Here is a 118,255-nt window from a genome sequence, read left to right on the forward strand (position 1 = left end):
TTCAGGAAATAAAGCCCGACTGCTCATTGTAGGGAAGGATAGTAGAGGCCAAGATGAAGTACTTTTGCCACATCATGAGAAGAAAGGAAAGCTTAGAGAAGACAGTGATGCTCGGCAGGCATGTAGCCGGGGGGGGGGGGGGGGACTTGGGGGGCTTCAGCCCCCCCCCCCCCCCCCGAAATTCTCATGGTGGTTTGCGAAAAGGCCTTACTGGTGCATTATTTAAACTGTTATGTTTATTCATATCATGATCTAATCACCATACTCAATATATCCCATATGCATGGGGGTATTGGGGTAACGATATAAAAGGTTTGCTAGGGTAGACCCTCTTTCACTCAGACTCAGCCACCCCCGAAACAAACTCCGCCCCCCCCCCCCCCCCGAATCGAAATCCTGGCTATGGGCCTCATGCTGGGGAAAACGGAAGGAAAAAGGAAGAGGGGCCGACCAAGGGCAAGATGGATGGCATCCTTGAAGTGACTGGATTGACCTTGAAGGAGCTGGGGATGGTGACGGCCGACAGGGAGCTCTGGCATGGACTGGTCCATGAGGTCATGAAGAGTCGGAAATGACTGAACGAATGAACAATAACATTGAAGAAAGTGGTTTTGCTATGCAGATGATTACATAGGAAATCCTGGAACCAATTTGAAACCTAGATGGTGATTATACAAACCACAAAGTATTAATTCACATTAAGGACTTTCTTTCATACACTTTTGTGGGGAGCTTGTTGTCTGGCTGCTGCAGTCTGAACCACATTAAATAGTCAGTGTAGATGGGGTATAAGATTCCAGTCTACTGAAACCGATATTCAAGTACATACATAAGTAAAGCACAATTATATATTTATCCTAAATAAAATTGCCCCCATTCCCTTAGTTTTCTACTATTTTCACCCTCCCTACCTTCCTCCCCTGCAACAAATTTTATTTTTCCAGGAAGCTCATTTCCTGGGAACTTCAGGTGGCAAACAATGTCAACATTAAAAACAATCTTTAACACCATATAAACACCCAGCACAGTTATAAAACAGTAATGAACCGTTTGAGCCAAGGCATATCCAAGGATATTAAAATTTCATGCCAACTGTCGTCAACATTTAAATCTACAATGTCAGGGCCTGACAAATCTCTGCTGCCAGAGTGGATGTGACTGAGAAGTTTCTATTCCTTGTGGCTGCAATTCTTAACTTCCTGAGACAAGGAACATGGATACAGACCACCAGAATATGTGCTGCTGAGGCAGAGCCCTTTGTAAAGCAACAAGCATAAGTGGTGCTTTGACACAAATTTAGGGCTTCTTACTATAGCCCTTGAAGGGAACTTTGAAACTATAGCTAGGGAAAAGTGGAGCAGCTAGACTCAACCAGAACATCATATTGAGACAATATAACACATAAAGTGACTCTACTGACTGCCTCTAGTAAACTTCTAATCTGAGTTTAAAGTGGTATGATAACATTCAAGACCCTACATAGCATGGGATCTCAATTCTTGGAGGAGGTCCAGTTTGGGGGGGAGAGGGGTTCCGTGTCAGGAGAGACTTGAGAAACTGCAAGTCACTTCTAGTGTGAGAGAATTGGCAGTCTGAAAGGACGTTGCCTAGGGGACACCTGGATATTTTGATGTTTTATCATCCTTGTGGGAGACTTCTCTCATGTCCCTGCATGGGAAGCTGGCACTGACAGAGGGAGCTCATCCGCACTCTCCCCAGTGGAAGAGCCCTTCTCTGTATTTTGCCAGTGGCAGCGCTAACAGTACAAAATTATTATTATATAATAATTATTATTTATTATTATTAATGGGAGAGAGCATTTTCTGCTATGGCATTTGTGGAAAACACTCCTTTTAGTGGCTTAGCTGGCACTAATAATGTCATTCTCTGGCCAAATCAAAACACGACTTTTTCTTAAAGCCCTTTGAGCCTGGTTGGTTTTATTCAAACCTGCATACTGTGTTTATAGTTTGAAACTCTTTTAAACTTTTAAGACTGGTTTTGTCTGGTTTCAACCTGTCAATTATACTATGTAACAAAATTTGAAAGATTTTCTGTTCCTAGTTTTAAAGTGTTATTCCTGTTTAATTGTGCAGTACTTACTTTGAAAGTACAATTGTAATACTACAGAAACTTCGTTTTTGTGGCTGCCACAAATTTAGGCCCCTTCCACACTGCCATATGATCCAGATTATCAAAGCAGATAATCCACTTAGTCTGCTTTGATCTGGATTATACGGGTCTACACTGCCATATAATCCAGTTCAAAACAGATAATCTGGAATTTATATGGCAGTGTAAAAGGGGCCTATATTGAATTGGCTGAGACTCAATTGAAAAGCTATAGCAAAATGTGCTCCAGGATGACCCACAAAAAATTCTGCATCTGTACTCAAGTAAACATACAGTTCAGTTTTAGTAAATTTGAGCTCTCAGTGGGATAGGAAAAACCACCAACTAAAGTTTCAGATTTTTGTTTTAACCTTGGGACATCAGCTAATACCATTTCTAATATGTGATATCTCATTGGAGTAAAAAAACAAAACAAAAAAAAAACCCCTGTACTCCTTGATTTTCCTACATCATTTAGGGATAATGTATATTTAAACTAAAGCTGCATAACATTCTTCCAAAGAAGGTACTCTTTGAGATTAATTTCAAAAAGTGTTAGACCTTAAATCTGTAGAAACTAGATTTGTCTTTTTCTGCAACTCAGGTGCATGCTCTTGTTTTGCTTTCAGTGTTGCCTAGTGGAACGTATTAAAGGGGGGGGGGGGGTTAAAGCCAAACTTACTAGATCCCCCACTCCTACATCCATTGCACATTATATGTTTTTAAGATCTTTCCAAACGTTAGATGTTCTGTAAAGGCTTTTTCAGATATTGTATACAGCTTATTATTTCTTAAAGTAGTAATATCCTGCCTGCTATTATACAGCCTCAGGATAATGTACAAAACGAAATCAGTTTAATCAACAGCATAAAATAATGTAACCTAAAAGTGTATTAAATAACACAACCACAATTTTTGTTCTTGGGTTATAAATGTCATTGCCTAATTGGTTCTATCATAAAAATATAGAAAAAGTTTATTAAACGGAAAAAACTTTCTCTTGCCACGTCCTTGATGTTCCACATTTTGCTTTTACTTTTAAGAGTCTCACTTGAGGACTCTTGTGAGCTATATGTGACATGCAAACTTTGGAACACTGCATCTCAAACTCTAAACATTCTTTAAAGGTAAGTTCAGACTTTTCTAGTACCTCTTGTGATTTTCAGAAATATAAAAAGCTGCATAAAATAGCTGAGACGCCCTCTACTGTCATATTATGGCTACAGTTATAACCACACTCACAAAGAATGTATTCCTGCAAAACACTAAGTTTAAAATGCAAATTTTAGTATATAGTCTTAATCAGGCAAAGTAGTACAATGCCTATTCATTTACAGGTGCACAATTGTACCTGATACGTATACCTACTGTAATTAACTAAGCCTCTGGGAATAATAAATGCTATTTTCAAAACCTGAATACGGGGTGACTTTAGTGTCTGCTAAGGTTTGGTTCCAGGACCTCTATCCCTCCATAGATACTAAAATCCCTGGATGGTCAAATCCTATTATATACAATGGTATAGTAAAATCGTGTCCCTTATTTTTTTAAGTAATGATCAAGGTTTGCTTTTGAATTGGGGGGGGGGGGTATTTTTAAGCAGTGGATAGCTGTGGATACAGTATCTGTGCATTAAGCGCATTTAGGTTCCTTACCTAGGGCCCTTCCATATAGCCCTATATCCCAGAATATCCGTGTAGAAAATCCCACATTATCTGAGTGTAGACTCAGATAACCTGATTCAAAGCAGATATTGTGGGATTTTCTGCCTTGATATCTGGGATATAGGGCTATGTGTAAGGGCCCCCAGATGGGCTCAACAATTAATACAGCTATTAACAAATTGCTTCAAAACATTTATCAGCTTGCTTTGAAAAGTAACAAAAGTTAGCCCATACTGTTAGCTTTGAGTAGACTTATTGAAATAATTAGATTTATCTATATGTTGATTCAACATTCAACCATTTATTGAATGGGTTCACTGCCATTAGGATAAACCAACAAATTGCCTGCCTTGATTCATTGACATACTGTAGTTTTAGATTTCTAGTTCAAGAAAGACCTTGAATATATCATCTTATTTCTAGGTATTTTCAAGGTGCACGTTCAGCTAGATCAACTAAGTAAAAATATTGAGCAGAACATCCTTTCTGAATCCATTTGGGTGATAAACAAAAAAGGGGAAACTGATAAGAGACTCTTCACCTCCCCTTTGTTTCTTGTCCATACAGTGGAATCATTCTAAGTAGCTATTATGCAAGCCTCTCCAATCAAATATCAATTTATTAAAAACTAGCCATCCCCTGCCATGTGTTGCTGTGGCCCAGTCTGTGTATGTTTTGTGTGTGTGTATGTGTGTATTTATTTGTTTATATGTGTATATATGTGGTTTTGTGCATGTATTGTATTGTATTTTTTATTTTTTTGGCTTTTTAAGTCTCTTCCGCTGTGTTTTTCCGTATTTTTATGAGTGATGGTCACTCGTTGGCCTGATAGGTGTATTGTGTCCAAATATGGTGTCAATTTGTCCAGTGGTTTTTGAGTTATGTTAATCCCACAAACGAACTTTACATTTTTATTTATATAGAGAGCAGAATTACAAGTGAACATGATGCTGAATATCAATGCGCAAGTATGTTTTATTGCTGGTATAACTGCTTTAAACTTAAGGGGACATGTTCAACAGAACATAACTTACTAGTATGGAGTTGCAAATGCAACTAGAAGATTTGAGCAAGGTTTAATGTATGCCAAATTAAAATTTAAGTATTTTTAAAAGATACCTAACATTTTCTAAAATGCATCTTCTCACTAAGAGAACATTATTCAATATGAATAATCCTTTGGCTACATATAAGACATATAATATAATAAACATTCTCATTTGTACATTTGCATGAAGTATGCAGCCACGAGCTTTTAATAATGCAGTTTTACCAAAGAAACACAAAGCTATTTTAAATAAAATAAATAAATGTGCTTTTATGTCAAGCCACTCTGAGTATCCTTTGGGGAGATAGAGCACTGTATAAATAAATAAATAAATAAATAAATAAATAAATAAATGTGAGAAATGCAAATGAGATTTCATTATCTTCCTATTATACTACTACCAATCAAGTGTATTTGTAATTTGGTTTAATAGAGCAGCTCACACAATAGTTGCTATCTTGGATTATACTTCTGTGCCTCCCCACCACCACAATATCTGTCAAATGATATGGGCTTAACCCTATATACATTTCTGGCTTGGTTAGAAAGACTAAGGGAATGGGGACCTAGAACACATATGGTGGTCACTGAGATCACTGCAAAACATGCAAAGCAGGAAGTGGTTTCAGTATACATATTATAAAAGGAGCCCTGGAACTGGTTTGAGGCCTGGACGGTGCTTGTATGGACTGCAGAGGCTAGCCTCAAACAAGTTCCAGGATCCAAAGTATCAATGGTTTCACTGCTGTGGGAGATTTGCCACCCACCCACCAACCCAACACCCTAATGTGCATGTTTGGATCACCAGAGAACCCATCCCTGAATCATTTTCATTTGTGATGCAGTTTACACTAAAGTACACTGATGTGTATTAAGTATCTCTCATCTTTCCTCATCCCAGATTAAAACCCATAATGTGCCTGAAACATATAAACACCATGGATTGAAGCTGCCTTCAAACAGCATTAAAGAGTCAATACAGATGTGCCTTTAATAATGAAGAAGCCGGTATCAGCTGCAAAGAGAATAAACCATGTTATCCCAAAAGGAATATGCTGTTTCTCTTCCCCTTGCAGTCTGGAGCAGCTGCTTGTCATCTAAATTGCTTCCTCCCTCCCAGCTCTCTGTTTGTAAACAGCAGCAGTAATGCCCCTCCACAGAGTGTAACACAGGCATGGGCAAACTTCACACCTCCAGGTGTTTTGGACTTTAATTCCCACAATTCCTAACAGCTAATAATATGGCTGGGATTTCCAGGAGTTGAAGTCCAAACACCTGAAGAACCTGGTATAACATCTGCAGGTGTGATTACACAGGATGCCAGAGAATAGTGCCTCAGATCTTATTCAAAATAAAACATATGTGCATGTAACCCAGAACATGATTTTAGACATCATGTAACCATTAGAATTCTCTCCCACAAATTATGGTATAGACTGTTAGCTTAGAGAATAGGTTTATTGAAGGCTATTCAACAACAAAACTAAATGTAAGCTTCATTTGATAGCCAGATGTAGAGATAAACAGGAGATGATCACTATCTTATTGCACAGTTTACGAGTTTATGAATGTCCTGCCTCAACAAAGATGTTCTTAGGATTCCACACATTATGCGCCTTATATACATTGAGATTCAATTGATGGTCACTTTCGTATGAATGTAACAACACTCCAAGTACAATTTCAGCAATTCAATGTTACATGTGAATACATTTTATCTGAACTGGTATTAAAAAGATAATGTGTGTACATAATACTGCTGTTAAAGTTAAGTGAAAGCAAACAACACTGTTCCACTATATAAGACAGATGCAAGCTATTTAGAACATAATCTTTTACCCAGTACATTTCAAGTGTAACATAAAAGTATTGTAGCAAAAATGCAAAATGCATGTACAATCTCGTTTAAAACAGAAATAGAAAGCTTACAAAATAAATTGACTTCCAATGGCAACTCTGTCCAAGCAGCATAAGGTACATTTGTGAGATAGGTGGGCTTGATTATTTTTTGCAAACAGGCAAAGAAAGACTATAATGATTTGTTGTGGTAGCGTGCTTTCACTCTTTTTTAACTTATGTTGACTCTTATCCGTTTTCTTGACAGGATTTGTTTAGAGGTTTGCTATTGCCTTCCTCGGAGGTTCAGAGAGTGTGACTTGCCAAAGGTCAAGCAGCAGATTTCTATGCCCAAATGGGGAAGCGAACCCTTGTATTTAGAGTCCAATGTTCTGATCCCTACATGCTAGCACATCATGATAGTGTGCCCATAGTCTGAGCCAAATATGGAATAAGAGTAGCATGATCAAAATAAATTCAAGATTTTTTTTAAAAAAATCTTCCATTTCAGTCATTTTTTTCTTAAGTGCTTTTTATACCTAGAATCAACATTTTTTTTTATCTCCAACACATTTATTTGGAGATCCAAGTGATTTAAATGCATGGATATTGAACAATGATTTAAATAACTACTCCAGTTAACCAACTCAAGTGTTTTGCATGATTTCAAAATCTATTTTTCCTTAGAAAAATATATACAGACTTGCAACAATACCTACTGGGAGAAGCTTAATGCACATGAAGTATTTTACAATTAAGAACCTTTAACAAGCTATCTTATGCATGTCCACTCAGAAGAAATCCCACTGCATTCAATGGGATTGACTCCTCTGTAAAAGTGCATAGGATCCCTGTCTTATTGAGTCCAATTTTAAAGGGAATATCAGTATTATTACTTATATTCTTTGGGGGAGGGAAATAGATTTTGTATTTATTGCTTAAGCCAAAATCAAGCAAAGTCCTGGCATATCATTCTTCTCACCCATTGTTCCCTTTGACCAAAGTGACCATGAACTAGGCAATCTTCTGGAAGCATGGCCCCACTTAGTTTGTCCAGTTAAGGCAAGAAGTAGGAACTTTGCAGCCCTCCAGACTGTATTGAACTGCAACAATCAGAAGCCCTAGCAAACAGAGCCAATGGTTGGGAATACTGTGAGGTGCAGTTCAGCAGCATCTGGAGGACTACACAATTTCCACCCTGAATTAAGGCTTCTGGGAAAATATCACAAGAATAGTCAAAACTGTATAAGCACTTAGGAGTCCATGTTCAGTTAAGCACTGTAACACAGGTTGGAATTTTAAAGTTTCCTGTGACTAAATCCTAATAGACAAAGTGGACCTTACCCTATATACTCACGTATAAGTCTAGACGTTTTTGGACAAAAAAATCAGCCCAAAAAAAAACTATGGTCATCTTATCCATGTGATTACTGTACCTCAATTCTTTTTTTTTTAAGGAACCATCCCCTTCTTTGAGTAGAGGGTAAAAGGCAAGAGTTTAGCCTTGTCCAAGAGAACCTAAAAGAACCATCAACTCTCTCAGTGCTCTCCATTGTGGTGCCACTTCTAGCCTTTCTGAATGTCTAGATGGGGAAACAGTGGTAGTTGTAGTAAGGCAACAGCCTCCTAGGTGGCTTTGGCACTTTCCCCTTTCCAGGAATTACCCTCAACTAATTAATAGGTCACATCAAAATAATTATACCCCCAACACCTGCCCTAAATGTTTACATAAGTATATAGAGTACGTCTTAGCAGACATGCACTGGACCTCACACCATACTGAAATCAATATGAGCCAATTAACTACTTCCCACTTTTAGAAACAGGAATTCAATTAACCATAACTGACAATTGCTAATCCATTTGAACTGGGTGTCTGAAAGGTTAAGGATACTTATTGTTGTCTATGACAGAAAAAAGAGCTTCATATATTTAAAAATACAATACCCTCCCATATTTGCAGAGGATACATTCCAAGATCCCCTGGATAATTAACACTGTATTTTGACGATACTTGGGCCGACAGGATACCCGGAGGACCTAAAGAGGCTCACAAACACTTCCAGGGATTGTGGATAGGAAAAACTGTGGGAATTAAATCCCTGGAGAAGGGAGTCGTACTGTAGTTCATTTCACCACATCCCATAGAAAACTAACCAGAAATAGAACCAAGCAGTGCAAAAAAAAGTATTACCCAAGGAACAAGTAATATCCTAAAATGTAGCTGACATAATGTTATTAACCACGAAAAACCCCTTGCATAATATAAATCCATGCTGGCTCAACAAACCGACTTAGCTTGCAAATTCTTGTTATTTACACTAATGATTTTATATCATCCTAACTTTTATTTTCACATTTCCTGTGTAGAAAGGAAAATGAGATTTTTATCCCCAGCTAGTATACCAACTGAACTGTGATTACAGAAAAGTCAATTGAATCCTTTCCCTAATACTTTATGACATTAATAGCAGCCACCTATAACACCTACATCAACATCACGGTCTGATTTCTTTATCATAATATGTGGCTTTATTTCTAATTCATTAACACTCATAAAAGTCATTTTTAAGCACCTAGCAACAACTTTTCATCTCAAATTCTGTATCACCTGCATTTTAAAAATTAGTTCTAAGTTATTTTAATTTAAATAGCCTCTAAGTTAATTTAATTTAAATTAGCCTCAAGGAGGCCCACAGATTTAGTACAACTTGTCTATATAAAAAGAAATCTGAATATAAACAAAACTCTTTAAGTGAGAGGATTCAACTGGTTACAGCTGCCATAATTTGACATCTGGCAAAATGCAAATACCAGAACAGCTGAAACCCCAATTCCAAACAGTCTATGTAGAAAAATAGCTTATATAAACCAGTGAGATGTTACTTAGTTACTATTTTCAGCAGCTGAAAACTACACAGTCTAACTTGTGGGAGTTAAGCAAAACGGAAGATCTCCAGTGGCCAAGTTTCTAATGGCAACCCATTAGCAAGTAGTTAAATATGATACTGGATATAAATCAAGAACTTCGGCTCTTAACAAGGAGCACCTATTTCAACTGGTATCAAAGAATAACAAAACCGGGCTCTTCATTCCTGACCATAAAACAGTATAGTTCTGAGGACCATCTTGTCTGAAGGATATCCATTTCCATGGGAGAAAACCAGCAGTAATGAGGGACACTGCTATTCTTAAATGCTCAATGCTTTCTTGGGATCAAACTGTTCCTGATCAGTTTCACATTAAGAGAAAATGGCAATTTGAGAGCCATAATACAAGCCTGCAAATTCTACACCCTCAATATACAAGTGAGCGGTTTAAAACAAATTCCATTCACATTACTGGAAGCTGTTATAATTTCAGTAATGTTGAAAGGCATTTCATAAATATACATAAGCATCTAAACAACCAACAGGTGTTTAAAGAGCTATTAATATAGACCGATATTAAGAAAATGTGTGATCTAATTGGAAACAACTCTCTTTCTAAGGCCCCTTCCATACTTGCCCCTAATTCCCAGGATCTGATTCCAGATTATCAGTTTATCCCAGATTATCTGGCAGTGGAGACTCATACAATATGGTTTAAAGCAGATAATCTGGGATCAGATCCTGGGATAAAGGTCAGTGTGGAAGGGGCCTTAGGCCCCTTCCACACAGCTTATAAAATCCCACATTATGTGCTTTGAACTGGGTTATATGGCAGCGTGGATTCCGATAACTCAGTTCAAAGCAGATATTGCAGATTATATGCCTTAATATTCTGGGTTATATGGCTGTGTGGAAGTGCCCTAAGAAAGCTGTGGACAAAAGCTTCTAAGATAAAGGCTTTTATGACACCTTTTCTTTTACACTTATGGTACTGTTACCCAGTGATGTGCTTTGGGATTACAATATTTAAGAGGCAACCATGTGTCTGATCTGCGTTTAATTTTACAAGTGTACATGTCTTTTTAATAAACAAGACTGAGATAAGTAACCGTGCCAAATTCGAATGGAGGCCACCTTAACTCAGTAAATGAGCTTCAGTTTTTATTCCACCCAAAATCTGAAGTACAATTTAATCTAGCTACAGCAGTGTTTCAGAGGAATTCCTGAATTACGTTCTTGGATTCTTGCAGCTGTCAGGACAGCCATTTGTATCAATAGCTGTCCTAGTACTTAAGACATGCAAAAATTACATTCCAAACTAGTTGGAAAATATAGCATCGCTGCACACACGCTTGTAAACTTTTGAGACTAACCACAGCAAACCTGTGCATATCATTCATACTTAAGTTGGGGGCTTCAAACCCTGAATGGATTTCATATGATTACATACAGCTTATTTAGGATTTTAGAGGTTTTCTCTGGATCAGTGAGGTAGCAGGGATGACCAATCTCACAGAAAATTCACACTTCTCCAAAGTTGGTGTGTCCCGTTTCCTTGGCATGTTCTCTGGCTTCCACTTGCCCTGTTAATCCTTGCTGACATACCATGCATCTCAGTGTAAATCGATTTACATCAGTAAACTGTCTCTTTCTTCTGGCTTCATCTGCTAACTCCATAGCCTGTGCAAGCACGATGTCATCAGATGCTGAAAAGATTGTTTGGGGAGGAACATCTGAATTGGGAATTTTACGCTCAAGAGGATCATAGTGAATACCATCATAAATTAAAAGCACCCGTTTAGCATAGCCAGCATCTTCCCCAAAACGATCGATTCTGACTGTTTGAGTATCCACTACACAAATTTCACATTGATAGAATTTAGATAAGATGGAAACCTCAATTGCACCTCCCCACGTATCTTCTCTTCTTATCCATTCACAGTATTCCTGATTAGTTTTCCCTAGAACAGCTTCACTATAGGATTCCGGATCACTTGCTACAATCTGAGCTATGAGATTTCTCATCTCTGGAGCACATCCTGGATCATAAACCCCACCTTCTACCACATAATATATGCTGGTAAAGAGACATGAGTTATCTGCTGGAACAACCTTCCGGGCAAGCACTGGGAGAGCTTCCCTGAATGAATTAGAAGCAGTTCGTTTTGTAACTATAGCTGGCTCAGTTTTGGGCTTGGTTGCATCTTCTTCAACTATAAGAGTGTCACCTGTCAAGAAAAACAGAACAAGGAAATAAATAGATGGTCGACTTCAGTGAGTAAGAACACAAGGCAAAAGTCGCTGGCAAGTCTCAGTTCAGCTATCGGTTAATCTCTCAGAAAACCCTGCCCACAGAAGTGTAACAGGGCTCTACTCAAACTCTTTTTGAGATTCTGACAGTTTCTGTAATCACACTACACTTTAAAGGGTTGGCATTCTACTTTAAATCTCGTGGTTCCCTCTTGCAGAATAATGGAGTTTGTAGTTTAGTATAAGGCCCAGGACCTTTCTTTCTGAGAATTTCAAAAGCTGATCCCTAAACAGCAAATTCCAGGATTCAGTAAGAAGCAGCCATATAATGTAAAGTGGGATACCAACTCTTTACTAGTGTAGTATGATAATCTAAAAGACAATAGAACACTCATGAGAATAAATATACCATTTAGAGTTAATGATGGATAGTAACAGAAGAGGTGATATTTCACAAGTTCCTAGAAAAAAATTAGGTTAAAATGGGGAGCACTTCCGCCATGTTTTCTAATGAACCCAATACCATAAATATTAGAACTGAAACATGTTAATTCATTTTAGAAGCCATCAGATGTATTTACGGAGTTCTAGTCCACCCCAGTGATGCAACAGTCCTAACACCGATGTGATGGCATTATGTATTTATTTATTTCTAGGTTAAATTTGCCAATGCACTAACAACACAAAGGAGGACCAGAAATTACATTACTCATCCTGTGTACAAGGATAAGCTGACAGAATTTGACACAAACATATAACAAGACTCTAAAGTTTAATTAATGGGTGGCAACAAACGTTCTGCTCATTTTATGCAATTATAATATGTCAAAACACATGTGTCACTGTTTGAAGACTTCCTGTTCTCAAAAGGGACACCCACTGTTTTCTATTTAAGAGTTGATCTTCTTATTCAAGCTTTAGAACAGGGGCTGATAAAAGACAGGCCAGTGTATGCTACTAGATATTTGGCTAATTTATAAAAAGATCCCAAGCGTTCTGGGACCCTTAAGCAAAAGTAATACATTTAATTTCTACTACCCAGTTTGATTCTGAAATGGGGAAAAGGCCTATTGCAAACAGGAGTAACTATAAAAAGACTTAACCCCACTTGAAATTTGTTGTTAGGGTGCCTTCAAGTAATTTATGACTAATGGTGAACATAAGGCAAATCTATTATTGTGCTTTCTTGGCAGAATTTATTCAATGGGGCTTTGCTCTTATCTTCATGTGAGGTTAAGTGTAACCTGCCCAAGATTGGTTTCTATGGCTGAGCAGAGATTCAATCCTTGGTCTCAGAGTGTCTTAGTTCTACAATCAAAGCATCTGAGATAAGAATAAAGAAAAACATTCTGAGGTTAAAATGTTTAAAACACTCTATTCAATAATTCTGTGTATATTGGCTGTAATTAATGTACTTGATGATTGTTGTTATTGTGTGACTTGAAGTTATTTCTGACTTATAGCGGCCCTACAGCAAACCAAACAAACCAGTAAGTCTAGCATCCAACTAACCTCTACTCTAGTTTTTGTACTCATAATGAAAAGCAAAACACTGTGATAATTGTCAACTTCAAAATACTAGACACCACCCATGCAAAAAGGGGCTAAATGTAGCTATTAGTGACAAGCAACGTAAATCCACTGAAACAAAAAGTCAAGGCTTGTGTATGTCTTATATATTGAATGGATCTATTCTTGTCCAGATGAATCAGTGACTGTATAACAATTTACAATGGAGTGGTTCACAAAATCCAGCGGATGCCAACATCCTTGGATGCAAGTGCAATTATATATAATGGTGTAGGAAAATGACATCCCTTATATAAAACAGGAAAATCAAGGTCTGCTTGTTGATGCTTATATTTCTCGAGATATTCAAGCCATGAATATTTGAATTCCACTGATATGGAGGCCAACTGTATTTCAATTATATTCAACAAAGGGTCTTCTCCATAGCAATTTTATGTCAATATAGCTGTGGTAGCTCCAGCCAAGGGCCACATCCATGCTCTTAGGGGCCCTTCATCCCAGGATATAATCCCAGGTTTACTGATTATCCCAGATTATCTGGCAGAAAGGACTCATATAATCCAGTTTAAAGCAGAAAACCTGGGATTGGATCCTGGAATATAGAGCCTGTCTGGAAGGGACCTTAGAATTCTCTACTAGAGACTGGGCCTTAAGCTGCGCATCATTCTACACCAGGCATGGGCAAATTCTGGCCCTCCGGGTGTTTTGGACGTCAACTCCCACAATTGAAAAGAGTTGGTAGGCTGTTAGGAAATTTGTTTGGAACTGTGGAAGTAGAAGTCCAAAATACCCAGCAGGCCAAAGTTTGCCCATGCCTGTTCTACACTGTAGAATGAAAGCCGTTTGACACCACTTTAATTGGCGCACTGCTATGGAATAAAGAAAGTTATAGTTTTATAGGGTCACCTTTACCAATCTCATAAGCCCGTCTTGTAGGTACAAGGGAGACAGCCTTCTCCTCAGTGGCTCCCCGACTTTGGAACTCTTTACCTGGAGATATCAGGAAAGCCCCTTGACTAGAAATTTAAAAAGAACCTTAAAACCTGGCTCTTCTGCTACGCCTTTGGTGAGTAGGTGCACACCATGACATTTTGCACCCCTCAACATTTTTCTGCTGAGCTCGTGCCCCCCAAATGGGAAGTCCAACCTCATAAATCTATGTGTTTTATGAGCTCCCCATAAATGTTTTACTCCTATTTTATCTCATCAGTTTTTAAAATTTTTTATCCTGTACATGTGGCCCACCCACTATTATTATTGTGATAGTGTTTATTAGAATGTGATTTTATGACTGTTTTTTTTCTTCTTATTATTAATGTATTCTGATGTTGTTGTTGTTGTATATGTTTTGATTTTATTGCTGTAATATGTTGTCTGGGTTTGGCCCCATGTAAGCCGCTCTGAGTCCCCACCGGGGAGATGGTGGAAGGATATAAATAAAGTTTATTGTTAGGGTCTTCAACCTTCTCTGCCAAAGAGCACTGGTTCTTCATCAAACTACAACTCCCATGATCCCACAGTGGTGTCAAACTGCATTCTCATCCATGCCACTTTCCAATTGACACTGAGAAAAACGGAGGTAGTTTGACACATTAATGCTGGCATTGGCAAACTTCGGCCCTCCAAGTGCTTTGGATTTCAACTCCCACAATTCCTAACAGTCTAATACTAATCTGTGCCTTCTCACAGATTCCAATCCTGCTTCTCCAGACTCTTTAATAATAAAATAATAAAACTTTATTTCTACCCCGCTACCATCTCCCCAATGGGGCTTACATGGGGCCAAGCCCGAACAACATAATACAGCAACAAAATCAAAGCATATACATCAGACAACATTATCAAAATGACATTAAAATAATAAATGATAATAAAATAAAATAAAATACCAATAGACACAATCACACTGTTTAATTAATGCAGTTTGACACGTTATCCGCCCTGGCTCAATACTATAGAGCAGGCATGGGCCAACTTGGGCCCTCCAGGTGTTTTGGACTTCAACCTGAGGCTGCTAGGAATTGTGGGAGTTGAAGTCCAAAACACCTGGAGGGCCCAAGTTGGCCCATGCCTGCCTTAACGCATGGTTCGATGCTATGGGATCATGGGAGTTGTAGTTTTGTGAGGCAGCAGCAAAGAAGACCAAAACACAATGTAAAACGACAACTCCCATGAGCCACAGCAGTGAAAAGGAGCCCGCAGTTAAGCAGGCGCCATGATTGTGCTGTGTGGAGAATCACCGAGAAGGGGGCCCCCGTTTCCCCTTACCGGAGTGAATGCCCAGCTCTCCGAGGCGCTGCTCTCCGTCGCTGAGGTCGAGGCCGCGGGGAGGGAAGCCGAGGAGCAGGCGCTGGGCCTGGGCGGGCACCCCGGTGAGGGCCGCGATCACCGCCTGCAGCTCGCGGAGGCGGGAGTGGGCCGTGAGCCCCGGCAGCGCGAAGGAGCCACTCCGGGCCTTACAGCGCAGCCGCAGCATCTCGCCGGCCGACGGACATGGGGCGCCCCGAAGGCGGCGGCCGGTCTTCAATCATCCCCGCCCCCTCCCTCTCGCTAAAAAATGGCCGCCGGGCGGGGCCTGCAACCCGGCAACCCTCGCTTCCTTTCCCGGCGGGGCTCGCGATTGGTGGAGTCCCCGCCGTACCCGCGCGCGTTCTATCCGATCAGCCAATCACATCCATGCTCCCACCGCCCCGTGCTGGAGCACAGGGAAAACATCCGCGGAGGGGAGGGGAGGGGAAAAGAAATGAATGACGCGCTGTAGTGCGCCTGCGCAGAATGTTGTGACGTCCCACTCCTGCTTGTTTTATAACAAAACGCCGAACTGTAAAAACTGCTGCTCTGCGCATGCGCGTTGCCTAATCTTAGGACTACAATGGCATAACTGAGTGTTGTCTTGGTGGCATTGATCCGCCCTTCTTTCCTATTGTAATTAATGCAATAACAACATAGCCTCGCCTTTGCGTGGAGGCAAGGGGTGCATCTACATTGCAGAATTTGTGGTTTTTGACAGGACTTCGAACTGCCATGTCTCAATGCTATGGAGTCTAGGGAGTTGTAGTTTTACAAGGCCTTTAGCCTTCTCTGCCCCACTCGATGGACTAGAATGGCATAACCGTTACCTTGGTGCCTAAAGTGGGCATAAAAATACAATTTCCATGACTCCATAGCAGGCATGGGCAAACTTGGCTAAAGGGGCTGAGGGGGAAAAGGAAGGGGCCTGAGGCTGCTAGGAATTATGGGAGTTGAAGTACAAAACACCTGAAAGGAGGGCCCAAGTTGGCCCATGCATGAGCTATCTCGATCTACTAATTTGCATATGGTTTCTGATTGGCCAGCCTCAGCATTCTAACATTCATAAGCGGCTGAGGGAGGGAGGAACGGAGGGAGGGAAGGGGCCTGAGGCTGCTAGGAATTGTGGTTGTTGAAGTCCAAAACATCTGAAAGGAGGGCCCAAATTGGCCCATGCCTGCTCGATAGTATTGAGCCATGGCAGATAACATGTCAAACTGCATTAACTAAACACTGTAGGTCAGTGTTTCTCAACCTTCCTAATGCCAGTTTACCAGCTGTTAGGTTTTCTGGGAGTTGAAGGCCAAAACATCTGAGGACCCACAGGCTGAGAACCTCTAATCTGGACCAAACTTGCCATGAATACTCAATATGCCCAAATGTGAACACTGGTGTACTTTGGAGAAAATAGACCTTGACATTTGGGAGTTGTAGTTGCTGGGATTTATAGTTCACCTACAATCAAAGAGCATTCTGAACTCCACCAATGACACCAATGATAGAATTGGGCCAGACTTCCCACACAGAAAATACTGGAAAGGTTTGGTGGGCTCACCTACATCCAGAGAGCAGGAGGGAGGATTCGCCCTCTGGTTCCAAAAAGGAAGAGAACGACAGGTGGAGAGATCTTCAGCCTTCTCTGCCAAAGGGGTTCCTAAGACCATCAGAAATGTGCATTTTCTGATGATCTTTGGTGACCCGTCTGAAACCCCCCTCGCGACCCCCCAACTTCCAGGTGGAGAAACACTGGTGTAGATTCATCTTAAAGGTCTTGAGAAGCACGGCTGGAATCAGTGGGAAGGCAATTGAGTGGCCTTTGGTGAGTCACACTCTCTCAGCCCCAGAGGAAGGCCAGCTCCCTCTTTTCTTTTTTTCTTGTCAGGAGCAACTTGAGAAACTGCAAGTGGCTTCTGGTGTGAGAGAATTGGCCGTCTGCAAGGACGTTGCCCAGGGGATCCCCAGATGTTTTGATGTTTTGCTTGTTTGCATTTTACTTTGTTCTATTGTAATTTTGGGCTTGGCCTCGAGTCCCCTTTGGAGAGATGGTGGTGGGGTATAAATGAAGTAGTTTATTATTATTATTTGAAACACAACAAGATGAGTCCACAGCAGACAAGATCACTCTGCTGGCTGTTGTATTGGATCACACCTCGGACACTTCCCAAGCGTCTAGGACTGTGTAATGTATCGGCAAATAATTCGTGGAGATCCCAGTAAGGTGGCCTTCTGCTGCTGGCAGATGGTAATTTTGTTAGTGTCAATTGTTTTTAAGTGCAGGCCAAGGTCTTTAGGCACTGCACCCAGTGTGCCGATCACCACTGGGACCACCTTGTCCGGCTTGTGCCAGAGTCTTTGCAGTTTGATCTTTAAATCCTCATATTGTGTAAGCTTTTCCAGTTGTTTCTCTTCAATCCTGCTGTCACCTGGGATTGCGACATCGACGCAATTTATTATTATTATTATTATTATTATTAAGTTTAGTATTATTATTGGAGCCCTCGGTGGCGCAGTGGGTTAAAGCACTGAGCTGCTGAGCTTGTTAACTGAAAGGTTGCAGGTTCGATTCTGGGGAGCGGTGTGAGCTTCCGCTGTCAGCCCTAGCTTCTGCCAACCTAGGAGTTCGAAAACATGCAAATGTGAGTAGATCAATAGGTAGCACTCCGGCGGGAAGGTAACGGCACGCCATGCAGTCGTGCTGGCTACATGACCTTGGAGGTTTTTTTGTTTTGTTTTGTCGTGTCAGGAGTGACTTGAGAAACTGCAAGTCGCTTCTGGTGTGAGAGAATTGGCCGTCTGCAAGGAGGTTGCCCAGGGGACACCTGGATGTTTTGATGTTTTTATCATCCTTGTGGGAGGCTTCTCTCATGTCCCCACATGAGGAGCTGGGGTTGATAGAGGGAGCTCAACCGCCTCTCCCCAGATTTGAACCTGTGACCTGTTGGTCTTCAGTCCTGCCGGCACAGGGGTTTAACCCACTGCGCCACTGGGGGCTCCACCTTGGAGGTGTCTATGGACAATGCCGGCTCTTCGGCTTAAAAAATGGAGATGAGCACCACACCCCAGAGTCAGACATGACTGGACTTAATGTCAGGGGACAACCTTTACCAACCTTTACCTATTATTGTTATTATTATTTTACCATCCTTGTGGGAGACTTCTCACATGTCCCTGCATAGGGAGCTGGAGCTGACAGAGGGAGCTCATCCACGCTCTGAGGAAGCTCCCTCTGAACAAACCTTGCTATGGATGAGTCGGAAGCGACTTCGAGAGACGACGCAAAAGCCAACGAAGATCTCATTGGTATGGAATTCTGAGAGCTGTAGTTTGGCGGAGGAGGCTGAAGCCCTTGCAAAACTGTAACTCCCAGAAGTCCCCACTGCAGGGAAGCGTTCCTTCCGTGGTGTGGATGCACCCAGAGGCGGGGAATGCTCAGAGGTGACTTTGAAACACAACCTGGAGCAGAGATCCCTTTGGATGGGCAAAGAGAGACCTTCCTTTGGGCTTCCTTTTAAGGAGGGAGGCATCCATCCATGCCTTGCGCTTCCCTGTCGCCTTGACCTTGATTCCCCGCGTGGCTTCCGCATCCCTTCCTCCTCGGCTGCCGCCCACCCGAGACTGAGTCGTCAGTGGAAGCGCGTCAGAGGCAGGAGGCGGCTGCGGTGCATGTGCTTTCTCCTCTTCGTGCTGGGAAGGAAGCGGAGCCTTTCATAACGCTGCGTTTCCCCCAGAAGGAGCCCTGCTGCCCCACCGCCAGCGACCCTCTTGGCATCCATGTCTGGGGAGGCGACCCCAATGACCCAGGAGCTCAATGGCAATAGTTGGAGCCAGGGAGGCAAGCCTGCCCACCTACGGGTCTCCGAGAAGAAAGGCTGTGAGTATTTTTTTGGCTCTTTTGGAGCTGTTGGAATGGATGGGGATTTTAACACAGAAATATCATTTTTTTATTTATAGGCAGGGATGGTTTCCTCTCTGGGGCAAAGCCATTGATGCTAGGAGACTATGTGCTGCATCCATCCAATGCCTTTAAATCAGGCATGGGCCAACTTGGGCCCTCCAGGTGTTTTGGACTTCAACTCCCACAATTCCTAACAGCCTACCGGCTGTTAGGAATTGTGGGAGTTGAAGTCCAAAACACCTGGAGGGCCCAAGTTGGCCCATGCCTGACTTTAAGTCTTTGGGCAATGAATGAGCCAGTTGGAAATGGCATTTTAAAAGTCTCATGCACTTTAACTTACCAAAGTCTCATGCAAAATCTAACCAGCTGGAGTAGAACACAGCAAGCCTAGGTTCAGATATCCGCTCAGCTGGGAATCTCTCTGGGTGACTGAGGGTCTCATCACACTAGAGGAAAAACCCACTAAAAATCCGGTTTCTGCCTCCTGCAGAATTATGGGGTTTGTAGTTTAGGAAGGAACCTTTAACAGCCTCAGTAAACTACAAACCCCAGAATTTTGCAGGAGGCAAAAAACGGATTTTAAGTGGATTAAGTGATGAAGCTCTGATTTCAGCCAGCCCCCTCATGTCTAGTTTCTCCATGTCATAGAGTGGTTCTAATTACAGAACTGGAAGTAGATTGTGGGAATGGGAAACAAACTGTATATATACTGTGTTGAGAGCTTTTTGGAAGAAGGAAAGGATTGTTCACTGGGTTGCTGTGAGTTTTCTGGCCTGTATGGCCATGTTCCAGAAGCATTCTCTCCTGACATTTTGCCCACATCTATGGCAGGCATCCTCAGAGACTGAGAGGTCTGTTGGAAACTAGGAAACGGGGTTTATATATCTATGGTATGTTTTATATATACCATGTTTATATATCTATGGTATGGTTTATATATCTACGGTGGGAGAAAAAACTCTGGTCTGCTTGAGGCAAGTGTGAATGTTGCAATTGGCCACCTTGATTAGTATTCAATGGCCTTGCAGCTTCAAAGCCTGGCTGTTTCCTGCCCATGGGAATCCATTGTTGGGAGGTTTTAGCTGACCCTGATAGATTCTTGTCTGGAATTCCCCTGCCACCTAGAGGGCCAAAGTTGCCCCATGCCTGGTCTATACTGAGTGATGTGCAACATTGAATCTTTGCCATTTGTTGTGAATTGTTTTGAGTTCCCCTAGGGCTGAGAAAAGCATGCAAATGTGAGTAGATCAGTAGGTACCACTCAGGCAGGAAGGTAACAGTGGCCCATGCAGTCATGCTGGCCACATGACCTTGGAAGTGTCTATGGACAATGCCGGCTCTTCTGCTTAGAAATGGAGATGAGCACGACTGGGCTTAATGGCGGCTGGGCTTAATGTCAGGGGAAAACCTTTACCTTACTAAATAAACTTTGACAATAAGTACTTTAAAGCAATGGTACCCAAAGTGGTGGTCTCTGGATCAGTCGTAGTCCCCAAGCCATCAACATCCTCCAGTCCCTGAGGAGTGTCCACGAAAGAAAGAAAGAAAGAAAGAAAGAAAGAAACATTTGCACCCAGTGGGCATAGATATAAGTTCCTCACATCAGATAGCTTAAGAAGAATGCTTTCAAGGCCTGTTTGTAGGGTATGCTGTATAAAAAATACTACTGCCTGATAGTATTGTGGAAGACTTCTGTTTCTGTTGACCCTTCCCCACTTCGAAGGTCTGTGTACCCTTAAGAGTCCTACCCAAGGCTTTGTTGTTTTATGCAATACTTTGCTTCAAGATTTTTTTAAAATAACGGGAGACAATGGGTCATACAAGGACTTGCTGATAGAATACGAAACAGCCTCAGTACCAGCATCCTTTCACCTATATTTCTCAGTACTTGATACTTGTTATTTGTCCTAGATCTTCCAAGAAGCAAAGAATACAAAGTCAAGAAGGGTCAGTACAGTGACATCAGTTCGGTATTCTACAAACCATGGGCAAGACAAAGACTTGCAATGATGCAAGCCTGGTTTATTTGTAGGAATTGTAGCCCTTCCCTTGAGAATTAAGCCTGGTTATAAACCACATAGACACATTTAACAGTTCAAGGGAGATTCAGCCAGAGGGGCTTAACATTTCAGTAGCAAAATAGTAATGGCTTCCTGATCACTAAAGCTGGCTATAGTTGCTTGTCCCACATGCATTAGTCACAGAAATGGAAAGCACAAAGGGATCTAGGTGCAACTCCGAAAGGCAGAAGACAGATTGGAAAACCAGTTTAGCCTATCTCCTTCCTGTCCATCTTGCCCCAAACCTCTGTGAGGTTAAACTACTAGCCTCATATTGATTCTCACAAATCTAGTTATTCATTAGGCAACTAAGAGATGTTTTTGTAGTACTTAACTTGGGGCAATGATTCAGTGTTGTAATAGGAAACTCTGAAATGATGACACTTATAAAAGTCGCAATAGTTCTACACCCAAGAAGAAACCCAACATAGAAGCAGCTTGGTTGAACAAACCAGATCTAGCCATGATAATCTCTACCAGGAACAAGACTTCGGTGCAGCTGTTGTTATTGTATTTCTTATGGCAACCCTTAGGTGTACCTATCACAGGCTTTTCTTGACAAGATTTGATCAGAAGGGATTTGTCCTTGCTTTCCTCTGTGGCTGAGACAGTGTGACAGCATGACGAAGCAGGGATTCAAACCTTGTTTTTCTTTCATTTCTTCATTCATTCATTTCTTGCTTCATTCATGAGCAAGTCACACCAATATATTTGGCATTACAACAGGATGTGTTTGCAACAATGCATTTATGGCTGGAAAATCTGTCTTCCCCTATCTTCTCTAAAGGCAATGGGACTTATGTATCACATAGTTATCCCTGCTAATCAAAAAAATCCTGAGATTTAACCGTGTGAGTGCTGGTTTCATTAATGGTTGTTATTCTGTTTTATTTTGCATAGCACTTGGATACTATCAGACCTCTGGGAAATCCAGAAAAGATTATTTTCTCCTCCTCAGCGATGCTCTACTTTTTAGTGAATGTTTTGTTTGTATGCTTGTTATCTTTGCTCAGCATTTTGAAGGCTGAAAGTGAACAAGCTATCCAATGTCATCAAAGCTTTCTGCCCCATTCTCAGTTGGTTACTTTTGAGACCAATAGTGTCTATTGTTTGCAAGGCTGCCACTATGAAGCTAAAATGTGCATGGGCAATTTGTTAAAATTGTTTTGTCTAGCAACTAGGGCAAATTCATCTGCAAGTCTGCTTATTTTTGACACTTGCACACTTAAATGCTTTTGCGGAAGCCACACTGAAAACATCACAAGTTACGCAAATTTCCTCTTTTGCAACTTCCAGTCCAGCTTGTGTGAAGGTTCATAATGTATGTTACAGTCTTTCTTTGATCTTGGGAAAGATTTTCCTCACTGCTGAATGTCATTTGAGAGGAGAATTTACCTCATTTGTAAAATTAGCAGGATCATTTGTAATTGATCCAAATGGACCTTAGAAATGTCACCAGTGAAGGAGATTCAAGTGTCTTTCATATGATAGCTGACAGACTTGCAGCGGCCATTGGTGATTCTGTATCAATGAGGCAGTCAAACCATTAAAACTGAAGTTAAAACAATTTGACACTCCTTGACAATAATACATGCATCTTAATTATAGAAAGGGAGATCTGTCTGATTATAAAACAGGCTAATCTGGCCTCCCTTGGGAGTGTGTTCCACAATATGGGAGCAGCCACCACCAAAGCTGTCCCTAGCATTATCGCCAGACATATCTACCGAAAGGTAGTGGGACCAAGATCTGCAGATCTCAAAGCCTTTTAGATAGCACTGACCAAGTTGTATAGGACTTTAGAAGTCATGACCAGCAGTTTGCATTGTTCCCAGAAATTGACCAGTGAATAGATGGTGACACTGCTGTAAAACAAAGGTGCTGGTTCCTTGTATCTAATTGCCATCAACAACCTGGTGACAGTATTTTGGTTGAAACTCTCTTCAACCATCACAACCTATAGAGCATGCTTGTGGTTGTTGTGTACCCTCTAGTCATTTCCAACATTTGGCAACCTTAAGGTGAACCTGTAACAGATTTACTTGGCAAGGTTTGTTCAAAGCAGGCTTCCCTTGGGTTCCGCTGAGATACGCGTTAATTTCTCTTGGCCAAGCTTATCAGTGGGTTTTTGACCAAGAGGAGGTTCAAACCTTGGTATTAGTCTAACAAAGAAACCACTATACCATGATCGCATAGAACATGGGTACAACAATCCAAATATGATGTTACTAAATTCTCTTTCACACCAAAAAATTATAGCACTTCGATAGCACTTCAATTGCTATGACTACATACTATGGAACCTTCAGATTTGTTGTGAGGCATTAAAGCTTTCTGATACAAAATTCTAAATACTTTTTGAAGCTAGAAATCTCAGGATTGCATAGGATGGAGCCATGGCAATTGAAGTAGTTTCTGGTTCCTATAAATATGTAGTGTGAAGGAGACCTAAGCATGAATGACTGTGGCAAGGTCAAACATTTCCAGGAATAGATACAACTGTTGTAGTGGTTTTTATTTTGCAAATGGATTTTTGACCACCATGATCTGAGAAGCCAAGTTCAGGATTTAATCTAGGTGTAATTTTATTCAAGGTTTACAGCAGAGATAGGCTACTGTTATGCAGTTGTTGAAAAATATTTACTCAACCTTGAATGGGATTATCTGAAGCATGCTATAATCAACTAAAAACAGACCAGAGGCTACTTTCCATTTATATTTTTGATTTTTTAAAAACAGATTCCTATTGGTTGCATGTGGGAGGGAATATAACTCACTAACATTCTCCTCCTGGAGGTGCCTGGGAGTGAGAACTAACCAAATGGGAGCAATTTGTAACCCCACAGAAATTTGAAAAAAAAAATAGTTCAAGGTTTTTGAGAAACTTAAGAGCTGATGAAACTGTATTCCACAAGCTACACTTCCCCTACGACTAATTTAGGTTTCAAATAGAGATTTATCCCTTTTCCAACAACTCATTGACCATGGAATAAAGGGAGCAGTGAGTGAGAAAGAGGACATAGGAAAAGAAAGGGGCTGATTTTGAGTCTGGCCAATTTGACTGGCAAGATATAGCTCCCTGACAGGACACCCCCTAAAAGAATGCTGCCTTTAACAGGAAAAAATGGTCCCTGACCTCTGTGTTACACTCATTGTGAATGTTTGCATTGACTATAGTGAAGCCAGATTTCTTGGGAAAGTATTTATAAGATCCACAATATGTCTTCAACCTTTGTTACTTGGTCATTGTTGATGCACTTGGCATAAGCCTAGATCTCTTTCAGCACCCACAAAATATTGTTTTGTCATGCATAAAATAATATAATCTCTGTCAATACTGAACAATATTAAATCTTGGCTTGTATACAGTTTCCTCTGGAGTTCAAGAGTGAATGTTGGGGCCTTTTCAGACAAAAATGAAATGAAGAGCTGGTTTAAATTTTCAGATATTCTTTCAGCATGTTCAGAAAATATACTTGTTTCATCTGATATTACGTGGAACTCTTGAGTTGAACATTTTCCTCTTAACCTTGAGAAGATCCTAGCTTAACTGGGAAATATTTTTAGCTAAAAGTGAGATAGACCATTGTAGGCATTTCGTCACTGGCTATTTTTGCTTGCCAAGTCTGCCTCATTAATAAATACCTGAGACAGTCATGCTATGGTTCATTTATTGAGTCAAAGAAAGAAACACAGTGTCCTTGTCTATAGCAGCAGATGTATGGGTGCAAGGAATACTGAGAGGCACGTGCTATTTTAGCCTCCTGCAAGCTTTTTCCTTTTCCCAGATAGAAGCGATTGATCTTTTTCTTTCTTTTCTTTACAGCATGGGCCTCTTATATGACCAACTCCCCTACTCTGATTGTAATGATTGGCCTTCCTGCAAGGGGCAAGACCTATGTGTCCAAGAAATTAACTCGCTACCTCAACTGGATTGGAGTGCCTACCAAAGGTTCTTGAGTATTATTATTGTTATTATTATTATTGTCATCCAAGATATTGTTGCACAATGCATAATAGGAAATACAAGTGGATCCAAGTGGCTGAAAAGGTGGCAGTCTGAAATTTGTTTTTGGTTGCTAGATTATGACAAGAAGCTATGGCCTTTTGAAGTTCTCCCAAAGTTTAATTCTTTTCCTAATGATTTTTTTCAAGTAAGACTGTTATTGTACAGTCAGCTTGCCTCATTCATGGAATTGTACAGGGAACTCATATAACAGTATCCTTCAGTTACCCCCGCTGCATTTTCCCACAGCTTCTGTCTTTTTTCCCCTTTCTTTCTTCATACTGCCATGCAAATAATAAAGAGTAAAAGATGGATTAGATACTAATTATCTTTTGATTGACGATGCTGTGATTATTTCACCAGGAAGCATCTTATGTCAGTGTCAGATGCTATAACAACAATATCATATTGCGATATTTTTGTTAGAAAGAAGAGGACAGTGCAAAGGAAGATGTTTCACTCGTACTTCAGAAAAAGAATTTAACTTCTCTAAAATTTAAACTAATAGTTAAAGTTAACTGACTGTATTGCTCCAAGTCAATGTTGAAGTCTTTATGTAGTTGAGAATCCAATGAAGTCAGCAAGCTCTTTCAATATAATGTTCACAGCTCAGTCAATAATTCAGGTTGACTTAATTTCACCATATGGAATTTTCCCTACTTCGTTCATAGAATTGCAAGGAACAACATATTAATATTCAGTAAGTACTTACGTATTATATATAAGTACATTAGTATTAGCAACCTTATGATTTTTAATCTCCATATTTAAGAATGGCTGTAAGGTTATTCATTATGTGTTGGTATGTGACCTACTAGATAATGGACTGCAATTCCCATTAGAATAGCCAACAGTGAAGGAATAGGAGTTATAGCCCTTCAGGTTCTGGAAGATTCACAGAAATCAATTATCCCATTATAAATCCTGTGTGGCAGGGATTGGCAAACTTCAGCCCTCCAGGTGTTTTGTACTTCAACTTCCAGAAATCTCAGCCAGCTTACTGGCTGTTAGGAATTTTGAGAGTTGAAGTCTGCAGCACCTGAAGGGCCCAAGTTTGCTCATGCCTGCTATAGGGGATGGCTGCAAAAATAGCACCAAATGCTTTTCATTGTTACACACTGATGTAAATAAGTGAAAACTTTAATGTTTACAGTTACTTACTAGCTAATAATATTTTTGGCTTTCAAAAACTATGAAGACAGGCATTCGAGTCACTGAGATGAGGCTTTATTATTAAAAGTTGCCAACTGGTTTTCTTCATTTCCTTTTCAAAGTGTTTAATTTAGGTGTGTACCGCCGTGAAGCAGTAAGATCATATAAATCATATGATTTCTTCAGACATGATAATGCCGAAGCGATGAAGATTCGAAAGTGAGTGCTAAATATTAATTTCCATAGTCCAATATGCGGTTTTGTTTTTAATGCACTAAAGCAATACAGTGGTCCCTTAGTATGCACTGTGGTTTGGTTCCTGGACCTCCTGTGGATACCAAAATTTATGGATGCTCAATTCCCATTATATACAATGGTGAAGTAAAATGGTGTTTTTCATAGGACTTGGCTTCCAGACCTTTGGTCATTTTGGTCACCCTTCTCTGGATATGTTCCATTTTGTCCATGAGCAACCGGTGTAAAATAGGACTATATTGATGTTTAATGGATGTGGCGGATGATTATAAGAGAGAAAATCCACTTTTCTGGACAATCTTGATGTACTCAAGTTTTGAATTGTGCCTGAGTAATTTTCACCTCAGAGAAAGGTCATAGATGTAGTTGAAATGTAAAGAAAAATAGATTAAAAGTAAGAAAGAGTACAATAGGTAAAGGAAATAAAAAGAGGGATTAATTTCAGATTCATGAAACATGGAGCATGCATTGTTGTATATATTCTGCCTGACCAGGTTGGGGTTGGGGTTGGGGTTGGGGGGGGGGGGGGAGATATCTGAACCTTCTTCAAAGGCAGTGGCTTCAAGTTTAATGTTTCAAAACACACCTGATTTCTCAGAGTTTGAAATCAAGATTCCACACAAGATAAACATTTCTTGTACAATGGCCACTGACAGTTATTTATACTTCAACTTCACTTTCTCATGACTTGTAGTACTGTTTATTTTGAGTTAAACTCAAACAATTACACAATTATTTCAGAAACAAGCTTTTAAATGAAGTATCTCATTCATTTTAGAGAAGCGCTGCATGAAGCTAGTGAATTGAATTTAAATGCTCTTGTGCCATAATTGCAGCTTGATAGATGTGGGATGCCAGGTAATGGAACTGAGGATCTAGAATATTGTAGTCTTTTTAAAAGGAAATTTCAATAACAGAAAAACTAAAATTTGGCTCTAAAATGAAGTTTAGCTGTTGGTGCTTCATTTTACAGATGAGGTGGATGATTGCAAAATGTAAAAGGTGTTGGATGAATATGAAATACCTTTGCAAGAATGTTAAAAATGTTTTGTTTTGAAATTTGCTTCCTGATAAACCACTTTGAAGACTACAAGGATTTTCGTAATAGGACACAGCCTTAGGGCTTTTTCACTTGTTTTAAATCCAGAAATTGTGTGCACTAAACTGCCCACTCTGTGAATTGCCACAAAAGTGGTTGAAGTTTTGCCAAATTTAAAGGAAATCTGTAATTTTGGTTTTAAAAAAGCAAAACGGAAGGATAAAAATCTAGATGTAAAAGGGATTCACTGAATGATTTCACAGGCAGTTTGGCCTCTTATAGCTTCAGAATTATTTTCATCCTTCTAATTGCTCATTATATTTTTTGCAGACAGTGTGCCTTGGTGGCTCTTGAGGATGTGAAAGCTTATCTCATGGAGGAGTCTGGCCAGATTGCTGTAGGTACACACTTGGGCCCCACAAATAGGTCATGTTTGGATTTAAAGGACACAGGAGGGAGAGTTGCAACAGGAGCACTCCCACCATACAAATACATGTCAAAAATATTAAGAAAGGAATTTCTCAAATGTGTGTTTGGATTAAAGATGGTCTTAGATCACTCTGTCAGGGAGAAGGTATTTTTGAGTTCTGTTGAGAACTGCCTTTTGATGCATCCTTTCTTTCTGACAGCAATCTTACCATCATCTTAATTTCCCATTGAACTGGAGCATGACGGCAGAAAATTCTAAGAGCATTGAGCTAATGTTATTTTTAAACAAAGCAGGATGGGAAGACAGATGTCAACAGGATTGGTTGTTGGGTTCCTGGTTCTATCACAGCTACCCAAAGTGCCAGATGCAGACATCTTACTTATGTAATTCCTCTCCAAAGAAGTGTGCTTGGCATCAAAGCTAGTTTTTGAAGTACCAATCAAAACCTTTTTTTACTCTTCTGGGCTTTTAAATGTTATTTCTGAACTTTGTCATTTTTATGTGTGGTTTTTTAGAGTTTGTTATGTTTGAAGTTGTTTGTGTATATTTGGGAGTTATTGCTTTTATGTTGTCAAAACTTTTGAAGCAGAATAAATATCTGGATAATAAATGTGTGTCCTCATAGCATTTTCATACCACCTTAACTGCTGTGGTTCCAACCTATGTAATTCTGGAATTAGTAGCTTCGTGACATACTGAAGTTGGATGAGTACTCTGAGGAATTATAACTGTTCTGTTGAACTACAGATGCCAGAATCCCATACTATGTAGCCATTGTAGTTGAAGCAACAGCAAAGTACTGTAATTGTGCAGTGTGGATACATCCTAATACTGTTTCCAGTTGTTGGTTCCTTGAAGCATGGGATTGCTAAGCCACTTGCTGAAAATCATGCAAACCTAAACACTTCCAGACTTCTGACTCAAGCAGAGGACTTCTGTTTTATAGGGGAAATACACTGTAGTCAGTATGGAACACCCCCTTCCCAAAATTTTAAAGTACTAATCTTTTAAAAGCTTTAGAAGGGGTATATGAATTTGTTTGTGTGTCCATACCAATCATGCATAAGACATTGACTGCAATTCACATCACTCCTCCACTTTGCTAAGCTGTTGTGCATTGCAGTTCACCAGCATCAGGAGGGTCACATGAGTCCTACTATTAGTTTGTAGTGATTGTAAGCAATGCTATTCTCTTGGAGACAGAAAAAATGTAATAAATGATTTTAATATGCAGATTCAATTGTGATCAAGCCCTGCTTCGCACACAGTATTTTTGATTCATATACAGATCAGTGGGAGATTTTTATTTCTCTACCTATTAAAAATAGAATGCATATATAACTCAGTCCTCTGTGTAGTTAAATTCTTTAGGATTCAGCATGCAATTATGATCTTAGCTAGGTTTTTATACAGTATAGTTGATGCAATAGCTGAGGTTGAACACTATCTAGAGATAGTGACTTACAGTGATACTAGTATTAATACAGATGCCTAAATTCCATAGACAATTCTAGAAATCATAGCAATTGCTACTTAATTAAATTACAAATCTGTCTTTTTGTTTAGGTCTTTGATGCAACAAACACAACCCGGGAGAGGCGGGACATGATTTTAAATTTTGCTAAAGAAAATTCTTTTAAGGTAATTACTTCATTGCAACTTTACCCTGATGTAAAGTCAGAAAGAGCCCCTATAGACATTACACTGGGCAGCATCAGGAGCTTTGCAGATGAAAAGATGTGGTCCCCATTGGCAGTTTGGCAAGAAAATGTGGGGATTCCTGTTAACTGAGGAAAGCAGTTGTGCAGTTCATTCAATATAACCCCCAGTTTGCCTATAATAAGCCTTTTATCTACAAAGCTGCCTCAGAACCAGTGTTCTTGCAGCCAGCTCTATAGGAGTAGCAGAAGGCATTCCAGAAGAAGATTGGCTCTGTCTTTTTCTCACATGCCTCCAGTGCTTGTGGTTGTTCAATGAAACACTTCATTATCTGTTGAAGAGCTTTTATAACAAGAGTAAGAGCTGGGTTGTGGTGAGTTTTCCGGGGTGTATGGCCATGTCCCAGAAGCATTCTCTCTTCACGTTTCACCCACATCTATGGCAGGCATCCTCAGAAGTTGTGAAGTTTGTTGAAAACAAGGCAAGTGGGGTTTATATATCTGTGGAATGTCCAGGGTGGGAGAAAGAAACAATCAGGCCAGCTAATCACCTCTCAACAAAGGATTTCCCCAGGCAAGAAGTAGCCAAGCCTTGAAGCTGCAAGGCTTTTCGATGCTAATCCAAGTGATCACTAGCAGCATTTACGCTTGCCTCAAATGGACAAGAGTGTTTTTCCCATCCTGGACATTCCACAGATATATAAACTCCACTTGCCTTGTTTCCAACAAACCTCACAACCTCTAAGGATGCTTGCCATAGATGTGGGTGAAACATTTGGAGATAATGCTTCTGGAATATGACCATACAGCCCAGAAAACTCACATCAAACCAGTGATTCTGGCCATGAAAGCCTTTGACAATACAAGAGCAAGAGCTTTCATGACAAGAACAAGCCATAGACATGGCCTGCCAGATTTTTTTTAGGCTTACAACCCCCATCAGTCCCATAGCTGATAGTGGAGATTTATGTGAGACACAAAATTGGAAAACAACTTGGAAGACCATGGTTGCAGATTGTGTTCTAACACACTCTTGTCAAAACAGAATTCATTTTCTGGCACAATTCAAAGTGCTGGTCTTGACCTGTAAAACCCCATGAGTTAGGTCCAGACTATCTGAAAGAGTGTGTGTCCCCATACAAACCTGCCAGAACTTTAAGATCCTTGGCAGATGGCTTTCTCTTGGTTTTGCCATCATCACAGGCTCACTTGGTGAGGAGGACATGAGAGAGATCCTTCTCAGTAGCTACTCCAGCCTCTGGAACACCCTTCTATAGGAAGCTCGGCTGTCCCCTTTTTGTTTTTCTTTTGTCTAGCAATCAAAGAGATTCTGATTCAAGCATGCCTTTATCATATATGCAGGAGATTTTTATATGGGAGCATTTTATTCTTTTTAAAATTCTATTTGTTTTTTTTAATCCACTTTTTATTCCTGTGGATATTTTTATATTTTTGTTTTGGATCTCACACAGGGTAACATACAAATGCAATACCTAAATAATGAATTCATATAAGGACACATCTTGGATCCCTTACACTAGTGTCTAATTAGTATGAATAATTAAGATTTAGTTATTATTAAAGTACAGACAGTCCCCAAGTAACAAGATAGGTTCTGTAGGTTTGTTTGTAAGTAGAATTTGTATATAGGACTGAACAAGCACATTTTTAAAGTGTAACTCTGGCCAAAACACACACACCCCTTCTCTCTCTCTCTGTATATATATAGTTTTGGATAGCATAGGGAAGGGTTAACAGTCCTGTGGTGTTTGTTTTGCTATCCATGCCCCTGGTCAGAAGATTTCACCTCATGTTCTGTCCCTGTGATCACTGGATTTTTTTTAAAAGTGTGTTCTGGAAACAAGGATTGGTGATAAAGCTTCAGTGAAGACACCTTTTCCCCATGATAACTCTTTCAGGAGTGAATTTCCCTTTCTAGGGATAGATTTATCTCATTTCCTGTTATCTCACTCCTGTTTTTAACTATGAACTATTTATAAGTTGGATGTTTGTAACCCGGGGACTGCCTGTAGTAACTTCTATTATTACTATAGGAATTTTAGAGATCCATGGTTGCAGTAGGCACAAAAGTTGAGTGGAAATATTGAAACAATTAATGTAAATACAGTTTGTGTTTCCATAAAAACATGTTTTGCAATTTGGTGCCATCCAGATATTTTGTCCATCCGGTGCAACAAATAGTCAGGATACTATCTGCTTTAATCCAGATATCTGGAGACTCCTGAAGTAGGAAAGGCTACCATATGGGAATCTTTATTTTATTAAGCATCTCCCCTTTCTTTTACAGGTATTTTTTGTGGAGTCTGTCTGTGATGACCCAGAAGTCATTGCTGCTAATATATTGGTTAGTATTCTATATGCGCAGGAAATTGGTCACGTAATGCTCTAGTATAATAAACTCACAACCATTAAAATGGCTGGCATTGTTCCAGTATCACTGGGGACAGATTTCTATTTTGATCATATTTAAGATGTATTCAATACTTAATGCATCTCTTGTGTTTGATGCTAAAGCACGAGTATCCCATACGTTAATAAATCTCATCCAAGTGACAAGTTTAAGGCAACATGCTCACTAATAGAGCATATGTTTTGCATGCAAAAGATCCCAGGTTCATATGGTTTGCATATTATTTCAAAACAAGGCAGGAAGATACTCGTATCTGAAACCCTGCCTTATTCTCAATCTGCATAAAGTGCATTTAACCAGGTGGTAGTGGGCCAAACTGTTTGGCCATTGATTTTAATAATTTGGCAAGTAGATGGGTGGAAAAAATGAAAAAGGTCTCTTAAATTTAGGTTCAGTTTCAGATATGAGCTTCTCAAAACATGAAGTGAGCCTACCATTAATGGTTAAATAATCCAGGATTAAGTGGCCATTTTCTTTATAGAAAAGCAGGAATCAAGCTGTCCCCAGTAATATTTCCTTTCATATGGGACAATATCTCATGGGAACATTATATTACTGATCTTCCTTCTTTGCTCTGTTGTATCTACACTGTGCATATTTTACATATTAACTCTGGTGCAGTTGCATTTTAAATACCACTGAAACAGCATGATCTCCTAGAATCACCTTTACACATTTAAGATTATCTTTCCAGGTGTTACATGGAGTGCTCCCACTCAATTAAATAGATGGATAACTGCCAATGAAAGGGCCTTTTAAGATGTTCCCAGAAAGATTCATGTGACAAATCCCTGTAGTCTTTTCGGGGTCTGATGAAGATTTACTTACTGAGGCCTTTTAAATAATTCATGTCACTGAGATAAGTTGTGCTGTTTATTTTTGGATGGCATGCTGTGAGTTTTGTTTTGTTCAGAAGTTAGAAAATCCTTGTAAGAAGTTGGTTGTAATTATAATTCCAAGTAGTTTTTTTTAAAGGTAACACATTACTTTTTTGTTTCTCAGGTATAACTAAAATTACTACTTTTTTGTAGAAACATCTGAATTTTACAAAATACATTCTCTTTCCATCTGTGATCTCTGCCATCTATCTATCTTCCTCTGCATTCACAATGGAGTGCAAAGTAGCAGACTGAAACATGATCCTACACACAAATCATATGATATCTACTCCCATTATTTATAAAGGCTATATGGCATGGTTATAAAAGCTATTGAAGTGTTGCAGCTTCACAACAAAGGGGTGGAGTTATTCCTCATTAACTTGAAATCATAATGGAATATAATTATAATTTTGTTCTTGTTGAACAAAACTAATTAGCCATTTTAATTATTATTTCCAAATTCTGTTAGCTATTGTCTGTTAGGCTGCATTTGAGAAGATAGTTTTACATTCAATTTTGTATGAGAATTTTCCTATAAGGCAGCTTACAAATGTCAAGAATAAATAAATTGCATTTAAAGTACATCTTCTTATAAAAACTGGGCCGTTATCTATGAAGATTCAGTGCCTGAAGAGTGTAGTCACTATTTATTCAGGCATAGGAGCTTAACACAAACAGATGTGTTACATAAATTTTGTAACTTTGAAAAGTAATTTGAAATCATTCAATTGTTGGTCTTGGGACATATTTTTGTGTGAAGATTGTACTGGAACATTCTTGCATGCAGAGTTGAAAGGAAGAACAATTCATTCTCCCCATAGTGAATGCTAGGGCATTCATTTAAATGTCTCTGTTTCTGTGCCAGAAGCAGACAGACATTTTCATAATGTCTGTTTATTTCCCCTAGTATTTATTTTTGGATATTTTAAAAAGTTTTCTTAACTTTTAAAGAGTCCTTTTTTATTCCCCCAGGAAGTGAAGGTCTCCAGCCCTGACTACCCAGAAAGAAACCGAGAGAATGTGATGGATGACTTCCTGAAGCGAATAGAGTGCTACAAAGTCACTTACCAACCTCTGGATCCAGTTGTTTATGACAAGTAAGATGGATAGGAAAGGAATGGGGGGGGGGGGGGGGCTTGAATTCATATATAAGCCGACAGATGGGGATGATGGAAGGTGAATTTCTGATCACTAGCAGCCGTTCTCAGAGTCTCTCAAAAAGCATCTGTTGAATTGAGTGGGCTGTAAAATGATGGTGGCAATTATAATAATGATTTAAGGTTATGATTGCATCACTAACCACTTCCCGATGGCTCCCAAAGTGACAAATAAATAAAAAATCGATTAAAACAATACAGCAGTACTTTAAAAAAGTTTAAATCCTCTTTAACAACTCCTAAAAGCAATAAAAAAGAATTCTGGAATCCAGATTTAAATTAGCAATTTCAGACATTGAATGTCATGCAGAACACCACTATTTTGAGTGTCCAGCAGAAGTTTAAAAGAAATGTGGCCAGCCTAATGTCTTTGGATAGGGAGTATCACAATCAAGCCACTGGTAGAGAGAAAGCTTTGTTATGTTTATCCACCGGTATACATTCATGAGGTGTTGGGCCATGCAATAAGGCTTCATCTGATGATCTCAAGTTTCTGTCAGGCTCATATTGGTGGAGGTGATTTGTCAGATATCTTGGTCTCAATTATTTAGGGCTTTGTAGATCAACACCAGCATCTTGATTTCACCTCTGAAGGAAATTGGGAGCAAGTGCAATTCTTGAAGATGGCATAAAGAGGGCCATTGCCAAGACTAGGAAGAGAAACTTATAGCGACAGATATACCGATCACAGAAATTGTCTTGCCCAATTTTCAGTGAGCCTTCCTGCCCAGACCAGCTCTCTGTGCCACATCCAGGATGGGTTTCCCAAGGCCTTCCTGATCCGCAAGACTTCCCCGAATGAAATGGGAAAATTACCACCTCCTTCCATTGGCATTTAAAAGAATCAGGAAGGACTCAAGAGTAGAAATATAAACAGCAGAGGAGCAGAGTCTATTATGCGGTGAAACATAATGGTTTGCAGAATGTTATTATGTCAAACAGGAATTTCTTACTGCTTCAGATGCCCTTCATCTTGCAAAGGGAGGGGAAGTTAAATTAAGTTGAATTTCATTTTGCCCTACTTGGTTAGAACATTCAGAGCCATTCTGTTGTACTCTAGAAATGGCAGTTCTGTACCAAGTTCCTTTCACCCAACACAAAATTCCTTTCCATCTTTTACAACTAGATAAATAAAACTTTTCATTTAAACTTGCCTATTTTTGTTTAGAAAGATTGTCATTGTCCTAACTTTCTACAAATTACTGTATTCCATAATTTAGTGACTGATGAATCAAATATGGACCCCCTGATGGTGCAGCGGATTAAACCGCTGAGCTGCTGAACTAGCTGGTTGATGGTTCAAATACAAGGAGGAGGGTGAACGCCCACTGTTAGCCCCAGCTTCTGCCAACCTAGTAGTTCAAAAACATTAAAATGTGATTAGATCAATAGATACTTCTTCTGTGGGAATGTAATGATGCTCCATGCAGTCATGCTGGTCACATGACCTTGGAGGTGTCTATGGACAATACCAGCTCTTCAGCTTAGAAATGGAGATGAGCACCACCCCCCAGAGTCGAACACAACTAGACTTAATGTCAGGGGAAACCTTTACCTTCAATCAAATACAGAATGGTGACAACATGGGCAAAGTTAATCATGTATAAATGCTTTAGGACTGTAAAACACATACATGGCAAAAGACATTAACTAATTCAACCCTCTTAAATTCTAATGTCACGATGTGATGATACCTAACGTTTTTGTTGTTTTCTTCATTCTAGAGACCGTTCTTTCATTAAGGTGATCAATGTAGGACAGCGCTTTCTTGTCAACCGTGTCCAGGATTACATCCAAAGTAAAATAGTCTATTACCTCATGAATATTCATGTTCAGCCACGCACCATCTATCTTTGTAGACATGGTGAAAGTGAGTGCAACCTTGTCAGCAAGATTGGGGGAGATTCAGGTCTGTCAACTCGAGGAAAGCAGGTGAGATTCTTGGCATTTAAGATGTGTCCTATTTTTGTATATTAGAAAGATTGAGGCTTGTAATAATTTTCTGCCATTCGATTATGTTTAAGATAAAAAGCAAAGGCCACACGGGTTGGCCTCTGCTTTTTATTTGCCTTATTTGGAGTAGTCCCCAAATACTACCAGCCTTTTTATGTGCTGGATCAAACATCCATCAACAACAGGGATACCAGTTGAATTCGACCATGATTTTGTTTTTTGTTCATTGTTTTGGGAAATGTCTTGCTCTCCCAGAGATCAACATCATCTACACTTCCACTGACAATCAGAGTAGTTACCAAGCTTAGACCAATGTTTCCATCTTAAGAGTTAAAGTTGCTCTAATCTGTCTGTTGTACTGCATTTCTTCCTAGTTTGCACAAGAACTGAAAAAGTTCCTCAAAGAGCAGGAGATAGTGGATCTGAAGGTTTGGACCAGCCAGCTGAAACGAACAATCCAGACAGCAGAGGCTTTGGGAGTACCATATGAACAATGGAAGATATTGAATGAGATAGATGCTGTGAGTAAAAGGGAAATCATTGGGCTAGAATGGTGGGGGAAGATGGCTTTACCAAATGCAGATAAACCTTAGTTTCTTTAACAGGAAATTTGGAACCAGAATCAGAAAGATCAGGGACAAAACAATAAGAGCAAACTGATATATTTCAGTAAATTTCTTATCCCAAATCAAGAGCATGCCCATGTGAAATGAAACAAGATAAATCTTTAATAAGTCAATAATATTATGTTGACTTATGAAATATTTATCTTCTTTCATATTATGAGCCTTCTGAAGACTACAGTACAACCCCTAGATCTGCAGAGGATATATTCCAAGACCCCATGTAGGTATCTCAATGATGGATAATCCAACCCTATATTTTGATTATACTTGGGCTGGAAGCATACTATAGACTCACACTGAAGGAGAAACAGCAAATATAGAATCATAGAATCTTAGAATTGGAAGAGACCTCGTGGGCCATACAGTCTAACCCCCTTCCAAGATGCAGAGAAATCTGAGAGGGATTTTATTTTGGAGTGGGAGTAAGTGAAATTGTAGATATCGAATCTGTATAATGGAAACCTTCTTCAAAAAGGCATTCACTGATTTCTTCCATCAGCTTCCACTTTTCTCATTTTTTGTGTGTGTCAGGAGTGACTTGATAAACTGCAATTCGCTTTTGGTATGAGAGAATTGACTGTCTGCAAGGAAGTTGCCCAGGGGACACCCGGATGTTTTGATGTTTTACCATCCTTATGGGAGGCTTCTCTCATGTCCCCTCGTGGTTTTCATTTTAGGGACCACATTTTTAAACCTGTGCTTTTTTTTTAACACCCCAAGGGTAGCTGGTGAGGCAGGCTTCTTTGCTTTCCTTTTTGGTATATTGTTCACACAGGCTCTGTATAGTGTGAGGCTGGTAGTGTTTAATTTGCCTATTGTTTGCAAGCATACATAGAATCTTCTGGACTAAAATCCTGCTCTTTCCCAACTCAAGCTTTATTGCATTCTTTATTGCATATGTACGGATGCAACTTGCCACCAAAAGTCTATATTTCTCCAATCCTCCTTCACTATCCTCCCAATGTTGATGCTGCAGGAAAAAAAAGTTCAAGTGGTCAGAGACCAAGGAGAAAAAAAGTGGGGACAGAAGAGGCATATTTATGCTTTATAAAAAGCATCTACTTTGCCAGAGGCTTTGTTAAATAAAGTGTGCCTGTAACTTGTTTTGCCATAAGAATATAAAACTTTTTGTTTAGAAAAAAAAATTATTTAAGGAGTCACAAGATCCAAGCTGATTAGATCAAATTGGTATATTCAATGAGGTTCATAACTGGTCTTAATTTCAAAATCGTGTGATATAACTTTTTGACTGTTTATTCAAAGAGGAATCCAATGAATTGAACAATGCCTACTCTGAAATTATAACTGCAGTCCTATGTACATAAACTCATGTTACCAACATTACAGGGGTCTAAAGATCCAATTTTATAGTGTAAAGCCACTCCTCAATTTCTGAAACGAGAGTTTCTATAATCTTTGTCAATTAGTTCCACTCATTTCCATAGACCGCAGCCAACAAGGTTTGTTAAATGCCACATTTCACTTCTTTCCCTTTTAATCTTTTGGAATTAATTCCCATTTTCCCAGGGAGTATGTGAAGAAATGACCTATGAAGAAATTCAAAGAAAATATCCAGAGGAATTTGCACTTCGGGACCAAGACAAATACCTTTATCGCTACCCTGGAGGAGAAGTGAGGAGCTTTTATAATCAGTTAATGACCTGCTGTGATATTTATTTGATATGTTTAAAGGGATGGGTAGTGTTTTATAGCAACAGCTGCTAAATATAGTAAAAACCTTTAGAATATAAGTACACTGGCTGTGAAAGAGATTTAAAAAGTAATCATAACTTAATCAAAAGTTTTTCTTAGATTATTACGAAATAGTTTGAAACCTTACCTTTTCAATCTGTGAAATCAGATAAATCCTTTTCTTCCCTTTATTAATGTGCTTCTTGTTTTCTAGTCTTATCAAGATTTGGTCCAACGCTTGGAACCTGTGATCATGGAGTTGGAACGTCAGGGCAATGTCCTAGTTATTGCTCACCAGGCAGTTATAAGATGCTTATTGGCATATTTCCTTGATAAAAGTGCAGGTAAGAAGCCAAGTCCTTTTAATGTCTTTACTGAAACAGGGGAGGTTGCTCTCTAGAAAAACAATGAACCAAAATTCACATAATACCAAATAAGCAACCATGTACAGAATGAGGATGATGATCAGGACTGCAGTGTATGGAGTGAATCTTGTGTGTCCTTGCCAGTCATTGTATTAAAAAAAACCAACAACATGTGAATATATAAGATCTTTTTCTCAACCTAAAGTGAGTGATTTCTAGCTAGGAAGGGAATAGATATGCAAGTATACTTTGGTAAAATAAGTATTGTAACAGGTAACAACTAAAAGGTATACTTGAGGTGCATCTGTACTATAAAATTAATGGTATCCTTTTGATGGATAGCATATACATAAAACCCAAGATAATAAGATAAAGGTTTCCCATTGACATTAAATCTAGTTGTGTCTGACTCTGGGGGGTGGTGCTCATCTCCATTTCTAAGCTGAAGAACCAACGTTGTCCGTAGACACTTCCAAGGTTATGTGGCCAGCATGACTGCATGGAGCATCGTTACCTTCCGTTTTCGAACTACTAGGATGGCAGAAGCTGGACCTAACAGCAGGAGATTATCCCGCTCCCTGATTTTGAACCACTGACCTGTCGGTCAGCAAGTTCAGCAGCTCAGTGGTTTAACCCGCAGCACCACCAGGGGGCCCTTCAAGATAATGAGCAGAAATCAAAAGCACACATATAACTGTAGTAAATAAAGAAATTAACAAAGGTTTTGTACAAACGTAGGTTGGACTATAATTTAATCCTTGTTCTCTATGGGTGCATCTGCCCTATAGAATTAATGCAATTTGATACCACTTTAACTGCCATAGCTCAGTACCATGGAATTCTAGGATATGTAGTTTTAGTGAGGCACCAGCATTCTTTGAGAGCGAAAGATCTTGTAATACTACAATTCCCAGGATTACAAAACACTGAGCCATGCAGTTAATGTGGCGTCAAACTGCATTAATTCTACAGTTAGATACACCCTTAGAGATGTAAGGAATATTAATCTTACTTATATTTGTACAAAACCTTTGTTAACTTTTGCTTTTACTGTGGATGTATGTTTTTTGAATGCTGCTCAGTATCTTGGATTTTATGTATATGCTATATATCAAAAGGGAAACATACTAGATAACACAAAATAATCAATATTATTATACAAGATAATAAGATCATGTTGACTTTTACACATCACATTGATATTTTAATTCTCAACAGTAACACAACAACAACAACAGCAACTCTATTTTTATATCCCGCCACTATCTCCCCTAACTCGAGGCAGCTTACATATGGGAGAAAATATCAATAAAACATAAAAGCAGAACAATCCATAAAATAAAACACTTTGAAATCGGAGCATCATGAAATACAACAACCAAGATAAACACACTAAACATAACAGAATAAAACAGATTGTAATATAGCTGCTATCAGGCCATGTTCAACATAAACCAATGACCTGCTTTCTAACATGGGCATGATCAAGCTATATAAGGGCTGAGCAAGGGATAGTGCAAATAACATAACTAAGGGCCGGGGCAGTGGATGAAGTACAAAGTGAAAAAGCACGAACAATGGAAAATGAAATATACTGGATGCAGCTAACTGCCTTCTTCAACTCAGTTAAAAATAATGTTATTATTAACTGCAAGACTTCTCTGCAAGAGAGGAACTCATTCACAAAAGTTTGTAATTACAGTTCTGTTAAATTTATGCGATTGGAAGAGCTGGACAAAATAAATAGTATAGTTTGGACCATGCCTGGTATATCTTGATTGTAATTCCCACTTGTTTTCTTCTAGATGAATTGCCCTATTTGAGGTGCCCTCTTCACACCATCTTAAAACTCACACCAGTTGCTTATGGTAAATATATATATTTTTACATATGAGTAGATATGGATTGTGGGAAACAACAGAGAGGAAAGAATTTATAGGACAGACCTGTGTTAGAAATCAAAAAGTTTCAGTTTAACAATTTTGTAAACCAATTTTGTAAAGAATTGACACTTTGTATTGTCGAAGGCTTTCATGGCTGGAATCACTCAGTTCTTGTGGGTTTTTTCGGGCTATATGGCCATGTTCTAGAGGCATTTCTCCTGACGTTTCGCCTGCATCTATGGCAAGCATCCTCAGAGGTGACCTCACCTCTGAGGATGCTTGCCATAGATGCAGGCGAAACGTCAGTAGAAATGCCTCTAGAACATGGCCATATAGCCCGAAAAAACCCACAAGAACTGAATTGACACTTTACCTGAAACTTGGTTTTCTTTCATAAATCTGGAAGTGTAAACTTGCTTTATCTTGTTGGAGTTTTTCTTATGATAAAAAAAATGGAGCTGATATTTTGAGGAATGGTTTGGGATTTTTTTTTCTTAGCAGACATTGCTTTTGATTATAGTACTTCTCTTACAACAGTGCATAATTTTAAATATATTACATTTTCAAATTTGTGAAGGATGCAAATTAGAAATGATTTCCCTGAATGTTGAAGCTGTAGATACACACCGAGACAAGCCATCCACAACGGTATGTACTATATATAACTCCTGGCTCATGTCTTTTGTTTTCCATGCTGCTAAAAGTAGGGGGACTGAGTTAGATTGAAGCATTTGGATTAAAGTTCTTAGTTCAAGCTCTGTTTGTTTCATTAAATTGTGCCTTTGACTTCATCATGTCCCACTGTAAAGCAAATATAGATAATGCACTGCCCTCCAGAGATGTTGCTAAATTGCAACTCCCAGCAGCCCTAGGCAGCAAAACCAATGGTAATGGATAATTGGGACTTTGTCTGGAAGCCTACACATTAGCATCAGTACTGCATTAGTTGGTATAAAGCAGTGGTCCTCAAGAACTAAAATATGTTTAGCGGTCTCACCATTACCATACCATTGCAATGAGAGCAACTGGTCTCGCAAAACCCTCTTATAGTGTTGAGGCTTATTCAGTATGGTTTTCTGTGTGTGAGCAGATAACGACTTCTGGATGGCATATGTTCTGTATCAGAAACTAGAGCTGATGTGGTCTATCCAGTGCAGTTTTCTGAATTGGCACTCCAAATAACCAAACCAAATCTAAAGTTGACCAAAAACCGATTTGTAACTCTTTTGGTACTAATGTTGGAGAGTGGTCTCTGGTCACCGTGCTCCCTGATTTAAAAAAAGGTTGGGAACCACTGGTATAAAGCCTTTCAAAATAAATGAAAAGTTAATATATTCATGCAAATAGGATGTACTGTGTGGTCATTCAAGAAAGAGGTTAAGTGTGTGTTTTTTTCCTGGCACACTAAGCAAAATTGATATAAACTAAATCTGTTTTGGTAACTTGCTTTTTGAAGAAATAATGGATATATTGGTTTTTTAATACTGTATGTTATTGTTATTGATATTGTTTATTGTGTATTTTTTGTTTTTGAGTTTTTATTTTATTTTACCTGTTTTGTATTGATTATTTGTTATCGCCTTTGTTTTTTGATGTGCTGTGAGCTTGGCCTCATGTAAGCCGCACCGAGAAGTTTTATTATTATTATTATTATTATTATTATTATTATTATCATCATTATTCTCTGATTAGAATGTCAAAGTAAATCAACAATACGCAAGTTCCTTTTTAATTATTAAAATAGATTGCAAGATGCTTTGAACATAATAGCAATGGGCATGATATTCTTTGCTTTTAAGCTTCTATTTGGGGGATGGGATCTTGGAAAAAAATAGACTTGAGCTTTCTAATTTTCTGTTGGTAGGCCTTTAAAATGTATTTTAATGGCATCAGGCAACAAGAAAAACCTCAGCGTGTTCTGAATGCAGCCTGTTTGCATGACTTCATCAATTAGCTCTAAAATGGGAAGACCACAGTTGTTATAAATCATCTCTTTCAAAATCTGGACTTTGCTCTCACTCAGTCACATGTTTTTATTCTTGGGAATTAATTGGATTACCTCTAATTCTGTGAACCATATAGTGAATAGAGGGAAACATTGACTAATTACTGATATGCTTGCTTTGTGAATAACCTTTGCCTTCCCTGTCTGCACTGTCAAAATGCGAGAAAACATTAATCCAGCCAGTTCAGAGGTCTGTGACAGAAAGGGGAGCAGTAAAGCCTCACTTCACCCGCAAATACACCACTTATTATAGGAGTCATGGTTAACTCTTCACTGGGAGATTAAAGTACTGAATAAGTAGAAATTCATAGATGCCAGTATTTTTGTATTATTTATTTATTTATTTATTTATTTATTTGGTGCATTTGTTAACCGCCATTCTCAGCCCTTTAGGGCGACTCATGGCGGTGTACAACATACATAAAAAGGCAATTTACAAAAGGCAATTACAAAACAATATATTAACAACACAACAATTATAAAGTTACACTAAATAATCCGCTTCGTCTCATAGTGGAATCATAACCAATCTCATATTCCTTGTTCCATTCCAGTCATCTTTACCACATTGTTATAGCACTTAATTAAATGCCTTCTCGAACAGCCATGTCTTAAGGCTTTTTCGGAAGGACATGAGGGAGGGCGCCTGTCTGATGTCTGCAGGGAGAGTGTTCCACGGCCGTGCTAAGAAACATGAGATACCATCTCTGAATTCAAGTGGCTCACACAAATACATGTTATGCATATCAGTGTGTCATAACAGGGAGGTGTAATACTTTGTTTCCTCAAAGGGCCAAGATGGCAATCTGTATACAAGATGATTGTGATACAGAGAGGAGTTATGCTTTTTTTTCTTTTTTACAGTTGTAATATCATGAGTAGGTGCTACTGTTTCGGGCTCCTTGGTTTGCCGGAAAGATCAGATCACTGGGAACTCAGGGTGATCTACAAGGGCCATTTCCCCCAGTGGCTGATCTAGAGTGCACTCCAGATCAGACTGGGAGAGCCCGCATAGCCAGTCTCCGTGTCGCTGTGGTGATGGAAGGATGTCTGCACTGGTGACCTTTGTTCTGCTGTGGAAAGGAGTCCACACCATTCAGTGCCACCACACCCAATTTGGAGCCACTAGATGGCCACCCTTATCATTGCTGTCTTGTTACTGTCATAGGCACAACCATAGAGTGCAAAAGTGCTCCTGGTTATTGCTGTTGCCTTTGGGGATGCTTGCAAAAGCACCAGGGTGAATCTGAGAGGGGACAGGGGAAGGCGGGATCAGTCCTCTTAACCCCCTGCTCTCTCTGAGTCGTGTGTTCAAGGCCACATACAGAGCAAAATGATCCTGAAAATTTGAAAATGACGAGATATTTTGTATATAGATATTGGGTAGAACCACAGGAGAAAGTTAGGGGCAGACTAAGATTTGCTTTTTAGCACTGTGGTTGGATTACATTATGAACATATTTTCTGGTATTAGTTTGAGGTCTCCCTATGTTACTGCATTTATAAAAAAAGATGAAAACATTCCTCATGAAAAAAATAATGTGTGGGCTGAAAAGCGCAGAACAGTCTGACTCAGGCATTGTATTGACATACCTGCCACTCGGGACAAATACTGCAATGTAATTCCTGTGAAAGGAAAAGGCACTGTATTCTTATTTTTTTCTTGACAACTTTACGAATTATAGCACTTTGATTCAATTTCCTATGGAATCCTAAGATTTGCAGTTTAGGAAAAGAACTTCTTAAGGCCTTACCAATCTACAAAACCTAGGAGTCCATAATATTGTGCTATGGGTAAAGGTAAAGGTTTCCCACTGACATGAAGTCCAGTCGTGTCCGACTCTGGGGTGTGGTGCTCATCTCCCTTTCTAAGCCGAAGAGCCGGCATTGACTGCATGGAGCACCGTTACCTTCCCGCCGGAGCGGTACCTATTGATCTACTCACATTTGCATGTTTTCGAACTGCTACGTTGGCAGAAGCTGGGGCTAACAGCTGAAGCTCATACCGCTCCTTGGGTTTGAACCTGTGACCTTTTAGTCAACAAGCTGAGCAGCTCAGCGCTTTAACCCACTGCATCACCGGGGGCTCCAAAATTGTGCTATAGCAGTTTAAATATTGCAGCCCCCGGTGGCGCAATAGATTAAACCTTTGTGCCAGCAGGACTGCTGACCAACAGGTCAGCGGTTTGAATCGGGGGAGAGCGGGTGACCTCTCTATGTCAGCTACAGCTCCCCATGCAGGGACATGAGAGAAGCCTCCCACAGGATGGTCAAAACATCAAACATCCAGGCATCCCCTGGGCAACACCCTCGCAGACAGCTGATTCTCTCACATCAGAAGTGACTTGCAGTTTCTCCAGTCAGTCCTGACACGAAAAAAAGTTTAAATATTATGACTGTATAGTATGAAAACTGAGAAAAGCATAAGGATTCAGAATTTTGTTGGCTCAATCCTGTGGCAAGTGTGTGTCTGCAGAGTACTTGTGAGGGAACTTTCCTACACTCGTATATCAAAGGATGATGATCACCTATAGAGAGCATAAAATTTCCTTTGTTCTTTTGTAACCAAAGTAAACTCTTGAGTGCAACAGCTCTACTCCAAGGCAAAGAACTAATGTTTGTTTAAGAAAAATAACAGAAATTTTATATCTGAAAAATAAATAAACCTACATAATAAGGGGTCATTGAGTGTGAAACCATATTCATGTTAGCCTACGAGAACTTAAGGGAGTGGTTTCCTGTAGCATTCCTCAATCATTTTTTTTCAGAAACAACATACCCTATTCTTTTCTTCCTTCATAAAATATATTTATTATTGAATTTTATTGAGGATGTAGAAAGCAAGTAAATATCATCTGGAGGCATGCGACAGAGTGCTATCAGTATGCTGATAACACCCCAATTTATTTCTCCATGCCTTCAAAAGAAGCATCAGCTAAAGATAGCTTGTCTCCTCTGAATGATTGCCAAAAGGAGGTAATGGGCTGGATGAGGGAAAACAAACAGAGACTGGATCCAGACAAAACAGAGGTGTTTATTATCAAGGGTTCTGATCTGGAAATGGAGGAGTTTCAACCAGTTTTGGATGGGGTTACACTCCCCCTGAAAGACTGTTTTCACTCCTGAATCAGTCTCTCCAAATGTCAGCCCAGGTAGATGCGACTGTCAGAAGTGCTTACTACCAGCTTTGGCTGATGATATGCCAGCTGCACCCCTTTCTAGATTTGGAGGACCTAAAGTTAGTAGTGCATGTGCTGGTAACATCAAGGTAGGACTTCTGCAATGCTCTTTACATTTGTATCAAGTTTGGAAACTGCAGTTGGTTCCAGATATGGCAGCCAGATTGGTTACAGAAACACCCAGAAGTAAACACATTACCCCTATACTAAAGCCACTCCACTGGCTGCTAATTAGTTTCAAAGCAAAGTATGAAGTGTTGGTTTTAACCTTAAAGCCTTACTGGGTTTGGATCCTGGTTACCTTCAGGATCACCTTCTCCCCGAACACTTAGGTACTCTGGTGGTGGTGGTGGGGGGGGGGGGGATACTCCAGCCCAGCAGAACCCAACTGGTGACCTTTCCATCAGCCACCCCAAGACTGTGGAATGACCTGCCGGAAGAGCTCTGACAGCTAAATGAGCTGCTGGAATTGAAAACACATTTGAAAACCTATCTCTTCCGGCAGGCCTATCTACCTAGTTTTAATCACAAATGTTAAACTTGGGTCTTATGTTTAATCTTTGTTCTGTGTTTTTATAGAAATATGTTTTAATATGTGTATTTTATAAAATGTTTTTAGATTATTATTATTTTAGCAATATTGTAACCTGCCTCAAGTCACAAGGAGAGACATATAAGAAATAAAATTATTATTATTATTATTATTATTATTATTATTATTATTATTATATTGTTTATCAACTAGATTCACAAATTGTGATTACAGTGAAAATGTGGGGGTTGAGTAGTGATGCACATTAATGTTTTCATTATATTTGAGTGTTTCAAAAACTTTTAATTAGAAGCTCCTGTTTAATCAGGGAAAATAATGCTTTTGCATTTTTTAAAATGGTATTTGTATTACTCTGTTAAACAGGCAACTAAGAGATAGACACAAACAATTCACAACCTGGAAGGGCAGAGGGATTTTTCTTTCTTATAAAATAGTGTATTTTAAGTGATAATAACAGCTGGGAATGAATTAATTTCACTTCTTTTCCTTTGGAAACTAGTCAGCTTCCATTCTCTCATCTTTCCACATAGACATGAAAGATAGAAGATGAATTTTACTAGAACTGCTTCTAGGTACATACGTTTATTTAATTAAGTTGCTTGGACAAACATATAAATGCCAAGCCTTTTCCATTTGGGCTTTGGAAGAGGCCTGGGACATCTAGAGGCCCTTCCTGCTGTGAGCTGGAGTCTCTCACTGCAGATGTTGGAAGGTGAAACACCTGCTACATCCTTTAATAGTAAATATAATATTCTTTTACACCAGAAGTTCATGATTGTCTTAATAATAACACTTTTGCAGAGTCTCTGGAGTTCGAAGGTGTAGGCTTAAGTAGCATCTAGTGGTAGTTTGTGCAAGGTGAGATGCCCCATTTCCACTACCTTCTGCTATCCATCTCAGTCTTCTATGTGACATCCTATACTGGTACAGAACATTCTGTTCTCCCAAAGAGAAGCTTTAATGAGCTTCAGAAACCATGAAGAATAAACTGGGTTATGAGAAAGTCTGGGTATTTTAAAAAAACTGGTTACTGTTAGCCATTGTCCCCACAAGATACCATTTGTGGTCATTTTTATACACTACTGAGCCACTTTCTATGGTGAACAGATGGGTACATGCACATAAACATAGATGGCTTTAAAGGAAGAGTAAACAAATTAGTGGGAGATATAACCATCAATGACTATTAGTCATGATGTATGTCTAGTAGGCTTTTGCATAGATTCGTAGTGGACATTTACCTTTGGCTTGTTCAGTTTGTTTGATTGTCTGTAACAGTATGGGCTCTGCCACCATTTTTTTCTTGGCTGCAACAGTGGCTGTCAAAAACCAGCTGCTTTTGGTTGCTTTTGGTTACACGTGGAATACGGGAAGGGAGGCTGCCGCTAGAAGGGAAAGGAGAAAGGATCCCAGGAAGTGGGGTTTCTTAAGCCCTTTCTTAAACCCAGGTCTCTTTGAAAGATGGAAGGGAAAGGATCCCAGAAAGAGTGGTATGTTAACTCTAATGCTTTTAGTGAAGTATATAAGAAAAGTTGGTCCAAGGATAGATTAACACCTCCAAGACCAGTTCGGCCAGGGATCTTGTTAGACAGCCGGGTGGACGGTACACTAACAGAATCCCCTGTCTATCCCTAGTTTTCAGACTCAAGTGTACACATTCAATGTGATTCAGCTCTCCAATAGGTACTCTGGTCAGGTTAAGATGGTCTTTATAGCCCACAGCTATTCCACCCATCTAGCCCCTCCCACATTTCCTCAACTTCTCACTAACACAGTACCCAGCTGGGAGGGCTATAGAAAGGTATTATAAGAACAAACAATCCCAGAAAGAGTGGTATCTTAACTCTAATGCTTTTAATCCGGTTCGATAAGGACAAACAATGCCTAAAATGACAGGAAGGGGAATTTGTCTCCTCCCATTGCTGCCAATGGCTGATTGAAAATGGATTTTCGGTAGCCATAATGGCAAAACCCAGCCAAATTCTGGAAGCCCCCAAAAATGGATCGGGAGACGCTTCGAATTTTGGAACACCAAACCCTAACCCTAACCCTTAACCACATCTAGAGAACCACAAGGTTTAACCGGATTGCACAAGCCTAATATCTACTATCATTTTCAGGGTGCCTCTTTATATCTAATGCCCAGTCTGTGGGCTTTCCAGCAACACTGGTTTGACATGATGGAAATACAATGCAAAACTAGCTGGACTTTTGTCTGATCCAGTATGACTCCTATATTATGTTTGAATCAGAGGGTGCCATGTCAAGTAAAAGTATGGATATCATGATGTGCATATATGCCAGGCATCGGAAATACTCGATGATACTAATTTTGAAATGAGAGTTGTGTGGCTTGGTTTCTCACTCATTACAATATCCTCCATTTTCAATCAGAACAACCTTCCAAAGAGCCAAAACCCTATAAGGATGAGAAGGAACAGCTTCACACCACTAGCCAGTCCGGATACAGTAAAGCGTCCTCGCAATTACAGTGTTGGGAGCAAGCCTCTCAATCCAGCAGGATCGCTGCTGTTCCTGGAGGCTCGAGATGGGGCTGGTCGCGAAAAGCTGCAAGAGAGTGTTCAGGTGGTAAATCATCTATCCTAACATTTTATCTCCATTCAAAATCATTTGAAAGGGGTTCAGCTTCCTTTGTCAGCTGAATACTTTGGAGCTCCATCAAGTCCCACTCTGGGAGGTCTGTTAGCCTTTAGCTGTAACTTTTCAAGGGGGAAGCAGACTGGAAAAATTAGGTTTAAAAAACTCTGTGTGAGGTCCATTGAATCTTTACTGAAAAATTCTGTGCCCCACATTCCAAATGGCTTTGAATGTTTCAGCTTTGGGAATCTCAGAATCCATCTATACTGCAAAATCAATGCAGTTTGAGACCATTTTAACTTCCATGGCTCAATCTATGGAATCCTGGGATTTGTACTTTGGCGAAGCACCAGCACCCTTTGACGGAGAAGGCTAATGACCTTATAAAACTACAAATACCATGATTCCACAGAACTGAGCCATGACAGTTAAAGTAGAATCAAACTTAATTCATTCTACAGTGTAGATGCATCTTAAGTTTTTAAAATCACTGTGACATTCAAAAATAATTTTCACAGGTCCCACAAAGCACTTCTTTTCTATAAAATAAAGGGAAGTTTTCAAGAGGAAATCTCATAGATTAAGGGTGGTACAAAAATGGAAATTTGATAGAGCAATTGGCATATCACTGAGTACCAGGGGTCAATACACTATATATATATATATACACACACATACACACACACACACACACACACACACACACACACAGCATACTTTAATATTAATAGCATTTAGTCAATGATAGCTATCAATGATATGCTTACATCAGTAGCAAGTAGACATATATCATTATGATTCCCTAAACCAGTGGCTGGGGGAATAAACCTGAGTGTTTTTGTATTAATGTCCTCTTGTGGGCATGTAGTAGTAAACTTCTTATCTACTGTGAAATCAATGCTTGACTATATAAGCTTTAATCTGATCTGCTGCAGCTTTTATTTTCATACTTATTACACAAAAATGGCAGCAATTTGTTGTAGTTTACAGTCACTCAGGTCCTCATCGCATTGAGGTCACAATTGTGGGAGATAGTGGGGGGATTCGCCATGGATCATGGCAAATCTGGTGGGGGCATCCAACGCCCTGCATTGCTCGTATTGCCCGTCACCTCATCCCACGGGGGGAAGAATCACCTCCCGGCTCCCCCCGTTCTTCTTTATGCAGCATGGGAAGACTCCTGTGTTGTGACAGTACTACCACACTTCAGGTATAGAGCCCCGCTGGAAGTAGATTGAGGTAATGTGATGGGATCTGGCTGGCTTTGTGCCTGAAGTGAGGTCAAACTGTCTTAGGATGGGCAATTTTGCACGTGTGATGAAGTTGTCAGTTTGCTACATTTAACCCTTAAACTGGGAACTCTCACCAAGATTTCCAATATAATTTTGAGTTTATTGGAAAGAAAAACCTCTTTTTGCTAACATTGCTGCTGCTTTCCCTGCTTTTGCCCCCCCCCCCCATTACATTCACTCCAGGATATACTTTCTAAAGCATACTTATCAGCTGAATTTCTGAAGATGCAAAAAAGTAGAATCCTGACATCATGTTATGATAGATCAAGATTTCAACTTCCTATGATCCAGTTTTCCATTGTAATAAATCAGATACATTTCGGACAGAAGCCAATACATAAAACAGTGGGAGAGGCTTTGCAAAGTAAAGATAGTGCTGAAATCTTCCTTTACTTTGCAGAGCTTTTCTGAAGCAGAATAAGTGTTTTTAAAAAGGTGGGCTTGTAAGCAGCGGTTCCATCAAATAGTTCATTCTAAAGCCACGTGCATTAATGCAGGAATTCAGATGAGAGCTCATTTTGAATTGACTTTAAAAAGTATTGTGTATGTAAATATGCTAGGCCAGGTGCTGTTTAGCATTTAACATTCACTGGCTTGCATCTTTGTAGATCCAAGTCAATTAAATCTCCTTGTTTGTGAAGATTGCTTTCATTCTTTTTCTACATGCTCTTCTGCTTTTTGCATTGTGCGTCTTCATTGAACTGTAGCTTGAGCTTTCCTGTGCTATTTCTTCCTTTGCAGCTTCAAGCGGGAAGTGCTTGCCTCTGTGAGTATCACTGAAAACAGCTTGCATGTGTTGTGGTGTTTCTGATGATGATTAGGCAATCACCAAGGGATTCTTGGATGTCTCTTAGGAAGGACTGTGTACATGAAAAGAACGTAGCAATTAATGCTCTTGCCATTTAAAAATCCATTTAAGGTTAGGCAAAATATACATACATTATGGTACATAGACAAACAGTGATTTTTATAAGGCATTCAAATATTCAAAGCTATTTAATTCCAGTGAGCATGATATGCCAACTTAAAAAATAATCAGGTACACATTCAGTTTTTCAGTGCTCTTTTTTAGAGATGCAAAATGTCTGGGAATTTTGAAATCTTGGGGAAAGAAACATCTTTTTTCAGGATTTTTCAGGAAAAAAAGAATATTTTCAGAAAAAAATGGTATTGTTATATTAGCCTCGTTGTTACTTTAAGAATATGAAAACATATTATATAAATAATATGATGTAATTTGTGTTGGCATAAATGAAAGCTGCTGATCACCTCCCAATCTAGGCATGGTGGAAGAAAGTTGAGAATAGAGGAAGGACAGAAGGAAGGAAGTTACTGCTTTGTTGGAATTTCCCAGTGTTTTTGACTCAGGAGGGAGGGGAAGGTTATGCCTTTACCCTATTTTGAAGAGCAGAAGTGTTCAGTAATATAGTCATATGAAGAGTTCAACTCTATGTTCAACTCTATCTAATTCCCTGATAAGTAACTAGATGTTTTCAATAACATCAGCAGCTGTGTATTGAGATATCACATTTCCTTCTACCTCTTTGTGACTGAATCCCTCTTGTTTCTCTATGTTCAATATGATCGAAGTTCCATGGACAACCCTTATATGCTTCAGTCCCTATGATGTGGCATGTTTTAAAACCATATCAGCTAGATAAGTTAAACAGCACAGAGTAGACATCGCTAGGAGAACAAAATAAAGCAAGGAACTTGGCATCAAATTATGCCTTTTTTGGAAGCCGCCCTGAGTCCCCTGTGGGGTTGAGAAGGATGGGATATAAATGAAGTAAATAAATAAACTTATTTCTGACACTATTATATGACAAGTATGCCACTAGCCTGCCCCCCCCCCCCTTCCCGGCCACCTCTTTGCAAGGATAAATCAAACTCTTCAGCTATTTGTGAACCGCCGGTATCTGCCTCCACCACGAAGTAAAATTGTTATCATTAATTAAAACAATTTAAATTAAAATAGTTTTAATTATGTGATTTTAAAGTATATGTTGTTTTATTTTTATATATATTTAAGGCATCAAATTGTGCCTTTGTTGAGTCCCCTTCAGGGTCAGAAAGGCAGGATATAAATGAGGTAAATAAATAAATCAATAACCTAAGAAATACATTTGCGGAACCGGCAACCCTATATAGAGTATGGCCAATCTGTTCGATATCTTCCTTTTTGCACAGTCCTAGCTTGCACTTCTTCTGCTGCACTGCTGGAGCAAATATACCTAGCAAATATTTCTTTACAAATCAACCTTTTCCATTTTAGATCTTTACGAGTTATTTTTTCAATTTAAATCTGTTTATTCAAAAATATTATTGCTGTTCCTGACCTGTGAGTTATGTTTTGTGTGTGTGGTTCTTGTGTGTTGCATATTAGTGAAGTGACATTTCTTCCTTGCATGTACCCATGATGGTGTCAATCCCTTTGTGAAAGCTATAGGAGTTGCTTTTATTTCGACAATTATGAAAGGTAGCTTTCTCAGAAAGTGTGAGCACTTTTTATTCATGGGCATGATTTAATTACCTTGAAACAGAGAAATATCTTTATTTGTTAAATGAATGGGGGAGGGTATTTAATTCAGTGCCTGGGATGAACTTTATGTGGAACGGTTCCAGTGGAACATTCCCTCAAGATTTTGCAAATTATTTACCTGCACAGTGTGATTTATTACTTCCCTAGAATGTATCACTTTTGTCTCTGTCCTGAGAAAATTTTCTGTGTTTCTCCAATACTATTGCTTCTGATTTCCAATAATTGTCCTTTTTTTAATTTTAAGAAGTATTTTGATAAGATTACTGAAAATTATACTTGTAAACTTCCACTGCTCCATTATGATAAGTCTGATCCAGTTGCTGGAGGAAAGAAAAGGAAACAGGCTGCTGGTTACAAACTTGACATCTAAAATGTCTCAGAAACTCCAGTTGATCCAAAAAGCAGCAGCCAGGCTATTAATTGGGGCTGATCACAGTGAGTGTATGCCCCCCCCCTTCCCCAATTGCAGATCCACTGACTGCCAACCCATTTCAGGACACAATTCAAAGTGCAGTTTTATTATTTGCAGTTTTTAACATTTTCAGGGGTCCTTTTTTCCTACCACAGAAAATATTGAAGGCTGGTTACCTTCCATATTTTTGTGGAAGGTAATCGTTTATATACTTTTCTGTTATCCAAAGATGGATTTAATATGAGAAAATAGATGTATCTAGGGCTCTACTGTACTATTTTTGGTGATGCATTCGTAAATATGATCATGTCCAGGTGTGAAAGCAGAGAGAATGGAAAAAGCTGTTAATATTGCATGTCAAAACACTGTTGTATGTTTCCTTTTTCTGAATAGCTTTCTCAAGTCAAGAAAGAATGCATTGCTCAGTTCTCTGAGTAACATTGTTTTGTTCTTAGGTCCCTTCCACACACCTGAATAAAATTACATTATCTGCTTTGAACTGAAAGATATGGCAGTGTCAACTCAGATAATCCAGTTCAAAGCAGATATTGCGGGATTTTCTGCCCTGATATTCTGGGCTATATGTTGGTGGGGAAAGGCCCCTACATTTCTGGGAATAGAAATGTTAAGTGATTTAAATGTTTACTAGAAAATGATATTAATACCAAGAATATAATTTATTCAGTGACTTTACAGATGATTTGAAAATCTACCCTCTGTTGGGGGGAGGGGATTTTTGGAGAGTTGGAGAATTGATAAAGTTGGAGCTTCTGCTAGTCTTCATTTGGCTATGATGCTAATTTGACACAAACAAACGCTTTCCTTTCCTTTCTGTCAGCACAGCTATAAGAGACTCAAACTAGAAAGTATGGATAATTTTAACTACAATGTGTACGAAAACTACATGTTTTGTTCAAATTTGGTCTTTGCAAACACATCATAGTCACAACTAACTAGTTTGATTTCACTTGAACTTGAGACTTGTTTACACTGCATTAGCAGTTATTTTATTGTTGTTGTGTGCCTTGAAGTTGTTTTCAAGTTATGGTGAACCTAAGTTGAATTATTCATATATTTCAATTGAAAATGATTTGGAAAAGTGTATCTGTTTTTAAGTTCTTGCAAAGGTGCACTGGGATCTCAAAGGTTGCTCTCTATATAGTTATGTGAAAAGAAAAGTATGTGGATATCTAGATCAGTGAAGTATTTGGGCAAAAACAATAATAAATATGGATATGTATGGATAACCTACATTGCCTGATTTTAACACATCTTTGTGACATGTACATAAACCATGTCAGAATCAGATGTTGATTCTAAGGTGCACCCAGAAATGGTTCAGAAGGAGTGGGCAGGATAAGAAGCTGTTTTTCAGAAGAGGGAAATAAAAATTGATATTGCGTATACTTTTATTTGGGGTTCCTGATGAATTTTACTTCTAAAGATAATAAAAGATGTGCAAGTCATAAAGCCCACAGTTTTTGATATCAGCATTTTCACGCTGCAATCCTGAACATCCATCTTGTACTAATGTGTCTTCAATATTTGTATTTCATCTGTGAAACAGTTTTTCAGTAACTGTAAGCTACCAAGCCACATTAGTTTTCTTTGCTACTTGTTACCACCATCAACATTTTAGAAAAGGAGTGGCAATGTAAGCCTGGAAATGAAATGACACGGTGTGGAACTCATACAAGTGTACTGCAATTGTCCCTCCATGGCTGCGAGTTTGGCTTTTGCAGATTCAGTTATTCAGGGATTTGATTAAAGTATTCTCTATAGGACTACCAAGGTCATTCCAGTGGAGGTTGACCTTAGGGCCAAGCTGGAGAACCTAGATATTCCTTTAGATGGCAAAATTTATATTTGCGGTTTTTCACAGGGTTCCTGCTTAAACCTAACCTGTATTCTACAAGTGGTTTATTTATTAATCATGTAAGACAGGCATGTAGCCTGGGGGGGGGGGGCTGGGGGGGGCTTCACCCTCCCCCCCAATTCTGATGGTGGTCCGCGAGAAGGCCTTACTGGTGCATTATTTAAACTGCTATGTTTATTCATATCATGATCTGATCACTATACTCAATATATCCCATGTGCATCTTTATTTGCGGTATTGGGGTAACGATACAAAGGCTTGCTAGGGTAGACCCTCTTTCACTCAGACTCAGCCCCCCCGAACCAAACTCAGCCCCCCCCCCCCCCGAAACAAAATCTTGGCTATGGGCCTGATGTAAGATAAACTATGAATGCAATATATATATATATATAAATTAATTTGCAAATAAAGATGTACCAAGCACCTCTATAAATGTTGGTTTATACCAGTGGTTCTCAACCTGTGGGTCCCCAGGTGTTTTGGTCTTCAACTCCCAGAAATCCTAACAGCTGGTAAACTGGCTGGGATTTCTGGGAGCTGTAGGCCAAAACACCTGGGGACCCACAGGTTGAGAACAACTAGTTTATACCATATGGCAACCATTTCGCGTCTTTGCAGTCCACTCCTAAACTTGGTAGAGTTCCATACATTAATGGGACTCTCCAGCAAATACGTTTAGGATTTTAGCTATATTGTTTTGTACATATCTTTCAAGATGCAAAACGTGCAAGGAATTCAAAATAGCCTTTTGATGAAATATCATTCAGAATTCATATGTATTCTAAATAATTTTTCAAAGACCAGAGGAGCTTATTAGGAATATCTCTATTGTAATACATGCATGAACAAATAATTTCAGCAAATTTCTCCTTCCATCACCAGAATGTGAAGATTTTTTTCTGCCCAGAAAGCACAGTTCTCTGTGCCTTGAGAAACACTGTTTCAAATATAATATTGTAGTGTGGCCTGTATCATGTATTGCCAATATGACTGTATAATATGTCAATACAGAAGGAGCAGCATGGCCCAGAATGGTGATGAAATTGCGTCAGAATCTGGGATTTCATAATTTTAATATGTACATTTGATTTCTTTCTAGAAAACAGCTGGTCTAGCAGTATAGAAACATGCCATTGTTTCCTGGAAAATCATCATGGAAGTCTCAGAAAATTACCTTGGACTGGAAAATTGCCTTCATTTGATCAAAAGCTTGCGTATTTAATGAAGTTTTTGCTGATACGTTCTCAGGAGGGTTTTAAAAATGGTGGATAACCTAATTTATTGGACCAATGCCATGTTTTACAATATCACTACAAAAACTAAAGAATGACATCATGGTAAATAACTTCAGGAGATGAAGCTGGAGTAAGCTTGCTTCAAATTTTGAAATTCTAAAAAATGTGCTTACTTTATCAAAACATAAGGCATATTTATGTTACAGATTTAACGCTTGTGTCAAGCCCATTTAAATGTCAGAGCTCCCAACTTAGAAACCCAGCAGGAAGTATAGTTCCCTGGGGGAAATGAGATCTCAATCAACCCACTATTAACAATCCTACAAAAAAAAAAAAAACCTTTTGAGGAAAGTTTATAAAACAAATTTATGTTTGTTGTATGGGTTTGTGCAAATGTTTGACCAGTCTAGATTGAGCTGATGACCTTCCGAAAGAGTTTCCGAGATGTACATGAATAGAGCCTGTTGCCTTTTTATGACATTGCTAATTCATTGTTAGTTTCCTCTTGCTCCTTCCGTCTTTTCCATTTTTCTCTGTTGCCATGTCAATAATACCATTCATGCTAGATACCAATTTGCAATGTAGGGATTGTCCAGAATGTTCATGAAGTGAGTGTTAAACATTATTGCCAGCCTTACTCTTAAATTTGTGTAATGCACTACTTGCAATATTGCTCAACACCCTCATCAAATCTATTATTTTTCCTTTGTTTGGTGGAAAATCTGATATACTTCTGAAGATTTATTTCAAGAATATTAATCATGAATTCATTGTCTTCAGTGTTGTTCCTGTGCAAATTACAAGGGAGTTCTAGGAACAAAGGCAAAATTGATTTCACTTTGCCACATTTATCTTCATGGCCATAGGTTCTTGTATTTAGGCCACAAGGAGTATGATGTGGAGCTGAAAATTATTTAGGACATATATAATTCCCTCCTATTTGTATGTTCACCTCTAGAGTTTTCTTGAATTCTGATATGACATGGCCCACCGTATATTCAGATGTAATGCAGGTGATGTCTTTTGTGCCTGAATTTTGTGAAGGAATATAACATATATTTATATAGAGAGTATTTAAACAGATAGATGATTTGTATTAATTTAAATTTTTAGATATTTTTTTTTGCTGATCAAGCCCATCAAAATTATTGTATTACATATGAATATATTATTCATGAATTTTTGAAAGTAAGTGTACATTGAAAGCAAAAATAATGGAGACTAACCCTTGGAGGTGGAGGACGAGTGACTCCAAGAGCACATCATAATCACATTCCATTCTGAAGTTACCTAATATATAATTCCAGCATAGAAATTAGGATTTTATGTGTTTCTTCTATGTGATTAGAATTGCACACATTGCATCTACGCACAACATGCTGCTCTTACCTTTTGCACAATTTTATGAATTAATGTTTCTCATGATGAGCCCTTGTTCTCATCAAAAGTGAAATATTTTATATGTGATGACCTATGAATGTGATTGCTTACTTAAGAGTGGCTCTGTCTTTTTAGTTGACAAGCACTACTTCTGTAATGCAAGTATCTTTTAAATGCGGGTGATATGTTCTGAATTTGATAGCACACTCCAATGTGTCGTCAAAAGATGGCTATGCTGCTTTCTGGTCAGGGATCTTTGAATGACTTATTTTGTATAATAAATTCTTGCGCCATTGTGAGTGATGTGTTGTTGCCTTAAACAGAGAATACAATGTATTTTTATATCATTGTTAAGTGTTAAGTTAATACTATGCTTATCATGGTTTTTTGGTCAGTGCCTGAATAGTAAAATATGTGTATAGGTATGTCTTGCTGTGTGTGTCTATAGAGATAAACTTTTGATATATCTATAGATATATACTATAGATCTATAGCTATATCTCTCCTATATCTCTAAATATACAGATACATAAAATAAAATCACTATGTAGGTAGGATTACCTTGTTTGAAAGGCCAAAAAAACAGGACATATTTACCAACTGGTTGCTTCAAACCTCCAATCATTATGACAGCTCTAACTTCAAATACTTTTAAGTACAGAAATTGTAACTTCAATATGTCCTGGAAAAGGATAACATATGGTAACCCTATTAAGAAATAAATACATTGGCCCAATCAAATGTTTTGTGACTTACTCAAGGACATTATTTGGACAAAGTTCTTCCTAGTGCTGTCTTCTTTCCAGTCAACAAGGAAGCAGTCCAATCCAATTCTAACTTATCTCTCACAGTAGATTTAGGAGTTTCCTGTTGCAAGTTATCTTATGCTAACAATTAGGAGAACCGTATGATTGTTCTGACTTTTTCTCCTTAATGAATTTTATGTGGTAAGAAAAAAGACAGAAAAACTGGAAAATGGATGGGGTACAAGTAAAGGACACCATCTTCAAAAGCTGCTGTAAAAGCCAATGGATTAAAGATAATAGTGGTATGATAAAGACATTGTCTATAACCGTTCTTTTGTTTCCATTTCTGTCAAAGCAGTGAACCCCAGCAGTCTTCATAATATCCCTGGTGCCCCGTATAATCATATTTCTCACAGTTTGGCTTACCAATAAGACTTAAACGTAAGCTCCCTTAATTCCATTGACAAACCACACAATCCCATTCAAAATTATAATTAAAATACGACTCCTGTATTTGCAGGATCGGGTCTCATGATTTAATTCATCCATGTCCAACAAAATAGGTCTTCTCTAGGCATTTTCTAGAGAGGAAATGTAGTATTCTTGGATGGAAGTCCTTCATTTGGATAAGGCTCACTGTTTAGTGCAGTGGTTCTCAGCCTGTGGGCACCCTGGTGTCTTGGCCTACAACTCCCAGAAATCCCAACCAGTTTACCAGCTGTTAGGATTTCTGGGAGTTGAAGGCCAAAACATCTGGAGACCCACAGGTTAAGACATGTCCAAGAACATGTCTCCCACGAATATAGGGATTGTACTTCTGAATTCCATCTGACAAACCTCCATCAGCTACAAAGGGAGATAAAATAGCCATCAAGTTAAGACATTTTCCTTGAAGCAATCAAACCATGTAAAAGAGAGATTAGTATCTGATGAAACCAGATTATTTATTTATTTATTTATTGTGCTTTAGCAATGGCTTAATTTTTCTTATGCTGTGCCATTTGATGTGCTGCCAAAGTACAAATATGGTAGTTTCTAATAGGAAAATAAGGGTAAATTAGATTAAGACTCTGGGAATGACTGGCTTAACTGTTAGGGATAACAGGGAAAGCAATTAATAGTATCTAAGCAAAGTCAGTCAGCCATTCAACTATTGCTTTGCTTGTACTGGACTAGCATTTGTATGTTATAGTTATCTCTGCAGACAGCAGTAGATCTATTTTAGATGCAATATTAAAATGAGCTAATACTTAGCACTGAAGTGCAGTTGTTGCACTGTTTCATACTTTAGTAAGTAAAAGCATGCCGGTTTTGTCCTTGGACATTTTAATGACTGAAATATTCCAAATATGCCCATATTTTGTGCATGTGTGCAATCTGACATAATAGTAGCCTCGGGTAAAAGAGGTTGCATGTGATCTTTCAATTAATTCTGTCTTTGAAAGAGTGGTCAACACAAAGCAGAATTTCTCATTTGTTGGATTTTCAAGTAGAACAAGTACAATGTGGCTTTGCAATCTCCTCTTCTTAGATATTTGCATAAATGCTTAGGATTACTTGAAAACAATAAAGCTTTCCATTGATGTAATGTTATTGTCCATCTGTTTTTTTTTCCATTTAATTGTATTGGAAGGGATATTGTCGTACCTAAGATAAGCTTTCCGAGATTTAGGGTGCATCTGTAGAATTAATAAGGTTGGACATAACTAACTGCTATGGTTCAATACTATGGAATCATGGGAGTTGTAGTTTTGCAAGGTGCTTAACCTTCTCTGCCTAGAAGTGCTTGTGCCTCAGCAAACTACAGCTCTCAATGAATCCACAGCATTGAGTCATTCCCCTTCCCAGGGTGCTGTTCATGGACTGTAATAAAGTTTTGTTGTTGTTGAGTCATGGCAGTTAAAATGGTATCAGATTGTATTACTTCTATAGTGTTGATCAGAGCTTTTTAAACTGTGTGTCATGGCACATTAGTGTGTCAACTACAGTGTGAAGGTGTGTCACACAGACGTAATAATGACAAAAACTCTTGGAAATGTATGTTAACTTATAAATCATATATTTCTCAAAAATATAGAAATGCAAGTTTTTCATGAGATCTTTCGTGTTTATTTATTATTTATTTATTTGGTTTACTTTTACCCTGCCCTTCTCACCCCGAAGGGGACTCAGGGCGGCTTACACATCCAAGGCACAATTCGATGCCCATAGCATACATAATACACAATAATAAGCAATAAAACAAAATAACAAATTAGCAAACAACAACAACAACAATACATTGCATCTAAACCCGTTAAAACCAATAAAACCAATAAAATTTCATACAAACCGATACAAACCGCTTCTTCCTTCTTGCCAGTCAGTGTTCCCATCCATATCATTATTACAATTTATGTATGTATTTGTATCTCTTATAAGGAGTTGATTTAACTTCTAATTTGCAAGTAACACTGAATTACTGAATTACTGTGTCACAGAATGATGCATGTCTAAAAAGCATGTCACCAACACAAACTGTTTAGAAAATTCTGGGGTAAATGCACACTCAGTCTATTTTCTCTAATAGAAATTAGGATTATAGGTTTTTCTTAGGCAAGAAACACTCAGAGATGGTTTCTCCAGTTCTTTCCTCTGAAATATAACCTGGTATTTGTTGGCAGTTTCTCATCCAGGTATTAACTATGGCTGATTCTGGTTAGCTTCCAAGATCAGATGGAGTGTGGTACCTTTAGGATACTTAGGACTTCTCTGACAGTGCTTCTGTGTCTTTGAAAGAGCTACAGGCTGGATCTAAATTCAGATGGTTCCACTAGTTTCTCCACCAACCCTACCTTCATTCATTCAGTGCCATGTGTGTGCTGTCAAAGTTTTTAAAATGTTGACCAGTAGAACTAGAAGGTGGACAGGCAAAAGAAAATCCCAGTGAGATCTGAAACATTTTATCTGCATGTTTGCTCTATTCTAAGAAATACAGCAGCATGTGATAATATTAATTGTGGTTTTTCTTTGAGGAGCAAAATCTACTATTTCATTTTTAGGGAATAGCAGAACAGAATCCCTTTTGGTTTTGAGATATGAGAGATCAGGTAGAATTAAATTGCAAATGGCAACTTGCAGGCTTGATCTATACTGTCCTATATCCCAGGATCTGAACCCAGAGTATCTTCTTATCCCAGATTATCTGGCAATGTAGACTCATACAACCTAGTACAAAGCAGATATATCAGAGGTCAGATCCTGGGATATAGGGCATTATAGATCCAGCCACAGATGCTTTCCTATTGAGGCTAAACTGAGGAGCTGGAGAAAGTTTGAGGAATCGCCGAAAGCCTCCCATTTCCCCACCCTTTTTCTAATGAATTCCCAGTATTAGTCAACTTCATGCTTAATGGAGTTCTGCTTCCTCTTTGGATCACACTTTTTATTACAAACATATTATAACAGGGCAAAGTACGAAAGAATCCAACTGCTGGCATGCAAATTCGGGATATCAGATTTTATAACACTGCAGGCAACCTGAAACTTCAGATAACTGTACAACTAATTCTACTTTCTGTAGTTTTGAATGAATAAATGATCCAATATTCATTATGTTATGTCTCATTAAATCATTTCCTTATATTATTTTAACAATTGAACTTATAGTTTTAATTTTGCAATATTAATGTATTTTGTTCTAGCAATAACCTACCTGTTGGAATTCAAGAAAAAAACAACAATGTTAAAATACAAAACAGCACACCACCACAGTGCCAATTCCTGTCTAGTTTGGGTAATATATGAATTCACTCATGGGTATGGACTATCTCTATCTCTCAGTATGTGCCCTTTAAAAAAAAATCTATTATTAGGATCTTCCCATTTTGTTTTGTCTTTTGCGCACATAAGGTAATGAACCATAAAAGTGGAAAATATTTCCTTATTACATTTATATAACATCAAAAAAAACCCTTCTTACTCACCCAGGTTGTGTCATGTTACTGTGAGCATTTCCAGATAGAGAATTAGAAGGCAACATGTGGCTAGATTTTTTTGGATATGACAAAAAACAACCCCGCCCTGAGTTCCCCCTAAGGGGTTGAAAAGGGCGGGGTAGAAATGCTTTAAATAAATAAATAAATAAGGGTGTATCTATCTACATAGTAGAATGATTATAGTTTGATGTCGTTTTATCTTGGATACGATGGAACCCTGGGAGTTGCCGTTTTACAAGTTATTTAGTCTCTCTGTCAAATACCATGGGTGACGTGCCAAACGGAAGCTCCTATGTTTCCATAATATTGAACCATGGTGTTCAAAATGGTATCAAACTGCATTAATCCTACAGTGTAGATGCACCTGCATTTGTGAACAAACAAGGGAAGGTTGTAGCACAGGAGAATTATAGATTCCAGTACAATTCAGTGATTGAGGATAATGGCATAATAAAAGCCTCATCTGGAACATTTGTAAATTTATATTACCAATCTATTTCAAAGATCCACTGTGGTGGTTTGTGCACTCAATTACAACTCTGAAGACTAGTGTTCAATTCCCCCCTTGGCCATGGAAACTCATTGGATGACCTTGTGCAAGTTACACACTTTCATCCTTAGAAAACTCCATGATAAATTTGCCTTAGGGCCCCATAGGTAAAAAATGTCTTGAAGTTGGCCAACTGCAACATTCACACTTGCCTCAAACTGACAAGAGTTCTTTCTCCCGCCCTGGACATTCCACATATATATACCCACTTGCCTAGTTTCCAACATAACTCATAGTGTAGACTCATATAATCCAATTCAAATCAGATAATCTGGATTACCTGTTTTAATAATCTGGATTATATGGCAGTGTAGAGGGGGTCTTAGCATTCTTTATAGGTTTAACTTCAACATTTGATTTCTCATATACTGCAATTGTCTTCTGGTGCAAAAACAACCCAAAAATGTTAATTTGACCTGTTGATGCCTCTAGGAACAACAAATTATAGCAGAAATTATAGCAAGAAGTATGGAACTGAAAGAGGCTTTTCTGCCTTTTAATAAACTATGTTAAAAACCTGGATTATTGAACGGTTTTATAACAATCTGTACTAGTGTTGGGACTTTCACTCAAGAGTCTCCAGATGTTTTAGTACTGCAACTCCCAGAACCCTTCACCTAGTGATAGCCATTCTTGGCTATAAACCATCTGGAAGACCATAACTATCTATCGCTGCTATTGTTTGTCACCCTTCTTTAGTTGCATGACAACCATAATGGACTCGTGATCATAAAGCGACTGCTCAGTAGATTGAATTTGATTCCAAGCTTCAGAGGAAGTTTTTAGATCTTTTTCCTATGTGGAAAAAGTCCCCAGACTGCATTCCTATAATGTGCTCTTATATATATTACACTTCTCCTTTTACAGTTTTATTATTGCTGATTTATTGTGGGAGAGCCTAGCACACTCAGCTCAGGCTCTTATCAATGGGCGGTCCTTGTTATGCACCTGCCAGGAAATGGTTTAAGGATGAGAAGTGATGGATGAGAAGTGATGGAAACTAAAGGTGAGCTCCATTAACTGCGAAAGTGGTGACGCCCCTTTTATGCAAGAGGTGTGCCTCACCCTGTCCTGTTGATCTAGTTTCATCAAGAGGAGGCAAATGCGCTACCTTTCTCTTCCACCCATCTCTCTGGCTGCCTTTATGAAGCCTCTACAAGCTTGTATCTTTTATTAGGATGGCACTTAAATCAAGCTGCTACTTGCTGCTGCTGTTTCTGTTGTCTGGAGCTCAAGGTGAGTAAGAAAAATTATTGAGAACTTGCCTTTATTAATTTCTTAAAAGGAGAGGTGCTGGAGTGCTTTTTTACACAGTAAGAACACTGTCGGAGACCCTAATAATGACCCTTTATCTATACTCTCTGGGTTGGGGCTTGGAGGTATTGTCCTTCAGCAGAGGCGGCCCTAGGTAATTTTCAATGGTAAGCAAACAGTATTTTGGCGCCCCCCGCCCAACCAATCATTGATCTATATTTTCTGTTTGTCGTGGGAGTTCTGTGTGCCATATTCGGTTCAATTCCATCATTGGTGGAGTTCAGAATGCTCTTTGATTGTATGTGAACTATACATCCCAGTAACTACACTTGCCGCATTTGCTCCCTTGCCTGGCCCGCTTTGGGTCCGGAGGTGTGCCTGAAGACCCCGGCGTGTGCACTAAAAGTCACCTCTTCTCCTGACTTTCTCCTCAGCCATTGGGGCCGAGAGAGAGAGAGAGGTGGAGATGCCCACCTTTCCTGAAGGTAGGCGCAAAAACAAAGGAGGGAGCGGAGGTGGGAGATACCTCCAGCCGGAGGGGTTCTCTCTCTTCTCTCTCTCTTTCTTGGTCCCAATGGCTGAAGAGAAAGTCAGGAGAAGAGACTACTTTTGGTGCGCACGCTGGGGTCTTCAGACACGCCTCTGGACCCGAAGCGGGCCAGGCGCGGCAGCTCCACCCCTTGGCCCACCCATGGATTGGGGAGAGGAGATGAGGTGAGTGGAGCGCCGGGGAATCGGGAAAGGGAGCCGGTCATGGGGAAGGGATCGAACGCAGAGAATGATTGAGCACCGGCTCTGCTCGCACACCCGGTGGCCAGGTGGAGCAGGAATGAGAGGGGCTAGGCGGGGCTCAAGGGCCAGGCCCCTTTGGGAAGAGGATCGCCTGGCAGCGAGGCAAGAAAGCCGAGGCTCCCCCTGGACTGCTAGGGCTGTTGTGAGCTGAGGGGCACTCCTCAAGTGGCTGTCGAGGAACATTTACAGAGGCACCTCTGCACCCCTGGCAAAAAAAAAGTGTTCTGCGACTGCTTACTTCGCGTAATGGATGAGCCGCCCCTGTCCTTCAGTATCTCTACTCTTTCGCAAAGGGATGATCTCAGAAGCTGGTGCTGGGAGATACCTGTTCGACTCCTTGGCTATTGGCCTGTGGAGTCCCTCAGGATTCAGTCTTCTCCTTTGTGCTATTTAACATCTACATGAAACCACTGGAGACCCTTCCAGACAGGCCCTATATCCCAGGATCTGATCCTAAGTGTTCTGTTTATCCCAGATTATCTGGCAGTGGGGACTCACATAATCCAGTTTAATGCAGAAAACCTGAGATCAGATCCTGGGAGAGATAGTTCAGAGTTTTGGAATCAGGTGTCACCAGTATGCTGATGACACCCGACTCTGTTTCTCCTTTCCACCAAATTTCAAGCAAGCTATTCTTGTGCTTATTAATTAATTATTTAATTATATCCCACTTTTCTCCCACAAGTGAGAATCAAAGCGGTAAACAAATAATTAAAAACTCGAAGCTCCGAATCTTTGGCTGTGTGAATTTTGCCAGACCAAGATAGCCTTCAGTGATAGCCATTGGCAGTAATCACTGGCTGCCTATGGGTTGTCAGGGAAGGCCTGCTTCCATAGAAAGGTTTTAACCTGGGAGCAAAAAGCCAGTAAGGAGGGGTCCAAATGCACCTCTTTGGGGAAGGAATTCCAGAGCCATAGGGCCACTACCGAGAAGGCTGTCTCTCGTTCTCACCAGCCATACTTGTGATGGTGGTGGGACCGAGAAAAGGGGCTCTCCTGATGATCTCAGGGTTCGTGTGGGCCGATAGGAGGAGATGCTAAACAGATGCCTGGCAACTGGATGAGGTCAAACAAACTGAAGCTTAATTTAGAGGTGCTCCTAGGGCAATTCTACACAACCATATAACCCAGAATATCAAGGCAGATAATCCACAATATCTGCTCTGAACTGGATTATCTGAGTCCACACTGCCATATAATCCAGTTCAATGCGGATTTTATACAGCTGTGTGGAAGGGATCCTAGTCAGTTGAAAGACAGATCTGAGGATAGAGGTTCAGCCTGTGTTGGATGGGGTTTACTCTCCCTTGAACATGCAGGTTCACAGTCTGAGTTCCTAGATTTGCGCCTGAAGGCTCAGGTTTCACCAGGAGTGCTTTTCCACAGTTCAGGTTAGTGTGCCAACTGTGCCTGTCCCTAGAGAAGTCAGCTCTGGCCACAGTGGTACATATCTTGGTGAAAACTCATTTGTATTACTGTAATACACTGTATGTTGAGCTGCCTTATAATCTCACACTGCCATATAATCTCAGAATCCTCTGTTGGTCCAAAGAGTAGCACCCAGGTTATTACAGGGACTAGCTATAGGGAGCACACAATTCCTTTGTTGTAACAGTTGCATTGGCTGCCTCTTCATTTCCGGGCTGAATTCAAAGAGCAATGGACTGATATTGTAAAATATACGATAGAAGATGCCCAAGCAACGGCTGCCCTGGCCTGGAAAGAGCAAAGAAAACAGGAAATAAAAAATGGTTCAAATACTGAGCGGATTATATGCTTCAGGACTAGATTTCTGAAAGAAAAATCAAATACATGAATAGTCATTCTAATGATAACAGGGATTCAAAATGGAAAACACTGATAGCCAGAGTTAAAGGGAAAAGAAAATATAAGAAACTACAACAGACTCAATCAATTAAATCAATCAATTAAAATAATACTGGAAATAGAAATACAACTTTCTCGGAAGGTAGGAGTGAAAGAGAAAGGGAGGGTGTTAAACTGATTGATATAAGTAATAGATATGTATGGAAATGGAAAAGTCTAGAGAATAGGATATACCAAAAATAATGAGAATTTAATGGAATATCGTCTGTTTATTTCTCCTGACTTTTCAGTGATGTGATTGTCAAATGTGATATCCTACATCAATAAAAAATTAAATTCAAAGTCCTGGTTTTAACCTGTAAAGCTCTATATGGCTTGGGTCACATTTGAAGAACCCTATTGCCCTTTATGAGCCCAGTAGAGTTCCACAATCATCTGGAGAGGGTCTTATCTCTGGGCCCTTCCACACAGCCATATAACCCAGGATATCAAGGCAGAAAACCCCACAATATCTGCTTTGAATTGAGTTATCTTGGGTCCACACTGCCATATAATCCAGTTCAAAGCAGATATTGTGTGATTTCCTGCCTTGATATTCTGGGTTAAGGGCCCTCTGTCTGACAAGAAAAAGAAAGAGGGTCTTCTCAGAGCCCTTCCAAACCGGCCCTATATCCCAGGATCTAATCCCATGTTTTCTGCTTTAAACTGGATTATATGAGTCTGTACTGCCAGATAATCTGGGATAAACAGATAAAAATCAGATCCAGGGATATAGGGCCTGTTTGAGGGTCCTTCCACACAGCCCTATACTCCAGAATATCAAGGCAGAAAATCCCACAATATCTGCTTTGAAATAGGTTATTTGAGTCCACAGATGTGGGATTTCCTGCGTTGATATTCTGGGATCTAGGGCTGTGTGGAAGGGCCCTGAAGGGGACCTCGATGCCTACTCTGTGATGTATAGAGTAATATGGACTGATTCTATAACTTATTTTGAATGCCTAATTGAACTATTAGAGACAGGCATGTAGCCGGGGGGGGGGGGGGGGGGGCTTGGGGGGCTTCAGCCCCCCCCCCCCCCCCCCAAATTCTCATGGTGGTCTGTGAAAAGGTCTTACTGGTACATTATTTAAACTGTTATGTTTATTCATATCATGATCTGATCACCATGCTCAATATATCTCATATGCATGGGGGGATTGGGGTAAGGTAACGATACAAAACGTTTGCTAGGGTAGACCCTCTTTCACTCAGACTCAGCTCCCCCCCCCCCCCCCCCCCAATCAAAATCCTGGCTACGGGCCTGATTAGAGATAATCAGGATTATTAGGTAAAAAAAGAAAAGGGCCTGTACCTTTAATACTTGTTCAGGTGGGGAAATTTAAGTAGCTGTTGGTGTCATGCAAGCAATACCTTTTAAGATTCCTTCTTTTGGACAACCAAAAAGGCACTAAAACCCTGTCCCTTATTCCATCTGGCAACTGCAGAATTCTTCACGTTCTATTTTGTTACTACAGCTGCTGCTAGAAACTAATTTTTATCATGGAAACTACTTTTCTTTAACAAATACTGGGTTTCTGTAGTGAGACTCAAAACACCAGGTGATCAGTATGGAAAAAAGTAAATAGTGCTAAAGTCCTCTGACAAAGGCATGGAATCTGGACTATGACTTCAATAGCTTCGGACTGTAAGGGAAAGCTGCTATAAAACATCCACTTATCTCTAATATAAGGCATCTTTTTACTAAATTGTAAACTGTTTTTGAAGCTAATCTTGCTCCCAAAGCAAAGTGTAATTATGCCCAATAAAATGATAGTAAGTCTCCCAGAAAATGGGTTAAATTCAGCCAAGTGTGACTTGGTAATGGACCCTAATAGTTAGCAGGCAAAACATTGGGCACTATGGGATTGATTTATATGACAGAGAAATTCATTTTATGTCTTCGTTTCTAAAGACTTTAACACTTCGGGGAAAAATAGGTATGTGCTTAAGTGGGCAGTGTTGGTGTATGTCCATTTTGTACATGGCTTTCATTCTGTTTACTCTTCTTCCAAATAGTGTTTTTATTCCAAAAAGCAAAGTAGGACTCAGAAAAATGCCAAGCACTCCAAAGGGTGTAAACTGCTATTTGGAAATACAATAGAGTCTCGCTTATCCAACATAATCGGGCCAGCAGAATATTGGATAAGCGAAAATGTTGGATAATGAGAGATTAAGGAAAAGCCTATTAAACCTCGAATTATGTTATGATTTTACAAATTAAGCACCAAAACATCGTGTTTTACAACAAATTGACAGAAAAAAGCAGTTCAATACATGGTAACGTTATGTAGTAATTACTGTATTTACGAATTTAGCACCAAAACATTGCAATGTATTGACACAGCTGTGGATCCGGACAGGAGGCAGACTGAGTTGTATAATATAGAACATTGAATGAGCAAAGGTTGGATAGGCAAGACTCTACTGTATGTGCATTTAATACTTCAGTTATGATCAGAATGGAGGGGAATTGAGAGAAGTGCATCATATAATGTATACAGTATGTAATGGAGGTGGATGGGAATTCAGTATGCCCCAGTGGGCAATATTTTGACATTCTTCAGTTCTTCAGTATTGACCTAGTACAGTCTACTACATGATCAAAGGCCACCCCTCTGTAGTCAGTCTGATTCCTGCTATCCTTGACAAAGCAACTCCAAGGATCAGTCATTTGGATGAATGTCTTGTTAAGGAAAACAGCACCAAGGCTTCCGAATTTCCTGCTTCAAAAACTCCTTTCTACCTTTACCTCCAGGTGATTGCCCTGCTCCAGAAAGCCCGCCCCATGCTGAGCTGGTCGGAGACATAAAAGAGAGTTACCCTGTCGGGACTACTCTGAGATACAAGTGCATCCCAGGTTATCAATTCATACCTGGAACAATTCCTACTATTAAATGCCTTGAGGATTCAACATGGTCCCAAACGCCTGCATTTTGTGAATGTAAGCATCTTTTCCCAGTTTTATTATGTCAACAAATGTTGCTCTCAAGAAGTCTTGATCAAAATATGCACAACAGTCAGAATTGTTTTGTTGATTTGTTTTCAGTCTGTGTCTTATACAGAAAGTCCAGAAAGCTGTAGAAGTGTGGCACAACATGTGACTTTGTATAAACAACTGAATATGTAAAATGATAGTTTTAGTGTAGATTCCAATTATCCATCAGAATGTTTCATGTAGACTGAGTGTCTTCAAAAATGAAGAAATAATACAACAAAAATACACATTTCTGTTGTAGAATCTTGGGAGCTTAAAATGTGAAGAAGTCATATTCTGAACACCATAGCTCCCAATAGCAAAGTACTATTGATCTTGTACTAAGAAAACACAGAGACATACAATCAAATTTCTGTATCCATCATATCAGATTAAAGAATTAAGATCTATCATGAGATTTCAGTTTTGAGCTAAGCTTTACAGAATAGCTCACAATGTATTGTTGTTGCATAAATTAAAAATCCCCCATGGCTATTGATGAAATTATATAGTTAAGGCCCATATGCTGTCCCTGAAACAAAATATGCAATAATAATTGAGAACAGGGGGCACTTCACGCCTTCTGTAATCAGCATTGGTTTGTAAAAGATGAGCGGTTTCCATTTTTGAACTTTCATTTTCCTGAAGACACCTGAATATTGAGAATATAATGTATGAGTCATCTGTAGGTAGATTTTGCAGGATGAACACAGGATAGGGCTTTTGCATTCCAGCAGATGGAGCTACACAACATTTTCTCCCTCACCTCTCCAAATGGACCTTTCAGTGGTTCTCAACCTGGGGTCCCCAGATGTTTTTGGCCTACAACTCCCAGAAATCCCAGCCAGTTTACCAGCTGTTAGGTTTTCTGGAAGTTGAAAGCCAAAAACATATGGGGACCCCAGGTTGAGAAGCACTAGTTCCTCCATTCCTGCCCCAACACAGCCATTTGGATATTGCAGGAGACAAATGAAGAAACAACCAGCTACTTTTCTATAGCTGGACACATAGCAACAACATTGTCCTCCAGTGCTGTGTGCCCAGCTATAGGAACATAGCTATTATAGGAATACATTGTTCTTTAGTGTGGAATATTCTACTATTATTCCCTCCAACTCTAGTTCAACCACAATTTTGTTGTAGGGGTGAGGGGGAAGATGCAGCAGCTAAAAACATAGTTTTTTAATGACACTTTACACTATTTCTTCTTTACAATTTAGAGACAGACAGACAGACAGAAAGATAAACAGTTTTGGATAGCACTGGGAAGGGTTAACACCCCTGTGGTGTTTGTTTTGCTATCTGTGCCTGCTCAGAAGATTCCACCTCACTTTCTGTCCTTGTGATAATTGGATTTTGAAAAAAACGTATTTGGTAATTTTAGCTCTAATTTTATTTTTAGTAAAGCGATGTAAGGCTCCAGATTTACCGAATGGCAAAATAGAAGGTTCAGACAAACTCGAAATTGGTGACGAAATAACTTTTGTTTGTAATTATGGGTAAGTTGCGGATCACTTGCTATAACAACTTCACTTTGCGTAAAATTCCTGGGAATTTGACACTTAAATTTTTTATACCATTAGATCTTGGTATTTTGTCATAAAGGATAACACCCTTTCCAAGGCAACCTGCAAGTAAATTCAAAATATATTATTACAATTGTGCTCAGGGAACATGAAAATATAATTCATCAGAATTCTTTTAATGGCATGTGGTTTTAAAGGCACATAGTGTTTGGGTGGAAGTGGGAAAGTGAGAGGGCTTTGATGTTTGATTTGCTTTGATTTCTTGCTCCTACCAGAAACTGAGACTACACTTTATTCTTAATTGCTTTCCTTACTTGGTTGTGGAGATTCACGTCTGACATTTCAGACAAGCCAGGTAGATTATTGCTTTGTTTTATTCATATTGGGATTTTGAGGATTGTACTCTCCATAAACAGAGTCCCAGAAGAACTATGGACAGAAGTCCGCGACATTGTTCAGGAGGCGGCAACAAAGTACGTCCCAAAGAAAACCAAGAAGGCAAAATGGTTGTCTGCAGAGACACTGGTAGTAGCCCAAGAAAGGAGGAAAGCAAAAGGAAACAGTGATAAGGGGAGATATGCCCAGTTAAATGCACATTTCCAGAGGTTAGCCAGAAGAGATAAGGAACTATTTTTAAACAAGCAATGCATGGAAGTGGAAGAAGACAACAGAATAGGAAGGACAATAGACCTCTTCCAGAAAATTAGAAATATTGGAGGTAAATTTCAGGCAAAAATTGGTATGATAAGAAACAAAGATGGCAGGGACCTAACAGAAGCTGAAGAGATCAAGAGAAGGTGGCGAGACTATACAGAAGATCTGTATAGGAAGGATAATAATATCGAGGATAGCTTTGACGGTGTGGTGAATGAATTAGAACCAGACATCCTGAGGAGTGAGGTTGAATGGGCCTTAAGAAGCATTGCTAACAACAAGGCAGCAGGAGACGACGAGATCCCAGCTGAACTGTTTAAAATCTTAAAAGATGATGCTGTCAAGGTGATGCATGCCATATGCCAGCATATATGGAAAACACAAGAGTGGCCATCAGACTGGAAAAAATCAACTTATATCCCCATACCAAAAAAGGGAAATGCGAAAGACTGCTCAAACTTCCATACAGTGGCCCTTATTTCTCATGCCAGTAAGGTAATGCTCAAGATCCTGCAAGGAAGACTCCAGCAATACATGGAGCGAGAGTTGCCAGATGTTCAAGCTGGGTTTAGAAAAGGCAGAGGAACCAGAGACCAGATTGCCAATATCCGCTGGATAATGGAGAAAGGCAGGGAGTTTCAGAAAAACATCTATTTCTGCTTCATTGACTATTCTAAAGCCTTTGACTGTGTGGATCATAATAAATTGTGGCAAGTTCTTGGAGGGATGGGCATACCAAGCCACCTTGTCTCTCTCCTGAGGAATCTGTACAAGGACCAAGTAGCAATAGTAAGAACTGACCACGGAACAACAGAGTGGTTCAAGATTGGGAAAGGCGTACGGCAAGGCTGCATACTCTCACCCAACCTTTTTAACTTGTATGCAGAACACATCATGCGATGTGCGGGGCTTGATGAATGCAAAGCTGGGGTGAAAATTGCTGGAAGAAACATTAACAACCTCAGATATGCAGATGACACCACTCTGATGGCCGAAAGCGAGGAGGAGCTGAGGAGCCTTCTAATCAAGGTGAAAGAAGAAAGCGCAAAAGCTGGGTTGCAGCTAAACATCAAAAAAACCAAGATTATGGCGACAAGAATGATTGGGAAATAGAGGGAGAAGACGTGGAGGCCGTGACAGACTTTGTATTTCTATGTGCAAAGATTACTGCAGATGCAGACTGTGGCCAGGAAATCAGAAGACGCTTACTTCTTGGGAGGAGAGCAATGTCCAGTCTTGATAAAATAGTAAAGAGTAGAGACATCAGACTGGCAACAAAGATCCGCCTAGTCAAAGCCATGGTATTCCCTGTAGTCACCTACGGATGTGAGAGCTGGACCTTAGGGAAGGCTGAGCGAAGGAAGATCGATGCTTTTGAGCTGTGGTGTTGGAGGAAAGTTCTGAGAGTGCCTTGGACTGCGAGAAGATCCAACCAGTCCATCCTCCAGGAAATAAAGCCCGACTGCTCATTGGAGGGAAGGATACTAGAGACAAAGTTGAAGTACTTTGGCCACATCATGAGGAGACAGCAAAGCCTAGAGAAGACAATTATGCTGGGGAAAGTGGAAGGCAAAAGGAAGAGGGGCCGACCAAGGGCAAGATGGATGGATGGCATCCTTGAAGTGACTGGACTGACCTTGAAGGAGCTGGGGGTGGTGATGGCCGACAGGGAGCTCTGGCGTGGACTGGTCCATGAGGTCACAAAGAGTCGGAGACGACTGAACGAATGAACAACAACAACTCTCCATAATTGTTGGAGACATAATTGACTGTCTTGAGACAAATACACATGCAGACATACTGAAACTTTGATCTGTTAAAGCATTAATTAAAATTCCCAAGGTTTTAAAATACATATATTCTCCTCTCTTGCAATTTCTAAAGGAATAAAGAGTGCAAATCGGTCCCCTCTTGTGCAACATTGTGGTGATGGCAGTTGGACTAGTTGAACAGTCTAAACAGAGGCTGAGATTTCACTCTACTTCTGCCCACTTTACCATCTATAAAAACAAAGGTCTGCCTCCCCTTTTTGCCCACTCAGGCGACAGTTTTGTCCATAGCTACCCACTGGGCTGCTGCTGTCTATATATTTTGCCAAAGGAAATGCCACCTTCAGGATTAAGGCAAATATTCTCCTGTTCCCTGTCCGAAAGCACCCTATGGATCTATGCCTTCACTTTTCCCTTTATTTTGATATTCCTATAGTTGGTGGGAAATCAGGAATAATAAACGTTGAAATCCAGCTCTCTGAAATGTGCGAGTTTTGTAATCTATTACCCAAACTCATTAATGAGAATGTTGTTGCTGTGGGGACTTTGTTAGGGTTGGCATGTACTTTTTTTAAAATGCCAGGCCAGTAACTAAAATTAAGTTAATGGATAGCTTATCTGAACCAAGGCTGCCATTTGTTGCTTATTTCAATGTAGACGATTTCCTGGCATTGTCTTCTACATTTTTGAGGCACCAGGCAAAGATATTTTTCAAAACAGTGTATTTCTTCAATTGTATGATGCCATCGATTGTATCGAATTCATTTCAATACAACTATCACAAAAAATACATAAGGTACACCTGTGATTCTTTTTGAAATGTTTAGGAGAAAATGAGACTTAGAATTAAAGAAATATAGTATATATTTTCCATGTTTTTTTCATCAACTCTATATATATTTCATCATGTCAGAAGAGACCACAGTGGGAAGAGAACCCAATATAAGCATTACATTATTGTGAAGTTTCAATACCATCCAATATATAATAATCTATTCTTCTTCTATCAGTTGTTGCTCTCAGGATGTTCTTCTAATGTTTAGCTTGAATCTCCTTTCTTAAAATTTCTGTCTGCTACTGAAGGGAAACCAGTTTGCTCAACCTGCCACAAGATGGCCCTTCAAATATTAAAATGTGATACTATTATGTTTACCATCTCTTTTACTGCTTTCCAGATCCCTCACCCTCTTGCTGAGCCTCAACTGGACATGTTTTATCTTGTGATATGATGTTCTCTGTTTTTTTAATGTTTTTGAACTATTTTATATTTATGTAAGGGAATTATAAAACATCGATGTACTTAGGTGATCCCTCATAGTTCGAGGATGATTGTCCTCCAAATGTGGTGTCCTGGCAGTAAGTCCGTAGGTGACTGTGGAGCCCTATTCTTGATCTGCATGTTCTCCCGCAGTGAGGGCATTGGTTTCCAGATGGAAGGTGGTCCTGGTCAGGGTTGGCTTGACATGCCTTGCTCTTGGCATGTTTCTCTCTTTCATCCTCCATTCATGCCTCTTTTAATTCTGCAACACTGCTGGTCACAGCTGACCTTCAGTTAGAGCTCTCAAGGGCCAGAGCTTCCCTGTTCTCAGTATACTTGCCACAGTTTTTAAGGTTGGCTTTAAGCCCATCTTTAAATCTCTTTTCCTGTCCAACATTATGCTTCCTGTTCTTGGGTTCAAAGTAGAGTGACTGCTTTGGGAGACTGCGATCAGGCATCCAGGAGACTGCGATCAGGCACAGGTGTACCTTATGTATCCAGACAATGTGGCCAACCCAGCGGAGTTGATGGTGGAGGAGCATAGCTGACATTTGTCCATCTGTCTTCCCAAGAGATTTGCAGGAGTTTTCGGAGGCAGCGCTGATGGAATTGTTCCATGAGTTGCATGTGACGTCTGTAGATAGTCCACATTTTGCAGGCATATAGCAGGATTGGGAGAACAATGGCTTTATAAACAAGCACCTTGGTATCCCTACGGATGTCCCGGTCCTCAAACATTCTATGCTTCATTTAGAAAAATGCTGCACTCATAGAGTTCAGGCAGTGTTGCATTTCAGTGTCAATGTTTATTTTTGTGGATAGGTGGCTGCCATGGTAGCAGAAATGGTCAACATTTTCTAATGTTACACCATTAAGCTGTATTTCTGGCATTGCAGAGGGATTGGCTGGTTCCTGCGGGAAGAGCACTTTGGTTTTCTTGATGTTCAATGAGAGGCCGAGTTTCACGTATGCTTCTGCAAAGCTGTTTAGAGTGGCTTGTAGGTCGTCTTCTGAATGCGCACAGACATTGTCATCAGCAATGTACAACAGATATGATGTCAATACATGAAATCATGCACTACAAGCTATCTTGTGTTTGCACACTCTTTCTGTTCACTAATATCTAGTATTTTTTTTATTTTCTTAGGTACAACTTAGTGGGGTCCAGTACTGCTCTTTGTGTTTTGTTGGCAGACAACAGGGCTGAATGGGATAAATCCCCTCCATTGTGTGATAGTAAGATATTTTTTTTAAAATTTGTTAGCTTCTGTCTTAATATACTTTAGCACGACATTTGTACTGCAAATATTTTAATCTGTCCATACTTAGGATAGTAAAAAATATGGACCTCCGTATCTTTTTTCATATCTGTCCTTACCTCTTGCCACTCACAACCATGTACAATATCCAACATGCCTTCTAGAAATTGAAGTCCAATATATTGGCCATAATTGTTGTAGCCAACACCCTTATTCTCCTTACAATTTTTGCTAAAGCAGGAAAACTGATTGCTCAAGTGAGGCCAGCCTTGTTTTCAAAACAATATATGATGGGAATTACTAGGCAGCATCATATGGAATAAGATGAAAGGCATTTGTATTCCTTCTGTCACCCTGCAATTTTTAAGAAATTGGGACATTCCTTTAAACTGGGGTGGGGGGAGAGAGAAGCATGAATCTGTTGTTGAAATCCATCAGCTAGTTCCTGACTTAAAATGTAATAACAGTCTCATATTGAATCCAGCTTAATTCAAAAGTTGATTTTACTTCATTGCGAACAAAATAAAACACCCACAATGTAATATGGTTATGTTGGATGATGATGATGATGATGATGATGATGATGATAATAAACTTTATTTATATTCCGCCCTATCTCCCCAGGACTCAGGACAGATTCCAAGATACAATGGCAAACATTCAATGCCTCCATAACTAAACAAGTACCAACATTATAACCCCAAAAATCCACATATGAAAACAACATTAGAACCTAACATCAATAAATTAAATCAAACCTAATCAAACTAAAATTATATAATTAATCTGAACATAAAACATTCACATTAATTTACAGAAGCCAACTATCGTTTGGAAATTGTGTGGGTTGGTGCATTGTCGAAGGCTTTCATGGCCAGAATCACTGGGTTGTTGTAGGTTTTTCGGGCTGTATGGCCATGTTCTAGATGCATTCACTCCTGATGTTTCACCGGTATCTATGGCAAGTATCCTCAGAGGTTGTGAGGTCTGCTGGAAACTAGGAAAGCTGGGTTTATATATCTGTGGAATGTCCAGGGTGGGAGAAGGAACTCTTGTCTGCTGGAGCTACAGACCTCACAACCTCTAAGGATGCCTGCCATAGATGCAGAGATAACTTCAGGAGAGAATGCTTCTAGAGCATGGCCATACACCCCGAAAAACCTATAACAACCCTGTATGGGATGGTTTTGTGACCAGAGTGGTTGCATGGCCAGTGATGGCAACTTGGCTAACATGGACTAGCAAAGCCCAAGTATGACCTAGTTCTCAACCAGAGATTCTATAGTCATCTCTCATTGTCTAATCTTCCTGCTCTCTGTATGCTAGTGAGCAATGTTCAGTCTGAGTCTGATGGGGTTATTGTTATGTGCCCTCAAATTGGCTCCTACCTGTGGTGACTGACAAGCCCACATAAATGGTTACCTTGCTCCCACATCACCCTCCTTCATATCACTTCACTTCCTAACTCTGCCAAATTTCTTAATAGCAATAGCAACACTCCACCCCCTCATGAACCCAGATAAAACAAAGCCTGAAATTATACAAAACATCCTAATGTTAAAATGAACATTATGAAATATCACTTTAGATTTGCTTATTGTAAGATCATGTACTGATGGCGTTGGAGGAGAGCTAGTCAGAATAGTGGACTTGGATTCATTCCTTTACCAGCTTCAGGAAAACAAGTCTAGAATGCTTGTCCTTCAAGCATCTGAGAAAGTAGACAAAGTCTCAGGAAGTTCATGCAAGTCTTTCCCCGCCCCCCCCCCCCCCCCCCAGTCAGTCTCAAGTGTTACAAGATCCCTTTGTATACAGTACTGATATTTCAAACTAATATGACTTTGTCTTTGAAGGCTACAATGGATTACAACTGTGTTCATTTCTTGTAAATTGCCCTGCCATGACACGTTGCCTAACTCTTTCTAGTGATAGGACTAGCTCTCTTCCTCAGCATGCTTTGGACAACAGTTGAAGCAACTATGCTGTCTGTTATGACCTAATAGAAGATATTTCACTTTTGATGGCCAGCAAGGGCTTATTCCCCCTGTAAACCATGAAGAATCAGAGCAGGGGGGAAGAAGTCTAGAGAAACTTTGCTTACTTACTAAAATGGAATTCGAGTTGGACTTGGAGGCATTCTGCTGAGTTCCTTTTGCTATCTGTCTCTAGCCTCACTAAATCACTTTCCTTTCCTCTTTGGAGTTCACTCTATCTCTCTTTGATAGTCTCCTACTGAAAGTTGGAGAATCTGCAATATCTCAGGATCTTTGGAAGTGGAAATGATCTGTTCTGATTGGGTCTCAAAGAAGTATCTAGTCACATTGGCTCAATTTCTTTTAGCAACACAATTTAAATAATCCTGCCCAGTGCTCAGAAAAAATACTATTTTGGACTACAAATTCCAGAATTCCCAATCCAATAAGGGAGCACAACTTCAGAGTTTCAAAGGAAAAAAGTAATTATTTTTAATTTTCCTACTGGAATTAAACGATTTGACTTTACTGCCATTAGAAAGCATCTATAGTGTACAGTACATTGCTGAGACTTCACACGGTGTTTTAGTGACAGTAATTTCAGTCCTAACAACGAAGTTCTAGTGTATGTGAACTGTGAATTTGTATTCTCTTCCCCAGTAATCCAGTGTGAGCGTCCTCCCAACATTGCCAATGGAATGCATAATGGAGATGTATCCCTCGATCACTATACTGTTAGTACAGTGATAAAATACACTTGTAACAAGGACTTTTCCCTTATTGGAGATCAAAGCCTTACTTGTATAGTGGCAGAAGATGGTGCAAATGGAAAGTGGGATAAATCTCCACCTGAGTGTAAAGGTAATGGATATTCTTGTTCCATTAAATAAGTATTTATTTATTTCTCGTATCAGAAGCAACCAGACAGATTGTATTACATTTTAACAAAACAAACAGACAAAACACAAAGTTTGCAAGCTTGTTAGTTGATTAAATGCCCTTTAACCAGGATCTGGCCACTTGGAGTGCCTCTGGTGTTGCTGCAAGAAGGTCCTCCATTGTGCATGTGGCAGGGCTCAGGTTGCATTGCAGCAGGTGGTCAGTGGTTTGCTCACACTCGCATGTCGTGGATTCCACTTTGTAGCCCCATTTCTTAAGATTGGCTCTGCATCTCGTGGTGCCAGAGTGCAGTCTATTCAGCACCTTCCAAGTCGCCCAGTTTTCTGTGTGCCCAGGGGGGAGTCTCTCATTTGGTATCAGCCATTGACTGAGGTTCTGGGTTTGAGCCTGCCACTTTTGGACTCTGGCTTGCTGGGGTGTTCCAGTGAGTGTCTCTGTAGATCTTAGAAAACTATTTCTTGATTTACATTAAAGAAGTATTTTATGTAAACAAATCCTGCCTGAAGAAGTAGACAGTCGGCCTCCACATTCACTGGAATTAGGGGTGCAGGACTCATATCAAAGTGGCGAAAACTATGAATAAAAAAGCTGCTTTTTACTGGAAATAACACCCCTATAGGAATCTGTAGGTCCTTCGGTGTAACCCAATGGTCATATCATACAGAAGTTGACCATAGAGTCACTCTTGAGGACTGAGAGATTTGTAGTGAGACCATACTAATCAACCTATGAATAATAAAATCCACAAACCTTAGGCCCATAAATGTTCAGGGCCGACTGTATCCACTGATGCTCCCATCTCCAATGTTAGTGACAAAATTTAGATGTAATTGCTTGATTTCTTCCCATTTCCTTTGAACCTGATTCTAGCTAGCCTTAGCAGTATTGATGCTTGAAGAGGAGGGGAGAATAAATATGATGGAGCTGTTTACCTCCCTGAAGTATCAGGATTGCTTTTAGTGGTTCTCACATACTGATGTCTTATATTCTGGTGGGGAAGAAACACTTTCTCATTCACTGTTGATATTCTCTTCTCAGTGGTCCAGTGTAGCAGACCAGAAATTGAAAATGGAAAGCTGACAAGTATATTTCAGCCTTCGTACAACTATAATCATACCCTACAGTTTACATGTAACCATGGATATAAACCGGAGGGAAGCAATTCTGTAACTTGTGGGGCTGACAGCACATGGAAACCTAAATTTCCCACATGTGTCGAGGGTATGTGTTTTCTGTTATATATATGTAGAGCATGTCTCCAAAACCAAATCCATCTGTATACATTTTACAGGAATTAAAACAGGTGTGCATTCATTTGTTATAAAATGCAATTTTCCAAACATTGTACCAAAGTGATTTGACACATTTTGATCTGTATATAATAATCTCCTCCTAACCAACAAAATTCTGCCACCTATAACTCATTTTTAGGACTCCTTTTGGATTTGGTGCCTTTTGGAAATAAACTCCACATTTGAATTTCAGAAGTGTTATGGGGTTCTTTAAGCCCATCTCTTTAGAGCTAAACACTGAAATCACACTCCTTTCCCCCTTTTTTGGCCAGAAACTGTCACCACCCGGCCCAGCCCTACACTCACCTCTCATACAGAAGGAGATAAGAAAAACGAGACTTCAGGTAAGTTACAACATGTTGGGACTGGTAATAAGATATGCACGTATGCAACGTGTAAACATACTGTTCCACAGCGCAACCAAATTATTTGGTTCCTGTGGATTCCTTAATGTAGAGTCTTTAAAAAAACTTCACCTAGTGTACTATCAATAATGGAGTGAAAGGCATGTGTGTACATTAATGTTTATGCACGAAATGTGGAATTCTAAGTGTTAATCATGGAGGAGCAAATTTTTGCACAACGTAAGAGATCAAAAACTGTTCTGAAACAGGCCCAACTGAGCACGACAACCTTAGCTTTCATTTTCTGGCTAACAAGGACTTCATCCCATGCAATAAGTAAAGTGTTGGAGATTGTTGTTTTCCTCTTAAGCTTCACAATGCCATTTGGAAATTAAATGATTTTTCTACCCGCATCACAGCTTTCTTTTCAAATTATCTGTTTGCCCTTCCAATTACATAGAAGACATTCTCCTTCCACTGTCTCCATTTTTTTTTTACTTGAAGAAATCCTGTGTTTTATTTTTTAACACGAGATCATTAAATGAATTTTCTTCTATTCTATATTACAATTTATAAGTACAGATACTTCTCAATTCAAAAGGTAACTTTGTTGCATTTACATTATTAAAAAAAATAAAAATTGCACTTCCTTCCTCCTCAGTTCTGAAGATCATGGCAGAAGAAAAGATTCTATTCTGCCCATCCCATCTCCTCCCTCCAGAATCATGTCATTGTTATCACTACAAGCGGACAATGGGGAATTCCCATCACACACTAAATTTTATGTTTTTACACATATCTACATGAGGAATTAAAAAAGAAGTTGATTGCCAATTGACTTAGGAAGCATAGGGAAAAAATACACTTTAGTAATGGCGAAATACCTGGAATCCATGGTATGAGCTTGATGGGCTCTGCCAGTAAATGTTAAATGTCTAGGAACTCTGATTTTATTGCATGTGCTGAAGTCCAAAATGTAGACCGATGCTTGTTTATTCTATCCTCCTATTTATTCTGAATAACTTAAAAGTCTACACTTTTGTGACATTTGTTTAGCTCTAAAAAAAGGTATTGCCCAATGCTGTACAGTAGAGTCTCGCTTATTTGCTCATCCAACAGTCTGTATTATCCAACGCAGTCTGCTTCCTGCCCAGATCCATAGCTGTTCCAATACATTGTGATGTTTTGGTGCTAAATTCTTAAATATAGTAATTCCTACATAATGCTACAGTATATTGAACTGCTTTTTCTGTTGATTTGTTGTAAAACAGTTTGTTTTGTAAACTAATAATGTAACTTGACATTTAATAGGCTTTTCCTTAATCCCTCCTTATTGTCCAACATTTTTGCTTATCCAACGGCCTGTTTATGTTGGATATGCGAGACTCTAGTGTATTTTGTTTTTTAGTCATGAACTAACACAGGAACTTTTGTGTTATTTTATTTTTTAAAACTTATTCCAGTTGCATCTATAGATATCTTTTAAAAACAAAAAAACATACAAAAACAAGCAAAACCAGGAAAATTCATAATAAAAACCTATGTTTTTTGCAAGCCTACCACAGGCTTAAGGTGCTTGGGTGATACATCTCACTACGCCATTGCCTCCAGAAACACATTTGGGTAGGAATGCAGGAGAGGACTTTCTGTGTGGATAATAATGATGATGAAAAGTAGATCGTGGTAACAGTGTGGGCAGACATGAAATGCCTGTTAAAAGAAAGATGTTGGCATATAGGAAAAAAGTTAATATCACATAAACCTGACTAAGAAGATGGATGATCCAAGAGTAGGGGCCTTATCATACACTATTGTTTATCCTGCGTTATTACATTTGAAATCTGCTGAAGCCATTCTCATGAGGGTAGACTGACATTCTCCATCACACTGTTGTTGCTAATAATACCATTCTTTGCTTTATATTAATGGCATTATTACCAATTTCCCCATCCTGCCCCTTACTCCATGATTGGTTCATCTTTTTTTTAATAACCTTGATAGCAATAACATCATAATTGTATTATTATACTGTTGGAATGGCATCATTACAAAGCCCTCTGCTTGGTAGATTTTTAAAAAACATATGGAAAGGTCAAATATGACAAAATTAAATCTACAGATCAATCCAGATGAGTCCTATAAGATTTTAAGGAATTAAAATGCCCAATTTTAATCAATGATTACAATGATTTACCAGTCAGTATTTTTCATGAAGTCTGGAATAAATTAACTTTCCTGTACAAGTCAAAATGTCAACTAATTTAAAAACATTTGATCCTCCCCGAAACAGTGTCCTACAAGAATAAAACTGGTGTGAATCTGCAAAGAGAAGAAACCTTCCTGACTCTAAAACATTGAAAGAAATCATAAATGCATTTGCTGCTTACATTTGAAAGCTGCTTTTTCTCTCTCTTCTTGTACAGGGCCAACCAGACAGACAACCACAAAGACAACCACAAAGACAACAAAAGACATAATTAGCAGTGGTAAAAAAAAAAAAAGAACGCTTTCAATGTTTATAGCATTGTATTTGCTACTGAAAAGCTATAGTAGAAACTCTCAAATCATTTTATAACTCTCCACAACCTTAGCGCTTTACAATCAAGTGGCATACTTGTGCTATGTGAGAATGGATAAAACTGCTTTCTACAAACCCATACCTTCGGGACATCTTTCCCAACATGGTCAACTCAAATTAGCAGCAGCTTTGCATGTTGGAACAAAATTCTGTCTCTTCCCTGATACCCTGTAATTTGGGGGTGTTGTGATAAGCAAATGAAATGGGTAAAACTGCATGCTTTGAAGCAGCAAATTCTCTCATAGAATGTAGGGTGCCTATTAGTCATTAATGCTGAAATGTCTCATATATAAATTCAACATTAATCTAAAAGAACATGAAATCATAGGAACCGTGGTTTAGTGAGCAACTAAATAGAGGTGTTCTATCACAAATAGATACTAATAATTAGCTGTTAGAATCAAAGAATTATAGATTTGGAAGAGTCCACATCAGACATCCAGCCCAAGCCCCCTGCCATGCAGGAAAAGCAAAATCAAAGTACCATCCGGCCTCAGTTTAAAAGCCTCCAAGGAAGCCTCCATACTCCGAGGCAAAGTGTTCCACTTTTGAACAACTCTTACAGTCAGGAAGTTCTTCCTAATGTTGAGGTAGAATCTCCTTTCCTATAATTTGAAGCCATTGCTTCGAATCCTATTCTCCAAAGTACCAGAAAACCTTTCAAATATTTATACATGGCTATCATGTCTCCTCTCAACCTTCTCTTCTGCAGGCAAAATATCCCCAGTTCTTTAAGATGCCCCTCATAGGGCATGATCTCCAGACCTTTGATCATTTTAGTTGCTCTCCTCTGGACACATTCCAGCTTGTCAGTACATAGTGACACAGTATTCCAGATGAAGTCTAACCAAAAGCAGAATAGAGGGGCACAATTTCTTCCCTTGATCTAGACACTATACTCCTTTTGATGCAGCCCAAAATACCATTGGTTTTTTAAGCTGCTGCATCGCATTGTTGGCTCATGTTCAGTTTGTTGTCCATGAAGACTCCAGGTCTTCTTCACATGTACTGTTGGCAAGCCAGATATCACCCATCCTGTATCTGTGCATTTCTTTTTTTTTCTACCAATATTTCTCCTTATTGGAATTCATTTTCTTAGTTTTGGCCCAGCTCTCTAATCTGTTGAAGTCATTTTGAATTCTGATCTTGTCCTCTGGAGTATTAACAATTCCTCACAATTTGGTGTCATCTGCAAACTTGATAAGTATGCCCTCTAAAACTTCATTTAATTAATATATTGAACAGTACTGGGCCAAACCTTGTGGCACCCCACTAGTCACTTCTTTCCTGGATGTAGAGGAACCATTGGTGAGCACCCTTTGGGTTCCATTGCTTGACCAGTTACAGATCCACCTAACAGTATTATTGTATAGTCCACATTTTACTAGCTTGTTTGCAAGAAGATCATGGGGGACCTTGTCAAAGACCTTACTGAAATCAAGATATGCTACATCCACAGCATTCCCTGCATCTTCCCAACTCTACTAAAAAGAGATAAGATTAATCTGCCATGACTTGTTTGTGATAAATCCATGTTTACTTTTAGTGATCACAGCATTCTTTTTGAAGTGATTACAGACTGACTTCTTTATCAATTGCCCCAGAATTATTCCTAGTATTGGTGTCAGGCTGACTGGATAGTGATTGTTTGGGTCCTCTTTTATTCCTTCTTGAAGAAAGGGACAGTATTTGCCCTCCTCCTGTCTGCTGGGACTTCTGTTCTCCAATAATACCCAAGGATCATTGTCAGTGGTTCTGAAAGTACTTCTGCTAGCAGTTCCTTCAATACGGATGTAGTTCTTCTTTCCATGGAGACTTGAATTCATTTAGAGTAGACAGGTCTTCCTAGGCTACTACCTTGCCTTGTTGCATTTCTCCTATTGCCTTGTCCAATCCATATTTCTCAGGTTGAGCACTGATTTCCTCTTGGGAGACAACTGAGGCAAAGAAAATGTTCAGTATTTCTTCCTTTTTCCTATTCCTTGTCAGTATTTCCATCCCCTCTTCTGTTTGGTCTATTTCTCTGAAATATCCCTCCATTACTATATTCCAAGAATAGGACTAGTCCCGCCAGGTTTCAGTTATGCCTGTTACTTTGTAACTGTTTTGTTGTGCTAAAAGTTCACCTTATTTATTTCCAGTGCTTTGGGCATTTGTGTAGAGACATCTAAACTCATGGGACATTCCCCCAGCTGTTTATTTGTGATTATTATTCTCTTTCTGCTTTGTACTTGTTCTGTTTGTCCAACCCTCTCTTTGGTCTTTGGGCTGTTCCTTTCGGGCCTTGATAAATGACAGTTTATCAAGATAAACCAAGAGAAAAAATAAATTGATTGTATCAGTCATTACTTCCTCTACCTATTACTAGGTACTACTATTCAGCCAAATGGTGATAAGAAAACCGAGTCATCAGGTGAGTTATCACTGGTCTGCTATTGAGGCTTACATGTTAGGATGCAAACTAATTTTCTTTGGAACAATCTCAATGATTTTCCATGGTGAAACCTCATTTTAGAAGTTGGCATCCTGCTTTACTTTCATTTTCCATTACCGTACAGGCTTGAATGCTGAAAGTGCTTACTGTGTTTGCAGAATGTCATTTTCCTTTTGAACAGCAGATGACGATGCTGTATCACAAACTGCATTTGATTCTGCCTTTACTTTGGTAAGAGGCCTGACATGAGAAGCACCTTGAGAAACACAAATCAATCCAGAAGTCCCCACCAACACATGAAACCAACCTTCTGAAGATTCATCAATATAAGCTCATTGGATTTTAATGTTTTCAACCTGATGTGTTCACCATCATTGCATCTAAAATGTATCTATATTTAAAATCACTTTTATAGTGGATGTGAAAGCTCTATTGTGAGGGTTCTTCCTCTTCCTCTTGTTCTTCATCCTCCTCTTTTTTAGACAGTGGATCCTTGACACACACTAGATACCAACATTCAGTTGTATACACTGATGTATATATTATATACCTGATGCTGAAGTCCCAATATTATACAATGATATAGTAAAATAGTATCATTTATATTAAAAAAAAAAACAAAATCAAGGTTTTCTTTGTGGATTTTTTAAAAAATCCAAGTTATATATGGTTGAATTCATGGATGCAGAATATGAATATGGATAGTCCACTGTATTATGTTGCTATGGTCCTTTGTTACTGTTTGGGTTTAACATATTTTTTTTACTGTCCATGAAGACTTTTTTTTCTCTGTGAATTTTTAGTGCTGTTTGTGTTTAATTCTGTTTTAATGTTTGTATATTTTAAATTGTATAGTAATGCTTCTGTTAAGCCACTTGAGTCCCCTTTGGGGAAATAAAGCAGAATAATAATAATAATAATAATAATAATAATAATAATAATTTATCCAAGCAAATCTTTCATAAAGCCCAAATCAGCTAAAATAAGCTCACTCTTTTATGCAGGACCTACACGGAAACCAAGTGGAACAACTAATAAACCAGACCCAGGTAAGCTAGATAACAGTGACAGTGGGAACAAGCAAATGATATTCTAATAGGCAAGACAGGGCTTTTTAAATGTGTGGCCTATGGTTAAAAATGGGAACATATATTCTGTGTCCTTGTGAAGCAAATGAGAGGCAGGAACAATCCTCACACTTATGTCTTTTTATGAATGATTGAAGCATATTTCATTTTTCCAGCCCTGTTGAACAGAATAGTTGGAAGGGAACAGGTTGAGGAAGACAGTATCTTTTATTATACTGTCCTGGTATTCAACCTCCTTCTATAATCTTGCCTAACCTTCTTTGTATACCAGGAGAGGGAAAACTTCACAATAGTGGCGTATTACTGCGAAATTATGCCTTTGAAATATTTGTAATTGTAAATCTCAGAATCCCCAAACTAACATTGCCATGGGTCATTCGAAGAGTAAGTGCCACAAAAGTAAAATTTTCCAAATTCTCGTGGGCACACATACCACTATCAAAGCTTCTCCTAACTTCTTTCTTGCCCTTTATATGGAGGATGACAGTAGGGGGCATTTGTTGTTTACAAATATCAGGGTATATCTTGACAGTTCTTTACACCATAAAATTCAACTTGCATAATCTCTGTTATATTACTTACTAGCTTGGGGACCCGGCGTTGCCCGGGTTATTAGAGAAAGTGGGTAATGGCGGTTCTGTATGCCAAGTTTGGTCTTTATTGGTATTTGGATAACGGCTGCATTATTTTCAGGAAGTGAGTGAAGGTACTTGAAGTCCCATCATCCATGGCCCATCCTCCTACAAACAGCAGCAGGATATAGAGTGGGTCATGGGGGCTCTGTGTGCCAAGTTTGGTCTTTATCAGTCATTAGATGAGGGTGGCAGTGGTGTCAGTAAGTGAGTGAAGGTACCGCAAGTCCCATCATCCAAAGTCCATCCTCTTTCAAACTGCAGCAGGATGGGGGCTCTGTGTGCCAAGTTTGGTCTTGATTGGTCATTAGAAGAGGGTTGTAGCAATCTTCGGAAGGGAGTGGAGGTACTTGAAGTCCCATCATCCATGGTCTGTCCTCCTCCAAACTGTACCAGGATGTAGAGTGGGTCATTGGAGCTCCATGTGCCAAGTTTAGTCTTGATTAGTCACTGGCGAGGGTCTCAGTGGTCTCAGGAAGTGAGCAAAGGTACTTCAAGTCCCATCATCCATCTCCAATTTTTTCCAAACAACACCAGGACGTAACGTGGGTCATGAGAGGTCTATGTGCCAAGTTTGCTCTTGATCCGTCATTGGATGAGGTTTGCAGAGGTCTCAGAATGTGAGTGAAGGTACTGGAAGTTCCATCATCCATGGTCAACCCTCCTCCAAAACTGCAGCAGGATGTAGAGTGGGTCATGGGGGCTCTGTGTGCCAACTTTGGTCTTGATTGGTCATTAGATGAGTTTTGCAGCAGTCTTGGGGAGTGGAGGTACTTGAAGTCCCATCATCCATGATCTGTCCTCCTCCAAACCACACCAGGATGTAGAGTGGGTCATTGGAGCTCCATGTGCCAAGTTTAGTCTTGATTAGTCATTGGCGAGGGTCTCAGTGGTTTCAGGAAGTGAGTGAAGTGACTGCAATTCCCATCATCCATTGTCAAATTCTTCCAAACCGCACCAGGATGTAGAGAGGGTCATGCTAGGTCTCTGTGTAAATTGTGGTCCTGATCCATCATCGTTGGTAGTTGTAATGGTCTTAGGAAGGGAGTGCAGGTATTGCAAGTCCCATCGTCAATGGTGCATCCTCCTTCAAACTGCACCTGGATGTAGAGTGTGTCATGGAGACTCAGTGTGCCAAGTTTGGTATTTTTTGGTAATTGGATGAGGGTTGCAGTGGTCTGAAGAATGAGCAATGGTACTGCAAGTCCCATAACCCACGGTCCATCCCCGGCCAAACCACACCAGGATGTAAAGTGGGTCATGAGAGGTCTATGTGCGAAGTTTGGTCCTGATCAGTCATTGGATAAGGTTAACAGCGGTCTCAGAATGTGAGTGGTGGTACTGCAAGTCCCATCATCCATGGTTCATACTCCTCCGAACTGCAGTAGGATGTAGAGTGGGTGATGGGGGCTCTGTGTGCCTATTTCAGTCTGTATTGGGAGTGTTCTGACCCAGCCCCCGGCATTACCTTTCCTCTCTTTGTCATCTCGGAATGTTGGATTTGAGGCTGGCCAATCAGAGACCATATGCAAATTTCCTTCTGTCATGCCCCGTTTCTGCCATGAACCCTCTTCTCCACCAGGGGCTCCTCTTGAAGCTGGCCAATTAGAGACCATATGCAAATAGCACCACTGCGGCAGCCAATCCGAATGTTGGAACTTTCAGGCTGGCCAATCAAAACGCTGGCACATACACCGCCCTCCCTCCACAATTCCTCTGTCCGATACAAACACTCTTCTTTATTATATACTAGCTTGGGGACCAGGCGCTGCCCGGGTTTTTTGAGAAAGGAATTATGTATCAAGGTTTGTCTTTATCAATTATTTATATGACTCGCAGTTGTCTCAGGAAGTTAGTGAAGTTACTGTGAGTCCCATTATCTGTGGTCCATCCCCCTCCAAACTGCTCCAGAATGGAGAGTTGGTCATGGGGGTTTTGTGTGCCAAGTTTGGACTTGATCGGTCATTAGATGAGTGTTGCAGAGGTCTTGGGAAGTGAGTAGAGGTACTTGAAGTCCCATCATCCATAGTCTGTACTCCCCAAACCTCACCAGAATGTTGAGTTGGCCATGGGGGCTCTTATGTTCCAAGTTTGGTCTTTATTGGTTTTTGAATGAGTGTCGCTATGGTTTCAGGAAGTGAGTGAATGTACTGCAAGTCCCATCATCCATCGTCCATCCTTCAAACAACACCGGGATGTAGGGTGGGTCATGGGGGCTGTGTGTGCCAAGTTTGGTCTTGATCGGTCATTAGATGAGGGTTGCAGCAATCTTGGGAAGGGAGTAGAGGTACTTGAAGTCCCATCATCCATGGTCTGTCCTCCAAACTGCACCAAGGTGTAGAGTGGGTAATTGGGGCTCCGTGTGCCAAGTTTTGTATTTATTAGTCATTGGCGAGGGTCTCAGTGGTCTCAGAAAGTGAGTGAGCTTACTGCAAGTCCCATCATCCATCTCCATTTTTTTCCAAATGACACCAGGACGTAAAGTGGGTCATGAGAGGTCTATGTGCCAAGTTTGGTCTTGATCAGTCATTGCATGAGGTTTGCAGAGGTCTCAGAATATGAGTTAAGGTACTGGAAGTCACATCATCCATTGTCCATCCTCCTCCAAAACTGCAGCAGGATGTAGAGTGGGTCATGGGGGCTCTGTGTTCCAAGTTTGGTCTTGATCGGACATTAGGTGAGGGTTGCAGCAGTCTTGGGGAGTGGAGGTACTTGAAGTCCCATCATCCATGGTCTGTCCTCCTTGAAAGTGCACCAGGATGTAGAGTGGGTCATGGGGACTCTGTGTGCCAAATTTGGTCTTGATCAGTCAGTGGACTCAGGAAGTGAGTGAAGTGACTGCAAGTCCCATCATCCATTGACAATTTTTTCCTAACCGCACCAGGATGTAGAGTGGGTCATGCGGACTCTCTGTGCGAATTGTGATCCTGATCCATCACTGTTGGCAGTTGTAATGGTCTCAGGAAGGGAGTGCAGGTATTGCAAGTCCCATCGTCCATGGTGCATCCTCCCCCAAACCGCACCAGGATGTAGAGTGTGTCATGGAGACTCAGTGTGCAAAGTTTGGTCTTTATCGGTAATTGCATGAGGGTTGCAGTGGTCTGAAGAATTGAGCAAAGGTACTGCAAGTCCCATAACCCACTGTCCATCCCCGGCCAAACCACACCAGGATGTAAAGTGGGTCATGAGAGGTCTATGTGCGAAGTTTGGTCCTGATCAGTCATTGGATAAGGTTAACAGCAGTCTCAGAATGTGAGTGGTGGTACTGCAAATCCCATCATCCATGGTTCATCCTCCTCCAAACTGCAGTAGGATGTAGAGTGGGTGATGGGGGCTCTGTGTGCCTATTTCGGTCTGTATTGGGAGTGTTCTGACCCAGCCCCCGGCCTTACCTTTCCTCTTTTTGTCATCTCGGAATGTTGGATTTGAGGCTGGCCAATCAGAGACCATATGCAAATTTCCTTCTGTCATGCCCCGTTTCTGCCATGAACCCTCTTCTCCACCAGGGGCTCCTCTTGAAGCTGGCCAATTAGAGACCATATGCAAATAGCACCACTGCGGCAGCCAATCCGAATGTTGGAACTTTCAGGCTGGCCAATCAAAACGCTGGCACATGCACCGCCCTCCCTCCACAATTCCTCTGTCCGATACAAACACTCTCTTTTATTATATACTAGCTTGGGGACCCGGCGTTGCCCGGGTTATTAGACAAAGTGGGTAATGGCGGTTCTGTATGCCAAGTTTGGTCTTTATTGGTCTTAGGATAACGGCTGCATTGTTTTCAGGAAGTGAGTGAAGGTACTTGAAGTCCCATCATCCATGGCCCATCCTCCTACAAACAGCAGCAGGATATAGAGTGGGTCATGGGGGCTCTGTGTGCCAAGTTTGGTCTTTATCAGTCATTAGATGAGGGTGGCAGTGGTGTCAGTAAGTGAGTGAAGGTACTGCAAGTCCCATCATCCAAAGTCCATCCCCTTTCAAACTGCAGCAGGATGTAGAGTGGATCATGGGGGCTCTGTGTGCCAAGTGTGGTCTTGATTGGTCATTAGAAGAGGGTTGCAGCAATCTTCGGAAGGGAGTGGAGGTACTTGAAGTCCCATCATCCATGGTCTGTCCTCCTCCAAACTGCACCAGGATGTAGAGTGGGTCATTGAAGCTCCATGTGCCAAGTGTAGTCTTGATTAGTCATTGGTGAGGGTCTCAGTGGTTTCAGGAAGTGAGCAAAGGTACTGCAAGTCCCATCATCCATCTCCAAAGTTTTCCAAACAACACCGGGACGTAACGTGGGTCATGAGAGGTCTATGTGCCAAGTTTGATCTTGATCCGTCATTGGATGAGGTTTGCAGAGGTCTCAGAATGTGAGTGAAGGTACTGGAAGTTCCATCATCCATGGTCCACCCTTCTCCAAAACTGCAGCAGAATGTAGGGTGGGTCATGGGGGCTCTGTGTGCCAACTTTGGTCTTGATTGGTCATTAGATGAGTTTTGCAGCAGTCTTGGGTTGTGCAGGTACTTGATGTCCCATCATCCATGGTCTGTCGTCCTTCAAACTGCTCCAGGATGTAGAGTGGGTCATTGAAGCTCCATGTGCCAAGTTTAGTCTTGATGAGTCATTGGCGAGGGTCTCAGTGGTCTCAGGAAGTGAGTGAAGTGACTGCAAGTCCCATCATTCATTTTCTAATTCTTCCAAACCGCACCAGGATGTAGAGTGGGTCATGCTGGATCTCTGTGTAAATTGTGGTCCTGATCCATCATCGTTGGCAGTTGTAATGGTCTTAGGAAGGGAGTGCAGGTATTGCAAGTCCCATCGTCCATGGTGCATCCTCCTTCAAACTGCACCTGGATGTAGAGTGCATCATGGAGACTCAGTGTGCCAAGTTTGGTATTTATTGGAATTTGGATGAGGGTTGTAGTGGTCTGATGAATTGAGCAATGGTACTGCAAGTCCCATAATCCACGGTCCATCCCCGGCCAAACCACACCAGGACGTAAAGTGGGCCATGGGAGGTCTATGTGCGAAGTTTGGTCCTGATCAGTCATTGGATAAGGTTAACAGCGGTCTCAGAATGTGAGTGGTGGTACTGCAAGTCCCATCATCCATGGTTCATGCTCCTCCAAACTGCAGTAGGATGTAGAGTGGGTGATGGGGGCTCTGTGTGCCTATTTCGGTCTGTATTGGTAGTGTTCTGACCCAGCCCCCGGCCTTTCCTTTCCTCTCTTTGTCATCTCGGAATGTTGGATTTGAGGCTGGCCAATCAGAGAGCATATGCAAATTTCCTTCTGTCATGCCCTGTTTCTGCCATGAACCCTCTTCTCCACCAGGGGCTCCTATTGAAGCTGGCCAATCAGAGACCATATGCAAATAGCACCACTGCGGCAGCCAATCCGAATGTTGGAACTTTCAGGCTGGCCAATCAGAATGCTGCCACATACCCCTTCCGCCCTCCGCCCTTCCTCTGTCCGATACAAACACTCTTCTTTATTATATACTAGCTTGGGGACCCGGCGTTGCCCGGGTTATTAGAGAAAGTGGGTAATGGCGGATCTGTATGCCAAGTTTGGTCTTTATTGGTCTTTGGATAACGGCTGAATTATTTTCAGGAAGTGAGTGAAGGTACTTGAAGTCCCATCATCCATGGCCCATCCTCCTACAAACAGCAGCAGGATATAGAGTGGGTCATGGGGGCTCTGTGTGCCAAGTTTGGTTTTTATCAGTCATTAGATGAGGGTGGCAGTGGTGTCAGTAAGTGAGTGAAGGTAGTGCAAATCCCATCATCCAAAGTCCATCCCCTTTCAAACTGCAGCAGGATGTAGAGTGGATCATGGGGGCTCTGTGTGCCAAGTGTGGTCTTGATTGATCATTAGAAGAGGGTTGCAGGAATCTTCGGAAGGGAGTGGAGGTACTTGAAGTCCCATCATCCATGGTCTGTCCTCCTCCAAACTGCACCAGGATGTAGAGTGGGTCATTGGAGCTCCATGTCCAAGTTTAGTCTTGATTAGTCATTGGCGAGGGTCTCAGTGGTCTCAGGAAGTGAGCAAAGGTACTGCACGTCCCATCATCCATCTCCAAAGTTTTCCAAACAACACCAGGACGTAATGTGGGTCATGAGAGGTCTATGTGGCAAGTTTGGTCTTGATCCGTCATTGGATGAGGTTTGCAGAGGTCTCAGAATGTGAGTGAAGTTACTGGAAGTTCCATCATCCATGGTCCACCCTTCTCCAAAACTGCAGCAGGATGTAGAGTGGGTCATGGGGGCTCTGTGTGCTAACTTTGGTCTTGATTGGTCATTAGATGAGTTTTGCAGCAGTCTTGGGTAGTGGAGGTACTTGAAGACCCATCATCCATGGTCTGTCGTCCTCCAAACTGCTCCAGGATGTAGAGTGGGTCATTGAAGCTCCATGTGCCAAGTTTAGTCTTGATGAGTCATTGGCGAGGGTCTCAGTGGTCTCAGGAAGTGAGTGAAGTGACTGCAAGTCCCATCATCCATTGTTAAATTCTTCCAAACCACACCAGGATGTAGATTGGGTCATGCTGGGTCTCTGTGTGAATTGTGGTCCTGATCCATCATCGTTGGCAGTTGTAATGGTCTTAGGAAGGGAGTGCAGGTATTGCAAGTCCCATCGTCCATGGTGCATCCTCCTCCAAACTGCAGTAGGATGTAGTGTGGGTGATGGGGGCTCTGTGTGCCAAGTTTCGTCTCTATTGGGAGTGTTCTGACCAAGCCCCCGGCCTTTCCTTTCCTCTCTTTCTCATCTCGGAATCTTGGATTTGAGGCTGGCCAATCAGAGACCATATGCAAATTTCCTTCTGTCATGCCCCGTTTCTGCCATGAATCCTCTTCTCCACCAGGGGCTCCTATTGAAGCTGGCCAATCAGAGACCATATGCAAATAGCACCACTGCGGCAGCCAATCCGAATGTTGGAACTTTCAGGCTGGCCAGTCAGAACGCTGGCACATACCCCTTCCGCCCTCTGTCCGCCCTCTGTCCGCCCTCTGTCCCATACAAACAAACACTCTTCTTTATTATATACTAGCTTGGGGACCCGGCGTTGCCCGGGTTATTAGAGAAAGTGGGTAATGGCGGTTCTGTATGCCAAGTTTGGTCTTTATTGGTCTTAGGATAACGGCTGCATTGTTTTCAGGAAGTGAGTGAAGGTACTTGAAGTCCCATCATCCATGGCCCATCCTCCTACAAACAGCAGCAGGATATAGAGTGGGTCATGGGGGCTCTGTGTGCCAAGTTTGGTCTTTATCAGTCATTAGATGAGGGTGGCAGTGGTGTCAGTAAGTGAGTGAAGGTACTGCAAGTCCCATCATCCAAAGTCCATCCCCTTTCAAACTGCAGCAGGATGTAGAGTGGATCATGGGGGCTCTGTGTGCCAAGTGTGGTCTTGATTGGTCATTAGAAGAGGGTTGCAGCAATCTTCGGAAGGGAGTGGAGGTACTTGAAGTCCCATCATCCATGGTCTGTCCTCCTCCAAACTGCACCAGGATGTAGAGTGGGTCATTGAAGCTCCATGTGCCAAGTGTAGTCTTGATTAGTCATTGGTGAGGGTCTCAAGGGTTTCAGGAAGTGAGCAAAGGTACTGCAAGTCCCATCATCCATCTCCAAAGTTTTCCAAACAACACCGGGACGTAACGTGGGTCATGAGAGGTCTATGTGCCAAGTTTGATCTTGATCCGTCATTGGATGAGGTTTGCAGAGGTCTCAGAATGTGAGTGAAGGTACTGGAAGTTCCATCATCCATGGTCCACCCTTCTCCAAAACTGCAGCAGAATGTAGAGTGGGTCATGGGGGCTCTGTGTGCCAACTTTGGTCTTGATTGGTCATTAGATGAGTTTTGCAGCAGTCTTGGGTTGTGCAGGTACTTGATGTCCCATCATCCATGGTCTGTCGTCCTTCAAACTGCTCCAGGATGTAGAGTGGGTCATTGAAGCTCCATGTGCCAAGTTTAGTCTTGATGAGTCATTGGCGAGGGTCTCAGTGGTCTCAGGAAGTGAGTGAAGTGACTGCAAGTCCCACAATCCATTTTCAAATTCTTCCAAACCACACCAGGATGTAGAGTGGGTCATGCTGGATCTCTGTGTAAATTGTGGTCCTGATCCATCATCGTTGGCAGTTGTAATGGTCTTAGGAAGGGAGTGCAGGTATTGCAAGTCCCATCGTCCATGGTGCATCCTCCTTCAAACTGCACCTGGATGTAGAGTGCATCATGGAGACTCAGTGTGCCAAGTTTGGTATTTATTGGAATTTGGATGAGGGTTGTAGTGGTCTGATGAATTGAGCAATGGTACTGCAAGTCCCATAATCCACGGTCCATCCCCGGCCAAACCACACCAGGACGTAAAGTGGGCCATGAGAGGTCTATGTGCGAAGTTTGGTCCTCATCAGTCATTGGATAAGGTTAACAGCGGTCTCAGAATGTGAGTGGTGGTACTGCAAGTCCCATCATCCATGGTTCATCCTCCTCCAAACTGCAGTAGGATGTAGAGTGGGTGATGGGAGCTCTGTGTGCCTATTTCGGTCTGTATTGGGAGTGTTCTGACCCAGCCCCCGGCCTTTCCTTTCCTCTCTTTGTCATCTCGGAATGTTGGATTTGAGGCTGGCCAATCAGAGACCATATGCAAATTTCCTTCTGTCATGCCCTGTTTCTGCCATGAACCCTCTTCTCCACCAGGGGCTCCTATTGAAGCTGGCCAATCAGAGACCATATGCAAATAGCACCACTGCGGCAGCCAATCCGAATGTTGGAACTTTCAGGCTGGCCAATCAGAACGCTGCCACATATCCCTTCCGCCCTTCCGCCCTCCGCCCTTCCTCTGTCCGATACAAACACTCTTCTTTATTATATATACAGATACAGATATAGATACAGATATAGATTTACTTAAGTGATCCCTCATTGTCCAAGTATTATGGTCTTCTAGGTGTAGTGTCTTGGCATGGATATGTAGGTGACTGTGGAGCCCAATTCTTGATCCGCATATAACATGCTATGTGATACACACACACCATAACAATTTGACAGGGACAGTCCCAAATTGTCTTGGTGTCCTGATATGTGATGTGTTGGAGGGAATATGGCTGGTTGGCTATCAGTTCACAGAATTCCTAAACCAGAGTTTAAATTAAGTTTAGCATCATGGATCACCCCAATCCATACATTTCAGACTGCAATTCTTCCCACTTACCTGGATTAAATCTCACTGAACTAAATGGCATTTCTTTCTTCATATCTGTAATGCTTATTAACATGTTAATGGTTTCCTGGCCTTCAGAGGAAGGAAAAGGCTCTATAGCAGAGGAAGCCTGTTTCAAGTTACAAATGTTGATCTCATACAAACAAACCATTCATGCTGTGCTGCTTGGCTTTTCCCCATGTATAAAAAGGGGGTGGTGGTGGTCCGAAATGGCACAAATTTTTTGAAAAAGGTGTTAACAAGTGTAATTCTGTTTTCGAACCAAATGTTTTCGAACCAAAATATGACCATATTCATCTTTTTAATAAACCATATCTTGAATTTGGGAGTACATCTTTGTTCTCATGAGGAAAACTTGAATGCCATTGCAAGAAAGCTATTCTTTGGTTCCAATTTCGTGGCAGGTATTTATCTGGATCATCTCCAAACAAGAGATAAGGGTGCAAATTATCTAGTTTTGGGAGGCTCAGTTTTGGATGGAAGGATGAGCTGTGTGCCAATCTCAGTGCAGCTAGGAGAGCAGCAACTTGCTACAATTTGAAATGCTTAGCTTATGTTATGTATTATTTACTTAGTTAGCTTGTTCCTTCTTTCTGTTATGTGTCGATTTCTGGTTAGAAGCAAGTAGACTAGATTAAATGTTCCTTAATAGATGCAAGGAACAGTCTTGGGATTTTATCATTTACCTATTTCTCTTAATTTCTGGAAAGGAAAATGTATTCTCTCTGTATATATGTGTATTAGGGCTGGGCGGTTTCGTTTCGTTAATTTGTAATTCGTTAAAAAATTGTTATTTTTTTATAACGAAGCGATAACGAAACATTCTGGAGCAACTTAAAAACGAAACGAATTTTTAAATTCGTTTTGTAAATGCTTCGGATTCGTTATGTATTCGTTTCGTTATCGGTTTGAGGTCGTTTCGTTATTATTTCCGCATTTCTGGGGCAAGTTTTATAGTTGTTTTTTGTTTAATTAGTGAAAAAAAATTATAATATCACACCAACAGTCAACAACAGAGGGAGAGGGAAGCTTCAGAAGTTCCCCCTGTCCCATTTGGAGGTTTTTTAGCGTATTGCGCCGTTGCGTCAGCCATTAACGAATCGATTCGTTATTGTTTCGTATTTGTTTCGTTAATGTTTCGTAATTTTTTTAACATTTACAAAATTTTGTAAATATCGAACTTTTTAAAAGAAAAATTTCGGAATTCTTTTAAATATCGAAACGCAAAAACCCCCAAAAAACTATTCGATTTTAGAAACAATTTTTTCCGTTGTTACCCAGGCCTAATGTGTATACTCATTTGTGAGATGGAGGTTGCATCAATACACTACATTTAATGCAGTTTGACATCTCATTAATGGCAATGACTTCATGCTATGGAATCATGCTAATGGTAGTTCGGCAAGGCACCAGCACTTGGAAGGGAAGGCTAAAGACCTTGGAAAATGCAACTCTCAGGCTTTCATAGCACTGAGTCAGTTAAAGTGGTGCCAAACTGCATTAATCCTACAGTGTAAATGTATCTGGAGGGAGGGGGGGGAGAAAGGGAGCACTAATTTAGTTGATACATAATTTCTCACGCTTAATGACATGGCCATGAGCAATCCTTAGGCCTCAGGTTTTGGCTCAGAAACCTTGGGACCTGGGACAAACCTGAGCTGGCACCCCTAAGGGTGCTCCTTGTTACTTAAAACTTGAATCCTATCTTCTCATTTCACTCTTTAGGAAACAACAGTGTGGCAATTGTTGAAGGTAAGTGCAATGTTTCAATATAAACTTTTGTTCTTGTTCTTCAATGCTTGACACTGAAGCCCCCAGTGGTGCAGTGGGTTAAACCCTTGTGCCGGCAGGACTGGTCAACCAACAAAATAGTGGTTCAAATCTGGGGAGCAGGGTAAGCTCCCATCTGTTAAACTCTAGCTCCTCATGCAGGGACACAAGCGAAGTCTCCCACAGGATGATAAAACATCAATCATCTGGGCGTCTCCTGAGGAACGTCCTTGCAGACAGCCAATTCTCTCACACTAGAAGCAACTTGCAGTTTCTCAAGTTGCTTCTGACATGGAAAAGACAGTGCTTACTGGATTACTTTCTCATTTTAACTATTTTAACATTCACATTTCATTAACAAAATCTCTGGTCATTGTTACTTGATTGATTAACATTTGGAAAGATCAAATTCTGTTACCTTCCCATAACAGAAAAGCAAGGGTGTTTCACCTCATTCATGTAAATGTTAGGAGCAAGTTATGGAATGGGATATATGTGTATTATTTTCTTTTTCTCAAAAAAATAAATAAAAGAAAGTTATTTCTGAAATTCTTTAACATTAATTATATGCAGGTGATTTAAAACATCCGGGTTTTTTTTCCACAGGAAAACTGACGATTATTCTGGTCCTCCTGGTTCTTATGGTCTAGTGTTGCGCAAAGAAAATAATGGAAGAAAAATGAACCGATATCAAATTTCTGCAGTAAAGCATTCTAACTTCTTCCTCCAATAGTGAAACACAAAACTACAAAAGAAACAAATCAATGTTAAAATAAAGACATTTATTTTAAAAGAGAAAACAATATCTGGCCATCTACAGTGTGGCTTGACAATGGGGCCTTAGCTATCCCAAATGTATATCCTGACCATTTCAAGCCAGAGGAGTCAAAAGGAAGACCTCTATGTTGTTGGACTGCAGCTCCCATCAGTACTAGCTGCCATAGTTAATAATGAAGAATGCTGGAAGCTGCAGTCCTGAAACATCAAGATAACTGAATTACAGATCCTATATCCTTGAGGCAAGTGTTCCATAGTACAATAATTGTAAGAATTTTGTTTATATCTTGTTAATGTTTTGTCACAATGTATTATACTTGTTTTCTTATGTATTTAAATAACTTATTTTGATTTACATAATTGTTGAAAAGCAGTATGCAAATAAAATTAACTATTACTATGCAAATCAGAATGATCCCTAACATTTTATTCCTCCATTTTTAGCACTGTTCAACAAATGTACTGAATCACTTCAAACATTGATAGGCATTCAGCAAGTCCATGGCTTCCCATTTCAATAGAAGAATTCAGCTAAAAGATGCAAATAATGTTAGAAATTACTTGAAAAATACTTGAACAAAGTTTCTTGAGTGCCGGGAAACCCTAATGAAAAGAATTCTGCACTAAAAAGAGTATTTGAAGTTTAGAACTCATTCTGTGCAAAATTAACATGCATTTTCTGTACAGAAATGTTGCTATACGACCTCTCTGCAAACAGTTTTTTGAATCTCACCAAGAGAAGAAAATTGATGCACATAATGTTTGCTTCTTTAGGGACCAAAATTCACAAAGTCCATGCCTTGTCCTGCTACCACACTCTCCCTAGGTAGAGGTATCTGATAGTTTGATTTTCAGTGTACACCAGTTTAAAATAGACAGGCTATGATTCGTCCCAGCTCATAATCTAGCTAGCAGCTAGTAGGCACTTTGGTTCTACAATGCCAAATCAAAAATCATCATACCACAAAAAGGTAAAATGAAGGCCTCAAGACTAAAAGAATATTCAAAATCATGAAGACCAAACACAATAGAATGATCCTAACTATCTGCCTAAATGCCATCAGGGCAATCTTGCTCCTTTGGGGAAGAAATTCCATAATAGTCATTTAAAAAAACCTGAACAGTTTTCATCCCTCCCAGCCCCTCCCTCCAACGAATCTTTTAAGATTGGCTTCTAACTCCAGGTAAAGAGGGAGATGTTTGCCCATTGATTAAGCCATTGATTAATGGGCTCAATTCCGATTAACCTAAAGGAGGCTGTAGTAAAACGTTTATTAAAGAAACCAGCGATGGATCCCACTCATTTAAATAACTACCGGCCAGTCTCAAATCTCCCCTTTTGGGGCAAGTTTCTAGAGAGGGTGGTGGCCTCTCAGCTTCAAAGATTCTTGGATCTATTTCAATCTAGTTTCAGACTAGGTTACAGAACTGAAATCACATTGTTGGTTCTCCTGGACCTCTCAGTGGCATTTGATACCATTAACCATAGTATCCTTTTGGGTCGGCTTGCTGGGATGGGATAAGGAGGCACTGTTTTTGCAGTGACTTTGTTCCTTCCTGGAAGATCAAACCCAGAAGGTGGTGCTGGGTGACTCCCGTTCGACCCCTTGGCCAATGGCCTGTGGGGTCCCTCAGGGATCCATTCTGTCACCTATGCTATTTAACATCTACATGAAACCGCTGGGAGAGATCATCCGGAGTTTTGGAGTTCAGTGTAATATTTATGCAGAAGACACCCAGCATTATTACTCCTTTCCCCCAAACGGCAAGGATGCCATTCTGATCCTGAACTGGTGTCTGTCAACAGTAATGGACTGGATGAGGGTGAACAGATTGAAATTAAATCCTGATAAGATAAAGGTGCTCTTAGTCAGTCATAAGGGATCAGGGAATAGGGATCCAGTTTGTGCTGGATGGAGTTACAATCCCCCTGAAGGCACAGGATCGCAGCTTTGGAGTGATCCTGGATTCAACTGATCCTGGAGCCTCAGGTCTCAGCAGTGGCCAGGATTGCCTTTGCACAGTTACAACTCGTGTGCCCTGTAACGAAGCGTTAATCCCACCGCTTGTCAACAAAAATGTAACGAAGCTGCGCTAATCTCACTAGATGCCACCAAAAATTATGTGAGGAAGTATTAATCTTCTTTAATGTCACCAATATTCTGTGAGGAACCTTCTTTTAAATATCAATTAAGCTGCCACCAATATGTTTAGAGACGCTGGTTTATGTCTCTGTTTATCCTTAGTTGTGTTGTGAGGTGATTTTGGTAGTGTGGAATGCACCAAGCATAAAAGCAATGGAGGAGGCAGGTTTGAAATACAAAGAGAACAAGATTTATTGTTAACAGAACGTAATTGTTGCAGTTTTGAGAATTTGAACTTGGCACAAGGCTTGATGTTACAAAATGGCTGGTTTGAGATACATGCTTCTGATGATACAATTCTCCAAACTTCTTCTTTAGTGAAGTGCTTATACTACTTCAGAGTTCCCTATTGTGAATGTCCACACTGTTTGCCCTATACTCGGAACAAACCACTGATCACCAGTCTTTCCTTACTGGCAATCCTGAAGACCCCCTCTATTAGATTCTTTTAACCTAAGCAATCTAACAAGGTAACACCTTCAGCTCTCTTGCTGAAGAAATATTCACAAATTCTAGGAACTACTGAATTCTCACAGCTTCACAACAGAGCCCTAACTGGCTCTCCTCTTCCCCGGGTCTCTTCCACCGGACTAACTACTTTCCCCAGAGTCCTTTCTTGACTCTGCTATTTTCCAGAGCCCTTAACTGGCTCTGCTCTTCTCCGGGTCTCCTCCACCGGACTGGAGCTTAACTGCCACTTTCAAACCTTTTCCTCCTTAAGCTCCGCCCACCTCCTCTGAGGCTTTGTCTTGTCACCATGGCAACCTATCCCTCACAGCTAGGCCATGGCAATAAATGTAAAACCTAAATACAGTTTAAATACAGTATAATAAACACTCTATAATAAACATTATAAATACAGTTTAAACACATTATAAATAACACTTTATAATAAACACATCTCTACACCTTCCTCCCCAGAAATATTATTTTTGTATATTTCTTAATCCTAGAATAGCAAAAATAATCTCACATATTATTTAACAATAAATATATATATATCAATTCTGAAAGGGAAACATATTATGGTTAAGTATATTTCAATTACCATACATACAAACCTTTAACCTATGAAATTCTAGTATCATCTATGGATGTGGTATCAAAGTCTCACATTTTTATACTTATACATATATTCGTAAATATCTATTGCCTATTGTAAAACATATATACCTACCACACTTTATTATAATGGGATTATATCTTATATCTATGGTATGAAACATATACAGTTCACCACTGTAATAACATCATATATTTTATAAGTCTATAATAAAACAGTATACCCATTTTGTTTAAATATTATACTATACTATTTTATACTATATTACACATACATTACCTTTATATAATTTGGATCTACCTGTGATCATCCTCTATCCAATTCTCCATATCAACATCAAATATCCTTGTCCAAATGTGTTTCTATCTCATTAACATATATAATTGACTTTCTACCTAGTCTGGTCAATTTATAAGACATTTATCTATATACCATACCACAACTTTTTTCCATACATATGGTCCCACTTTGTTAATAGCCCACACAATAGTTAAACTCCCACATTTGATCATTGACATAGATGTCTTAGTGTCCAATGTCCCATGGTTCAAACACAGCCTCGGTTGTACTGGACCAACTGTCCACAGCAATGTCTCTTTATGATGATCTTTTAGCTTCTTTTTTTCCACTTCTTCGTTTCTTCTTTTTAGGTTTCTTCTTTTGTCTGACCTTCCAATTATCAGGAACAGTTCTGTTTCCATCGATTTTCAGGGCTTGAACAATGGCTTGCTTCCATGAAGCATCAGGTTGTAGTGAATAATCTGGAATTCCTCGAGCATCTTTTCTTGGCACTGAAGAGAACTCACTGTCCTTGGAAGAACGAACACGAATATTGTCCTTCTTCATGGCAAGCTCATCACTGCTATCTGGACAAACTTCCAAAGCTAGAAATTGCAGCTTTTTCTTTTTATCATCACCAATATAGTCTGTGTATATTAGTTTTCTTGTCAGTCTATCAGCTTGGCTTTTATTCTCTCTTTCCTCTCCGTTCAAGGATAAAGGAGATCTCTCTTCCGACACATGGCCAAATCTTCTTTTTCTGTTTACTTTCTCTTCAGATGTATGGATCTTTGTTTCACAGAAGACCCCTGGATATTCTGAACTCGCATCAGCTTCTACTGTCACATCCAGAGTTTGTTTTCCTTTAGCTTTCTCTTTTACTTTTATTTTATTGTCTTTGTCAAAACGTTCGGCTGAGGTAATTTCTTTATGTGGCGCTGAAGGAAATACATCTTTTAAGGTCAAGGATTCCTCTTTCTCCTCAGAGTTTATCACTTGTCTTTCCAGACCTATTGTTTCTATACTCTCTTCACTGGCTCTCAAATAATCAGCCACTGGAATCGGCTCTGCTGCAGGGCTTGTTCCTCATTTGCATGGTCTCTTCTGGCTGTACACTTCTGACTTTATATTTGGAACACCATCTTCAGCAATAAATCTATAGGGTTGTTCTTCTGCTCTTTGTTCCTGTCGAATCTCCTCAACTCCTCCCGTCTTCTTAACAAGCTCAGCAACTGTAGTACTGGCTTCTGGGCTCTCATCCCCATCTTGTTGGATGGCAAAACACAGGGCTTTCTGTTCAGGGCTTTCATTGTTACATTCTTTCTCCCCACACGCCATCTTACAGAATTTAATCTCCTCAGCCAAATCATTTCCAATTAAACATTGATATGGTATGTCAGGACTGACTGCAAAATCCCACATACCCTTCCATCCTTTATATTCTATCGGCAAAGTCACCACGGGTGTTGGGATCGCGGGACCTAAACCTTTTAATTTTATTTCAGAGGTTGGCTGTTGAAATTTCTGAGGTATTATTTCAGGGTGCGCGATGCATACTTCGGAACCTGTATCTCTGAGTCCTTTCCTGTCTTTGTGATCAATAGAAATGGTTTCTAAGTAGTCCTTAGATGGGCTGCCTGACAGGATAAACAGACATTGTTTCTCTTGAGGCTCTGAGCTTGAACTCTCCTTTGAAACAGTATCTGCTTCTGCCCTTGGTGTTTCTTTCATTTTATTCACAAAGAGGGTTGTTTTCTCCTTCTTTAACAGGGGACATTGATATTTTATATGATCTAATGCTCCACATTGAAAGCACCGTCGTTTTACCTCAGGAGCAGTTGGTCTTATTACACTCTGCCTCCTATAGGGGGTGTTTTCTATGTCAGCACCCTTTTCTTGCTGTGGGCGCTTTTGTTGTGAATAAAATGGCTGCCTGTTTATTCTTTTGTCATTTGGCAGATCTTCCCCTTTGAATCCTTCTTTCAAGGTTGTTATTTGATCCGCCATACCCGCTGCCTCTACAATCGTGGATGGCTTGCGATCTTGAATCACCCAACGAATTTCATAAGGAACTAATTGGAAAAATTGTTCCAATTTCAAAAGTTCCCTCAGCTGATGATAATCTTCTACCTCAGACGTCTTTATCCAACTATCAAACAGTTGAGACAATCTAGAGGCCACCTGAGCAAAACTTTGTGTTTTATCTTTCTTCAACGTCCTGAACTTAAATCTATAATATTCAGGAGTCAATCTATATTCCTGTTGAACCTGCTTCTTAAACAGATCATAGTCTCTACAAGACTCCTCCGGCATCTGTCCATAAATCTGTAAAAGCTTCTCATTTATCTGAGGCCTTAGGTATATCATCCATTTGTCTTTAGCCAACCCAAAATCTCGACAACATCTCTCAAAAGATATAAGGAATTTCTCTGGGTCATCCCCTTTGGTGAATTTTGGGAATTTCTTTGTCAAATCTGGGGTATCCACTCCAGATCTCCCTTCCTGAACATCATTGGATGTTTGAGACAAAGCCAATCTTTGTTTCTCTAGCTCAAACTCCATTCTCTTCAATTCTAACTCCTGTTCTCTATCTCTTTGTCTTTCTTCCATCTCCAGTTCTCTCTCTTTTTGTTTTGCCTCAAATTCTCTTTGTTTCGCCTCTCTCTCCATCTCCAACTCTCTTTCTCTTTGTCTTTCTTTTGCCTCCATTTCCAATCGTTTCATCTCTAACTTATACTTAAAAGCCATTTCTGTCATAGGCACTGGCTCTGTCTCTGACCCAGAGCTCGAGCTTTCCTCTTGGTCTCCCTCTCTTTCCTCAGCCAGCTTTCTCTGCCGCCTGGTAGCCATTTTTCAGCAGCTTTTACCTCACAACTTATTTTAAAATTAAACTTAAGGCACTCGATTAGTTGTTACACGAATCCCGTCGTCTGCCACCAAAAATGTAACGAAGCGTTAATCCCACCGCTTGTCAACAAAAATGTAACGAAGCTGCGCTAATCTCACTAGATGCCACCAAAAATTATGTGAGGAAGTATTAATCTTCTTTAATGTCACCAATATTCTGTGAGGAACCTTCTTTTAAATATCAATTAAGCTGCCACCAATATGTTTAGAGACGCTGGTTTATGTCTCTGTTTATCCTTAGTTGTGTTGTGAGGTGATTTTGGTAGTGTGGAATGCACCAAGCATAAAAGCAATGGAGGAGGCAGGTTTGAAATACAAAGAGAACAAGATTTATTGTTAACAGAACGTAATTGTTGCAGTTTTGAGAATTTGAACTTGGCACAAGGCTTGATGTTACAAAATGGCTGGTTTGAGATACATGCTTCTGATGATACAATTCTCCAAACTTCTTCTTTAGTGAAGTGCTTATACTACTTCAGAGTTCCCTATTGTGAATGTCCACACTGTTTGCCCTATACTCGGAACAAACCACTGATCACCAGTCTTTCCTTACTGGCAATCCTGAAGACCCCCTCTATTAGATTCTTTTAACCTAAGCAATCTAACAAGGTAACACCTTCAGCTCTCTTGCTGAAGAAATATTCACAAATTCTAGGAACTACTGAATTCTCACAGCTTCACAACAGAGCCCTAACTGGCTCTCCTCTTCCCCGGGTCTCTTCCACCGGACTAACTACTTTCCCCAGAGTCCTTTCTTGACTCTGCTATTTTCCAGAGCCCTTAACTGGCTCTGCTCTTCTCCGGGTCTCCTCCACCGGACTGGAGCTTAACTGCCACTTTCAAACCTTTTCCTCCTTAAGCTCCGCCCACCTCCTCTGAGGCTTTGTCTTGTCACCATGGCAACCTATCCCTCACAGCTAGGCCATGGCAATAAATGTAAAACCTAAATACAGTTTAAATACAGTATAATAAACACTCTATAATAAACATTATAAATACAGTTTAAACACATTATAAATAACACTTTATAATAAACACATCTCTACATGCCCCATACCTTGAGCCGCCAGATCTGGCCACAGTAGTAGATGCCCTAGTTACATCTCCATTGGATTACTGCAACGTGCTCTACATGTGGCTGCCTTTAAAGAGCACTCGGAAGCTTCAACTGGTCCAGAGATTTGCGGACAGGTTACAAACTGGAGCGCAGTGCAAGGAGTGAACAACTCTCATGTTATGGCAGTTCCACTGGCTACTGGTTTGCTACCGGGTGAAATTTAAAGTGCTGGTTGTTAACTTTAAAGCTCTAAATGATTCATGTCCAGACTACCTGACCATCTGCCTCATATGAACTTGCCCGGTCACTGTGTTCATCAAGTGAGACCCTCCTCTCAATCCCACACCTGTCCCAAATCCAGCAGGTGGAGATGAGAGAGGGCCTTTTCTGTAGTCACCCCGCCTCTGGAACTCTCTCCCAAGGGAGATTAAAATGGCCCCCACACTCTCCTCTTTCAGGAAACAATAAAAATGTACCTATGCTCCCAGGCTTATGGAGAATCAAATGTTTGAATATCTGGCCCCCACACAATGAATGGTTTATCGACTGGACTTTGAAGACAGATATGACTTTTAATTTATTATTCTGAGTTTTTAATCCTGTTTTAAACACTGCAAGTTGTGTTTCATTGATTGCTATTATGTCTTAGTTATGATGAATTGTTTTATTATTATTTGCTTTTGATTTATTGTGAATTTGTATTTTTGTGTATTTGTGTGGCATCGAATGGCTGCCATCCATGTTGTTAGCCGCCCCGAGTTCCTAAGGGGAGATGGGGAAGGAAACAAATAAACTTGATGTGACCAAGATTTCTAGTAGCACTTTTAAGTTTGTCGAAGGCTTTCATGGCCGGAATCACTCAGTTCTTGTGGGTTTTTTCGGGCTATATGGCCATGTTCTAGAGGCATTTCTCCTGACGTTTCGCCTGCATCTATGGCAAGCATCCTCAGAGGTCTGCTGGAGCTGGGAAAAAGGGGTTTATATATCTGTGGAATGACCAGGGTGAGACAAAAGGCTTTTGTGAGTTGGGCTAGGTGTGAATCTTTTCAACTGACCACCTTGATTAGCATACAATGGGCTGACAGTGCCTGGAGCAAACTCTTCTTGAAAGGTGATTAGATGTCCCTGCCTGTTTTTCTCTCTGCTGTTTTAATTTTCGAATTTTTTAATACTGGTAGCCAGATTTTGTTCGTTTTCATGGTTTCTTCCTTTCTGTTGAAATTGTCCACATGTTTGTGGATTTCAATGGCTTCTCTGTGTAGTCTGACATGGTGGTTGTGAGAGTGGTCCAGCATTTTTGTGTTCTCAAATAAAATGCTGTGTCCAGGCTGGTTCATCAGGTGCTCTGCTATGGCTGACTTCTCTGGTTGAAGTAGTCTGCAGTGCCTTTCATGTTCCTGGATTCTTGTTTGGGCGCTGCGTTTGGTGGTCCCTATGTAGACTTGTCCACAGCTGCATGGTATACGGTAGACTCCTGCAGAGGTGAGAGGATCCCTCTTGTCCTTTGCTGAACGTAGCATTTGTTGGATTTTCCTGGTGGGTTTGTAGATTGTTTGTATGTTGTGTTTCTTCATCAGCTTCCCTATGCGATCAGTGGTTCCCTTGATGTATGGCAGGAACACTTTTCCTCTGGGTGGATCTTCATCTTTACTCTTGTGGCTTGTTCTTGGTCTTGCAGCTCTTCTGATGTCTGAGGTGGAGTATCCATTGGTCTGTAGAGCCCAGTTGAGGTGGTTCAGTTCATCTTGGAAGAGGTGGGGTTCACAGATTCTTTTTGCACGGTCTGCCAAGGCTTTGATGGTGCTTCTTTTTTGACTTGGGTGATGGTTGGAGTTTTTATGGAGATATCTATCTGTGTGTGTGGGTTTTCTGTAAACGGTGTGACCCAATTGTTGATCTGGTTTGCGGATGACTAGGACATCTAGAAAAGGCAGTCTTCCTTCCTTTTCTTTTTCCATAGTGAACTGGATGTTAGGGTGGATGCTGTTAAGATGTTCCAGGAACCTGTTGAGTTCTTCATCTCCATGGCTCCAAATGGTGAAAGTGTCATCCACATATCTGAACCATATAGTGGGCTTTTTGGTTGCTGTTTCAAGAGCTTGTTTTTCAAATTGTTCCATGTAGAAGTTAGCTATGACTGGGCTGAGAGGGCTCCCCATAGCTACTCCATCTTTCTGTTCGTAGAATTCATTGTCCCACTGAAAATAGCTGGTGGTGAGGCAATGGTGAAACAGCGCCGTGATGTCTTCTGGGAACCTCTGGTTGATGAGTGCCATGGTGTCTGCAACTGGGACCATGGTAAATAGAGACACCACATCGAAGCTGATCAGTTTGTCATTTGGATTTAGCTTGAGATTGCTGATTTTTTCAATGAAATGGGCTGAGTCCTTGATGTAGTGTGTTGTGAGCCCAATGTGGCTTTGTAACTGTGCAGCAAGAAATTTGGCTAAGTCATATGTGGGGGACCCAATGGCACTCACGATTGGTCTGAGTGGGGTGGAGTCCTTATGGATTTTGGGGAGTCCATAAAGCCTGGGTGGAAGGGCTTCCGATTTACATAGCTGCTGTCGTATGTCGAAGTTGACTGAGGAGTTTTTAATTAGAGTGTTGGTTTTTCTGGTTATTTTGAAAGTTGGGTCTTGCTTAAGTTTTCTGTATATAGTAGGGTCCAGGAGTTTTTTGATCTTCTCCTTGTATTGCTCTGTATGCATGATGACTGTGGCATTCCCCTTGTCTGCTGGCAGAATGAGGATATCAGGATCTGAATTTAGGTCTCTAATGGCTTCTCTTTCCTTCCTAGTAATGTTACTGGAGGGGAGTTTTGCCTTTTTCAGGATCCTTGCTGCTTCCGCTCGTACTTCTTCTGCTTCCTCCTCTGGGAGGCGGTAAATTGCTGATTCGACATTGGCAATGATGTTTTCTACTGGGATCCTGGTGGCGGTTACAGCAAAGTTTCCTCCTTTCGCTAGTATGGATACTTGGTCTTCAGAGAGTTGTCTGTCTGTCAGGTTGATGATGGTCCGTGATGTATTCAGTTCTGGTTTCGGCTGTTGCTTTTGTCGTTTGTGGAATTTTTGTTTTTGTCTGTTGGTGTGGACAGCCATGTTTTTCTCCATTTTCCTGTAAGTGAGATTGTCTATTTTGTCCCAGTCCTGGGAATTCATCTTCTGGCTGATATTGATATGGAGATGCAGCAGTTCCTTGTCTGTGTTTGCGAGTTCCTTGCGGATGGTGTGGATTCTCTCTCTTAAGAGGTTGCGTTCCAGGTGGTCATAGATCCGGTGAGCCTGTGGTGTTTTGAAAGTCCTTTTGGCTGCGAGGAATTGTGGGATGGTATCTGTGTCTCTGCAGCGTATATCCTCATTCTGCCAGCTGATATCCTCTGCAGCTGATATCCTCATTCTGCCAGCAGACAAGGGGAATGCCACAGTCATCATGCATACAGAGCAATACAAGGAGAAGATCAAAAAACTCCTGGACCCTACTATATACAGAAAACTTAAGCAAGACCCAACTTCCAAAATAACCAGAAAAACCAACACTCTAATTAAAAACTCCTCAGTCAACTTCGACATACGACAGCAGTTATGTAAATCGGAAGCCCTTCCACCCAGGCTTTATGGACTCCCCAAAATCCATAAGGACTCCACCCCACTCAGACCAATCGTGAGTGCCATTGGGTCCCCCACATATGACTTAGCCAAATTTCTTGCTGCACAGTTACAAAGCCACATTGGGCTCACAACACACTACATCAAGGACTCAGCCCATTTCATTGAAAAAATCAGCAATCTCAAGCTAAATCCAAATGACAAACTGATCAGCTTCGATGTGGTGTCTCTATTTACCATGGTCCCAGTTGCAGACACCATGGCACTCATCAACCAGAGGTTCCCAGAAGACATCACGGCGCTGTTTCACCATTGCCTCACCACCAGCTATTTTCAGTGGGACAATGAATTCTACGAACAGAAAGATGGAGTAGCTATGGGGAGCCCTCTCAGCCCAGTCATAGCTAACTTCTACATGGAACAATTTGAAAAACAAGCTCTTGAAACAGCAACCAAAAAGCCCACTATATGGTTCAGATATGTGGATGACACTTTCACCATTTGGAGCCATGGAGATGAAGAACTCAACAGGTTCCTGGAACATCTTAACAGCATCCACCCTAACATCCAGTTCACTATGGAAAAAGAAAAGGAAGGAAGACTGCCTTTTCTAGATGTCCTAGTCATCCGCAAACCAGATCAACAATTGGGTCACACCGTTTACAGAAAACCCACACACACAGATAGATATCTCCATAAAAACTCCAACCATCACCCAAGTCAAAAAAGAAGCACCATCAAAGCCTTGGCAGACCGTGCAAAAAGAATCTGTGAACCCCACCTCTTCCAAGATGAACTGAACCACCTCAACTGGGCTCTACAGGCCAATGGATACTCCACCTCAGACATCAGAAGAGCTGCAAGACCAAGAACAAGCCACAAGAGTAAAGATGAAGATCCACCCAGAGGAAAAGTGTTCCTGCCATACATCAAGGGAACCACTGATCGCATAGGGAAGCTGATGAAGAAACACAACATACAAACAATCTACAAACCCACCAGGAAAATCCAACAAATGCTACGTTCAGCAAAGGACAAGAGGGATCCTCTCACCTCTGCAGGAGTCTACCGTATACCATGCAGCTGTGGACAAGTCTACATAGGGACCACCAAACGCAGCGCCCAAACAAGAATCCAGGAACATGAAAGGCACTGCAGACTACTTCAACCAGAGAAGTCAGCCATAGCAGAGCACCTGATGAACCAGCCTGGACACAGCATTTTATTTGAGAACACAAAAATGCTGGACCACTCTCACAACCACCATGTCAGACTACACAGAGAAGCCATTGAAATCCACAAACATGTGGACAATTTCAACAGAAAGGAAGAAACCATGAAAATGAACAAAATCTGGCTACCAGTATTAAAAAATTCGAAAATTAAAACAGCAGAGAGAAAAACAGGCAGGGACATCTAATCACCTTTCAAGAAGAGTTTGCTCCAGGCACTGTCAGCCCATTGTATGCTAATCAAGGTGGTCAGTTGAAAAGATTCACACCTAGCCCAACTCACAAAAGCCTTTTGTCTCACCCTGGTCATTCCACAGATATATAAACCCCTTTTTCCCAGCTCCAGCAGACCTCTGAGGATGCTTGCCATAGATGCAGGCGAAACGTCAGGAGAAATGCCTCTAGAACATGGCCATATAGCCCGAAAAAACCCACAAGAACTGACTTTTAAGTTTCTCTCCCACTTTTGCCAATCCGTTGATTTGTTTGCAATCTGGACTGCCTCCATTCCAGAAAGATGTATGTTTAGCCAAGGAGTTTTGATCTAAGATAAGAAGGCTGTTTCTCAATACTTGGAACAAGTATTCTGCAGCTATCACAAAACTCAAAGTACTGTATGTTTGAAATTAGGGTGGGGTTTGAATTTCACAGCTTAGAAGCTATTTTTGAAAAGCGCTCAGTTACAGGTGTAGCTCCAAAGCCCCAAAAGGAAATTATATTTAAAAATTAAAAATACTGTATATTACTTTCCCACTGAGTACATTGAAGAACAGAACCAGAGCAATGTAGTAGTTTAAGTGTTGGACAGGAACTCCAGGATACCAACCAGGGTTCAAATCATCATCTGACCATGGAAACCCATTGGATGCTCCTGGGCAGATCACACTCTCTCAGCTTCAACGGAAGGCAATGGCAAACCTCTTCAGATGAAATCTTGCCAAGAAAAAACCATTATAGGGAGACAAACAAAAGAATACCGGCTTCATGGTGAGGAGCAGGAAAAGGTCCTTTTACCTGGAACCTAGCACATCAAAAGTTTCTCAAACTTTGGTCCTTCAACTGGTTTTGGACTTCAGCTCCCAGAACCCCTGAGTACTGGGCCAAGCAGACCAAGGTTTCTGGGAGCTGAAGTTCAAATCATCCAGAGCATAAGAGTTGGAGAACAACTACTCTAAATTTATAAAACGAAGAGCCAAACATTCTTTGTGCTGCTGCCTTGGTGTAGAAGGAACAAACGCACGGGCCTTTAAAGCATGCTCTGTTTTGGGAGCAGGGTGTATTTCCACATCATCTGTTGGACTGTGAAACCCAGTTTAGTTATAAGCTGATCTTAAAGACAGCAGTGAAATCAGAAAAGGGAGAGATAAGCCCATTTCTTTATTCCTTGTCAGGTCACCTATAGCTTAATCAAGAAAACATTTCTCTCTCTCACACACACACACCTTTATATAAAAGACATGCAAATAACATTGAGTCACTGATTAACATATGATATTATGCTACAGAATTTTGCCAGTCACTTCCCCAAAGCTATATTCCTCTCTTTTTCTATCTCTTGTAAATTGAGCTTGCATTCTCTGCTATGTGGTACCAATTTAGTGGATGCAAATGGCATGTCTGCTAGAAGAAAGGAGAACACTCACAACTGAGCTGTTTACCAATGCGGTTTACCAAGCAAGGCTAAATATGTTTTCCTAGAGTTCCACTTTTATTATGACATATAAAATAGATGACATCAAAATAGGAACTCTGACTCTGAACTTCACTCCACCAACTAATAATTTGTGGCAATCTTAAATTTATTTGGAGTTTAAGTTTTATGGCAAGTTTTACAAAGTAGGATCATGAGTACATACAGTATACGCTTAGAGCGCCTCACCCATACATACACACAGGTTAGGGTAAAGTTTAGAAATTCTACATTGCATACTGTCATTTTGTGATTACAACCTTTCTTCTCTGACAATCCTCCCCAGTTCATGGGTGGAGTTATTTATACAGTCTGACATTAGCAAAATTTAGATAGCTGTTGTTTTAAAGACTTATTTCCTGTACTGCATAATATTAAGCATGCTGAGTCACAGGATGAGAATACTGTTTTGTTTCCTCACCCACCCTGCTGTCTGCCACTTTGGATGAACTATTCATGTTTATAACTTGGAATCTGGCAGGGACTGGAGTAGGAGATGGGGAAAAAACCGCAGAACTTTAGGAACTTACTAGAAATGTGCAAGGGATATGGCAGAGCTTTCCAAACTGTATGTCACAACACATTAGTGTGTTGGCTGCAGTGTGTAGGTGTGTTGCATGAATGTAAGGAGAAACTTCTGAGCCTATGTGAAATAATAATAATAATAATAATAATAATAATAATAATTTGTTGGGGAATCTGAGCTGTTAGGCTCAAAAATAACTCTCAGTCGGGATGATTCCACCATAAAATACAGCAGAGTACCATAACCAGCAGAAACTTGTGGTGAAACTGGGATAAGATTCTTTTCTTAAGATGGCAAAGGATTACAGGGTCAGAACTTTAGGTTCCAAAATATTTATTGAAGTAAAAAAATACATTCTAGATCAGGGGTCCCCAAACGTTTTGAACAGAGGGCCGGGTCACAGTCCCGCAAACTGTTGGGGGGCGGATTATAATTTGAAAAAAAACATGAATGAATTCCTATGCACTCTGCACATATATTATTTGCAGTGCAAAAAAACCCCCAAAAAATCAAAAAACCCACACTTTTATATAAATAAAAATGTAATGTTTGTTTGTGGGATTAACAGAACTCAAAAACCACTGGACGAATTGACACCAATTTTAGACACAAGACAACTAACAACCCAATGTATGTCCTTCACTCAAAAAAAAATATGATTTTGTCATTTGGGAGTTGTAGTTGCTGGGATTTATAGTTCACCTACAATCAAAGAGTATTCTGAACCCCACCAATGATGGAATTGAACCAAACTTGGCACACATTTCTCCCATGACCAACTGAAAATAGTGGAAGGGTTTGGTGGGCAGTGTCCTTTGGTTTTGGAGTTGTAGTTCACCTACATTCAGAGATCATTGTGGACACAAACAATGATGGGTCGGGATCAAACTTGGCACAAATACTCAATATGCCCAAATGTGAACACTGGTGGAGTTTGAGGGAAAATAGAATCTTGACATTTGGGAGTTGTAGTTGCTGGGATTTATAGTTCACCTACAATCAAAGAGCATTCTGAATCCCATCAACAGTGGAATTGAACCAAACTTGGCACACAGTTCTCCCATGACCAACAGAAAATACTGGAAGGGTTTGGTGGGCAGTGTCCTTTGGTTTTGGAATTGTAGTTCACCTGCCTCCATCAATCACTGTGGACTCAATGATAGATCTGGACCAAACTTGGCACTGATATTCCATATGCCCAAATGTGAACACTTGTGGAGTATGGGGGAAATAGAATCTTGACGTTTGAGAGTTGTAGTTGCTGGGATTTATAGTTCACCTACAATCAAAGAGCATTCTGAACCCCATCAACGGTGGAATTGAACCAAACTTGGCACACAGTTCTCCCATGACCAATGGAAAATACTGGAAGGGTTTGGTGGCCAGTGTCCTTTGGTTTTGGAGTTGTAGTTTACCTGCCTCCTTGGAGACCAGAGCGGCCGGAGCAGAGGGTTCCAGCGATGGTCGGAGCGGCGCCGGGTGGGCATGGCCAGAGAACGCCAGCATTCCCTGGCCATGCCCACCCGGTGCCGCTCCGGTCTTTGCAGGAACCCTCTGCTCCGGCCGCTCTGGTCTCCAAGGAGGCAGGTAAACTACAAAAGGCTTTGGAGTTGTAGTTTACCTGCCTCCTTGGAGACCAGAGCGGCCGGAGCAGAGGGTTCCCACGATGGGCGGAGCGGCGCTGGGTGGGCGTTTCCCTGGCGCAAGCGTTTCCCTGGCCACGCCCACCCGGCGCCGCTGGCCACGCCCACCCAGCGCCGCTCCGGCCTTCGCAGGAACCCTCTGCTCCGGCCGCTCTGGTCTCCTTGGAGAGAAAGTTACCTCACAGACATTCCATTGATACATCTTCCTTGAATGAAGGAAAGTACTGTTCCCAAAGTGTCTGCTGTGGGTTTGCAAATTTATCTGAAGGTGCATCTGTTCTACAGCTCAACACCACTTTAACTGCCATTAGTCAATGCTATGGATTCATGGGAGTGTGCTTTTCATCTTAAGAACACACAAGCATCTCGAGCTCTGAGGATTACCTGGGAAGAAATCCCACTGGAGCATTGCAGCACACCTAAATACCTGGGAGTCACTCTGGACCTTGCTCTGGTCTACAAGAAATACTGCTTGAATACCAAGCAAAAAGTGGATCCTAGAAGCAATATCATACGAAAGCTGACTGGCACAACCTGGGGATCACAACCAGATATAGTGAAGACATCTGTTCTTGCACTTTGCTACTCTGCTGCTGAGTACGCATGCCCAGCATGGAACATATCACACTAGTGGATGTGGTTCTTAATGAGACATCCCTCATTATCATGGGATATCTATGCCCTACACCACTGGAGAAATTACACTGTTTAGCCGTTATTGCACCACCTGACATCCACTGGGAAGTAGCAACCAATAGTGAAAGGACCAAAGCAGTGACATTTCTGGCCCATCCTCTGTTTGGGTATCAGCCAACATACCAATGCCTTAAATCAAGAAATAGTTTTCTGTGATCTACAGAGGTGCTCGCAGGAACATCTCAGCAAGCGAGAGTCCAAAATGGCAGCTAAAACCCGAAACCTCAGGCCATGGCTGCTGCTGAATGACAGACTCCCTCCTGGGCACACAGATGACTGGCCAATTTCGAAGGCACTGAACAGACTGCGCTCTGGTACCACAAGATGCAGAGCTAACCTTAAGAAATGGGGCCACAAAGTGAAGTCCACAACATGCGAGTGTGGAGAAGAACAAACCACAAGCCATCTATTACAATGCAGTCTGAGCCCTGCCACATGCACAATGGGGGACCTTCATACAGCAACACCAAAGGCCCTCCAAGTGGCCAGCTACTGGTCAAAGGACATTTAGTATAATGCCAAGTTTCAAAAACCTGTGTTTTTGAAATACATTACAACTGTACTGTCAGTTTGCTTCTGATATGATAGATGAATAAACAAAGTGGATTAAATGAATCTACACTGCCATATAATCCAGTTTGATGCAGTTAATCTGCCTTCAGAACTTGGATTATATGGCAGTGTAGATATAGGTCTGCGTAGAATCAGCCCCAGCTTCTGCCAACCTAGCAGTTCGAAAACATGCAAATGTGAGTAGATCAATAGGTACCACTCTGGTGGGAAGGTAACAGCACTCCATGCAGTCATGCCGACCACATGACCTTGGAGGCATCTACAGACAACGCCGTCTCTTTGGCTTAGAAATGTAGAAGAGCACCAACCCCCAGAGTCAGACACAACTAGACTTAATGTCAGGGGACAACCTTTACCTTAAAGGAAATGTATGTAGTTTATAAGACTACAGGTTCCAGAACACCTTGGTAGTGAATGTGGTGTCGAACTGCTATAATTCTGAAGTGTGGGATACAGCCCATGTCTAAAATTAGGACTGTGTGCTCTGCTGTGAGTTTGCAAACTTATCTCAGGATGCATCTATTCTAATGGGGGAGTATTTCTCAACCTTCTTAATGCCGAGACTCCTTAATACAGTTCCTCATATTGTAGTGACCCTCAAAGCATAAAATTATTTTCGTTGCTACTTCATAACTGTTATTTTGCTACTGTTATAAATCGTAATGTAAACATCTGATATGCATGATGTATTTTTATTTGGCACAAATTTGGCACAAAAATTTGGCACAAAAATTTGGCACAAATACCCGTTATGCCCAAATTTGAATACTGGTGGGGTTAGGAGGGATTGATTTTGACATTTGGGAGTTGTAGTTGCTGGGATTTATGGCTCACCTACAATCAAAGAGCACTCTGCACTCCACCAACAATGGAATTGAACCAAAATTGGCTCACAGAACTCCCATGACCAACAGAAAATATTGGAAGGGTTTGGCGGGCAATTGACCTTGAGTTTTGGAGTTGTAGTTCATTTACATTCAGAGAGTACTGTGAACTCAAACAATGATGGATCTGGACCAAACTTCGCATGAATACTCAGTGTGCCCAAATGGGAACACTGGT

At 40.3% G+C, this 118,255-nt stretch overlaps 3 protein-coding genes across 5 annotated transcripts; 2 read left to right on the forward strand and 1 right to left on the reverse strand.

Moving 5' to 3' along the window:
• Nucleotides 1-6,263: 6,263 nt before the first annotated feature.
• Nucleotides 6,264-15,873, reverse strand: YOD1 (YOD1 deubiquitinase). The gene is made up of 2 exons (XM_060772861.2): nucleotides 15,579-15,873; nucleotides 6,264-11,758 (listed from the first exon to the last, which is right to left on the reverse strand). Exons 1-2 carry the CDS (start codon nucleotides 15,784-15,786, stop codon nucleotides 11,052-11,054), a joined length of 915 nt encoding a protein of 304 aa, XP_060628844.1. The 5' UTR covers nucleotides 15,787-15,873; the 3' UTR covers nucleotides 6,264-11,051.
• A 2,868-nt stretch (nucleotides 15,874-18,741) lies between these two features.
• Nucleotides 18,742-58,453, forward strand: PFKFB2 (6-phosphofructo-2-kinase/fructose-2,6-biphosphatase 2). Of its 3 annotated transcripts, XM_060772857.2 has the most exons (16): nucleotides 18,742-19,470; nucleotides 25,381-25,506; nucleotides 26,835-26,931; nucleotides 28,337-28,403; nucleotides 30,003-30,077; nucleotides 32,403-32,459; nucleotides 34,379-34,503; nucleotides 36,288-36,495; nucleotides 36,891-37,037; nucleotides 38,670-38,774; nucleotides 39,049-39,178; nucleotides 41,005-41,067; nucleotides 41,660-41,730; nucleotides 49,214-49,405; nucleotides 51,451-51,475; nucleotides 56,639-58,453. In XM_060772857.2, coding segments are annotated over exons 1-16 (1,590 nt in total). In that variant the 5' UTR covers nucleotides 18,742-19,370; the 3' UTR covers nucleotides 56,641-58,453. The 3 variants fall into 3 exon arrangements, with proteins under 3 accessions (XP_060628840.2, XP_060628842.2, XP_060628843.2); XM_060772859.2 differs by lacking the exon at nucleotides 51,451-51,475; XM_060772860.2 differs by lacking the exons at nucleotides 49,214-49,405; nucleotides 51,451-51,475 and having other exon boundaries at nucleotides 18,744-19,470.
• Nucleotides 58,454-64,535: 6,082 nt separating this feature from the next.
• LOC132773377 (membrane cofactor protein-like) lies at nucleotides 64,536-100,155 on the forward strand. The gene is made up of 12 exons (XM_067467060.1): nucleotides 64,536-64,663; nucleotides 70,098-70,283; nucleotides 71,719-71,815; nucleotides 76,671-76,759; nucleotides 79,416-79,616; nucleotides 80,694-80,876; nucleotides 81,220-81,291; nucleotides 83,715-83,777; nucleotides 86,238-86,282; nucleotides 87,308-87,352; nucleotides 98,951-98,977; nucleotides 99,602-100,155. Exons 1-12 carry the CDS (start codon nucleotides 64,606-64,608, stop codon nucleotides 99,643-99,645), a joined length of 1,110 nt encoding a protein of 369 aa, XP_067323161.1. The 5' UTR covers nucleotides 64,536-64,605; the 3' UTR covers nucleotides 99,646-100,155.
• Nucleotides 100,156-118,255: the final 18,100 nt, after the last annotated feature.

Source organism: Anolis sagrei, chromosome 4 (genome assembly GCF_037176765.1).
Source record: "Anolis sagrei isolate rAnoSag1 chromosome 4, rAnoSag1.mat, whole genome shotgun sequence".
Classification (NCBI taxonomy): Eukaryota; Metazoa; Chordata; class Lepidosauria; order Squamata; family Dactyloidae; genus Anolis; species Anolis sagrei.

Coding starts and splice junctions, on each gene's coding strand:
- YOD1 (XM_060772861.2), bottom strand. CDS start 15,786: ATGCTGCGGCTGCGCTGTAAGGCCCGGAGTGGCTCCTTCGCGCTGCCG. Junction 11,759..15,578: donor AGAGCTGGGCATTCACTCCG/GTAAGGGGAAAC, acceptor TTTTCTTGACAG/GTGACACTCTTATAGTTGAA.
- PFKFB2 (XM_060772857.2), top strand. CDS start 19,371: ATGTCTGGGGAGGCGACCCCAATGACCCAGGAGCTCAATGGCAATAGT. Junction 34,504..36,287: donor GATCCAGTTGTTTATGACAA/GTAAGATGGATA, acceptor TCTTCATTCTAG/AGACCGTTCTTTCATTAAGG. Junction 38,775..39,048: donor ATCGCTACCCTGGAGGAGAA/GTGAGGAGCTTT, acceptor CTTGTTTTCTAG/TCTTATCAAGATTTGGTCCA.
- LOC132773377 (XM_067467060.1), top strand. CDS start 64,606: ATGGCACTTAAATCAAGCTGCTACTTGCTGCTGCTGTTTCTGTTGTCT. Junction 70,284..71,718: donor AACGCCTGCATTTTGTGAAT/GTAAGCATCTTT, acceptor TTTTATTTTTAG/TAAAGCGATGTAAGGCTCCA. Junction 76,760..79,415: donor ATCCCCTCCATTGTGTGATA/GTAAGATATTTT, acceptor TCTCTTCCCCAG/TAATCCAGTGTGAGCGTCCT.